The following is a 126,191-nucleotide window of genomic DNA, read 5'->3' on the forward strand; positions in this document are numbered from 1 at the left end:
TCCAACTCATAAAACATTTGATAAAAAGGCTCAGTGCCATTATCCTCACAAGGTGAGGTATTAAAATGCTATTGACAATAGGGGTGACAATAATTTTGACCCCTACCTTTGAGAAAAAAAAGATTACTTGCTAAAACAAAATCTTTCTGAGCAATTGTATTAGCAATTGTATAAAATAATATAATTTCCCCATTTTGTTGAGTGTACAATATAGCTAAGTATTTTAATTATTTATTTTACAGTCATTTTTGCTAATCTTTATCAAGGGTGTAAATAATTTAAGACCCAACTCCATGTTGCTCTTTTGCACTTTATATAATACAACAGTATAGCATAAACATTTTTTTTTTTTAAATTTCAATTGAGAAGACCTGAGGCTCGCTCGAAAAAGATCCTTCACAGATCTTCTGAATGGTCCCAACCCCAAAGATTTATGAACAGTCTGGTGAAATTCATGATCGACTTGGTCGAAAAAGGGAAAAAACCTGGGTATTGGCCCAACAAATTATAAAACAGACAAATAAACTCAGCAAAAAAACAAACGTCCCTTTTTCAGGACCCTGTCTTTCAAAGACAATTAGTAAAAATCCAAATATCTTCACCAAAAGAAAGATGCCCAGGGTCCCTGCTCATCTGCGTGAACGTGCCTTAGGCATGCTGCAAGGAGGCATGAGGACTGCAGATGTGGCCAGGGCAATAAATTGCAATGTCCGTACTGTGAGACGCCTAAGACAGCACTACAGGGAGACAGGACGGACAGCTGATCATCCTCGCAGTGGCAGACCATGTGTAACAACACCTTCACAGGATCGGAACATCCGAACATCACACCTGCGGAACAGGTACAGGATGGCAACAACAACTGCCTGAGTTACACCAGGAACGCACCATCCCTCCATCAGTGCTCAGACTTTCCGCAATAGGCTGAGAGAGGCTGGACTGAGGGCTTGTAAGCCTGTTGTAAGGCAGGTCCTCACCAGACATCACCGGCAACAGCACAAACCCATCGTCGTTGGATATTGGTTTTATCTCACCAGGGGTGATTGTCGGATTCGCGTATATCGTCAAAGGAATGAGCGTTACACCGAGGCCTGTACTCTGGAGCGGGATCGATTTGGAGGTGGAGGGTCCGTCATGATCTGGGGCGGTGTGTCACAGCATCATCAGACTGAGCTTGTTGTCATTGCAGGCAATCTCAACGCATTACAGGGAAGACATCCTCCTCCTTCATGTGGTACCCTTCCTTCAGGCTCATCCTGACATGACCCTCCAGCATGACAATGCCACCAGCCATACTGCTCGTTCTGTGCGTGATTTCCTGCAAGACAGGAATGTCAGTGTTCTGCCATGGCCAGCAAAGAGCCCGGATCTCAATCCCATTGAGCATGTCTGGGACCTGTTGGATCGGAGGGTGAGGGCTAGGGCCATTCCCTCCAGAATTGTCTGGGAACTTGCAGGTGCCTTGGTGGGGTAACATCTCACAGCAAGAACTGGCAAATCTGGTGCAGTCCATGAGGAGGAGATGCACTGTAGTACTGAATGCAGCTGGTACTGACTGTTACTTTTGATTTTGAACCCCCCTTTGTTCAGGGACACATTATGTAGGTGGAACATGAGCAGTTTATGTCTCAGTTGTTGAATCTTTTTATGTTCATACAAATATTTACACGTTAAGTTTGCTGAAAATAAACGCAGTTGACAGTGAGAGGACGTTTCTTTTTTTGCTGACTTTATGTTGATGGAGCATTACAAAAAAAAATACCAGAGGAAGCGCAAATCTATTGAGTTTTTGGGGATAGGGTTGTTGGTCAATTCTCTTATCCAAGCATGTTCCAGCGGTAGGAGAGAAGGAGCATTTCTCCTGGACAAGGCCTAAGACTCACTCTCAAAGATCAGTTGGGTCATACAAAAATATTTTGTTGGGACTAAATTACATGACAACAAACAAAATGCATAATCTGTTTTGTTCCATACGTAACATACAAAAAAGCTTTTCAGCACTTACAGTGCCTTGCGAAAGTATTCGGCCCCCTTGAACTTTGCGACCTTTTGCCACATTTCAGGCTTCAAACATAAAGATATAAAACTGTATTTTTTTGTGAAGAATCAACAACAAGTGGGACACAATCATGAAGTGGAACGACATTTATTGGATATGTCAAACTTTTTTAACATTTCAAAAACTGATAAATTGGCCGTGCAAAATTATTCAGCCCCTTTACTTTCAGTGCAGCAAACTCTCTCCAGAAGTTCAGTGAGGATCTCTGAATGATCCAATGTTGACCTAAATGACTAATGATGATAAATACAATCCACCTGTGTGTAATCAAGTCTCCGTATAAATGCACCTGCACTGTGATAGTCTCAGAGGTCCGTTAAATGCGCAGAGAGCATCATGAAGAACAAGGAACACACCAGGCAGGTCCGAGATACTGTTGTGAAGAAGTTTAAAGCCGGATTTGGATACAAAAAGATTTCCCAAGCTTTAAACATCCCAAGGAGCACTGTGCAAGCGATAATATTTAAATGGAAGGAGTATCAGACCACTGCAAATCTACCAAGACCTGGCCGTCCCTCTAAACTTTCAGCTCATACAAGGAGAAGACTGATCAGAGATGCAGCCAAGAGGCCCATGATCACTCTGGATGAACTGCAGAGATCTACAGCTGAGGTGGGAGACTCTGTCCATAGGACAACAATCAGTCGTATATTGCACAAATCTGGCCTTCATGGAAGAGTGGCAAGAAGAAAGCCATTTCTTAAAGATATCCATAAAAAGTGTCGTTTAAAGTTTGCCACAAGCCACCTGGGAGACACACCAAACATGTGGAAGAGGGTGCTCTGGTCAGATGAAACCAAAATTGAACTTTTTGGCAACAATGCAAAACGTTATGTTTGGCGTAAAAGCAACACAGCTCATCACCATGAACACACCATCCCCACTGTCAAACATGGTGGTGGCAGCATCATGGTTTGGGCCTGCTTTTCTTCAGCAGGGACAGGGAAGATGGTTAAAATTGATGGGAAGATGGATGGAGCCAAATACAGGACCATTCTGGAAGAAAACCTGATGGAGTCTGCAAAAGACCTGAGACTGGGACGGAGATTTGTCTTCCAACAAGACAATGATCCAAAACATAAAGCAAAATCTACAATGGAATGGTTAAAAAATAAACATATCCAGGTGTTAGAATGGCCAAGTCAAAGTCCAGACCTGAATCCAATCGAGAATCTGTGGAAAGAACTGAAAATTGCTGTTCACAAATGCTCTCCATCCAACCTCACTGAGCTTGAGCTGTTTTGCAAGGAGGAATGGGAAAAAAATTCAGTCTCTCGATGTGCAAAACTGATAGAGACATACCCCAAGCGACTTACAGCTGTAATCGCAGCAAAAGGTGGCTCTACAAAGTATTAACTTAAGGGGGCTGAATAATTTTGCACGCCCAATTTTTCAGTTTTTGATTTGTTAAAAAAGTTTGAAATATCCAATAAATGTCGTTCCACTTCATGATTGTGTCCCACTTGTTGTTGATTCTTCACAAAAAAATACAGTTTTATATCTTTATGTTTGAAGCCTGAAATGTGGCAAAAGGTCGCAAAGTTCAAGGGGGCCGAATACTTTCGCAAGGCACTGTATTTGTTATACAGCAAGCTTGTGCTTTAATCACCAAAATGGACTGAGACAACAAACCCTCCAGTTTCCAGAAAATAAAGATATTTTGATGAGATTGTTGAATAAGCACTTATTTACCAGGGACTGCCAATTCCCAAGATGGTATTGAATAATACATTTCGTTCTTGATCTTTCCATACAGTTAGTGGACGTGTCCCTGCTATATTTGGATACAACAGCATTTTGGCAGTTCAGAATTAAACAAAAACGTACATTTCATAATATGCAAAGGTCACCTCTTTTAAAAGATAATAACTATGCCAGTTAAAAACATGTATTAACAAACAACTGTTTGATGCAACAGAAATGCACTTACGTTTGAAGACTAGGAAGACCTGAATGAATATCTTATCCTAGAAAAGAAACACACTGCAGATATATTTTTGCGTGTTTGTTTTTGACAATGCAATATTATTGCAATTTCACATTTAGTGCTCACAGTTGACACTGACTCACAAATTTAACTCAATTACTGCACTGGATCTACACCATTTTAAAACATTAAGATACCATGATACCGTGATCTGACTCCACTCTATCTTGAGATGACCGTCTTTGTTACCTGGGTCTTCCTCAGCAAGGCCCTAAACCAGCCAGCTCTATAAACAGTTTGCCTCATACTTCCAAAGCACGTGGATGCTGCTTTACTTTCTTCTTTTTTTGCCTGAGGTTTTGTGTAAATGGGTCCATAGTTATCGGTCATGTAAGAGTGAGAATGGGGAAAGGGGAGGAAGGTATTGGGATAACTGAAGGCTCTCCTGTTTTACCTATTTGATTTTCAATGACGATCAAACACCTCAATGTTTCCCCACTGTTAACAAATACTGACACTTTTTCAAAGCCCTGTCCCTCAGCTGTTTCGCTTATCTTTTGGTTTTATTTTGTTCTCAGTTAATGCCGTAGAAACATGGTCTCTGTTCAGCACGCAGTCTTTAGACATCTCTAACCTGCATCCCCAGGAAAGAAGATAACCTAAGATACAACCCCTATGAGAGTTCTGAGGGGAACTGTTGCAGGCACACACTGGTGTGATGTTATAAATTATCTTACTTTTACCATTACTACTGTTATTTTCTATCCTTAAATTGGCATGACACTGGTACACAAGCCACCCTTTCACCCATGTTTGTGGTATAATAACCTACAGCATCCAATAGCAATCTCAGACTTGGGCTGTAGATCTACTATTTACACAGTCTGAATATACATTGGAATCAAGTATGTATATAGATTGGCAATTTCAGTTACCTTTCAAAAGTGAAAGTTAAAGTCTTCTTTTTTTATGTTGGGGGTTTTCAATCCAAGAGATGGAGTGTTAGTCTTTATTGTCCAAACTGTCGAGAAGAGCTTGCAAAGATTGCTGGCAAGGTTCTGAGGTTTTGCTGTTGTTGGTGCTGCTGTGGTCAATGTTTGTGTTCTCCTCCTGTTCCTCTTCTATCACCTCCTCTGTGCTGCTCGTGGTGGTGACCTTGTTCTCAGGTATGGTGTTAGTGTTGTTAGTACAGCTCTCATCCATGCTCATGTCAGTACACACAAGGTCAGTGGTAGCATTGTTTGTGGCCACTGTAAAGTTCACTGCACCGACTACTGCAGTGGCTTCCGTCACTTCCTCAGCGTTATTAAACTCAGCCACAGGTTCAACACTGCTGCCCACTGCAGTCTCAGTGTAGACCTCGGCAGCAGGCTCAACGCAGATGTCAACAGCAGCCTCAGCACTGACTCCTGCTACCTTGTCTGTGGCAACATGAGCTACAACAACTCTCGTCCCGGCTTCAACATTGGTGCTGTTCAGTGCTGTGACCTCGGCCTTTACCCCATCCACAGACTGGATATGGACTTCTGCTACAGCATGGGTGTTGATGGCGTCTACTGCATTTTCAGCTGGGACAATTGCATCCTTGGCCCCGATGTCTTCTGTGATGTCTTCTGTGAAGGCACCTGTACCCTCGGTCTCCACGGTTTGACTGAAATGGAAAGCCTGAATGAGGCGGACCAAGTGTTTGACCTTCTCCAACGAAACTTGCATTTCATTCTGTCGAGACATGATGGTGTTTTTGGTCTCCATGCATTCCTATTTAGAGGGGAGGAAACAGGGTTGGGCATTTCAGAATAATGGACATAATAAATTAAGTCACTTAAATTAATCCAATAAATGCAGTGACTTAAAAGTAGACTCAGTGATATGACAGATGCAGAAAGTAATCAGCATATTGGGTAAATTTTCGCAACAACTAAGAGCGCTGAAGCGCAAGGTTCAACTTCTCCACTGTTTTGGTCCCGTGGCTACCACGCAGTAACAGCGAGAAGCGAACCTGTGCACATACACAGATACTGTGGCTGGGTGAGAGTCTACCTTTTAAAAGAACAGTTTCAAAATACAATAATGGCTTGTGGAGTCCCACAAGGCTCTATATTTAGACCGTTATTTTTTATATTTTACATCACTGCACCTCATCTGGTGTCAAATGTCTCCATTTGGTTTCAGTCAGGTTAAGACTCCCAGGAACTAGTCTAAGCTATATGTTCGATTCCCAGTGACACCCACGTAAAATGTATGCACGCATGACTAAGTCGCTTTGGATGAAAGAGTCTGCTAAATTACATTTCTTATGTTGGTTCCTGACAGATCCACATTTGCTTCCTAACAGGCCAGATAGCAAGCTAGATGTCTCCATCTCTGGCAATTTTTTTTAACTCTCTCTAATTATAGCACTACCAGTGATGTTTTTATAAATGTATCGTTTTTATAAATGAGCTAAAGTATTAGTATAACAAGGTAACTGAGACATTATCCGATTAGCAAGCATTTTGCTATGTAGCTAACTTTGTTATCAGTGTGCAAATGTATCTTTGGATGAATTTCTATGACATTTTTTAAATGTATTTAACCTTTATTTAACTAGGCAAGTCAGTTAAGAACAAATTCTTATTTACAATGACGGTCTACACCGGCCAAACCCAGACGACGCTGGGCCAATTGTGTGCCCCCCTATGGGACTCCCAATCACGTCCGGTTGTGATAAAAGCCTGGATATAACATGGAATACGCTAAGAGAGAGCATCAAAGCCTGGTAAGCAATAGGGGTAGTTACGTAAATTACCTAAGCCACACTATTATTCAAGATCTCAAATACTTCCATCTATTTCAGTACATCCATCTGAAAACAACTCGCTTATGAAGGTGGTTTGCGGTTACTATGGAGCTTACCGTTATGGAGTTACTGAGTTGGTTGACCCCTTGTTCCAACTGTTCTCGCTCCAGTTTCAGCTCAGCACTCCACTTCATTAGTTTTTGTTTCTCCTCTTCTTTAGCTTTTAGGAAACAGAAACATCACACAGACAACGGTGAGACTTAAAAAAAAATCTGGTTGTTTGAGATTCCAGTGAAGGAACTCTCATCTACCACCGCTTCAGCTGACTGAAACGGAGCCACACATTTGATGTTTGTCAAGGCACAAGGTCTTTAGTGTGCTAATCCTACCTTCTTTATAGGCGATATAGGAATGAACAATAGCCAATGTTCCTGGCCATTGAATTGAATCTTCTTTTTTCAATATCTGGAGAGAAGAGCACAGCTTTGTTGTATTGTGATTGCAAAGTCACGACATTACCTAGACGTGGAAGAGAACAATGCTGTGGTCATCCTTTGGAGATGTCACAAAGAACAAACCAAATGAATCAGATGGGAGTGTAAGATGCCATCCTCCACTAACAAAATGAATGGGAAATAATTACTTAAAACAATACTGAATCATGTTGAAGCTTTTAAAGGAAGGAACAGTCATATCGTCGTAATGTTTTCGCCTAGAAAAAAGGACTAGCTGATGAAAGCCTGAGGGGATAACTATGTCTCTGCCAATGTCAATAGATTATCCACTTTGAAAGAGTAGCCAAATTCTCAGATCTAAACTGCTGAACCACTGGACTGCTGGGCCAAGCCCCTCGATTGTGGGTGCTGCGTTTACCTGCTCTTGACATTTGGGACAGATCCACATGCCTTTAGGAATGGTTTTCAGGGGTGGGTCCAGGCAGTCCAGGTGATAGACACGTGAGCATGTGTCACACATGAGCAACTGGCCACTGCGTCTGCACACAGTGCAGAAATCCTCATGGATGTCTCCCTGTCAGGATGAATTGCACCAATCAATTTCTCTGCCTGTCTAGGCCTGACCAATCACGTGTGCAGAGGCAGGGCAGAGGGGCCGTGTGTTGATTTGAGGATCATCCAATCATATTACGGTTTCTGTGTTGTTTTAAAAGGTAACACTTAAATAAATAGTGTGTGTAATTCCAACACTGAAATGGAAAAGCCCATTCTAAAAGCCATTGTGAATACCATTCTGCATTTCCTATTTGAAAAATATAGTTTAAAGTATGTAATAAACTACTTTAATACTGCAGTATGTTTTTAATCGCATTTAAAAGAAGATCTAAACTAACTGATCCTACTTAAAAAATAATATAGGTAAAGTAACAATTTCACTCAGGCTGTATCACTTGTTCCTTTTTGAGAGTAGTGGGAGTACTGAATTTGAGGCGAGGAGTACTGTTCACTTTGTAAGATTGCATCAAAAATGAAGGATCAGACAGTAGGGAGTAAATCAATAAAAACATGTCTGTACTTGTCTAGGTCTTTAGATGTGAGGTACTGGGACATTTCAACTCCACTAAAGTATTTGTAACAGCCTGTGGACAATACCACCAATATAAAAAGGGAGGGGCAAGAGTAGGTGAAGTCAGTATGTTAGGATAGAGCCCCAGAAAGACCAGGCTGCTGTGCTCTCTCCAGCTGCTACTTACATCCCCAGAGCTGGGGCTGGGCAGGGGGAGAGTGTGGTGGGGATGGACATGGAAGGGGAAGCTCCCCCCTGTGTTGGGCCACTCGGGTGCCGAGGAGGCAGTGAGACAGCTGGAGGGGGAGGTCGGGGTGTGGCTGCCCAGCTTCGGAACGCTGCTGTATTTGGGAGGGCGACCTGGATGAAATGAGACAGACGAAAAACAAAAAGTGGGAAGGAAACAAACAAATAAACCGTCTGTCCGACATACCTTTGACAGGGGGTCCTCGTTGGCTTATGTGAAAAGGGGAGGATGTTGAGTTGAGGGTGGAAGAGTAGGAGAAGCACAGAGAGCGGAGTTAGTGCACTAAAATGTAATACAAGCTCTACGCAGACGAAAGATTCTGAGTGTTGCCATGTCCTATTTCGTCACAAAATGGGCGGGCGGCTCCTTGTAATATGCTCCGGCATTCAACATTATTTTTTACTACATGGAAATTGAGACACGCCATATCATTCCTTCCGCAGTCGTAGGGGCAGTGTTCTTGCTTGGTTCCTTGATCTTATCTATAGGCTATTCATCAAAGTAGACTATTTTTCATTGATAACCAAATATAATTTCAGCGACTGTTCAAACAGTAAACAAAAAAATTATCCACTCAAAAAGGTATTTTGTTTAGAAGTAATAACTAGTGATTACAGGCTATTGTGAAATAGTAGAACCTGCTGTAGCTAACTAGCTAGCCATGTGCTTTTTTCTCCCAGAACAAAACATGATGACGTTCTATTTTTAAATGATAAGGGGATGAATACACAAGTAGCATGTCAAACTGGAACAATGTTTAGGTTATAACTTTGCCATGAAATGAGAAGCAGCTGTACAGAACCATCGCTAGACCAGCACAATAGATGGCACATTCCTCACTCGCTACATGCCCAATTAAAGGGCCAGATGAGCAATTAAAGAGGAATAACACTCACCAAAAATGTGTCTTCAAATCAAATCAAACAAAGTTTATTTGTCACGTGCGCCGAATACAACAGGTGTAGGTAGATCTTACAATGAAATGCATACTTACAGGCACGAACCAACAGTGCAATTTTTAAGTAAAAAAATAGGTATTAGGTGAACAATAGATAAGGAAATAAAAAACAACAGTAAAAAGAGTGAATAATAACAGTAGCGAGGCTATATACAGGCACCGGTTATCAAGGCAAGACCCAGATGCAGACACAGGAGGCAGATGGTTGGAGTCTTACTTTGTTAAAAAATCCAAAGGGGTAGGCAAGAGAATGGTCGAGGACAGGCAAAAAGGTCAAAACCAGATCAGAGTCCAGGAAGTACAGAGTGGCAGACAGGCTCGTGGTCAAGGCAGGCAGAAATGGTCAGGCAGGCGGGTACAGAGTCCAGAAACAGGCAAGGGTCAAAACCGGGAGGACTAGAAAAAGGAGAATAGCAAAAGGAGTACGGGAAAAACACGCTGGTTGATTTGTGGGACACACACACACACACACACACACACACACACACACACACACAGCAAATAGTCTGGGTAGCCATTTGATTACCTGTTCAGGAGTCTTATGGCTTGGGGGTAAAAGCTGTTGAGGAGCCTTTTGGTCCTAGACTTGGCGCTCCGGTACCACTTGCCATGTGGTAGTAGAGAGAACAGTCTGACTGGGGAGGGTGGGATCTTTGACAATTTTTTAAGGCTTTCCTCTGAGGTCCTGGATGGCAGGTAGCTTAGCCCCAGTGATGTACTGGGCTGTACGCACTACCCTCTGTAGTGCCTTGCGATCGGACCAGTCAGGATGCTCTCGATGTTACAGCTGTAAAACCTTTTGAGGATCTGAGCACCCATGCCAAATCGTTATAGTTTCCTGAGGGGGAATAGGCTTTGTTGTGCTCTCTTTATGACTGTCTTGGTGAGTTTGGACCATTCTAGTTTGTTGGTGATATGGACACCAAGGAACTTGAAGCTCTCAACCTGCTCCACTACAGCCCCGTTGATGAGAATGAGGGCATGCTCATTCCTCCTTTTCCTGTAGTCCACAATCATCTCCTTAGTCTTGGTTACGTTGAGGGATAGGTTGTTCTTCTGGCACAACTCGGCCAGGTCTCTGACCTCCTCCCTATAGGCTGTCCCTGAGGGGCCCACGTGTTGAGGATCAGCGTGGCAGATGTGTTGCCACCTACCCCCACCACCTGGGGGCGGCCCGTCAGGAAGTCCAGGATCCAGTTGCAGAGGGAGGTGTTTAGTAACAGGATCCTTAGCTTAGTGATGAGCTTTGAAGGTACTATGGTGGTGAACGATGAGTTGTAGTCAATGAATAGCATTCTCACGTAGGTGTTCCTTTTGTCCAGGTGGGAAAGGGCAGTGTGGAGTGCAATAGAGATTACATCATCTGTGGATCTGTCTGGGTGGTATGCAAATTGGAGTGGGTCTAAGGTTTCTGGGATAATGGTGTTGATGTGAGCCATTACCAGCCTTTCAAGGCACTTCATGGCTACGGACGTGAGTGCTATGGGTCTGTAGTCATTTAGGCTGGTTGTCTTTGTGTTCTTGGGCACAGGGACTATGGTTGTCTGCTTGAAACGTGTTGATACTACAGACTCATTCAGGGACAAGTTGAAAATGTCAGTGAAGACACCTGCCAGTTGGTCAGCACATGCCCTGAGCACAAGACTTGGTAATCCGCCTGGCCCCGCGGCCTTGTGAATGTTGACCTGTTTAAAGGTCTTACGCATGTCGGCTACGGAGAGCGTGATCACACAGTCGTCCGCAACAGCTGATTCTCTCATGCATGCCTCTGTGTTGCTTGCCTCGAAAAGAGCATAAAAGTGATTTAGCTGGTCTGGTAGGCTCGTGTTACTGGGCAGCTCACGGCTGTGCTTCCCTTTGTAGTCTGTAATAGTTTGCAAGCCCTGCCACATAAGACGAGCATTGGAGCCGGTGTAGTACGATTCAATCTTAGCCCTGTATTGGAGCTTTGCCTGTTTGATGGTTCGTCGGAGGGCATAGCAGGATTTCTTATAAGCTTCCGGGTTAGAGTCCCGCACCTTGAAAGCAGCAGCTCTACCTTTTAGCTCAGTGCGAATGTTGCCTGTAATCCATGGCTTCTGGATGGGGTATGTATGCACAATCACTTTGGGGATGACGTCCTCGATGTACTTATTGATAAAGCCAGTGAAGAATCCCGGAACATATTCCAGTCTGTGATAGCAAAACAGTCCTGTAGTTTAGCATTTGCTTCATCTGACCACTTTTTTATAGACCGAGTCACTGGTGCTTCTTGCTTTAATGTTTGCTTGTAAGCAGGAATCAGTAGAATAGAATTGTGGTCAGATTTACCAAATGGAGGGTGAGGAAGAGCTTTGTATGCGTCTCTGTGTGTGGAGTATAGGTGATCTAGATTTTTTTTTTCTATGTTGATAGAAATTAGGTAAAACTGAGTTTCCCTGCATTAAACTTCCCGGACACTAGGAGCGCCGCCTCTGGGTGAGTGGTTTCCTGTTTGCTTATTACCTTATACAGCTGACTGGCACTAAGACTGCACTCAGTGTCCATCTGCGATGGTAAATAAACAGCTACGAAAAGTATAGATGAAAACTCTCTTGGCAAATAGTGTGGTCTACAGTTTATCAAAAGAAACTCTACTTCAGGCGAGCAAAATCTAGACACTTCCTTAGATTTTGTGCACCAGCTGTTGTTTACAAATATGCACGGACCATATGCCCCTCCCTCGTCTTACCGGAGTGTGCTGTTATATCTAGCCGGTGCAGCGTATATCCTTCTAGCTGAATGTCCATGTCATCATGCTACAGTGTTTGATGTCCCGTTGGTAGGATATTTGTGATCGTACCTCGTCTTATTAATTTTCCAATGATTGTACTTTGGCGAGTAATATTGACGGTAACGGAAGCTTTCCCACTCGCCTTCTACGGATCCTTACGAGGCACCCCACTCTGTTTCCTCTGTACCTGCGTCTCTCTTTCCAATAACGGGGATGTCGGCCTTGTTGGGTGTTCGCAGTATGTCCTGTGCTTCCTGCTTGTTGAAGAAAAAATCCGAGGAGTGATCGCTGTCCTGCTATCCAGAAATCATTTTTTTGGCGCAAGATATGGTGGCAGAAACATTATGTACAAAATAAGTTACAAATAAAGCAAAAAAACCCACATAATAGCACAACTGGTTAGACGTCCGTAAAACTGCTGCCATTTCTTCCGGCTCCATTTTAGATACCGATGTGATTTAAGATTTGACGTGGACTCAGAACATCCAATTTCATTGGTTTGCTATGAACAATTGTAATTTTAAGAGTGACATTTTTTTACATAATTTGGGAAATTTACAGATTTTATAGGGCCCCTTTGCAGTTGTTTATTAAACATTATTTTACCAGGTATATTGACAGAAAGGACCCGGAAGGGGAGAGGAGAACTAGCTAAACTTTGAAAGCTATAAAAAAAATGAAGAAATTGTAGCTCGCGACATGTAATTTTTTTTTTATAGTAGCTCTCATGCTAGAAAAGGTTGGTGACCCATGGTCTATGCCAGAGCTGGGCAATTCCAGTCCTTGAGTGCCTGATTGGTGTCACAGTTTTGCCCCAGTTCCAGCTAACACACCTGACTCCAATAATTACCTAATCATGATCTTCAGTTTAGAATTCAATTTGATTAATCAGCTGTGTTTGCTAAGGATGGAGAAAAAGTGACACCAATCAGGCCCTCAAGGACTGGAGTTGCCCACCCATGGTCTAGAATTAAAAATACAAATTCTAGTATCGCCTTTAAGTGTGGACTGTGTGGTATTATTATACCAGTCCACCTTAACATCTTGCGGATTATTTCGACACCTTCCGGTGAAATTGCAGAGCACCAAATTCAAATTAAATTACTATAAATATTAAACTTTCATGAAATCACAAGTGCAATACATCAAAATAAAGCTTAACTTGTTGTTAACCTGTTGAGTGTAGGGGGCAGTATTTTGATGTTTGGATGAAAAACGTACCCAAATGAAACTGCCTATTTCTCAGGTCCAGAAGCTAGAATATGCATATAAAACACTCTAGAGTTTCCAAAACTGTCAAAATATTGTCTATGAGTATAACAGAACTGATATTGCAGGCGAAAACCCGAGGAAAATAAGTGCCTCTTATTTTGAAAACTCCCTGTTCCATTGCATGCCTTCCCTCCATTTAAAGGGATATCAACCAGATTCCTTTCCCTATGGCTTCCACATGGTGTGAACAGTCTTTAGATATAGTTTCAGCCTTTTATTCTGAAAAATGAGCACGAACGATCACATTGGGTCAGTGGATGGCTTGCACCAGAGTTTTGCATGCGCAACAGCTTGGAGCAGACATTTGTTCTCTCTCTCCTATTGAAAAAGCTACGGTCCGGTTTAAATATTATCGTAAAAACAGCCTGAGGATTGATTATAAAAAACGTTTGACATGTTTATATGAACTTTACGGATACTATTTGGAATTTTCGTCTGCCCGTCATGACCTGTGGATTACTAAACAATACGCGCCAACCAAATTGAGGTTTTTGGATATAAAAATAATCTTTATCGAACAAACAGAACATTTATTGTGTAACTGGGAGTGTAACTGAGTGCAAACATCCGAAGATCCTCAAAGGTAAGCGATTCATTTTATTGCTTTTCTGACTTTCGTGACCAATCTACTTTGCTGCTAGCTGTTGGTAATGTTTTGTCTGCTGAGAGAGATGTCCTCACATAAACGCTTTGTTTGCTTTCACTGTAAAGCTTTTAATTTTTTTTTTTATCTGACACGCCAGGTGGATTAACAACAAGCTAAGCTGTGTTTTGCTATATTGCACTTGTGATTTCATGAAAATTTAATTAGAATTTGGCGCTCTGCAATTCAGCGGATGTTGATGAAAATGATCAAGTTATAACGGGATGGGTGCGCCAAGAAGTTAATCCAGCTGCCGTGTCAGATTTCAAAAAGGCTTTACGGCGAAAGCAAACCATGTGATTATCTGAGGACAGTGCAAAGCACACAAATGCATAACAAATCATTTTCAACCAGGGAGTTGCGACACGAAAGTCAGAAATAGCGATATAATATATGCCTTACCTTTGAAGATCATCTTCTGTTGGCACTCCAAAAGGTCCCAGTTACATTACAAATAGTACTTTTATTCGATAAAGTCATTCTTTATATCCATAAAAACTCAGTTTAGCTGGCGCGCTTCAGTCAATAATCCACTCGGTTTCCTTCCTTCAAAATGCATACAAAATGAATCCCAAACGTTACGTAATAAACTTATCCAAACAAGTCAATCAATGTTTATAATCAAATCTTAGGTACCCTAATACGCAAATAAACGATAAACTTTAAGACGGAGAATCGTTATAGTCTTTTTTGTCCTGCAGCGAGAGGCTGCAGGCTCCTCAGTGGTTGATGGGTGGAGTGAAATAAACGTTGCCTACCAGGCATGATTGAAAAAGCTATTTGCGTGCATAAGGATGACATGTTTTATTCCCCATGTTCCTGCCCATTTGGTAATGGGCCATCCTAAACAGAAACAAATGTTACATATTAGTAAAGGCCAAGATTCAATTGAGAACTGTCTGATGGCTGAAGATATCATCACTTGAGAGAACAGCATGTGCAGCCTGAGGCAAGGAACAGTGCGCAAGCTTTTTTAGACATGATAAGGTTTGTATCATTCCCAACTAAAGTTGCCAAAAAACTCAAAATCTAGCATATAGGACCTGTTTCAAAAGCTCACGTTTACGCTCAACTTAGCCATTTCATATGCTTACTCGCTCCTTAATGGGGATAATATATTTTATTTTATTCAGCTAAGTTCAATTACATTATTTTTAATAGGGATGCACAATATATCGGTGAACATATTGGAATCGGCCGATATTAGCTAAAAATGCCAACATCAGTCTCGGCCCGATGTCTAGTGTAGCGCCGATGTGCAAAACCGATGTCAAAGCTGACGTGCATACCTATATAACGTAGGTAGATGACGTAATGACGCCACATAAAATTTTGCCCTACAAGTGCAACACAGAATTCCTAACCTATGACAATGTCTGACAATTTCTGCTGTGTGGATCGAGCAGTCAACAAATCGAGCAGTCATTTGAAAGAGTAAGAACATTTCAGCGAGACAGCTCAAAGGCAAAATCCATTAAGGCCAAGATATTTGAATACAATGCCCTTGACAATCAACCGTTCTCGACCGACTGGTTGAGCACCGGTACACGCTACCAAGTGCGCTATTTTTCAGATGTTGCCCTACCGGAGTTACACAGATAGCGTCACTGTTATTAGCTTCACGACATACTGGGTCTTTGCATGTCAAAAAAGATACATGTAAAATAACAAGACATTTGACAATAACACTATTTAACGTGTTAAATAAGCTTTTGACACGTCAAATAACACAGTTCTTTTTATAGAATGTTATGTTCTGAATTTGCACGTGCAAGCCAAGTGCCACCACTACTATCAGTAGCACTGTCAAAGCAGTAGCACTGTCTGCAAACAAGCAAACACCGGCCTCGAACGATGTATTACAATACCACGTTGGTAATAAAGCATTATTTGTTTGAACGCAACCTCTGGGGTAGCTAACTAGCTTTAGCTTGGTACCTAGCTAGCACCAATACAACCAGCCTGAAAACAATGACCAGTAGAAACTGCAGTCATTTTCATTATTCTTAGCAATGATTAAGGAATCCTTGTGATTAAGTATTAGGTAGGTAGCCACTTGTTGTTCTCCTAATTGAACTTCAGTTCATGAAAATAAATAGCTAGCCAACTACTTAACCCTGTTGCCCAAAGTTAACGTAATAAGCTGCCTGCTAGCTTCATCTGGCTAGTGAGGCTCGACCGGACTGGGTTATGTGTTGTGAAGCTAGCCACAATGAGGATTAGGCAACTTTTTTATTCATTCAACTTTTTCACTCCCGACGCTTTATCTGGACATGGTTCGTCAGGACCTCCAACAGCCGAAGCTAAGTAGTAACATTAACATGATGCCTTCTAATTGCAGTCGCTGTACTCATAATATACAGGAGAACGATCGCCTTACAGCGAGGACAGCTGTGCTGTAAGCCCAGCTTCAGACACAATCGTTAGGCAAGGGTAATTTCAGTGTAGGGAAGGATGAAACAGTGTCTGTGCCACCAGTAAGTACAGATAGTAACGTTAGTATAAATCCCCTCGCACGGTCCCCGCAGCCGGACAACTTTCTCAAGGTTTCTGGAGGGAAATGCTGTAGGAATGCTCAACCGGTGTCGCTCATTCAGCCTGACAGAAACTTTCAACCGGTTTTCCCCATTAAGCAACGAGTCGGAGTCAGAGGCCGAGCCTTCTTGTCTCTACTCCTCCTGTTACGGGGTCTGAGACGCCGAAGCTTCCCATCATTAGCTCTGACAAATTGAAAACTCTAGTCATTGTCGACTCCATTACCCGCAGTATTAGACTTAGTATTAGACAGTATTAGACAGTATTAGAAAACGAATCATCCAGCGATCATACACTGTTTACCAGGGGGCATGGCTACCGACGTTAAGGCTAATCTGAAGATGGTGCTGGCTAAAGAAAAAACTGGCTAGTGTAGAGAGTATAGAGATATTGTTATCCACGTCGGCACCAACAATGTTAGGATGAAACAGTCAGAGATCACCAAGCGCAACATAGCTTCAGGGTGTAAATCAGCTAGTAAGATGTGTCGGCATCGAGAAATTGTCTCTGGCCCCCTCCCAGTTAGGGGGAGTGATCAGCTCTACAGCAGAGTCTCACAACTCAATCGCTGGTTGAAAACTGTTTTCTGCCCCTCCCAAAAGATAGAATTTGTAGATAATTGGCCCTCTTTCTGGGACTCACCCACAAACAGGACCAAGCCTGACCTGCTGAGGAGTGACGGACTCCACCCTAGCTGGAGGGGTGATCTCATCTTATTTACCAACATAGACAGGGCTCTAACTCCTCTAGCTCCACAATGAAATGGGGTGCAGGCCAGGCAGCAGGCTGTTAGCCAGCCTGCCAGCATAGTGGAGTCTGCCACTAGCACAGTCAGTGTAGTCAGCTCAGCTATCCCCATTGAGACTGTGTCTGTGCCTCGACCTAGGTTGGGCAAAACTAAACATGGCGGTGTTCGCCTTAGCAATCTCACTAGGATAAAGACCTCCTCCATTCCTGTCATTATTGAAAGAGATCATGATACCTCACATCTCAAACTAGGGCTACTTAATGTTAGATCCCTTACTTCAAAGGCAATTATAGTCAATTAACTAATCACTGATCATAATCTTGATGTGATTGGCCTGACTGAAACATTGCTTAAGCCTGATGAATTTACTGTGTTAAATGAGGCCTCACCTCCTGGCTACACTAGTGACCATATCCCCCATGCATCCCGCAAAGGCGGAGGTGTTGCTAACATCTACAATAGCAAATTTCAATTTACAAAAAAAAAATGATGACGTTTTCGTCTTTTGAGCTTCTAGTCATGAAATCTATGCAGCCTTCTCAATCACTTTTTATAGCTACTGTTTACAGGCCTCCTGGGCCATATTACAGCGTTCCTCATTGAGTTCCCTGAATTCCTATCGGATCTTGTAGTCATAGCAGATAATATTCTAATCTTTGGTGACTTTAATATTCACATGGAAAAGTCCACAGACACACTCCAAAAGGCTTTCGGAGCCATCATCGACTCAGTGGGTTTTGTCCAACATGTCTCTGGACCTACTCACTGTCACAGATACTCTGGACCTAGTTTTGTCCCATGGAATAAATGTTGTGGATCTTAATGTTTTTCCTCATAATCCTGGACTATCGGACCACCATTTTATTACGTTTGCAATTGCAACAAATAATCTGCTCAGACCCCAACCAAGGAACATCAAAAGTTGTGCTATAAATTCGCAGACAACACAAAGATTCTTTGATGTCCTTCCAAACTCCCTCTGTCTACCCAAGGACATCAGAGGACAAAAATCAGTTTACCACCTAACTGAGGAACTCAACTTAACCTTGCGCAATACCCTAGATGTAGTTGCACCCCTAAAAACGAAAAACATTTCTCATAAGAAACTAGCTCCCTGGTACAGAGAAAATACCCGAGCTCTGAAGTAAGCTTCCAGAAAATTGGAAAGGAAATGGCGCCACACCAAACTGGAAGTCTTCCGACTAGCTTGGAAAGACAGTACCGTGCAGTATCGAAGAGCCCTTACTGCTGCTCGATCATCCTAAATTTCAAACTTAATTGAGGAAAATAAGAACAATCCGAAATTCCTTTTTGATACTGTCGCAACGCTAACTAAAAAGCAGCATTCCCCAAGAGAGGATGGCTTTCACTTCAGCAGTAATAAATTCATGAACTTCTTTGAGGAAAAGATCATGATTATTAGAAAGCAAATTACGGACTCCTCTTTAAATCTGCGTATTCCTTCAAAGCTCAGTTGTCCTGAGTCTGCACAACTCTGCCAGGACTTAGGATCAAGAGAGACACTCAAGTGTTTTAGTACTATATCTCTTGACACAATGAGGAAAATAATCATGGCCTCTAAACCTTCAAGCTGCATACTGGACCCTATTCCAACTAAACTACTGAAAGAGCTGCTTCCTGTGTTTGGCTCTCCTATGTTGAAGATATTAAATGGCTCTCTATCCACCGGATGCCACTCATTTTTAGAAAAGGCTGTTGCGCAGCAACTCACTGGCTTCCTGGAGACAAACAATGTATACAAAATGCTTCAGTCTGGTTTTAGACCCCATCATAGCACTGAGACTGCACTTGTGAAGGTGGTAAATGACCTTTTAATGGCATCAGACCGAGGCCCTGCATCTGTCCTTGTGCTCCTAGACCTTAGTGCTGCTTTTGATACCATCAATCACCACATTCTTTTGGAGAGATTGGAAACCCAAATTGGTCTACAAAGACAAGTTCTGATCTGGTTTAGATCTTATTTGTCGGAAAGATATCAGTTTGTCTCTGTGAATGGGTTGTCCTCTGACAAATCAACTGTAAATTGTGGTGTTCCTCAAGGTTCCGTTTTAGGACCACTATTGTTTTCACTATATATTTTACCTCTTGGGGATGTCATTCGAAAACATAATGTTAACTTTCACAGCTATGCGGATGAAACACACAGCTGTACATTTCAATGAAACATGGTGAAGCTCCAATATTGCACTCGCTAGAAGCCTGTGTTTCAGACATAAGGAAATGGATGGCTGCAAACTTTCTACTTTTAAACTCGAACAAAACAGAGATGCTTGTTCTAGGTCCCAAGAAACAAAGATATCTTATGTTGAATCTGACAATTATTCTTAATGGTTGTACAGTCGTCTCAAATAAAACTGAAGGACCTCTGCGTTACTCTGGACCCTGATCTCTCTTTTGACGAACATATCAAGACTGTTTCAAGGACAGCTTTTTTCCATCTACGTAACATTGCAAAAATCTGAAACTTTCTGTCCAAAAATGATGCAGAAAAATTAATCCATGCTTTTGTTACTTCTAGGTTAGACTACTGCAATGCTCTACTTTCCGGCTACCCGGATAAAGCACTAAATAAACTTCAGTTAGTTCTAAATACGGCTGCTAGAATCCTGACTAGAACCAAAAAATTTGATCATATTACTCCAGTGCTAGCCTACCTACACTGGCTTCATGTCAAGGCAAGGGCTGATTTCAAGGTTTTACTGCTAACCTACAAAGCATTACATGGGCTTGCTCCTACCTCGCTCTCTGATTTGGTCCTGCTGTACATACCTACACGTACGCTACGGTCACAAGACGCAGGCCTCCAAATTGTCCCTAGAATTTCTAAGCAAACAGCTGGAGGCAGGGCTTTCTTCTATAGAGCTCCATTTTTATGTAATGGTCTGCCTACCCATGTGAGAGACGCAAACTTGGTCTCAACCTTTAAGTCTTTACTGAAGACTCATCTCTTCAGTTGGTCATATGATTGAGTGTAGTCTGGCCCAGGAGTGTGAAGGTGAACGGAAAGGCTCTGGAGCAACGAACCGCCCTTGCTGTCTCTGCCTGGCCGGTTCCCCTCTTTCCACTGGGATTCTCTGCCTCGAACCCTATTACAGGGGTTGAGTCACTGGCTTACTGGTGCTCTTTCATGCCGTCCCTAGGAGGGGTGCGTCACTTGAGTGGGTTGAGTCACTGACATGATCTTCCTGTCTGGGATGGCTCCGCTCCCCCCCCCCCCCCCTTGGGTTGTGCCGTGGCGGAGATCTTTGTGGGCTATACTCGGCCTTGTCTCAGGATGGTAAGTTGGTGGTTGAAGATATCCCTCTAGTGGTGTGGGGGGTGTGCATTGGCAAAGTGGGTGGGGTTATATCCTTCCTGTTTGGCGCTGTCCGGGGGTATCATCGGATGGGGCCACAGTGTCACCTGACCCCTCCTGTCTCAGCCTCCAGTATTTATGCTGCAGTAGTTTGTGTCGGGGGGCTAGGGTCAGTTTGTTATATCTGGAGTACTTCTCCTGTTCTATCCGGTGTCCTGTGTGAATTTAAGTATGCTCTCTCTAATTCTCTCTTTCTCTCTTTCTTTCTCTCTCTCGGAGGACCTGAGCCCTAGGACCATGCCTCAGGACTACCTGGCATGATGAATCCTTGCTGTCCCCAGTCCATCTGGCCGTGCTGCTGCTCCAGTTTCAACTGTTCTGCCTGTGATTATTATTATTTAACCATGCTGGTCATTTATGAACATTTGAACATCTTGGCCATGTTCTGTTATAATCTCCACCCGGCACAGCCAGAAGAGGAATGGTCACCCCACAGCCTGGTTCCTCTCTAGGTTTCTTCCTAGGTTTTGGCTTTTCTAGGGAGTTTTTCCTAGCCATCGTGCTTCTACACCGGCATTGCTTGCTGTTTGGGGTTTTAGGCTGGGTTTCTGTACAGCACTTTGAGATATCAGCTGATGTACGAAGGGCTATAGAAATACATTTGATTTGATTTGATTTGATAGTGGAATTTGAGGCTTGTCTTCAAAATAAAAGTACCTCTTTGAAAGTGATGCAGAAGGTTACAATTGGTGGAATCATGGCATATTTAGACTAGATAATGTTAAACAAGGTCGGAATGTGAATCAATTAAATGGGGTATCAGTCTACTCGGTGACACCCACAGAATAGAACTGTGAAGAGTTTACGCAAATATTAGCGTTGTAGCTCTTATCGCAGGACTGTGATTCTGTGAAATCACCTCCCCAGTCAGCCTATTGTGTGTATTGACATTCATATTAAACTTTACAGCTTTAGCTAAGGATTGGGGATCAATGAAATATATCAGTCTACTCATTACCCAAGATATTTTTTCCCAACGTCCTCCTCAGAGTTATCAGACTCCAAAACATCCTCTGGAATAATGTTCAATACACATAGGTTGCCAATAAATGTTGCTCAATTCACAGTTGTTTCAGAGTCCCGCAAAAAGAGCTACGACGCTAATGTTCTCTGGGTGTCACTGAGAAGACTGATACGCCATGTCATTGATCCACAATCCATAGGTAAGGCTGTACAGTGAAAGAAGTATGACCCTAACGCAATTCTAAAGTATAATACATCCAGTGTGATTTCAACATATTTTTGTCATATTAACTAATTGTCTTTTGTTGATTTCATAGAAACAACATTCCAACCTCGTTTAGCATGATCTATTTAATAATGGCATAATTCTACTATTTGTATTTATTTGCATCACTGTCAATTACATACTTTTATTTTGAAGGCTAACCCCTATTGTGGCTAATCCTTATTGTGGCTAGCTTCACAAAGATTCACAAAGATGGGTCCGACCACCATTAATAATCAAATAAGAACTGTCTTATAAATTAGGGTAATTTTAGATGATGACACCTAGCTATAAAGTTTGTTAGCAAACTATACCTACTGAAACAGATTGTCGTTTTGCTATGTTTTTCGGGAAGAACATTGTTTGCATCCATGAGCTAGCTAGCTTTTTTTATGACCAGCACTGTAGGTGTGCGAGACAACTCTCCCAGCATCGTAGCATACGTATCGATAAATCGTTGTGACATATGAAATACAAGTGATAGTTATTACACATTGATTACACTATGTTAAAAAAAATTATGAACTCGTTAAATTATTATGTGACAGTCATATTCAGGTCCTGATTGGTCAACAAGCTTATTTGACATGTAACTTTTTTGACATGCAAAGACCCAAACAGTGTTCCCTAGAAATCCTGGTTCAGAATGAAACGACAAATGAACAACGAAACAGCACAGCAAGTAAATTAAAGAAATAGGTTTTGATTATGTTTTCCTGGTAATGGGGACATACGTAAATGCCAACAAAATAACTTTTTGGTCAGTGGTGTGTGTGTGTGTAACCTCAGGAGCCACACTTGGGATAAAGAAAAAGTGGCCTTTATAATCAAGTCTTCGAGGTCAGAATAGAAGTCTCTCAGTAAGTGCAGGGAGACACACATAACTAGCTAAGGTCTCTGCACAGCTATTTCCAGGTCTCTCCAGAGATGTTCGATCGGGTTCAAGTCCGGGCTCTGGCTGGGCAACTCCAGGACATTAAGAGACTTGTCCCGAAGCCACTCCTGAGTTGTCTTGGCTGTGTGCTTAGGCCCGTTGTCCTGTTGAAAAGTGAACCTTCACCCCAGTCTGAGGTCCTTAGCGCTCTGGAGCAGGTTTTCTTCAAGGATCTCTGTACTTTTCTCTGTTCATCTTTCCCTCGATCCTTACTAGTCTCCCAGTCCCTGCCGCTGAAAAACATGCCCACAGCATGATGCTGCCACCACGCTTCACCGTAGGGATGGTGCCAGGTTTCCTCCAGATGTGACACTTGGCATTCCAGGCTAAAGAGTTTAATCTTGGTTTCATCAGATGAGAGAATCTTGTTTCTCATGGTCTGAGAGTCACTTAAGTGCCTTTTGGCAACTCCAAGCGGGCTGTCATGTGCCTTTTACTGAGGAGGGGCTTCCGTCTGGCCACTCTACCATAAAGGCCTCCCTGACCAAGGCCCTTCTCCCCCAATTGCTCAGTTTGGCCAGGCAGCCAGCTTCCATTTAAGAATGATGGAGGCCACTGTGTTCTTGGGTCATTCAATGCTGCAGCAATTTATTGGTACCCTTTCCCAGATATGTGCATCGACACAATCCTGTCTCAGAGGTCTACGGGCAATTTCTATGGACGACCTCATTGCTTGGTTTTTGCTCTGACATGCACTGTCAACTGTGGGACCTTATTTAGATCATGTCCAATCAACAGAATTTCCCACAGATCAATGGAAACAAGATGCACCTGAACTACATTTTGAGTCTCATAGCAAAGGGTCTGAATAGTTATGTAAATAAGGTATTTATGTTTTTTTAATTTTTGAAACATTCTAAAAACCTGTTTTCGTTTTGTCATTATGGGGTATTGTGTGCAGATCGCTGAAGACATATTTCTTATTTAATACATTTTAGAATGTTTCGCTCAAATTCAAGTTGTTGGCCACTGCCAAGAATTGCAATTCTACAAGTAGAAAAGGCATGTTCGTAGATAACAGGACGGCACGCAGCTCATACCAGTTTTGTTCTAGCAAGAGAAGGAATGGCCTCTCACTGTGATACGTACCTATTGGCAGTCTATCGACAGTGAGATTCTTGTGTGTTTCATGCTTAAGTGTCCCTGCGCAGGATTCAGCCAGCAAGCAAAGAGGTATCAGCAGAAAAGTTGTGTGGTGTGTGAGAGAGAAACTCACAGCATTTCGTACCATTTACATTGAATAGATTAGAACATACAAGCATCAAATATAGGCCAGCTCAGGAATCCATATTAACATGTACAGGGAACTGCCAAAATAAAGGAAACACTTGAGTAAATGAGGGATACAAAGTAAGCAGATACTTCCACACAGGTGTGGTTCCTGAGTTAATTAAGCAATTAACATCCCACCATGCTTAGGGTCAAGTATAAAAATGCTGGGCAGGCTCACTTGCCCATTACTTTGGCTACCATGGCTAGAAGAAGAGATTTCAGTGACATTGAAAGAGAGTTGATTGTTGGGGCACGTTTGGCAGGAGCTTCAGTGATGAAGACTGCTCAACTTGCTGTGTTTCAAGAGGAACAGTGGTACTGATTGAACCCAATTGAACACAATTTTCCACTACCAGCAACAAAACAACAAACTATGGAAGAACTGTGGAAGAATGATGTTGCATCCCACCAATAGAGCTCCAGACACTTGTAGAATCTATGCCAATGTGCTTTGAAGCTGTTCTGGTGGCTCGTGGTGGCCCTATTGAGACACGTTATGTTGGTGATTCCATTATTTTGGCAGTGACCTGTATATGTCCTGGGCATTGGAGAAGGTGTATGTGCAGTTGTTGAGTGGATACTGACCTCTTTTCCTGGTGCCCTGGTGGAGCGGAGTGTTTAGATAGGTCACTGCACTCTTCTTCCTCTGCACAGCGTGGATAGGAACACGTATGTGGGAGAAGAAATACAGCTGTGATTTGACTGCAAGTTTATCATGTCACTCACTCAAAAAGAAAACCTATTTGCTATTCATATGCTACACAGGGCCAGATCCTACCTTCATTAATTCAGATATGCACATTGAAAACAGTGCGTATTATGCTCACATTTTAAAAAGCATGTGCACTGGCATCCAATTGAATAAGAAACACATTGTGTATCGGCTGTTGTAATAATGTGTGGTTACACTATCAAAAATGTTTGATAAGTAGAAGAACAGCAGTGTAAGTCCATACCTCAGGCTCAAACACAGCTCCACTGTACACCGGATTGGCTGTTGTTCTTCGCTTACGCTCCTGCCTCCTCCTCTGAATTTCTATAACCACAGAGTAGTATATTAATACAGGCATTGCAGTATACACTCCTAGGGAATGCGGGTGAATGTAGGAACTGGAATTTACTTCAGGCGAAACTGGCTGTGCTTACCTTCCAAACGGTCATGGGTAACAAGTCCGAGGGACACCATGAAGGCAAGTTTCTGGGGGGAAACAATAAAAGAGTATTAGGACAACCCCCTCCATAAATTGTGCCTTCTGTGAGGAGAATTCCTAACATGAACAATTACACTATATATAAAAAGTATGTGGACATCCCTTCAAATTAGTGGATTCGGCTATTTCAGCCACACCCTTTCTGACAAGATAATACATTTTTTTAGCACACAGCCATGCAATCTTCATAGAATTGCCTTACTGAAGAGTACAGTGACTTTCAAAGTGTAACTGTCATAGGATGCCACCTCTCTAGTTCGTCAAATTTCTGCCCTGCTAGAGCTGCCCCGGTCAACTGTAAGTGCTGTTATTGTGAAGTGGAAACGTCTAGGAGCAACAACGGCTTAGCAACGAAATGGTAGGCCACACAAAGTCACAGAACTGGACCGCCAAGTGCTGAAGCGTGTAAAAATATAGTCTGTCCTCGGTTGCAACACCCACTACCGAGTTCCAAACTGCCAATGGAAGCAATGTCAGGACAATAACGTTGGGAGCTTCATGAAATGGGTTTCAATGGCTGAGCAGCCACACGCAAGCCTAAGATCACCATGCACAATGCCAAGCGTTGGCTGGAGTGGTGTAAAGCTTGCCGCCATTGGACTCTAGAGCAGTAGAAACGAGTTCTCTGGAGTGACGAATCACGCTTCACCATCTGGCAGTCCGACGGACGAATCTGGCTTTGGTGGATGCCAGGAGAAAGCTACTAATCACCTAACATCAGTACCCAACCTCACTAATGCTCTTGTGGCGGGGCCACAGTGGCTCCTGACCCCTCCTGTCTCAGCCTCCAGTATTTATGCGTCGGGGGGCTAGGGTCAGTTAATCTCTCTCTCTCTCTGAGCCCTAGGACCATGCCTCAGGACTACCTGGCATGATGACTCCTTGTTGTCCACCTGGCTGTGCTGCTGCTCCAGATTCAACTGTTCTGCCTGCGGCTATGGAACCCTGACCTGTACACTGTGATTACTATTATTTGACCATGCTGGTCATTTATGAACATCTTGGCCATGTTCTGTTATAATCTCCACCCGGCACAGCCAGAAGAGGACTGGCCACCCCTCACAGCCTGGTTCCCCTCTAGGTTTCTTCCTAGGTTTTGGCCTTTCTAGGGAGTTTTTCCTAGTCACCATGCTTCTACACCTGCATTGCTTGCTGTTTGGGGTTTTAGGCTGGGTTTCTGTACAGCACTTTGATATGTCAGCTGATGTAAGAAGGGCTATATAAATAAATACATTTGAATTTGGCTGAATGGAAGCAAGTCCCCGCAGCAATGTTCCAACATCTAGTGGAAAGCCTTCCCATAAGAGTAGATGCTGTTATAGCATCAAAGGGGGGACCAACTCCATATTAATGCCCATGATTTTGGAATGAGATGTTCGATGAGTAGATATCTATAACAGTGGCAAGAAAAAGTATGTGAACCCTTTGGAATTACCTGGATTTCTGCATGAATTGGTCATCAAATGTGGTATGATCTTCATCTAAGTCACAACAATAGACAAACATAGTGTGGTTAAACTAATAACAGACACATTCTTGTATTTTTCTTGTCTATATTGAATACATTATTTAAACATTCACAGTGTAGGTTGGAAAATTTATGTAGTTTGGAAAATGTAACCCCTCGGCTAATCTCACGCTCGTCGTAATGACTAGACCAGGGTGCAGCGTGCGTAGAGTTCCACATATTTTTAATAAATAGAAACTCAATAAACAAGACAATAAAGCACAAATGAAAGGTCAAGCTACTGGTGTGCACACAGGCAACTAACTGTAGACAAGATCCCACAAATCACAAATTAGGAAATGGCTACCTAAATATGATCCCCAATCAGAGACAACGATAAACAGCTGTCTCTGATTGGGAACCATACCAGGCCCACATAAACCATTAATCACCTAGATGACCCACCCTAGTCACTATCACGCCGCAACCAACATAGAGATTAAACAGCTCTCTATGGTTAGGGCGTGACAGTACCACCCCCCAAAGGTGCGGACTTCGACCGCAAAACCTGACTCAATAGGGGCGGGTCCGGGTGGGCATCTACAAAGGATGACACGGGGCGTCAGGGGTGGCTCTGGTGCGGGGCGAAGTACCCACTCCGCTCGCAGATACATCATCCTCCATGGTGGCTCTGGTGCGGGGATCTTCGCCGGAAGCTCCGGACCGTGGGTCGTTGCTGGAGACACCGGACCTTTTGTCGGCGCCGGACCGTAGATCATCGCCGGAGGCACAGGACTGTAGATCGTCTCAGGAGGTTCCGGACTGCTGACCGTCTCAGGAGGTTCCGCACTGTAGACCGTCGTTGGAGGTTCCGGACTGTGGACCGTCATTGGAGGTTCCGGACTGGGAACTGTCGCCGGAAGCTCTGGACTGGGAACTGTCGCCGGAAGCTCTGGACTGGGAACTGTTGCAGGAAGCTCTGGACTGGGAACTGTCGCAGGAAGCTCTGGACTGGGAACTGTCGCAGGAAGCTCTGGACTGGGAACTGTCGCAGGAAGCTCTGGACTGTGGAGGCGCACTGGAGGCCTGATGCGTAGAGCTGGCACAACGTGTCCTGGACAGATAACAACCCTTGCACGGCAAGTGAGGGGAGCTAGCACATGATGCACTGGACTGTGAAGGCGCACTGGGACACAGTGCGTAGAACCGGCGCAGGATGTACTGGACCCTGGAGGCGCACTGGAGACCAGGAGCGCTGAGCCGGCACAACCCGCCCTGGACAGATACCCACTTTAGCACGACAAGTGCGAGGAGCTGACACAGGACGTACTGGGCTGTGAAAGCGCACTGGAAACCTGATGCGTATAGCCGGCATCAATTGTACCGGAACTTTAACACACTTCTCAGGACAAGTGCGAGGAACTGTCACAGATGGCATCGGACAGCTATCACGCTCCTCAGGGCGAATGCCGTGCATACCACGCCAAACCAACAGCTCTTTCTCTTCACTCTCCTCCAATTTGTCCAATAACTCCTCGACAGACTCTGACTCAACCTTCAACTTTGCCGACTGCTCCATGTGCTCCCCCCCAAATATTGGGGTTTCTGTGGCCCACCTCCCCGACTTCGTCACGGTCCCTCTTTCGCTGCTTCCGCCTGCCTCCATGGCGGGCTCTTCACTCCTGCTATTATGTCGTCCCAAGTCCAGGATGTTCTCTCCCTAATCCCCTCCACAGACCAGGATGCCATTATCTACCAGGCAAGCTGCATGGTCCGTTGTTGGTGGGATCTTCTGTTACGCTCATCGTAATGATTGGACCAAGAGTAGAGTTCCACATATATTAATTAAATGAAACTTACCAAACAAAAACAAACAAGTACAAACAAAACGTGAAGCTACTGGTGTGCACACAGGCAACTAACTGTAGACAAGATCCCACAAACACAACGGGTAAAATGGCAACCTAAATATGATCCCCAATCAGAGACAACGATAAACAGCTGCCTCTGATTGGGAACCATATCAGGCTACCATAGACATACAATTCACCTAGATGACCCACCCTAGTCACTATCACGCCCCAACCAACATAGAGAATAAACAGCTTTCTATGGTCAGGGCGTGACAGCTAATGACTTCTCCAAAAGCTAATTGGAGTCAGGAGTCAGCTAACCTGGATTCCAATCAATGAGACAGATTGGAGATGTTGGTTGGAGCTGCCTTGCCCTATAAAAAAATACTCACAAAATCTGAGTTTGCTATTCACAAGAAGCATTGCTTGATGTGAATCATGCCTCGAACAAAAGAGACCTCAGAAGGCCTAAGATTAAGAATTGTTGACTTGCATAAAGCTGGAAAGGATTACAAAAGTATCTCTAAAAGCCTTGATGTTCATCAGTCCACGGTAAGACAAAATGTCTATGAATGGAGAAAGTTCAGCACTGTTGCTCCTCTCGCTAGGCCATCCTGCAAAGATGACTGCAAGAACACAGTGCAGAATGCTCAATGAGGTTAAGAAGAATCCTAGAGTGTCAGCTAAAGACTTACAGAAATCTCTGGAACATGCTAACATCTCTGTTGACGAGTCAACGATACGTAAAACACTAAACAAGAATGGTGTTCATGGTAGGACACCATGGAAGAAGCCACTGCTGTCCAACAAAACATTGCTACATGTCTGAAGTTTGCAAAAGTACACCTGGATGTTCCACAGCACTACTGGCAAAATAGTCTGTGGACAGAGTAAACTACAGTTGAGTTGTTTGGAAGGAACACACAACACTATGTGTGGAGAAAAAAGGGCACAGCATAAATACATCAAAACCTCATCCCAACTGTAAAGTATCGTGGAGGGAGCATCGAGGTTTGGGGCTGTTTTGCTGCCTCAGGGCTTGGACAGCTTGCTATCATCGACGGAAAAATTAATTCCAAAGTTCATCAAAACATTTTGCAGGAGAATGTTAGACTACCTGTCTGCCAATTGAAGCTCAACAGAAGTTGGGTGATGCAACAGGACAGCGACCCAAAACACAGATGTAAATTAACAACTGAATGGCTTCAACAGAAGAATATACACCTTCTGGAGTGGCCCAGTCAGAGTCCTGACCTCAACCCGATTGAGATGCTGTGGCATGACCTCAGGAGAGCAGTTCACACCAGACATCCCAAGAATATTGCTGAACCGAAACAATTTTGTGAAGAGGAATGGTCCAAAACTCCTTCTGACCGTTTTGCAGGTCTGATCCGCAACTACAGAAAACGTTTGGTTGAGGTTATTGCTGCCAAAGGAGGGTCAACCAGTTATTAAATCCAAGGATTCACATACTTTTTCCCACCCTGCACTGTGAATGTTTACACAGTGTGTTAAATAAAGACATGAAAACGTATAATTGTTTGTGTGTTATTAGTTTAAGCAAACTGTGTTTGTACATTGTTGTGACTTAGATGAAGATCAGATCAAATTGTATGACCATTGTATGACCAATTTATGCAGAAATCCAGGTATTTCAAAAGGGTTTACATACTTTTTCTTGCCACTCTAATTTGTCATGTAGTGTATACTGTATCTATAAATGACTTTATATGTTTACACTACATCTTTGGCAAAGCCTGCCTCCCAGAGTCATCTGTGAAGAACTTTAAGGTTCTATCAGTAGGCTGACATTCCAAAAAGTATGGTATGTATTTGTTATGCAGGTTTGACCCCAAGTTCAGAATGAAGCATAAGCTCCTTCTCCAGTATACCTGAGGATTGTCCTCTCTCTTTAGTCTCGGTGCTGGAGACAGAGGAGGGGTCCTGCTCACCAACATCTTCTGCCCCAATCCCCCCCGTGCTTTAACAGTCTGGAAACAGAGGGAGGAAAACAACGCTCTTAAAACATGAACAATGAAAGTAACAGAGTTATACATGTAGAATTACTTCAATTATGAAAAGGGAACAAGTCACTTTCCCATCCAAACTGTCCTGCTGACCCCACAAAATGTATTCATTTCCCTGAAAATGGACGATACAATTCTAGTATCGTAACTTCCCACCCAAACTGTGGTGCTGACCTTGGTGTCGGAGGTTAGGCCGCTGATTTGCAGTGTCTGCACCGATGCCGGGGCCGTGATGACAATGCCCGTCAACATGCCTGTGGGCTGGCCGCTCTTGGCGGCGCAGGGCTGGCCATTGATGATGCGCACCTGGTGGATGAGCCCGGCGCTGGAGGGCAGCGAGGAGGGGCTCAGCTTGTTGGTCAGCATCACCGGGCCCCGCTGGAGCAGCTGGAGTGCAGTCATCATGGGCCGAAGGGGCGCTGGGGCAATGGGCACACTGTTGGGCTTCGCCCGGACCTGAGTTGGGAGGATAGGGGTCAGAGGTTAGCCAATCATTCATCAGGTGTCATATTGGAGCTTATGGGTCTTCACAAATGTGTGTAAAAGAGACCGACCAGGGAAAGGTAATTCCAATGTGGTGCTCTGAGGTATCACTGTAGATGGAGGCATACAGTGGGGCAAAAAAGTATTTAGTCAGCCACCAATTGTGCAAGTTCTCTCACTTAACAAGATGAGAGAGGCCTGTAATTTTCATCACAGGTACACTTCAACTATGACAGACAAAATTAGAAAAAAAATCCAGAAAATCACATTGTAGGATTTTTAATTAATTAAATTAACAGGTGCCATTAATACAGGTAACGAGTGGAGGACAGAGGAGCCTCTTAAAGAAGAAGTTACAGGTCTGTGAGAGCCAGACATCTTGCTTGATTGTAGGTGACCAAATACTTATTTCCACCATAATTTGCAAATTAATTAATTAAAAATCCTACAATGTGATTAGTTGAAGTGTACCTATGATGAAAATTACAGGCCTCTCATCTTTTTAAGTGGGAGAACTTGCACAATTGGTGGCTGACTAAATACTTTTTTGCCCCACTGTACTATATAATCACAGTCTCTACTTAACTATGAACACTTAGGTAAGGAAGGTGTCAGTAAAAGTGACAACCCAAAAATTGAGCTGTTAAATGAACCTGCGATAGGTTGTGAAATGTAAGCGGTCATTCATTTCACCATCAAAACCAGAAAAAAATGGTGACCTTGGTGGTTTTGCTGATGTTCCTTTTGGCTTTGCTGGTGTTCCTAACCCTTACAAGCAGGACGTCACTTGTGCTCTTGACGAGGATGGCTGTGTAGTTGAGTAGCTCCGTGGAACTGAAATGATTTTGGCAATGCTATTTACCTATTTTGGGGCATAGTTATACAAGTGAAAGGCAGATTTTTGTTACAACGAAAATTAACAGTTCTAAACTGGATAGCCGCAAATCACAGCGTACAAAGGATTCACTGCAGACACAACTGTCCAAGCTTAGCAAGGAAATTGAGGCTGCCTACAGGCCAGATATGCCAGACACTGCAACTTGCGAGCCCACTCTGACCTTTCTTGCCTCTGAAATCAGAGCAATTTGTTTGTCCACCCAAAATATTGAACAAGACACATCAGAAATTAAGACCACAATGTAGTGTTGGGTTCTGAGAATATGAAAATATACTTATGTCACTGATGGAGTGCTGAGGTTTAGAGGCTCTACACCAGCGGAACCCAGCGACAACATTGCGCTGAAAAGGCAGCAGGCGAAATTCAAAAATATTTTTTTGAAATATGTAACGTTCAAACATTAACAACTGCAATACAGCATATCTAATCTACCCATCGTGTCCGATTTAAAAAATGCTTTACAGAGAAAACACAACATATGATTATGTTAGGTCATTGCCAAGTAAAAAAAAACAGCCATTTTTCCAGCCAAATGAGAAATATAGATTAAATGAATCACTAACCGTTGATGATCTTCATCAGATGACACTCATAGGACATCATGTTACACAATACATGTATGTTTTGTTCGATTATGTGCATATTTATATCCAAAAATCTCAGTTTACATTGGCGCGTTACGTGCAGTAATGTTTTGATTCCAAAACATCCGGTGATTTTGCAGAAATACTCATAATAAACATTGATAAAAGATACAAGTGTTATTCACAGAATTAAAGATAAACTTCTCCTTAATGCAACCGCTGTGTCAGATTTTAAAAAAACTTAATGGAAAAAGCATAATTTGAGGATGACGCTCAGAACCCAAAACAGCCAGAGGAATATCAGCCATTTTGGAGTCAACGAAGTTAGAAATAACACCATAAATATTCACTTACCTTTGCACTCCCAGGAATCCCAGTTCGACAATAAATGACTGATTTGTTCCATAAAGTCCATCATTTATGTCCAAATAGCCACTTGTTGTTAGCGTGTTCAGCCCAGTAATCCATCTTCATGAGGCGCAGGCACTATGTCCAGACAAAAACTCGAAAAGTTCCGTTACAGTCCTTTAGAAACATGTCAAACGATATATGGAATCAATCTTTAGGATGTCTTTAACATAAAACATCAATAAATGTTCCAACCGGAGAATTCCTTTGTCTGAAGAAAAGCACTGGAATGAGAGGTAACTCTGGCGGGAGCGCGCGTCATGAGACCAAGGCACTCTGCAGACCACTGACTCAAAGAGGTCTCATGAGCCCCTCCTTTATAGTAGGCTCCTCATTCAAGTTTCTAAAGACGGTTGACATCTAGTGGAAGCCCTAGGAAGTGCAACTTTATCCATATCTCAATGTGTATTCGGTAGGCCAAGCTTTGAAAAACTACTAACCTCAGATGTCCCACTTCCTGGTTGGATTTTTCTCAGGTTTTCACCTGCCATATGAGTTCTGTTATACTCACAGACATCATTCAAACAGTTTTAGAAACTTCAGAGTGTTTTCTATACAATACTAATAATAATATGCATATATTAGCATCTGGGACAGAGTAGGAGGCAGTTCACGCTGGGCACACTATTCATCCAAAAGTGAAAATGCTGCCCCCTATCCCAAAAAGGTTAAGGGTTATAAGAGGAAGGTATATAGTGTGTGCAACTAAGCTTGGAATGTGTTGAGTGCAGGGAAGCGATTACATGTGGCAGGCATTGGTAAGGGGAGAGAGCCATGGATTGGTGATGGAGGGGGGTTGAGGTCAGGTCAGCTTAAGGGATAAATAAAAGTTTATGGCCGGTATCACTAGTGTCCTGCCTAGCAGTAAAGAACGATGTTTGTACAGTAGGAGGAGACTCAGCCTATGAGGAAAGGTTGTGTGAAAATGTTTTTGTCTAATGCAGCTGTATTGAACATCTGGGCAGAATAAACTTGGTTAAGCTTTCATTGTGTTCGTAAAGGTTTTTACTTTGAGTATTAGAACCGAACAGTTGGCGTCAGATGGTATAGAGTACAGTATATACATATGAGATGAGTAATAGGGTATGTAAACATTATATAATGTGGCATTGTTTAAAGTGGCAGCAGCATTTTTGGCCTTCCTGTGACATTGAGTGATGTAGGTGTCCTGGAGGGCAGGTAGTTTGCCCCCAGTGATGCGTTGCGCAGCCCGCACTACCCTCTGGAGAGCCTTACGGTTGTTGTGATACAGCCCGGTGCAGGGTAGGTTCCATAAGGATAGGTCCCGGGTGGAGGTTTTCCTCTGCGATATCCAGGTAAAAAACAGGTCTAGGGTGGGATCCTTCAAGGATAGGTCCCGAGTGGAGGTTTTCCTCTGCGAGATCCAGGTAAAAAACAGGTCTAGGGTGGGATCCTTCAAGGATAGGTCCCGAGTGGAGGTTTTCCTCTGCGAGATCCAGGTAAAAAACAGGTCTAGGGTGGGATCCTTCAAGGATAGGTCCCGAGTGGAGGTTTTCCTCTGCGATATCCAGGTAAAAAACAGGTCTAGGGTGGGATCCTTCAAGGATAGGTCCCGAGTGGAGGTTTTCCTCTGCGAGATCCAGGTAAAAAACAGGTCTAGGGTGGGATCCTTCAAGGATAGGTCCCGAGTGGAGGTTTTCCTCTGCGAGATCCAGGTAAAAAACAGGTCTAGGGTGGGATCCTTCAAGGATAGGTCCCGAGTGGAGGTTTTCCTCTGCGAGATCCAGGAGTGACAATACAGTGTATGGTAGGTTCCAAATTAGGATAGGTCCCTAGTGGGGGTATTCCCCTGTGAGATCTGTAAAAGGGACAAAAGTCCCAGCTGCAGGGAGTTTTTGTAAGACTAGAGTTCTAGAAGCTAGTGAGTTTTAGGAAGACGAGAGTTCTAGAAGCTAGCGAGTAAAAAAGAAAAGAAAAATGAAGATATTCGAACACTGTTTGAGTTACGTGTAGTAGCAGTAGCAATACGGAGAGAGGTTGGTTTATGCCCTATGGGGAGGGGGTGGAAATAGGAAAACAAAGTGTGAATAATTTTGGTAATGTGGGTTATCAACAACAGTGATATTTGGGGCGCATTACTGGAATAAAACATTAAGTCATCCGTATTCTCCAGTAATACATTTGCAGACGCTATAGTATAGGTTCTAATACAAGGTATTAAGTGCCGTGACCAAATCATTATTATCCGGGGAAGTGGGCAGCGCTACCTTGGAAAATGGTTAATAGTAGGTGTCTATTATAGACGGGAGTGAAGAAATCTAAAACACCCTAGACACAGTCGAAAGAGGTTTGGGAATAACTATTCATATTAGAGGTCGACCGAATAATAGGCATGGCTGATTAATTAGGGCTGATTTCAAGTTTTCATAACAATCGGTAATCAGCCTTTTTGGACGCCGATTATGACCAATTACATTGCAATCCACGAGGAGACTGCGTGGCAGGCTGACCAGCTGTTACCCGAGTGCAGCATCAAAAGGACCTTAAGTTGCTGGATAGTATTAAACTTATCTTATAAAAAAACAATCAATCTTCACATAATCACTAGTTAACCACACATGGTTGATGATATTACTAGGTTATCTAGCTTGTTCTGTGTTGCATATAATCAATGTGGTGCCTGTTAATTTGTCATCGAATCACAACCTACTTCAACTTCGCCAAACGGGTGATGATTTATCAAAAGCGCATTCGTGAAAAAAGCACAATCGTCGCACAAATGTACCTAACCATAAACATCAATGCCTTTCTTAAAATCAATACACAAGTATATTTTTTAAACCTGCATATGTAGTTAAAATAAATTAATGTTAGCAGGTAATTGTGTCACTTATCTTGCGTTCAGTGCAAGCAGAGTCAGGGTATATGCAGCAGTTTGGGCAGCCTGGCTCGTTGCGAACTGTGTTAAGACCATTTCTTCCTAACAAAGACAGTAATTCATTTGCCAGAACATAATTATGAAATACGCTACGGTTCCATATTCCACTGAAAGAATATATTCCACTGAAAGAATTTCTACATTTTAACCTGCGTGTCGTGATTGCGTTTGGTATGGGGAGACAAAATACATTTATGCACGATGGCACGCGCGTGCAGCCGGTTTGGGTTCCATGTTAGCAATGCTTGAGGCACAGCGCTGTTTATGACTTCAAGCCTATCAACTCCCGAGATTAGGCTGGCAATACTAAAGTGCCTATAAGAACATCCAATAGTCTATGAAATACAAATGGTCTATGAAATACAAACGGTATAGAGAGAAATAGTCCTATAATTCCTATAATAACTACAACCTAAAACTTCTTAATTGGGAATATTGAAGACTCATGCTAAAAGGAACCACCAGCCTTCATATGTTCTCATGTTCTGAGCAAGGAACTTAAACGTAAGCTTTTTTACATGGCACATATTGCACTTTTACTTTCTTCTCCAACATGGTGTTTTTGCATTATTTAAACCAAATTGAACATGTTTCATGACTTATTTGAGACTAAATTGATTTTATTTCTGTATTATATCAAGTTAAAATAAAAGTGATCATTGTTCATTCAGTATTGTTGTAATTGTCATTATTACAAATATATATATATGAAAATCGTCCGATTAAATCGGTATCGGTTTTGGTCCTCCAATAATCGGTATCGGCAATGAAAAAATCATAATCGGTCGACCTCTAATTCATATGGCGACAGACGGCCCCGATTCTCCAAGCGGAGCTAGAGGATTTTAATAAAGCCATGGAGTCGCTGAAAGAAGCGCACGAGCATTCTACCAATTCAGCTCGAATATGGGGAATTAATAGATGTACTTAGCTACCAAAAGGCTGGGTACGTGAGTACATTGATAGAATTTGTACTTCGGCGTTGATGGCAGGTTTGAAACCTGTGATCAAAACGACAGTTGTGGGGGTTGTGGATATAATAGAGGAAGATGTTTTGAGAGTGGAATATAACTCCGCTCACTTCGCAGATGTGCGAGGGGTTAATACGGCCACAGTGAAAGTCAATAACAGTGGTTTCAATGGCCAAGGTAAGACAAAGAAACGTATAAAAAAAACATCAAAGCGTAAGGAGATAGATGTGGGACTAAAACAGGGCGCTATCGGACATTGTAAGAATAAGGTGATACTGGAACCTGCTGCAGTCGAAGGAAATGCCGCTATACAAGTGTTTGCATCTTTTACAAAAGAGCAACAACAAATCCTTTTGAGAGTAGCAGGAGAGGAAATGTCACAGGTTCAATCGATAGTGGTTCATAGAGATTACAGTTTCTTGTTTTTATGTGAAGGAAGACGTATGAGATCACATCTTACCCAACTTTTTAGTAGAGGCCAGGGATCAAATATCGCAGATTCCCTATGATGAGAAAATGGCTAAATTTGCCAGAGGAAAATGTACTTTGGGTTGAAGAATCTAGGCAAAATGCCAGGGGAATGGATTCCAGAGGTAACACATTTTAATTATCTGGCCAAACACTCCTTGCAAACTCAGAAAGCCTTGTTTCTCATGAGACATTTTATGTGGTTTTATTCTGAAATAGATTTCTAGAATGTACGAAAGGGTAGAGGGGTAACGAGGAATTAGCAAAGGGGATACTAAACCTAAAATGAACTTTTTTTTATAGTTAGTTCATAAACATTGTGGTGCAGTGGTTATGGAGAATAGTACATGCTAAAGATACATAAACGATACGTAAACATCAAGGGTGGTGTGAAGTCAATATGTTTTTGGGTTTCATGGAACATATTAGTGATCATTGTTCCAGAGTCGTGACTGATGTATATTGACTAAATTATTTGAGAATGTTTTAGTATGTTTATAACTGTAGAAGTGCATTAGGAGTAGTGACTAGTGTGTTATGGGTTTGATATATGTGCAAATGTATCTGTAGCAGGAGGTGTTTGAGACAGAATGTTTACATAGGGCTGTTAAGTGGGATGGAACGTGACTGCAGTGAAGATCTGAGGGGGCTCATAAATTAAGGTCATGGTGGTAGAGGGGTATCATTCCCAGAGACTATGTATATTGTTGCAGGAGATAGCTCATAGGAGGGAGGACAGCTGACTGTTAAGTTAAATTGAACATTACACATACCCAGGTCATGGTGAGAGTAGAAAAGATAGTGGTAATGGTAAACTTTCAAGAAACCTGTAACTCAGTGTTTTGTTAGATTGGATATTCTTCCAACTCATTAATCTCGTTCCCAATTTCTAACAGCCGGAAAACACTTGACAGATTACATGCAGTAGTTATTCTCACGGCAGTCGCTGTAGGGACCGTAATTGAAGGAGGCTATAGTCATGGGCCATGTTAGTAGTTGCAGGGGTTACTTTAGTAGCATTGTTGGGATATCAGTTTATGAAGACTCGTGCCACATGGATTGGTAACTGGTAACTGGGAGACCGATGGGAGTACAGGGGAGGCTATTACTTAAATGTCACAAATTAGTGATCTTGCTATAACAGGAGAGTTTACGTTGTCAGGAAATGACCCATGTGTTGCAGTGTGTATGTCCTCAGGTGAAAGCAGCACATAAGGAGCCAGAGATAACTAAGGGCATGGGCTGAATTCTGGAGATTGAGTGTACATCAAGATACACCAGGCAGGGGTGTTGGGACAGCGTTGGTCTGATCCACACACAGTACTCCATACAGCACCTGTAGCGGTAAAGATCATCATGTTTCTCCTTGGTGGGTGCATAGTTCTCACGTGAAGTTAGGTCCAGCTGCATAATGGGTGAGCTTGAAGACACCATGACAGAGGAAGCGGGGCTAAAGAGAGAGAGAGAGAGAGAGAGACTAGATTCCACTGTAAGACCTGCAGATGGGCTGGGTCTGGGAGCTACTTTAACATCATAGTTGGGATAGCTGCTTTATTGTTTAATGCATCATATGAAAGAGGATAGATGTTGGGGTAATTGTACTCTAAACAACATTTTGAAGGCATTCTTGTGAAAGCATATACAGTGCTGAGTTACCTCAAAAGGATGTGGTGTTGATTAGGGATACGCACTTGCCTATCAGGTGACGTGTCTATCAGGTGACAATGGAGGAGATGGGGAACAAAGTGAAAATTACATGGCTTGGGAACACCTCCCGGAACCTGGGGCCGGAAAGGAGAAGACTGAGCGAAAGCATGAGGAGGCTTTTTAGGGCATTCATTTTTGTGGAATCCAGCAGTAAAGTATCCTGAAGGCATGGAGTCAGGTGAAGAGAGAGTGGGAATTGTCATGGTCTCAAACTTTGGTTTTCATGCATATATAATTATGCACAGCTTACCACATCGTTAACCACACTAGGGTAGGGGGCACTATTTTCACCACCGGATGAAAAGTGTGTCCAGAGTAAACTGCCTGTTACTGAGGCCCAGAAGCTAGGATATGCATATAATTGGTAGATTTGGATAGAAAACACTCTAAAGTTTTCAAAACTGTTAAAATAATGTGTGTGAGTAAAACAGAACTGATATGGCAGGTGAAAACCTGAGAAAAATGTAGTTTTATAATGAATGCCTATACAGTATCCAATGACTTAGGACTCAAATTGCACTTTCTATGGCTTCCACTAGATGTCAACAGTCTTTAGACATGGTTTCAGGCTTGTATTCTGGGAAGTCCCCAGACCTGTTTGCTGCGCACGACCGAGAGCGCGCCTTTCTTGTTTTTCTTTTATACAGTGCCTTGCAAAAGTATTCGGCCCCCTTGAACTTTGCGACCTTTCGCCACATTTCAGGCTTCAAACATAAAGATATAAAACTGTATTTTTTTGTGAAGAATCAACAACAAGTGGGACACAATCATGAAGTGGAACGACATTTATTGGATATTTCAAACTTTTTTAACAAATCAAAAACTAAAAAATTGGGCGTGCAAAATTATTGGTTGGTCATAGTATTTGTAGAGTTTTTTTCTCTGAGAATTAGAACCTAAAAGGAAATGGAAGGAACATTTATTCGCTGACCACCCGCTTTAGAGAAGCAGAGGACCATGTTGCAACATAGGAGAATGGTGCCGTCTCAACGAAAGGTCAGCTAGATTAAATCCATAAAGAATTTAAAAAATGACAGGACCATGTTGATAACTTGGATAACAGAGGGCATCGCTGTAATATTAAAATCCTGGGTGTTCCCGAGATGGTAGAAATCAAAGACATGATACAGTTCCTACAGAGGAAAATCCCAAATGTGCTGGAATGCCAGTTTGAGAGGTCACTTGTGGTACAGAGGGCACATAGATTCCCCCCTGGCCCGCCGAGGAGAGACCCGAAAGAGGGATGCCGGCCACAGCCCATTATGTTCGACATGCTATGTTACCAGGTGAAGGAAGAAATTCTCAGAACAGCAAGAGAGAAGACAGGTGACATGGCAGGGATCTACAATTATGTTCTTCCCAGACTATTCTAAACGAGTTAACGACCGGAGGATGGCATTCAAACATGTCAAAATCGATCTAAAATTGCGGAAGATCGAGTTCATGCGTTTTCTGTGTTTTCCTGCTACACTGGAGACCAAACTCAATGGAGCCAAGATCACACGTTTGACTGACAAGACGAAGCATCAGCCTTCATCCAGAGAAGATCTGCCAGGGAGGTCCGCTGAATCCAGAATTATATTGGATGTAGGACTATAAGTGCCTTTGACTTTGCATTGCTATGATTAGACTCAGCCCTAGAGCTGGATTTGACTGGACTGTTTCTTACCAGTAGGTTATTTTTTTTATTTTTGTTGGTTTGTTCAACATCACACTAGCTAGCTGGCTAATGTTAGCTAGTCAGATAACTTGCGAAAATAGCAATTTTCGTAAATTAACTTTATGACAAAAATTATGCACTAACGTTTGTCTCTACATTAACTAACATATTCCTCTCAATTGTAAATCTTTTGCTTGACTCATTATGACGTTATAAGAACTTACATCTGGTTCCTCCATAATGTTTTGTCCGCCATATTTGTTGAAGAACGCCACAAAGGCAAGGGTCGCTCGCTTCAAAATTCATAATTGGAACCACTCGATATGATTGGTCATATAAAAACCTTGTGACCCAAATGCATAATGAGTTTTCTAACTCCCCCTTGTGGTGGTCTGGAGCAATGAAGCTGTGACGCTGGGTAACCCCTATGTCCCGTGGTGCAAGTTCGCAACTTTTAAAGGAGGAACCACTGTACATCTCAGGGTATACTGGACAAACAAAAGTTGGATAGATTTTTTGCAGACTTGAATTTACCCCAACTCTCAGATAAGGATAGAGATTATTTAGATGCACTACTTAGGGTTGAGGAGTAAGTTTGAAGACAACGAAATCCTTTTCTACCCAAGCTACGGATGAGTAGCTGTGTCTAAGCGGGTGAATTCAAGACGGACCCCCTTAGCATCCAATCCCAGCGAATCGTGGTTCCTAAAAGGTTTCATTCCTATGCTGTGAGCTCTGAGCTACAGAGCTGTCTGTCCTCAGGGAACAGACTCCTAAGCCAAAAGGACACTGACATCGGGAGGACGATCAGAGAGGTGCGCCAGAGAGGTGCGCCGGAGAGGTGCGTCATCGAGCAACCTGAACGTTCCCCTGAACGGTCCACGCAGAGAATCCTCGGAGATCATCCCCACGTAATTACATCATTATATTCTGACCCATAAGAGCGGCAGTTTGGGGCAAGGCTAGGGTTAGAATAAGCATAGCTGACAAATTCACCCAAATGTATATTTTTCTTGTGTACTTTCTTTTTTCTCTCTCTCTTTGAAATCCCCATTTTGGGTAACACGTGCCATAGTGTGTTGGCCCGTTATACTAAGTTCTAATCAATAGCCTATAATGTGTTTTGTCTATATGTATCTTTTATCATCATGTATATTTTATTATCATCAAATATTCAACTAAGATTGGTGTGGTACGAACTCATTGGTGAGACCTGGGTCCGTACAGATTCACAGGCTATACGACGTTCAGAACGAGATTGGTAGAGGTAACTGGTTAATTAGCGGCTGTTGTAAAATTGATATTCTGATATTCTTTGAGTTAATTTGGGAAATAGAAACTCAATAAAAACTAGTTTTCCCATGGTGCCCCAGGTTAATGAGTTAATCATTGCTTGATTCTGTTAATCATGCAATTAGAAACTTGTAATCATTCGATGAGCAACAGTCGTCACATTAACTAATACAACATCACGACAGTAGTATCATTAACCTGGCTTTATCCCCCACCGTTACAGCTCAGATAACCTTACAGCACATAAATACAGTGTGCTGTCCAGGACTCAAGCAATTTGTCATTAGATGCTGCCAAAGCCTTTTATTGTGTGGAATGGGGCTATATTTTTAAATCTCTTACAACAGTTGGCTTTGGGGAGAACTTTGTGAATTGGATAAAACGTTATATGGCACTCCTTATGCCTGCGTTTTAACAAATGGTCTCATACCCAACCCTTTCCAGTTACATAGAAGTACAAAACAAGGATGCCCTTCAAGCCCCAGTTTATTTGTGCTAGCTTTGGAACCCTTGGCCCAGAAACAGAGGTAACCCACTTATTCATGGAGTTATGGTGGGCAACATTCAGCATAAGCTCATGCTTTTATACAGATGACATGAAACTTTTCTTGTCTCAACCTGAGATATCTGTCCCTGATTTACGACACTGCTGAGGAATTTACATCATCTAGTTATCATATTAACTGGCATAAATTTGAGGCTCATCTTTTATCTGGCTTAAGCCCATCCAATCTCTTCAACCAATAGAAATGTACATGGTCCCCTTAGGGTATCAAATACCTTGGCATACTAATAACACCCAGCCACAGGGATATTGTTGGAGAGAATATAAAAACCCTTACTTTTAAACATGAAGAATGGCTTTGCTAAATGGTCAAACATATATGTTTCATTATGGGGTCAAATTAATTATATTAAAATGTTGCTGGCACCTGTAATATATTATCTTCTAGCTCATCTCCCTCTATATATTCCAGATTCTTACTTTAAAGATATTGACAGGCATGTCCTAGATTTTCTTTGGGGTAACTCACAGATCCATTTAGGTATAAAAAAGACATTCCCCGCCACACCCAAAAGGAGGATATGGTATCCATAACTACAGGGGGTACTACTGGGCTATCAATGTCAAACATATCAGTATGTGGTTACCATATTGGAAGGGAGGGGCTAAACCAGGCTGGTACCAGATAGAGTCTGAGGCCTGTGGGGGAGTCTCGCCCTGGCTTGGACCACAACTGATGGATCACCCCAATGTTACAAACACCCGAACCTTGTGGGGTAAGATACATAGAGCTGGACACTGGGACCTTCATACATCGCCTCAGGCCCCCCTGTGGCAAAATAAGAGTATCCTAATTGGAAGTAAAACCATTTTGGGGTACAGTGGCAACAACTAGGAATCAATTATCTGTTGGATCTATTTGATGAGCATTCTAAGCAATTCTTAAGCTTTTCCCAAATTTCCAAGAAATATAAGTTGCCACAGAATACATTTTGGAGACACCTCCAGCTACGAAGTTTAGTCAATATGGTCGGGAAGCTCCCTTACTTGTCTCACTGCCAGCCCTATTGAAGAGATAATAAACAAGCAATTAACCCGTGAGGGTTGGTTCCAATAATGTATCATCATCTGCTACAGGAGCAATTGCATATCCCTATAAATAAGGTTAAAGTACATATATAGATACAGTACCAGTCAAAAGTTTGGACACAAGTACTCACTGCAGGGTTTTTCTTAATTTTTACAATTTTCTACAGTACCAGTCAAAAGTTTGGACACACTTACTCATTCCAGGGTTTCTTTTTTTGTGTAACTGTCAGAATGAGCCCAGTGTTGAGGGACTCTGAGATCCCAGGGGCATTACACACCTCAATAGCAGGGCATTAAATCACACATTCACACCCAGGGTTAAAAACAGGTCATCACACTGACAGCCAAAACAACGAGTTTTCACCATAACGACACAACAGCCGCAAAGGAAGGTATTAACACAGATCAAAGCAACAACATGAGCACACATCATTCTGAAAGCTGAAGAAGACTAGAGGAAAGGAAATGAACAAAGCAGCACAATGCAAACAGTAGCTTGGAGCCAGGGAGCCAAGACTGTGACTGCAATGGGTTTGTGTCCTTGGATACACTGTCGCCCTCTAGTGACGTCTGATTTAAATGCCTCATGTGTCCACTCACACATTGGAAAGTATTGGTGGGGATTAGGGTTAGGGGGCAGGTCTTACTAGGACGCAACTGTGGTTGAAAGGTGGGTTGAGGCGTCATTTTAGGAGAGACAAACTGAGGAACTTTGACTGGCTGTGCTGAGGTGGGGGTGGTGGTGGCCTGCACCGGAGACAAAACCCCAGCAAATACAGTATTCTCTACTGGAGCTGCAGACAACAGTTAGATCTGAAAAAATATTTGGATTCCGCAGGTAGTTTTACAGAGAGAAAGATGACTTTGTGCCAAGTGCCATCACTGCCTCAAAGCACCTCCTCATTAAGAGACATTCTCAATTTTGACCATGCATATTTCCATACAAAGATGTTCAACCCACCTTGCTCTAAGAGACTTTGTAAAACAGAAAAAAACTGGTTGAATATTTACTGCTTAATTTGAACACACTCTGGGGATCCCAAACTGCCACCAATTACAAGAGAACGAGTTTGAAAGAGTTGAACTACAAAGGATGACAATGATAGTACTGTAGAATGTACAGGAAGTGAATGCCCCTTACCACAACTGAATTCTTTGACACCAGACGCACGGACTCTGAACCCTGATTGGTCAACTTGCCGGCCACCTGGAGGTTGACTGGTGTGTTTCGGAAGTTGGAGTTGTCAGAGATGATGGCACCGGGCTTGGAGGTGTGGCTGATGGCAGTGACCGTGGAGGGGGGCTGCACCATGACAGAGGCAGGCATGGTGGGAGTGGCAGCTTTCAGCACTAGAGGTAGAGTCTTAGTGGTGATGACTGGGGTGACTGCCAGCATCTTCTGAAAAAATACAAATAAATAGTTGATAAATCGGAGACAGAAGAGAGAGAAATTAGATGAGATGGGGTCAAAAAAGGGAGTGGAAAAGTGAGCATAATAATGCTAAATCCAAGAAATATGAACTAATGTGAAGCCTAGTGACTCACTACTACGGCTACCTTTATTAAACCTTTCTCTGGAGGAGTGAATCTTTCCTCCCGGTTATATCAAACGCCACAGAAAATCTGCCAGCCGAGCACGTACATCTCACTAAGAGCTGGAGATAAATCTACAGAGTCATGAATGATGGAGGGTTGACAACATGGCTGTGTCTGTCTAGCGGGGAACGTGGTCCGCGAGGTCATAGGAAAGAAGAAGTACTACCTGAAAGAACTGGCATGGCTGAAGGACATCTGATAACGGAGCTAATGCCAGTACAGAGAACCATCCAGAGTATCGGGAACTTTTTCTTAGCATGATTCTTCACTCTCTATCTTTATAGTAGTAAACGATTATGAACACTGACAGGTTTGGGGCTTTTCAGGGCAGGCTAGTGTTGCAAACTTTCCCAAACAGCCTACGTTTTCCAGAAATCCTGGTTGGAGGATTCCTTGGATCAGGAGGGAATAAGCAGGAGAGAATAAGTTATCCAACAAGGAATCATCCAAATGGTATTTCTGAAAAACCTGGGAAAGTTTCAGGAATGTTTCTAGGCTACTGCAAAGTTATGACACAACAAGCCTTTGTGCAACATAACAAGCAGCTGAGTTGAGCTAAGGTTGACAGTGTCTGTGGACTTGTGTGGCTACCTGCTGCAGGGCCTGGGTGTGTGTGGTCTGCTGTAGGGCGAGCAGAGTGGCAGAGGAGGGGATCTGGAGGACGTGTTTGTCTGCAGCCGGCACCTGCACCGTCACCTCTGGCTCCTGTTTCACCAGCAGGTCCTTCCTCAGCTGCTCCACAACGCTTTTCTGGAGGACAGAAGTGAGAGGGGTAGAGAAAGAGTGGGAGTCGAAGAGGGGTGAAGGATGGTGAGAGAAGAGTGGGAAAAGAGCGGTGAAGAGCATGGGGAGTGAGAAGAGGGCGAGAGAGGGAGGGGTGTAGAGGATGGCGAGAGAAGAGGGGATGAAGGGAGAAGAAACAAGATGAAGGAAAGCGGATTGAATAAAACTCCAATTGAGTTTAGTGTCACTGTTCCCTTTAAATGTTCTGTACCCTTTTTTGGCAATAACCCCAACCGGTGATTAACAATGTATTATGGTAACTACTCAAAAGTCTCTTATATCAACATTTGCTAACAATTGGTTGTCAAATCAAATCACTTTCATTGTTCCACGTTGACATAGTTGATTAATTCATGTTGAGAATACTTGGCTTTAAGACCAAACCAACTTTTGTGTCTTAAATTTGAGGCCAGGGGCTCTGACCTTTCCCTTTGACAACAACTGCAGTTCTCACAAGAGCAGAATACCAAATTAGTATATGCAGCAATGCCAAGTCATTTATATAGCTAATTCCGCTACTACGCTAACTCGAAACGATTTTCCCGACAGGGAATTAGACCTGCTCTGAGGAGGGGTAGAGACTGGGGAGCAGAGGAACAGGCAAGTATGAAATAAGTACTGTTGCAGTGCACTCTCATTCTCTCTAGTAAATATTAACGCATGGAACAGGGCTTAGGCCATTGAATATGCATTCACTGTGTCAAACCAATACATTTGCGTACTTCCAGAAATGCATACTTCCAGCTGCTTCTCTTTGTTTTGCTCTTCATATTAGCTTCAGCATGCATAGAGCTGCCTTTCACACATTGTCATAACCTGTCATAATATGGTAATAACACTGTCATGACACATTTAAACCTGTTGTGACATATGGCATTATTTTATGCCTGGTTACAATCCCTACATAAGTGACAAAACCCACAAAACCAACCACACCATAGCTTACTAATCAACAGTATGTTGATGTTATACAACATTTTCTGAAACTAACCATATTAAATTATCATTGTTATTGCGCACAAATTGATGTCAGACATCCCTACCCAATGCTCTGTTGCTGATGACAGATGAATACAGGAGCAGATTTCAGGAGCAGGACGAGACACCCTCTTTTTGACTGATGACTGACATAAGGGCATGTACGTGAGAGGCCTATCTGGCTTATATGATTATGATGGTTATAATGCTTCTTGACAGTGTCATAAAGTGTATTTTCTTTGTCCAAGTAAAGTGACCGAGGATGGTCATAACCAGTGATAAACTAGATTCAGCGGATGGTCAGGGGGCTAGAACATAATCAGACAAATAGATTGCAAATTGACTTCAAGAAGCCTAAACAGATATAATATTTGACCAAACCTTGATTACATTTGGGGACATTCCCCTAAGTAGGGTGCCGTCTTTTGGATGGGATGTTAAAACGGGTGTCAGGACTAGAGGTCGACCGATTAATAATTATGGCCGATTTCAAGTTTTCATAACAATCGGAAATCGGTATTTTTGGGCGCCAATTTGCCGAAAAAAAATTATGTATACCTTTAATTAACTAGGCAAGTCAGTTAAGAACACATTCTTATTTTCAATGACGGCCTAGGAACGGTGGGTTAACTGCCTCGTTCAGGGGCAGAACGACAGATGTTCACCTTGTCAGCTCTGGAGATCCAATCTTGCAATCTTACAGTTAACTCATCCAACGCAATAACGACCTGCCTCTCTCTCTCGTTGCACTCCACAAGGAGACTGCCTATTACGGGAATGCATTAAGCCAAGGTAAGTTGCTAGCTAGCATTAAACTTATTTTATAAAAAACAATCAATCATAATCACTAGTTAACTACACATGGTTAACTAGATTATCTAGCGTGTCCTGCGTTGCATATAATCTGACTGAGCATACAAGCATACAAGTATCTAAGTATCTGCCTGAGCGGTGGTAGAAGCAGGCGCGTAAACATTCATTCAAACAGCACTTTCGTGCGTTTTGCCAGCAGCTCTTTGTTGTGCGTCAAGCATTGCACTGTTTATGACTTCAAGCCTATCAACTCCCGAGATGAGGCTGGTGTAACCGAAATGAAATGGCTAGCTAGTTAGCGCGCGCTAATTAATAGCGTTTCAAATGTCACTCGCTCTGAGCCTGTGGTTGTTTCCCTTGCTCTGCATGGGTAACACTGCTTCGAGTGTGGCTGCTGTCGATGTGTTCCTGGTTCGAGCCCAAGTAAGAGCGAGGAGAGGGACGGAAGCTATACTGTTTCACTGGCAATACTAAAGTGCCTATAAGAACATCCAATAGTCAAAGGTTAATGAAATACAAATGGTATAGAGGGAAATTCCTATAATATCTACAACCTAAAACTTCTTACCTGGGAATATTGAAGACTCATGTTAAAAGCTTTCATATGTTCTCATGTTCTGAGCAAGGAAGTGCGGGTATGCACTACCCTCTATAGAACTGCTAATATGGTCAGTTTCAGAAAATATTATATAACATAAACATACTGTTGATAAGTAAGCTATGGTGTGGAAGGTTTTGTGGGTTGTCACTTATGTAGGGATTGTGAACCGTTAGCTTTCTTACATAGCACATATTGCACTTTTACTTTCTTCTCCAACACTTTGTTTTTGCATTACTTAAACCAAACTGAACATGTTTCATTATTTACTTGAGGCTAAATTGATTTTATTGATGTATTATATTAAAATATATTATATATTATATAATATAATATATTAAAATTAAAATGTTAAGTGTTCATTCAGTATTGTTGTAATTGTCATGATTACAAATAAATAAATAAAAATTGGCCGATTAATCGGTATCGGCTTTTGTGGTCCTCCAATAAATCGGTATCGGCGTTGAAAAATCATAAATCGGTCGACCTCTAGTGCGGACTCTCAGTGGTGTCATAACTGTCCACGAAAATCCCAAAGATCAGATTTGCAATGAATAACTTCAATCAGACCCCCTCTCACCCGTAGAGGGGGATGGATATAACTAGTGGGGTTTAACAACTCACGTCCTGTTGTAAATCAAGGGAGAAGATCCAGCCTGCGCTCTCCAAATTCACCAAAGGATTGTGCTTTGTCTCAACATACCTTTTTCCCGCTGAAACTCTAACACATTCAAAAACAAATAGAAATGGAACAATGTTTCTAGTATATAATGTAGGGAATGGTCAGAGGCGATCTATAGAACACTTATGTCATTTTGTTTTGTGATATCATTACAAATGTTATAAAGGAAATACTGTAACTTGGAAAGTATACCCACTACATATTTGACGTTTCCATACTGTGCGTTGTGCATGTAATATTAAAAATGATTAGTGTTTTTGTTAAGGAAGGGATGTGATTTAGGAGATAATTGTTTTCCATAAGTTTGCACAGAGAGTAATCACCGCCCTGGAGTGAGGTCAGGGAGCGTGCCAGCCTGCCGGACCGCCCCTTTCGAGCAAAAAGGTATAAATTACGAGTTAAGAAAAAAACACATTGAACCAGGAAAAACGTGAAGCTATGGCTGCGCATTTAAATGGATTGAACATTGAATCTCAACATGAGGTAGAGACAAACTCACCTCCCTAATCAGCCATCACAGGTATGGCTGATTAGCTATCCTAAGTAAGATATCTTCAAAAGTGAATTTAAGTAGGATCATCCTGTTACTCTGCTCAACCATCAATACAGCTGGCTAATCCTATCTTCAAAGAAGTATCGTTAGGAGTGAATGGAAGGAAAATCAACTCATAAGATCTGTTCAGGATTACACGACAAGTCACCGGATACCGGACTACTACGAAGAAGGACAACAGGAGAAGAGTTGTTGGAACCATTTCGGACATTCAAATCAAACTTTATTTTCCACGTGTCCCGAATACAACAGGTGTCGACCTTACAATGAAATGCTTACTTACAAGCCCATAACCAACAATGCAGTTCAAGAAAGAGTTAAGAAAATATTTACAAAATAAACTAAAGTAAAAAAGTATATAAAATGTAACAATAAAATAACAAGGCTATATAAAGGGGGTACCGGTACTGAGTCAATGTGCGGGGGTACAGGTTAGTCGAGGTAATTTGTACATGTAGGTAGGGGTAAAGTGACTATGCATAGATAATAAACAGTGAGTAGCTGCAGTGTAAAAACAAATGGAGGGGGTCAATGTAAATAGTCCGGATGGCCATTTGATGAATTGTTCAGTGGCAGGTAGCCTAGTGGATAGAGTGTTGGGACAGTAACCAAAAGGTTGCTGGATTGAATCCTCGAGCTGACAAGGTAAAAATCTGTCGTTCTGCCCTTGAACAAGGCAGTTAACACACTGTTCCCTGGTAGGCCGTCATTGCAAATAAGAATTTGTTCTTAAATGACTTGCCTAGCTAAATAAAGGTTAAATAAATAAAAGTCTTATGGTTTGGGGGTAGAAGCTGTTAAGGAGCCTTTTGGTCCTATACTTGGCATCCCGGTATCGCTTGCAGTGCGGTAGCAGAGAGAACTGTCTATGACTTGGGTGACTGGAGTCTTGGACAATTTTTGTGACTTTCCTCTGACACCGCCTAGTATATAGGTCCTGGATGGCAAGAAGCTTGGCCCCAGTGATGTAGTGAGCCGTATGCACTACCCTCTGTAGCACCTTACGGTCAGATGCAGAACAGTTGCCACAGTGATGCAACCGGTCAGGATGCTCTCGATGGTGCAGCTGTAAACTTTTTGGGGGATTTGGGGACACATACCAAATCTTGTCTGTCTCCTGAGGTGAAAAAGGTGTTGTCGTGCCCTCTTTACGGCTGTCTTGGTGTGTTTGGACCATGATTCAGTGGTTCCTCCTTTAAAAGTTGCGATCTTACACCGCAGGACTTAGAGGTACCTAGCATCACGGCTTCATTGCTCCAGACCACCGCAAGGGGAGTTAGAGCACTTATTATGCATTTGGGTCCCAAGGTTTTTATATGACCAATCATATCGAGTAGTTCCAATGACGAATTTGACACAAGCCCCCCGTCGCTGGTGACTTTCTTCAGCAAAGATGGCTGACAAAACATTACAGTGGAAGCAAATGAAAGTAATTATAACATCATAACGAGTCAAGCAAAAAACATACAATTGGGAGGAATATGTCAATGTAGAGACACATTTTTTTTTTATACGAAAATCGCTATTTAGTAAGTTAGCTGACTAGCTAATATTAGCCAGCTAACTAGCTAGTGTTATGACATGAGTATGAAATTGTAATTCATGTTGTTTAATGTTTTAGGGACTCCTGAGAAAACCTGAAACAGTGGATGTAAAGAATCTAGCTAGCTAAAGCATTTACTGCAAATTGAATGTACAATTGTGTAAGCTTGCCTTGCTTATACTTTCCATGCAATGCTGCTGAAGTAACATAGCTAGCTAACTATTTACTTGCTTATTGTGTAGTGGAGGATACAAATAAATGGATGCATATGGATGTGTAGCTAGCTACAGTATGTAGCCGATCTGCGTATGGACCCTAAAACATTTGGTATGAATATTAGTTCAGAACCTATGAACCTCAGCTATCATAGTTGTTATATTGACATCAAGACTGAATGGCATTAATCAAGCCTATGGATTGAGTAGAATATAATAACTTTATTGTGCCAAGGATGCAAGTCCTATATACATGCAGTTATTACCAGGCATTAGATCCCCACATTGTAGCCTGTACATTGAATATACAGTGGGGCAAAAAAGTATTTAGTCAGCCACCAATTGTGCAAGTTCTCCCACTTAAAAAGATGAGAGAGGCCTGTAATTTTCATCATAGGTACACAAAAAAATCCAGAAAATCACATTGTAGGATTTTTAATGAATTTATTTGCAAATTATGGTGGAAAATAAGTATTTGGTCAATAACGTTTTCTGTAAGTCTTCACAAGGTTTTCACACACTGTTGCTGGTATTTTGGCCCATTCCTCCATGTAGATCTCCTCTAGAGCAGTGATGTTTTGGGGCTGTTGCTAGGCAACAGTGAAAGTTCAAATCCCTCCAAAGATTTTCTATGGGGTTGAGATCTGGAGACTGGCTAGGCCACTCCAGGACCTTGAAATGCTTCTTACGAAGCCACTCCTTCGTTGCCCGGGCGGTGTGTTTGGGATCATTGTCATGCTGAAAGACCCAGCCACGTTTCATCTTCAATGCCCTTGCTGATGGAAGGAGGTTTTCACTCAAAATCTCATGATACATGGCCCCATTCATTCTTTCCTTTACACGGATCAGTCGTCCTGGACCCTTTGCAGAAAAACAGCCCCAGATCATGATGTTTCCACCCCCATGCTTCACAGTAGGTATGGTGTTCTTTGGATGCAACTCAGCATTCTTTGTCCTCCAAACACGACCAGTTGAGTTTTTACCAAAAAGTTATATTTTGGTTTCATCTGACCATATGACATTCTCCCAATCTTCTTCTGTTTCATCCAAATGCTCTCTAGCAAACTTCAGACGGGCCTGGACATGTACTGGCTTAAGCAGGGGGACACGTCTGGCACTGCAGGATTTGAGTCCCTGGCGGCGTAGTGTGTTACTGATGGTAGGCTTTGTTACTTTGGTCCCAGCTCTCTGCAGGTCATTCACTGTGGTTCTGGGATTTTTCTCACCATTCTTGTGTTCATTTTGACCCCACGGGGTGAGATCTTGCGTGGAGCCCCAGATCTAGGGAGATTATCAGTGGTCTTGTATGTCTTCCATTTCCTAATAATTGCTCCCACAGTTGATTTCTTCAAACCAAGCTGCTTACCTATTGCAGATTCAGTCTTCCCAGCCTGGTGCAGCTCCTCAATTTTGTTTCTGGTTTCCTTTGACAGCTCTTTGGTCTTGGCCATAGTGGAGTTTGGAGTGTGGCTGTTTGAGGTTGTGGACAGGTGCCTTTTTTATACTGATAACAAGTTCAAACAGGTGCCATTAATACAGGTAACGAGTGGAGGACAGAGGAGCCTCTTAAAGAAGAAGTTACAGGTCTGTGAGAGCCAGAAATCTTGCTTGTTTGTAGGTGACCAAATACTTATTTTCCACCATAATTTGCAAATTAATTAATTAAAAATCCTACAATGTGATTTTCTGGATTTTTTTTCTCATTTTGTCTGTCATAGTTGAAGTGTACCTATGATGAAAATTACAGGCCTCTCTCATCTTTTTAAGTGGGAGAACTTGCAGAATTGGTGGCTGACTAAATACTTTTTTGCCCCACTGTATTCACTGATTATGTACTCTTCCTTGGCAAATAAATGTGAGGTTCAGGTATGAATCTCTGTGAGACATTCTTTTTCAGTCATATCCAATACCAGGTGTATCAAACAAATTCTATGAATTATGGTGCGTCTGCAAGTATGTATTACATTTATACACTTAAGTGTTTACCACTCCTGCTCCTGGGACATCAATGATTACACATTGTAACTATGCAATAGACTAGAGACATGATTTAAGTAAAGGCTGATTTGTAATTCATATATACAGATAAAAAAACAGTACACTATACTTCCTATGCATATCTAACTCCCTTCATCTGCATTAAACTGAGGACACAGGATAGTATTTCAAAGAGATACTTAATTTCAACCAGTGGAGAATGTGAAACACTTTACTGAAAGTTCATTATCCAGGTGTTAGAAATATATAATACATGCATTATAAATATTATATTCTAAAATACAAGTTCAATTTGTACACTTCAAAGCACAGCGTTATTTCAAAAAAAGAGGTAGAAAAATGAGATGGAAGGAGAGGTGTAGAAGACTGACAGGGAAAGAGGTAAGAGCAGAGAGGAGCTGGGAAGACAGCATATGATTAATGAATTACAGTGCTACAGTGCTAGTGTCTCTAGCGGTGTCTCCTAACCAGCCTCTGGCCCCCAGTTGGCCCGAAGGTTATCCTAAGAGTGGGTGAGGTGGCGATGATGGAACTGGCTTCCTCTCTCACATCAAAACATACCTGCAGACGAGAGACAGATGGATAGAGAGAGAGCATTATTAAGCTTTGTTTGTTTTTTTCTAACATGGTCAGTCATCATAAAATACAAATATATCAAGATAGCTAGCTAATATGAAGTTAGGTAGCTGGTCAAATGTAATTAACTTAGCTAGCTATCTATACAGTGTGTAAACTAGCTAGCTATGTTAGCAGCTCAATTGGGTTAAAATGCACTGTAGCTAGTTACTGTAGCTAATAGTACATTGTTTCTACAACCTTGAATAGGTTCTCCCAGCCATGTGGACGATTGAAAACAGGGCAGCAAAGTACGTCTGTTACCAGAACGGTTTAGAGCATATTACTATTGCCTGTGAATAACCAGACCTTCATACAAACTTGCTATGCTGTATTCTTGACGCACAACTGAATGTGCTGCCATATCCTGCCAGCAAGCCCACAAGCGAGCCACTCAGGCAGACAATGAAACGTGGAAGAGGGCGAAGAATGAGATGGGAATAACAATCCAGGCTATTTAACAAGTGGAAAGGGGGAAAAGTATCATTATTATTATTAACATTAACCCTGCATTATAATTATATAAAAGCCCCTTAGATATTTAGTGTTTCGACAGCTGGAGGCATTTTGTTTTCCACAAGCCTGCTACAGTACGTAGCAGGCTGTGAATTGCAAACAATGTTTCTAGGAAGGGCTATTAGCTGAACAATAGACTATTCAACCTTTACTAAAGAATTGTCTAATGTCATGAGTAAATGTGAGTAATGTGCTAATGTCATGAGTAATGTGCTGTTAAAAGTGGTGTATGCCTTATTTATTTAAAGAGCATATTGCATTTAGAAGCAATAGGATTTGAAGCAAAAGCATACAACTATTTTAGCACCCTTTCGCACTGCTCTGAGACAAGCATGGGGACTGGTCTTGATAAATCAATGTGATTTTTATTTTCACTGAATCTCCGTTTGGGTATTGGTTAGACTGGAATTTAAAAATGTGGGTGCCGAAATGCTCTTAGTGTAACCTTTATTTGACTAGACAAGTAAGTCAAGAACAAATTCTTATTTACAAGGACAGCATACTCCTTCCTCCCCGTCGGGGAATTGAACCCCAGTCTCCCACGTATCCGCATTCTTTAGAACAGCCATTATTGAAGGTACTTGAGGTCACCGAGAGAGTCTGGACATGGACTGCTCTCCTTTATGTAAGGAATTAGACACTTTCCCCATGTTTATTACAGTATGTATTGTAGGCTATGTTTTCTTGTCAGACTGCACAGTCCACTAATAAACAAATGCAGGTGGCTTATATCTTCAAAATGCTTGAAATGCTTTATTATCCAAATGTAAAAGCATATACTGTACAGTAATGTATTTCTTCATCAGCTTCTGCTAATAAAATAATGATAAAAAAATACTCTTTAAAACTGCAGATGTTGATTTAGTTATGGATCCATAACGAATTACTATGGGAATAAATATCACTGAATTACAGAATTATTGGAACAAAATTGTCTAATGAATGCAAACACATTGTTGCTTACTGGAAAACTATTTCAAACACACGTAGGCACATTGTACAGCATCATTACGGCTATTAGCAGGGCTATATTTTGGCCCTTAATTCAGATTACAATTGCTCACTGTCGTTTTTTTGGAAACAAAATCATCTCCAAAATATATACACGTGTATAGCCTTCCCGCTGTGGGCGTCTATTTCAGCACCGTTTCTCGCTGCTCTGAGACAAGCATGGAGAAACTAAAATGTTCAAATATTCCATGATATTCTTAAAATATATGTTGACTGAATATAAGAAAGTGATCTCTGCTAAATAATCTTGTTTGATTTATTTCTAGAGAAACCTTTCTAAATAACAAACTGGCTTTATTTACAAATTAGTGAGAATGTCTCACCCCATGTTCAAGAATTGCCTCTCGTTCCCTCTACGTTAAATACAATTTAAATCTCCAAAATATCATTTTTCAACAAAGCAATTATTATTATTATTAATTCATTTAGAATTATATAAAAGCCCCTTAGATATACACAGATGTTCTCACAGATCCTAAAGGAAAATGCCCCTTAGATATTAATTTATTATTGGCAGAGAATCACATCATTGCATTTTTTTTTTAGATACCCTGTAGGCCTACCTACCATAGGCGAAATATATATATATTTTTTAGATACCCTGTAGGCCTACCATAGGCGAAATGAGTATTGGTAACACTACAATTAGGGTGAGGAAATGTTATGCCGCTTAGAAATTCATTTAGAATCCTCCAATCCTCTTATGTTGTCACCTACTCCCGAGCGCAATATTTTCCAATCCATCCTAATGGAAACCCTGAGGGTTTCGTTTAAAAAATTTAGACACGCACCTGAATGTACCATACACTAAAGAGAAGTCGCTATCTGTTTTATGGGCTTGCTGAAAGCTGCCTATATACAGTGGGGCAAAAAAGTATTTAGTCAGCCACCAATTGTGCAAGTTCTCCCACTTGAGAGGCCTGTAATTTATCATAGGTACACTTCAACTATGACAGACAAAATGCGATTTTTATAATGAAGGATTTTTTATGAATTTATTTGCAAATTATGGTGGAAAATAAGTATTTGGTCACCTACAAACAAGCAAGATTTCTGGCTCTCACAGACCTGTAACTAATTCTTTAAGAGGCTCCTCTGTCCTCCACTCGTTACCTGTATTAATGGCACCTGTTTGAACTTGTTATCAGTATAAAAAAGGCACCTGTCCACAACCTCAAACAGTCACACTCCAAACTCCACTATGGCCAAGACCAAAGAGCTGTCAAAGGACACCAGAAACAAAATTGTAGACCCGCACCAGGCTGGGAAGACTGAATCTGCAATTGGTAAGCAGCTTGGTTTGAAGAAATCAACTGTGGGAGCAATTATTAGGAAATGGAAGACATACAAGACCACTGATAATCTCCCTCGATCTGGGGCTCCACGCAAGATCTTACCCCGTGGGGTCAAAATGATCACAAGAACGGTGAGCAAAAATCCCAGAACCACACGGGGGGGACCTAGTGAATGACCTGCAGAGAGCTGGGACCAAAGTAACAAAGCCTACCATCAGTTACACCCTACGCCGCCAGGGACTCAAATCCTACAGTGCCAGACGTGTCCCCCTGCTTAAGCCAGTACATGTCCAGGCCCGTCTGAAGTTTGCTAGAGAGCATTTGGATGATCCAGAAGAAGATTGGGAGAATGTCATATGGTCAGATGAAACCAAAATATAACTTTTTGGTAAAAACTCAACTGGTTGTGTTTGGAGGACAAAGAATGCTGAGTTGCATCCAAAGAACACCATGCTTACTGTGAAGCATGGGGGTGGAAACATCAAGCTTTGGGACCAGGACGACTGATCCGTGTAAAGGAAAGAATGAATGGGGCCATGTATCGTGAGATTGAGTGAAATCCTCCTTCCATCAGCAAAGGCATTGAAGATGAAACGTGGCTGGGTCTTTCAGCATGACAATGATCCCAAACACACTGCCCGGGCAATGAAGGACTAGCTTCGTAAGAAGCATTTCAAGGTCCTGGAGTGGCCTAGCCAGTCTCTAGATCTAAACCCAATAGAAAATCTTTGGAGGGAGTTGAAAGTCTGTGTTGCCCAGCAACAGCCCCAAAACATCACTGCTCTAGAGGGGATCTGCATGGAGGAATGGACCAAAATACCAGCAAGTGTGTGAAAACTTTGTGAAGACTTACAGAAAACGTTTGACCTCTGTCATTGCCAACAAAAGGTATTTAACAAAGTATTGAGATAAACTTTTGTTATTTACCAAATACTTATTTTCCACCATAATTTGCAAATAAATTCATAAAAAAATCCTACAATGTGATTTTCTGGATTTTTTTTCTCATTTTGTCAGTCATAGTTGAAGTGACCTATGATGAAAATTACAGGCCTCTCATCTTTTTAAGTGGGAGAACTTGCACAATTGGTGGCTGACTAAATACTTTTTTGCCCAACTGTATAGCCAAAACAGAAAGATAAATGCGGTCAGAGACCTACTGAGCCTGCCTGGCAAGGTTGGTCCTACAAAGCCAAAGCCCCCTGATGGGAGAGCATAATATACAAGGAAATTCTCAAAGCTGCTAATGAGAACCTTGACGACCTTGTACCAAGCCGGTGGGGATTCTGGTGGGGTGCCTCCACCAAGGAAGTGGCAGTGCTGGCAACACTAGCTGCAGTAAGAGAGGGGTCATACTATTGTGGCCCTGTTGGCACTAAATAATCAAAGCTGACTGCACAGAGATGTTTGGGGAAATGGTCACAAACGGGGGACCAGCGTCTGTGTTTCAGGGGAGCGGGGGTGGATCTGATCTCCATCACCTTGGACTTGACCATGGCACATTTTTTCAAATTTTTGCTCAATCTTGCATTCTTTCTCAAACAGCTGTAACTGTATATTCATTCATAAAGCAGGTCCTTTCCTGAGTTAGGCTCTGGGATGTAACAACCTTTGAGCATCTGAGCTTATGGTTGAGAATGGGGGAAAAGGGGTTGAGTGTGTGTGTGTATCCCACATCTGTTGCAAGGGGGTAAGGATGTGTCATGACTTGCCCTTTTGGGTGAGAATCATAGGTGCCAGATTCCCCCCCACACCCACCACCAGTATTATGATGGTCGTAAATACCTTGTAGAAACTCTGCCTTTGGGTTTGGCAGGATTGAGGGGAAAGAAACCTCTGTTACAAGGAGATTCCTCCCAGCAAAATGGTAAAATCAAAAGGTTGAATAGTGAAACAATACTTCTGTAATCCAAACGGAGGGGGGGCTTAAACAATGGAGGGGGGGCTTAAACAATCCTGTCGAATTTGTTCTAATTTGTGATGTACAACAACATCTCTGAATGTGCATATTTCCCAGTGATCAGATTCACATCCAAATGTTGGGGAACTTATATGATTGAATATGAAACTATTTGTGAAAAGATTAAATGTGATTTTAGCCTTATAAATGAGAGAATTGTTTTTCATGTAAAGTCTTAACTAGCCATCGACCACACCTGCGTGAGCACAGACATTATGTCGGCGTCATGGAACGCCCCCTTTTCGCAATAAAACCCACTTCTAAATGTGTATTAGACCAGACAGCGTGAAGCGGTGGCTACATGGCTGAGAAATGGTTTAAAACTAGAGACAAAGCAGGCAGATGTTGTCACGAATGGTTAAGAAATCTACAAAACTAAAGTACAGAGAACGTGCGTCCCCACAATGAAATGGCTACCACTCTATAGGCCAGCGAGACAAACAGGGTGAGCTGAAATGTATGGAATGGCTAGACACTGAAACTTTCTTGAGTGAAGAAAATTAAGACTACACAGGAACAGTCAGTCTGCAGCTGTTTAAGTACAATGCTCAAAAAAAAGGGAACACTAAAATAACACATCCTGAATCTGAATCTGAAATATTCTTATTAAATACTTTTTTCTTTACATAGTTGAATGTGCTGACAACAAAATCACACAAAAATTAATCAATGGAAATCAAATTTATCAACCCATGGAGGTCTGGATTTGGAGTTAAATTAAAGTGGAAAACCACACTACAGGCTGATCCAACTTTGATGTAATGTCCTTAAAACAAGTAAAAATTAGGCTCGGTAGTGTGTGTGGCCTCCACGTGCCTGTAAGACCTCCCTACAACGCCTGGGCATGCTCCTGATGCGGTGGCGGATGGTCTCATGAGGGGTCTCCTCCCAGACCTGGACTAAAGCATCTGCCAACTCCTGGACAGTCTGTGGTGCAACAGGTGGGGGTTGTGCTTACAGCCCAACACCATGCAGGACGTTGTGGCGTTGGTGGATGGAGCGAGACATGATGTCCCAGATGTGCTCAATTGGATTCAGGTCTGGGGAACGGGCGGGCCAGTCCATAGCATCAATGCCTTCCTTTTGCAGGAACTGCTGACACACTCCAGCCACATTGTCTTTCATTAGGAGGAACCCAGGGCCAACCGCACCAGCATATGGTCTCACAAGGGGTCTGAGGATCTCATCTCGGTACCTAATGGCAGTCAGGCTACCTCTGGCGAGCACATGGAGGGCTGTGTGGCCCCCCAAAGAAATTCCACCCCACACTATGACTGACCCACCTCCAAACCGGTCATGCTGGAGGATGTTGCAGGCAGCAGAACGTTCTCCACGGCGTCTCCAGACTCTGTCACGTGCTCAGTGTGAACCTGCTTTCATCTGTGAAGAGCACAGGGCGCCAGTGGCGAATTTCCCAATCTTGGTGTTCCCTGGCAAATGCCAAACGTCCTGCATGGTGTTGGGCTGTAAGCACAACCCCCACCTGTGGACATCGGGCCCTCATACCACCCTCATGGAATCTGTTTCTGACCGTTTGAGCAGACACATGCACATTTGTGGCCTGCTGGAGGTCATTTTGCAGGGCTCTGGCAGTGCTCCTCCTTGCACAAAGGCAGAGGTAGCGGTCCTGCTGCTGGGTTGTTGCCCTCCTACGGCCTCCTCCACGTCTCCTGAAGTACTGGCCTGTCTCCTGGTAGCGCCTCCATGCTCTGGACACTACGCTGACAGACACAGCAAACCTTCTTGCCACAGCCTGCATTGATGTGCCATCCTGGATGAGCTGCACTACCTGAGCCACTTGTGTGGGTTGTAGACTCCGTCTCATGCTACCACTAGAGTGAAAGCACCGCCAGCATTCAAAAGTGACCAAAACATCAGCCAGGAAGCATAGGAACTGAGAAGTGGTCTGTGGTCACCACCTGCAGAACCACTCCTTTATTGGGGGTGTCTTGCTAATTGCCTATAATTTCCACCTGTTGTCTATTCCATTTGCACAACAGCATGTGAAATGTATTGTCAATCAGTGTTGCTTCCTAAGTGGACAGTTTGATTTCACAGAAGTGTGATTGACTTGGAGTTACATTGTGTTGTTTAAGTGTTCCCTTTATTTTTTTGAGCAGTGTATAACAAATGATCAATCTTACAAGCAATACAAGACTCTATTATTATGGTGGGAGATTATAATACTGTTTTAAATTCCTCAATGGACAGCAAAGGAAATCATGAATGTCATGGATATATTGGAACTAATAGATATATGGAGGCTTAAATATCCTGACCTAGTGAGACATACATGGCGGAGGCTCAATCAAGCTAGTCATCTTGACTTCTTTCTTATGTCATTCTCATTGGCACCAAAAGTGTGTTGAAAGTAGGGCTGGACAATATGGACTAAAAGTAATATCTACATTCCTTTTCAAAGGTTTGGACGATTCATGATATATATCTTGATTAGAGGTTGACCGATTATGGTTGATTAATTAGGGCCGATTAAGTTTTCATAACAATTGGTAATTGACAACAATTTTGGATGCTGATTTTGGCCAATTACATTGCAATCCATGAGGAAACTGCATGGCAGGCTGACCACCTGTTACACGGGTGCAGCGTCAAAAGGACCTTGGCTCCTTGCAGCCATGGAAAGTTGCTAGCTAGCATTAAACTTATCTTATAAAAAAACAAATCAACCTTCACATAATCAATAGTTAACTACACATGGTTGATGATATTACTAGGTTAACTAGCTTGTTCTGTTTTGCATATAATCAATGCGGTGCCTGTTAATTTATCAACGAGTCACAGCCTACTTAAACTTCACCAAACGGGTGATTTAACAAAAGCACATTCACGAAAACAATCACAGTCGTTGCACAAATGTACCTAACCATAAACATCAATGCCTTTCTTAAAATCAATACACAGAAGTATATTTTTTTTAAACCTGCTAATTTAGTTCAAATAAATGCATGTTAGCAGGCAATATTAACTAGGGAAATTGTGTCACTTCTCTTGCGTCCAGTGCAAGCAGAGTCAGGGTATATGCAACAGTTTGGGTCGCCTGGCTCGTTGCGAACTGTGTTTCTTCCTGACAAAGACCGTAATTAATTTGCCAGAATTTTACATAATTATGACATAACATTGAAGGTTGTGCAATGTAACAGCAGTATTTAGACTTAGGGTTGCCACCAGTTCGATAAAATACGGAACGATTCTGTATTTCAGTGAAAGAATAAACATTTTGTTTTCGAAATGATCGTTTCCGAATTTGACCATATTAATGACCAAAGGCTCGTATTTATGTGTGTTTATTACAATTAAGTCTATGATTTGACATTTGATAGAGCAGTCTGACTGAGCGGTGGGGGGCAACAGCAGGCTCGTAAGCATTCATTCAAACAGCACTTTACCGCGTTTGCGAGCCGGTCTTAGCGATGCTTGATGCACAGCGCTGTTTATGACTTCAAGCAAACCGAGATTTGGCTCGCAATACTAAAGTGCCTATAAGAACATCCAATAGTCAAAGGTATATGAAATACAAATGGTAGAGAGAAATAGTTGACGCGTCATAATTCCTATAATAACTACAACCTAAAACTTAACTGGGAATATTGAAGAACTGGGAATATTGAACCACCAGCTTTCATATGTTCTCATGTTCTGAGCAAGGAACTTAAACGTTAGCTTTTTTGCATGGCACATATTGCACTTTTACTTTCTTTTCCAACATTGTGTTTTTGTATTATTTAAACCAAATTGAACATGTTTCATTATTTATTTGAGACTAAATAGATTTTATTGATGTATTAAGTTAAAATAAAAGGGTTCACTGTTCATTCAGTATTGTTGTAATTGTCATTCTTACAAATATATATACATAAAAATCGGCCGATAAATCTGTATTGGCTTTTTATGGTCCTCCAATAATAGGTATCGATATTGAAAAATCATAAATCGGTCGACCTCTAATCTCGATTTCTTGTTTTTCTCTAAACAAATTTGTAAAAAGGCCAAGACATAATTCTTAATTGAATTTTCTTGATTAAAATGTAAAAAAATATACAAGGCCTCAAAGCCTATTTGTGCAACACAAATGAACAACACACACCCACAAGTCTATTCTATTGCTTAGCCATGTTTGACCACTAGCTATTTGAATATGTAAATTTATATAATAATTTTGATTTAAAATGTATTAGTTAATTTGTTGTTATTAAAACAGCCTGTGGTTATTTGCTATTCGATTGGCAGAATGACACAACTACTAACACATTAGCCTACAGCTGGCCTGAACATAACTTTTTTGAATGCACTTTAATTATCCAATGTCACACTTACCGATGGCGAGGTGAAGCCTGTGCCCAAAGCACTCCAGGCGGGTCCAGTTGTTCAAGCACAATGCTTTTATCATGTTGCCTCTGATGTCAGTTGTCATGCACACCTGTCAGTATTCGCTCATCTTCCACGATGCCAGAGAGTCTGAGACCCTGGGCTATTACTTCACCCGTATGATCATCAGGGAAGTAAGATGTTTGGAGGCAGACATTTTGCAATTTCTAGTCTTCATTTATGTAGTGGACTGTCAAACTTAGTTATGGCTCTGACGTTCTGCTCAACCATAGATTGGATGTGGTGGAAAAATAACACTAGCCAGCTTCTCTGCGACTCTTTCGCGGGTAGCAGTGTATAATCTCGGCAGGGCTTCTTCCGTGAAGCCTTCCATGAAATATCGGCTTGGCAGCTGATATTTGTGGTCAACTGTACCTAGCAGATTTTGAAAGCCTGGCTTTTCTACTGTAAAGATTGGAACCATGACTTTCGCTATGTAATTGGTCACTGCATCCGTTATCTCCTTCCAACTCAAACTTTTCTTGTCATAAGTGATAACGTTTGAAAAGGATACGGCTATGGTAGTATGTCTTTTAGCAGACGTTTTGGGAATCTGGTGACTGGAATCGGCATTGCCGTAGTCTCACGCATTCCTCCCATTCCACCGCGTGTTTCAGTTGCATGTGATGGAAGGGGTTGGTTGTGCTGCTGCTTTTCGTAGCAATTGTCTTTAGACACATTTTGCACAGGACATTCGTTTGCTGAACAGCAGACCTCTTAAACCTGAACCACTTCCATATCACTAAAAAACATTGCTGCCCTTTTTGGGGTTGATTTCATTCTCACGAGAGGCTGAGTTGGCTTCCTCGCTTTCCACTTTGGTGGAACTCTTACTACCGCCACACTTCTCCGGCGTGGTTACAATTTGTGAAAGGCTGTCTAGGGTTGTGATTGGTGGGAAACCTCTGTGCATGTGTTGTCAAGCAATTGGGACATGATTGGACATTGGGCTGACAGAAAAGACAGTGAGATGCTGCATTTGTAAATCGTCACAACCTTATAACAGAACCTCAATTCTTGCAATACAGGCATTTTCCATATCGCGCAAAACATATACTTGATTATATTAAAAAAACTCAATATATCGCCCAGCTCTAATTGAAAGGGGATAGAATGTGGTCGGACCATCAGATATTTGGCATATACATTACTCTTACTGAATTTCACGTGGGCGAGGATATTGGATGATAACTTGTTTTTAACTAGGACAGAGGAATTTATAACTGAATTTTTCCGACTTAACATAGGTACAGCAAATCCGCTTATTGTATGGGACACTTATAAATGTCATGGAAAAAAAAAAAAAAGAGGTCATGGAATTCAGTACTCATCTCAAAAACAAAAGCAAGTTATGTCAAATGAGTCCATACTTACAAAGGAAATAGAAGATCTAACAGAACAGATTGATAGCAATAAAAACTGTACCATAGAGGCTCAGAGCAAGTTAGAAGAAAAACACTTTAAAAGTACTTTAAGCATATGTTTTCGCTTCAGTCTCCTCAATCTCCTCTAAACGAAGCTAAATGTATGGATTTTTTTCAAATTAATAATGTAAAATTAACAGCCATATAGAAAGACTCATGTGAAGGTGAAATTACAGAGGAGGAACTTCTTGATGCAAGTAAAGCCTTTACGTCTGGGAAAACTGGATGGCATACCAGACCAAACCTTTTATGATATTCTTAGAGGACCGTTATTAGCATGTTTTAACCACTCCTATGTAAGTGGTAGATTATCAGACACTCAACAAGAAGTTCCGATTTCATTATTACTGAAACAGGATACAAGTGGGAAATATAAAGACCCAGTCCATAAAAAAAAAAAAATGGAGGCCACTTACACTTTAGTGTTGTGATGCAAAAATTCTAGCAAAATGTATAGCACATAGAATTTAAAAAGTATTGTCAGACATTCATTCTAATCAGACAGGTTTTTTTACATGGACGATGCAGTCGAGATAATATAAGGCAAGTACAGGAAACAATAGAACACTATGAAAAATCTGGGAAACCAGGCCTGCTATTCATAGCGGATTTAAAAAGGCGTTTGATAAAGTACGACTGGAGTTCATATGTAAATGCCTGGAACATTTCAATTTTGGAGAATCTATTAAAAAATGGGTTCAAATCAAGTATAGTAACCCTAGGTGTAAAATAGTAAATAATGGCTACTTCTCAGAAAGTTTTAAACTGTCAAGAGGAGTAAAACAAGGTTGTCCACTATTGACAGATCTATTTATTTTGGCCCCTGAAATGTTAGCTATTAAAATCAGATCCAACAATAATATCAAGGGATTAGAAATACAAGGCTTAAGAACAAAGGTGTCCTTGTACGCTGATGACTCATGTTTTCTTTTCTTTTAAATTCACAACCTCATAGAGGATCTAGATCATTTTCTAACCTCTCTGGATTACAACCAAATTATAATAAGTGTACTATATTAAGTATTGGATCACAAAAAAAATAAATACTTTTGACTTTACCGTGTAGTTTACCAATAGAATTGTCTGATGGTGATGTGGTATACATATCCCGAAATAAAGAAATAATCTCACTCCAATACATTTTTATAGAAATATAGCAAAATTAGATAAGATCTTGCAAACACGGAAAGGTAAATCACCCCAATTAAACTCTTTAGTCATATCCCAGTTGACCTATATGCTTATGGTCTTGCCTACACCTAGCGAGCTGGTTTTTAATTATATGAGAAAAAAATTCAATTTTATTTGGAAAGGCAAGCCAGACAAAATTAAACGGGCCTATTTATATAATAAATATGAATTCGGAGAGCAGAAATGATTTTAAAAAATGAAAGCATTAAGACCTCTCACTAAAGGCTTCAGTCAAACAGAAGCTATACTTAAATCCAAACTGGTTCTCTAGTAAATTTGTAAGAATATCTCACCCTATGTTCAAGAAAGGCCTTTTTCACTTTCTTCAGATTACAACCTCTCACTTTCAGTTATTTGAAAAAGAATCTCTCAAATATCGCTATTTTAAAACAAGCCATAGAAAGTTGGTTGCAATTTCAATTTAATTCACCAGAAAAAAACAGAACAAATATGGTTAAACTCAAATATATGAATTGATTAAAAAATATATAAAGAAATGTAAAACAGGTATAATCTTCATAAATGATACAACATGACTGGTGGAGTTATGACATACATGCAGCTAACTAAAACATATGGAAATGTCTGCTCTACCCAAAATAACAAAGCAACTAATTGCGGCATCACCGCAAAAATGGAAGAGGAAAGTGGAAGGGGCAAAAAGTAAGGAACTTGTCTGTCGGCCCTAGATTTTTGACGTACCGATGTCATGGTACATGGTTTAAGAACTGATACGCAAGACGACACCGGACACAAAACTTAGCATTTTTCAATATCAATTATAATACGGAATTCTTGCAACCAACAGAAGATTTTGCTGCGAAGAGGCAGAAACATGATATCATGTGTTTCGGTATTGTCCATATGTAGCTTGTTTTTGGTCACAGGTTCAGGTATGGCTGAAGAATTGCAATATTTACCTGGAGCTAACCCTGCAGATAGCACTAATGGGTGATCTGAAAAGTCATAGTCAATAGATAAATAATATAATACTTTTAGCAAAGAAAAATATTTTCAATTTACAATCTGCAGAAACAATGAGAATGGAAAGGTTCAGATGGCAAATAGAAATCCAATATGGACGGTGTTAAGAGATAGATGGGAGGGGTTGAATGAACCTGAAGGTTGGGACTAATAACAACAAGATAACTAATGTGTACTGTGCCCATAAAACGTATATAGGTTTGGAAATTGTTTGTCAAAGGAAATCAAACCGGATGGACATCATAAATATATGGGAGAGGTTGAGGGTAGAGGAAGGACAAGAGTTAAAAACAAACAAAATAAAACTATTGTAAAATAGACTGTGTCCATAAAACGCATATAGTATGTATAAGCTGGAAATAAAGGCCTAAGCGTTGTTGTTCACTAGTTTGCTCCAATTGGGGGAGGGTAGGTAGGGTAATAAGGGAAATATATATAAATAAATAAATAAATAAAAAAAGAAACATCTTCACTGTCACCTGTGTTAATTTTCAGCAAATTTTAAACATAAGTTTCAACAACCTGAACAAGTTCCACAGATATTTGACTAACATAATTAGAATGATGTGTCCCTGAACATAATATGTCACCCCCCGATCCAACCGGTCCCAGACGTGCTCAATGGGATTGAGATCCGGGCTCTTCTCTGGTCATGGCAACACTGACATTCCTGTCTTGCAGGAAATCATGAACAGAACGAGCAGTATGGCTGGTGATATTGTCATGCTGGAGGGTCATGTCAGGATGATCCTGCAGGAAGGGTACCACATGAAGGAGGAGGATGTCTTCCCTGTAACACACAGTGTTGAGATTGCCTGAAATGACAACAAGTTCAGTCTGATGATGCTGTGACACCACCCCAGACCATGACGGACCCTCCACCTCCAAATCGATCCCGCTCCAGAGTACAGGCCTCGGTGTAACACTCATTCCTTCGACAACAAACGCAAATCCGACTATCACCCCTGGTGAGACAAAACGGCGACTCGTCAGTGAAGTGCACTTTTTGACAGTCCTGTCTGGTCTAGCAACGGTGGGTTTGTGCCAATAGGCAACATTATTGCCGATGATGTCTGGTGAGGACCTGCCTTACAACAGGCCTACAAGCCCTCAGTCCAGCCTCTGTCAGCCTATTGCGGACAGTCTGAGCACTGATGGAGGGATTGTGCGTTCCTGGTGTAACTCGGGCACTTGTTGTTGCCATCCTGTACCTGTCCAGCAGATGTGATGTTCGGATGTACCAATCCTGTGCAAGTGTTGTTACACGTGGTCTGCCACTGCGAGGAGGATCAGCTGTCCGTCCTGTCTCCCTGTAGCGCTGTCTTAGGCGTCTCACAGTACAAACATTGCAATTTATTGCCTTGGCCACATCTGCAGTCCTCATGCCTCCTTGCAGCATGCCTCAGGCACGTTCACACAGATGGGCATCTTTCTTTTGGTATTTTTCAGTCAGTAGAAAGGCCTCTTTTAGCGTCCTAAGTTTTCATAACTGTGACCTTAATTGCCTACCATCTGTAAGCGGTTAGTGTCTTAACGACTGTTCCACAGGTGCATGTTCGTTAATTGTGTATGTTTCATTGAACAAGCATGAGAAACATTTTTTAAACTCTTTACAATGAAGATCTGTGAAGTTATTTGGATTTTTAAGAATTATCTTTTAAAAACAGGGTCCTGAAAAAGGGTTTATACACACACATGTACAGTTGAAGTCGTAAGTTTCCATACACAGCCAAATACATTTAAACTCAGTTTTCCACAATTCCTGACATTTAATCCTATTAAAAATGTCGGCTTTGGTCAGGTAGGATACCCACTTTATTTTATTATTCTGACAATGCAATGTCAGAATAATAGTAGAGAGAATTATTTATTTCAGTTTTTATATCTTTCATCACATTCCCAGTGGGGTCAAAGTTTACATACACTCGATTAGTATTTGGTAGCATTGCCTTTAAATAATTTACTTGGGTCAAACATTTCAGGTAGCCTTCCACAAGCTTCCCACAATAAGTTGGGTGAATTTTGGCCCATTCCTCTTGACAGAGCAGGTGTAACTGACTCAGGTTTGTAGGCCTCCTTGCTCGCACAAACTTTTTCAGGTCTGTACACAAGTTCTATAGGATTGAGGTCAGGGCTTTGTGATGGACATTCCAATACCTTGACTTTGTTGTCCTTAAGCCATTTTGCCACAACTTTGGAAGTATGCTTGGTGTCATTGTCCATTTGGAAGACCCATTTGCAACCAACTTTAGTTCCTGACTAATGTTTTGAGACGTTGCTTCAATATATCCACAACATTTTCCTCCCTCACGATGCCATCTATTTTGTGAAGTGCACAAGTCCCTCCTGCAACAAAGCACCCCCGTGCTTCACAGTTGGGATGGTGTCTTCGGCTTGCAAGCATCCCCCTTTTTCCTCCAAACATAACGATGGTCATTATGGCCAAACAGTTCTATTTTTCTTCCATCAGACCAGAGGACATTTCTCCAAAAAGTACGATCTTTGTCCCCATTTGCAGTTGCAAATCGTAGTCTGGCATTCTTATGCCGGTTTTGGAGCAGTGGCTTCTTCCTTGCTGAGCGGCCTTTCAGGTTATGTCGATATAGGACTCGTTTTACTGTGGATATAGATACTTTTGTACCGGTTTCCTCCAACATCTTCACAAGGTCCTTTGCGTTGTTCTGGGATTGATTTGCCTCTTTTCACATCGAAGTACATTAATCTCTGATTTCCTGGTGTTTTTACAGTTTTATGTCCAACAATGAAAATTCAACAATATTTTTTTTTTGCTCAGAAAACTGTCAGGCCGCTAGTTGGGGAACCCTGGTCATAATGCTTGATGAAAATTACTGGAAAGAATTCATTACAACAGACTTAACCAGGTAATCTATAAGTCTTTGCTAGGTAAAGGTCCACCTTATCTCAGCTCACTGGTCACGCTCCAGCAGATATATCTCACTGGTCATCCCCAAAGCAACACCTCCTTTGGCCGCCTTTCCTTCCAGTTCTCTGCTGCCAGTGACTGGAACGAATTGCTTATATGTCTCTCACTAACTTTGAACATCAGCTAACTAAGCAGCTAACCGATCGCTGCAGCTGTACATAGCCCATCTGTAAATAGCCCATCCAATCTACCTACCTCATCCCCATATTGTTTTTAAATGTACTTTTCTGCTCTTTTGCACACCTATCACTCCAGTGTTAATTTTCTCAATTGTAATTACTTGCTACTATGGCCTATTTATTGCCTTACCTCCTCACGCCATTTGCACAGACTGAATGTAGACTTTCTTTTTTTTCCTATTGTGTTATTGACTGAATGCTTGTTTATTGCATGTGTAATTTTGTTGTTTGTGTCGCACTGCTTTGCTTTATCTTGGCCAGGTCGCAGTTGTAAATGAGAACTTGTTCTCAACTAGCCTGCCTGGTTAAATAAAAGGTGAAAAAAAAAGTTTCACACGAACCAACAAACGGGTGTTATCATTCTACAGTGGTTCCTGCAGCATACCTCAAACTGGTTTGATTAGAACATCCAGCTTCGATTGACGCAACGGTCAGCATTTGAGCTAGCCACACTTTTACAGAAACACAGTCCTTACAAAGTTATGTCCTGAATTGTGACAAGTTTATTTTTGGATGCAATGTTCAGACATTCACAGAAGTAGGAACAGCATACATAATCATCCAAACCGATCAATGTAATGTAGTCCTAGCGCTAACTGAGGAAATATTGACATAACACAAGCAGTCATATTTAGGCAACTCTCGGCTGACAGAAACCACAATATTAATTTGTTTGTGTGCGCCGCCATGTTCAGGGATGCAAACTGCCAAGGGCATTGAAACATGCAACAACAAAAAAATCCCTGCTAGGGGGAAATGCAGGTTTTAACTAACTAAACAACAAAGAATATGATCTACATGATCATTCTCCGTGTGTAAAATAAAAAAAGTGGTTAATTTGAACCTAACTCACAGCTAAAAAATGTAAAGAAAGCAATCCAATGTTATTTGTTGCCTAGACTTTACTGCAAATGACACTCAAGTCTTGAGATGAAAAAAACAAACACTAATATTGCAGTTCGCCATGACAGCCGTTATAATTGAACGCTTGTGACCACACATAAATGTTGCACTTGGGGAAAAAACATCTTAAAGTAGAATAGAATGAAACAGACATTCTATTTTTGCTCTATTATAGTGGCCACTTTAGATATTGATCAAGTGCACAAGGCTACTACAAAATTAACAGTCACCGAGTAAAAAATATATAATCCCATATCACTCACTCACACACAAATAAAATGTTATTGGTCACATACACATGGTTAGCATATGTTAATGCGAGTGTAGCGAAATGCTTGTACACATGTTACTGTCAAGTTTAACACAACAAAAAGCTAGTTAACATTTCAGATTTCCAGGGTCCAGTAAGCAACTAACGCGTTATAACTTGAGGAACGGCAAGGAGTCGTATAGCGAATTGGTTAGGTTACTAATGTTATCGCATCTGATGTTGTAATGTTAGTTAGCTAATGTTAGCTGTCTGACTTTATTAGCAAGCAAATTTTCACACCATAAACTAAATTATTTGATCAGATGAGTTGGCTAATGTTGCTCAACATTTCTGGTTAGCTAACAGAGAATTCGATCCAGCTAGCAAGGTACTTAACAATGCTAATACTTGTTCCACCACACTTTCTCCCCTACCTCAAACTTTCCAAACGCCAGTTGTTTTTCGGTTACAGCTCATGAAGTACGCTTCATCACCTTCTCACCCCCCATCTCCATGGTCAGGCTTCTCACCTAACGTTACCTCTTCGTTATCGTTCAGGGGACGAGATGCTGTAACTGACAAACTGACTTTCCAGAGGGCGCGCTGATGCTGTAACTAGTCAAATTGGTTGTCTCTTCTTTCTTCAGTCGCGTGCTACGCTGCATTCTGTTGTTATGCGAACGACTGGCTGAGCCTTGAATACAGCCAGTATTGCTCCAAGAGCACATCACTCGTTCGCTTACATCCAGTAGTGATCCCACCCCCCAGTTTGCATTACTGCATGTTTTTTTTTCTTCCGCGTAAACCAAAGATAAGAGGAGACAAGATGAGTTTGTCTGTTTGCAGTATGCATGTTGAAGGTGGTGTCTTGTCTACGATCATTCGTTTCCCTTCATTCACTTCCGGAAGTTTACTTGAAAACATTAATAAAACTGTAAATACATTATGCCACATACATGCATGCTTGCATACATACATACTACAGTAGAAACAGAAACACCATATACAGAAAGTAAGGTACTTTGATAGGAACGCACAAGTCCAAAGTTATTTGTAGGAAAAACAGTGGAGGCAATGCGAGCACCAGCCAGAAAATGTGCCAGTTCAAACTGTTAGAAAATACAACTTATTAGAACATTTTAAATGGATAAATTGAAACATAGCCTACAGATAATTTGCACGCAGCGAGTGTTAACAGTGAGTGCATTCTGACATGAGGTGCATAAAGCAACTCACGCTGGGGCGACCGTTAAGAGATATTTGGAACTCGCATATGAAAAAGTTAAGAAAAACTAAATGAAACGTCTTGGCAGGGAAAAAATCATTTTGCATAAAATGTGGGTTGAGACACTTATGTAGCTGTCACAACTAGCCTTAAAATAATGCAATATGTCACAACGTGTAAATATGTGTTATGAAGGTGTTATGACCATATGACAAGTTAGGTCAGCTGTTAGCACATGGCCATGACCATGTCATAACGTGTTATGACGCTAGATGTCAAGTAAAATGTTACTGAAAGGTGGAATGCTCCTTATGTGGTTTAGCAGGGCACATCTGAAAAAAGGGGAAATTCAGCAAATCCCTCTTCTGCCTTTCAAAGTGGCGCTACAAAGTATTAACTTAAGGGGGCTGAATAATTTTGCACGGCCAATTCTTCAGTTTTTGATTTGTTAAAAAAGTTTGAAATATCCAATAAATGTCGTTCCACTTCATGATTGTGTCCCACTTGTTGTTGATTCTTCACAAAAAAATACAGTTTTATATCTTTATGTTTGAAGCCTGAAATGTGGCAAAAGGTCGCAAAGTTCAAGGGGGCCGAATACTTTCGCAAGGCATTGTACATGCTTCCTGTCTTGGAGTCTAATGGTTTATTCTAAGCAAATCAAGTCTATAAGTAACAGTTAAAGTTTCATATAACGTTTGTTCTTCCATTATGCTCTAGAGGTAAAACCTGAAAAGCACACTAGCCCTGTTGGACTGGACTCCGCCAAGTGTCAAGTGTGTGTGTGCGAGTGTGAGTGTGGGCTCATTGCCTGAGAGGTGACGGGAATATCAGTGTGACGCCTATCGACCACAATAAATCAAAATACACCTGAGTGCTCTAGTAACACAACAGGTCAGCATGCGCAGACACAAACATGCAGACTCCGTTCGAGACATGTGTCTGTTGCTTAGCAACACTGCATCCCAGTGCAGCACAGGTGTAAACTGTAAACTCTTTCCTCAGTGAGACAGAAGAGTTGTGCTGGTGAGGTATGCCTACTAAATTTGTGAGCTGAGATAATTATCACCTACCACCCACAAGCGGAGAAAAAGGCCACAGCCATCTATAAGAATACCAAAGACACCGACATCTACAACGTGTAACAGACATGTCACCAGTTGGCTGTTCTAGCATGACTTAAATGTTAAATGCAGCTGTTTTGATCTCAATATCAAATCATTTCTGGGTAACAATTAAGCACCTTACTGTGAAATGGTAAAAAATAAATACAAATAGCTTCTTAGCAAAGAGCAATTTCTAAAACAAGAATTTAGCTAGGACTGTCTGGGAGTGGTCTGAGTTTGGAGGTGGAAACTAGCCGTTTTGGGAAGAGAGGTTTGAAACTCTGTTTCTTATTGGTCTATTAACTAATTGACCGCCTGCTGATGTCACCGGGCAGGCCAAAACACCATCCCAGCAAAACAGGTTGAAATTTCAGCTGATCTTTTCAAACAGCTTTTACTCTAAAATGGCGTTATCATTTTCACAATATCACAGTATTATTCCAACCTCAGTGTGGAAATATATATAACACGCAGGATTTCACGTTTTTGACTGCACTGGGCCTTTTAAGACTTGTAGAATGTGCAGGGCTCATCCTTCACTGAATGGCCACTCCCACGTCCTAGAAAAGAATCAATCTCCTCCAGGACATGCAGAGACGTGTCCTGAAGCCACTCCTGCTTTGTCTTGGCTGTGTGCTTCGGTTTGTTGTCCTGTTGAAAGGGGATCCTTCGCTCTAGTCTGAGGTCCTGAGCGCTCTAGATTAGGTTTTCATCAAGGATCTCTATGTACTTTCCGCCGTTCATCTTTCCCTCGATCCTGACGAGTCTCCCAGTCCCTACTGTTAAAATACAAACTAACAGCATTACGCTGCCACCACCGTGCTTCACCGTAGGCCTGGTGCCAGGTTTCCTCCAGACATGATGTTTGGCATTCATAGAGTTCAATATTGGTTTTATCAGACCAGAGAATCTTGTTTCTCATGGTCTAAGAGTCCTTTAGGTGCCTTTCGTCAAACTCGAAGCAGGCTGTCATTCCTTTTACTGAGGCGTGGCTTCCTTCTGACCACTACCATAAAGTTCTGCAGAGATGGATGTCCTTCTCCCATCTCCACAGGGGAGCTCTGTCAGAGTGACCATAGGATTCTTGGTCACCTCCCTGACCAAGGCCCTTCTACCCCGATTGCTTAGTTTGGCCGGGTGGCCTGCTCTAGGAAGATTCTTGGTGATTCCAAACTATTTCCATTTAAGAATGGAGGCCGCTGTGTTGTTGGGGACTTTCAAAGCTGCGGACATTTTTGGCATCCTTCCCCAGATCTGTGCCTCGACACAATCCTTTCTCGGAGCTCTACGGACAATTCCTTCGACTTCATGGCTTGGTTTTTGCTCTGACATGCACTGTCAACTGTGGGTCCTTATATAGACAGGTGTGTGTCTTTCTAAATCATGTCCAATCAACTGAATTGACCCCAGGTGGAATCCAATCAAGTTGTAGAAACCTCTCAAGATTGATCAATGAAAAACAGGATGCACCTGAGCTTTATTATGTGTCTCATAGCAAAGGGTCTGAATAATTATGTAAATTGTTTTGACATTTGCTAAAATGTCTAAAAACCTGTTTTCACTTTGTCATTATGGGGTATCTTGTGTAGATTGCTGAGGAATTTTATTTATCTAATCCATTTTTTTTAAGGTGGGAACATTACAAAATCTGGAAAGTCAAGGCATCTGAATACTTTCCCGAAAGCACTGTCTATATACAGAACCAGCCAAAAGTTTGTTAACACCTACTCATTCAAGAGTTATTTCATTGTTTAAATTTTTTCTACAATGTCGGAAAATAGTGAATACATCAAAACTATGAAATAACACATATGGAATCATGTAGTTACCAAAAAAGTGTTACACAAATCAAAGTGGCCACCCTTTGCCTTGATGATAGCTTTGCACACTCTTGGCATTCTCTCAATCAGCTTCACCTGGAATGCCTGAAGGAGTTCCCTTGAAGGAGTACCCACATAGGCTGAGCACTTGTTAGCTGCTTTCCTTCACTCTGCGGTCCAACTCATCTCAATTGGGTTGATGATGATTGTGGAGGCCAGGTCATCTGACGCAGGACTCATCACTCTCCTTCTTGGTCAAATAGGCCTTACACAGCATGGAGGTGTGTTGGGTCATTGTCCTGTTGAAAAGCAAATGATAGTCCCACTAAGCACAAACCAGATGGGATGGCGTGTCGCTGCAGAATGATGTGGTAGCCAAGCTGGTTAATTGTGCCTTGAATTCTAAATAAATCAGTGTCACCAGCAAAACACCCCCACACCATCACACCTCCTCCTCCATGCTTCGCGGTGGGAAGCACACATGCGGAGATCATCCATTCATCTACTCTGCGTCTCACAAAGACACGAGAGATGGAACCATAAACCTCAAATTTGGACTCAGACCAAAATGACAGATATCCACCTGGTCAATTGCTCGTGTTTCTTGGCCCAAGCAAGTCTCTTCTTATTGGTTTTCTTTAGTAGTGGTTTCTTTGCTGCAATTCAAACATGAAGGCCTAATTCACACAGTCTCCTCTGAACAGTTGATGTTGAGATGTGTCGGTTACTTGAACTCTGTGAAGCATTTATTTGGGCTGAAACTTTGAGGCTGGTAACGAATGAACTTATCCTCTGCCGCAGAGGTAACTCTGGCTCTTCCATTCCGGTGGCGGTCCTCAAGAGAGCCAGTTTCATTATAGCGCCTGATGGCTTATGTGACTGAAATGTTCTTTATGTCTTAAAGAAATGGTGGACTGTCGTTTCTCTTTGCTTATTTGAGCTGTTCTTGCCATAATGTGGACTTGATCTTTCACCAAATAGGGCCATCTTCTACCACCCTACCTTGTCACAACACAACTGATTGGCTAATGCGCATTAAGGAAAGAAATTACACAAATAAACTTTTAACAAGGCACACATATCAATTGAAGTGCATTCCAGATGACTACCTCATGAAGCAGGTTGAGAGAATGCCAAGAGTGTGCAAAGCTGTCATCAAGGCAAAGGGTGGCTACTTTGAAGAATCTCAAATATATTTATTTGTCACTTTTTTGGTAACTACGTGATTCTATATCTGTTATTTCATAGTTTGATGTCTACATGGTAGAAAATAGTAAAAAATAAAAGAAAAACCTTGAATGATTAGGTGTGTCCAAACTTTTGACTGGTACAGAAATATACACTGCTCAAAAAAATATAGGGAACACTTAAACAGCACAATGTAACTCCAAGTCAATCACACTTCTGTGAAATCAATCTGTCCACTTAGGAAGCAACACTGATTGACAATACATTTCACATGCTGTTGTGCAAATGGAATAGACAACAGGTGGAAATTATAGGCAATTAGCAAGACACCCCCAATAAAGAAGTGGTTCTGCAGGTGGTGACCAGAGACCACTTCTCAGTTCCTATGCTTCCTGGCTGATGTTTTGGTCACTTTTGAATTCTGGCGGTGCTTTCACTAGTGGTAGCATGAGACGGAGTCTACAACCCACACAAGTGGCTCAGGTAGTGCAGTTCATCCAGGATGGCACATCAATGCGAGCTGTGGCAAGAAGGTTTGCTGTGTCTGTCAGCGTAGTGTCCAGAGCATGGAGGCGCTACCAGGAGACAGGCCAGTACATCAGGAGACGTGGAGGAGGCCGTAGGAGGGCAACAACCCAGCAGCAGGACCGCTACCTCTGCCTTTGTGCAAGGAGGAGCACTACCAGAGCCCTGCAAAATGACCACCAGCAGGCCACAAATGTGCATGTGTCTGCTCAAACGGTCAGAAACGGACTCCATGAGGGTGGTATGAGGGCCCGACGTCCACAGGTGGGGGTTGCCAGAGAACACCAAGATTGGCAAATTCGCCACTGGCGCCCTGTGCTCTTCACAGATGAAAGCAGGTTCACACTGAGCACGTGACAGAGTCTGGAGACGCCATGGAGAACGTTCTGCTGCCTGCAACATCCTCCAGCATGACCGGTTTGGCGGTGGGTCAGTCATGGTGTGGGGTGGCATTTCTTTGGGTGGGCCGCACAGCCCTCCATGTGCTCGCCAGAGGTAGCCTGACTGCCATTAGGTACCGAGATGAGATCCTCAGACCCCTTGTGAGACCATATGCTGGTGCGGTTGGCCCTGGGTTCCTCCTAATGCAAGACAATGCTAGATCTCATGTGGCTGGAGTGTGTCAGCAGTTCCTGCAAGAGGAAGGCATTGATGCTATGGACTTTCCCGCCCGTTCCCCAGATCTGAATCCAATTGAGCACATCTGGGAGATCATGTCTCGCTCCATCCACCAACGCCACGTAGCACCAGACTGTCCAGGAGTTGGCGGATGCTTTAGTCCAGGTCTGGGAGGAGATCCCTCAGGAGACCTCATCAGGAGCATGCCCAGGCGTTGTAGGGAGGTCATACAGGCACGTGGAGGCCACACACACTACTGAGCCTCATTTTGACTTGTTTTAAGGACATTACATCAAAGTTGGATCAGCCTGTAGTGTGGTTTTCCACTTTAATGTTGAGTGTGACCCCAAATCCAGACCTCCATGGGTTGATAAATTTGATTTTGATTGATCATTTTTGTGTGATTTTGTTGTCAGCACATTCAACTATGTAAAGAAAAAAAGTATTTAATAAGAATATTTCATTCATTCAGATCTAGGATGTGTTATTTTAGTGTTCCCTTTATTTTTTGAGCATTGTATATACAGTTGAGGTTTGAAGTTTATACATATACTTAGCTTGGAGTCATTAAAACTCGTTTTTCAACAACTCCACAAATTTCTTGACAAACTATAGTTTTGTCGGTTAGAACATATACTTTTTGCATGACAAGTAATTTTTCCAACAATTGCTTACAGAGTATTTCACTTATAATTCACTGATCACCATTCCAGTGGGTCAGAAGTTTACATACACTAAGTTGACAGCTTGGAAAATTTCAGAAAATGTCATGAAGCTTCTGATATGCTAATTGACCTAATTTGAGTCAATTGGAGGTGTACCGGTGGATGCATTTCAAGGCTTACCTTCAAACTCAGTGCCTCTTGGCTTGACATCATGGGAACAAATCTAAAGAAATCAGCCAAGCACTAAAAAAAACACTTGTAGACCTCCACAAGTCTGGTTCATCCTTGGGAGCAATTTCCAAACACCTGAAGGTACCACATTCATCTGTACAAACAATAGTATGCAAGTATAAACACCATGGGACCACGTAGCCGTCACACTGCTCAGGAAGAAGACACGTTCTGTCTCCTAGAGATGGACGTACTTTGGTGCGAAAAGTGCAAATCAATCCCAGAACAACAGCAAAGGACTATGTGAAGATGCTGGAGGAAACAGGTACAAAATTATCTATATCCACAGTAAAACGAGTCCTTTAAATCAACAGAACCTGAAAGGCCACTCCGCAAGGAAGAAGCCACTGCTCCAAAACCGCCATAAAAAAGCCAGACTACGGTTTGCAACTGCACATGGGGACAAAGATTGTACTTTTTGGAGAAATGTCCACTGGTCTGATGAAACAAAAATGGAACTGTTTGGCCATAATGACCAGCATTATGTTTGGAGGAAAAAGGGGGATGCTTGCAAGCCGAAGAACACCATCCCAACCGTGAAGCACGAGGTTGGCAGCATCATGTTGTGGGGGTGCTTTGCTGCAGGAGGGACTGGTGCACGTCACAGAATAAATGGCATCATGAGAAAGGAAAATGATGTGGATATATTGAAGCAACATCACAAGATATCAGTCAGGAAGTTGAAGCTTGGTCGCAAATAGGTCTTCCAAATGGACAATTACCCCAAGCATACTTCCAAAGTTGTGGCAAAATGGCTTAAGGACAACAAAGTCAAGGTATTGGAGCGCCATCACAAAGCCCTGACCTCAATCCCATAGAACATTTGTGGGCAGAACTGAAAAAGCACGTGCAAGCAAGGAGGCCTACAAACCTGACTCAGTTACACCAGCTCTGTCAGGAGGAATGGGCCAAAATTCACCCAACTTATTGTGGGAAGCTTGTGGAAGGCTACCCGAAACGTTTGACCTAAGTTTAAATTGTTTAAGGCAATAGACTCAATTAGTATTTGGTAGCATGTAAACTTTTGACACATTGGGAATGTGATGAAAGATAACTTAAATAAATCGTTCTCTATTAAATCAGGATATTTTCTGCTTGCAGGCTGTAATATTTTTATTTGTTGGCTTTAATGCAAGCTATTTTTTTTTACATAGATGGCAATAAGTTATTTTAGGTTTGAATCATTTTCATTTAGATTTGGATCTAATTTTGATTAAACACGACAATGATTTTGAGATACGAAGACGTCATTACAAATTAAACTGTTCCATAAAATGTGCACATGAAAACCATAACTTGCACGCAGATCAGTGGAAATGGTAAGATAAATTGCCATTCCACATGAGAAAACAATTGCAGACTACTCGTGTAGCTTATTACCAGCAACTTCAGGAGTGTAACATTAGAAAGCCAGCAGGAGAAGGATGATTGGGTCAGGTTAAGGATTTTTTTTCTTCAGGTTATCTTGATCTCTGGCTCCCTCTTTTGAGTCATGTGCGTCTTATTTCATCACACAGTGCGCTTAAACCCTCAGACAAGCTCAATGCATATCATTGATTTTATTAAAGGTGTGTCAGTGTAACGGATGTGAAATGGCTAGCTAGTTAGCGGTGGTGCGCGCTGATAGCATTTCAATCGGTGACGTCACTTGCTCTGAGACCTTGAAGTAGTGGTTCCCCTCGCTCTGCAAGAGCCGCAGCTTTTGTGGAGTGATGGGTAACGATGCTTCGAGGGTGACTGTTGACGTGTGCAGAGCCTCCCTGGTTCGCGCCCAGGTCGGGGCGAGGGGACAGACGTAAAGTCTATACTGTTACATCTACATAAGGAAAAATACACCTTAGACTGGTCAAAAGAACAGACAACTTTCGGTCGGCCAAGATCCAATTTTTTGGACAGCCCAACACTAAACACATTTTTTTCACCTTTATTTAACTAGGCATGTCAGTTAAAGAACAAATTCTTATTTACAATGATGGCCTACCCCAGCAAAACCTGGACGACGCTGGGCCAATTGTGTGCCACCCTATGGGACTCCCAATCACGGCCGGATGTGATACAGCCTGGATCGTAAAAGGGATACTTTGTGATTTTGGCAATTAGGCCATTTACAGTGGCAAGAAAACGTATGTAAACCCTTTGGTCATAAAATTTGATCTTCATCTAGGTCACAACAATAGACAGTCTGCTTAAACTAATAACACACAAACAATTATACGTTTTCATGTCTTTATTAATCACACCGTGTAAACACTTCCAGTGCAGGGTAGAAAAAGTATATGTGAACTCTTGGATTTAATAACTGGTTGATCCTCCTTTGGCAGCAATAACCTCAAGCAAACGTTTTCTGTAGTTGCGGATCAAACCTGCACAACAGTCAGGAGGAATTTTTTGACCATTCCTCTTTACAAAACTGTTTCAGTTCAGCAATATACTTGGGATGTCTGGTGTGAACGGCTCTCGAGGTCATGCCACGCATCTCAAATCGGGTTGAGGTCAGGACTACTGTGTTTTGGGTCGTTGTCCTGTTGCATCACCCATCTGCTGAGCTTTAATTGGCGGACAGATATAAAGACATTTTGCAGGAGAATGTTAGGCTAAACATGGGGATTAATTTTTCCGTCGATGATAGCAAGCTGTCCAGGCCCTGGGGCAGCAAAGCAGTCCAAACCATGATGCTCCCTTCACCATTCTTTACAGTTGGGATGGGGTTTTGATGTTGGTGTGCTGTGCTTTTTTTTCTCCACACATAGTATTGTGTGTCAACTTTAGTTTAATCCGTCCACAGAATATTTTGCCAGTAGCGCTGTGGAACATTCAGGTGCACTTTTGAAAACTTCAGAATTTGGGAGAGAAGTGGCTTCTTCTGTGGTGTCTTCCCATGAACACCATTCTTGTTTAGTGTTTTACGAATCGTAGACGTTAGCATGTTCCAGATATTTCTTTAAGTCTTTAGCTGACACTCTTCTTAACCTCATTGAGCTTTGTCATACTTTTGTAACCCTTCCAAGCTTTATGCAAGTCAACGATTCTTAATCTTAGGTCTTCCGAGATCTCCTTTGTTTGAGGCATGGTTCACATCAGGCAATGCTTCTTGTGAAATGCAAACTCAGATTTTGAGTGTTTTTTAATAGGGCAAGGCAGCTCTAACCAACATCTCCAATCTCGTCTCATTGATTAGACTCCAGGTTAGCTGACGCCAATTAGCTTTTGGAGAACTCATTAGCCTAGGGATTCACATACTTTTTCCAACTTACACTGTGAATGTTTAAATTATGTCTATATTGAATACAATAATGTGTGCTATTATAAGCACACTAGGTTAGTCTATTGTTGTGACTTAGATGAAGATCAGAACAAATTTGATGACCAATTTATGCAGAAATCCAAGTAATTCCAAAGGGTTCACATACAGTGGCAAGAAAAAGTATCTACTGCCCCAGTCAGAAAAACTCATGGATACCATTTTTATGTCTCTGTGTCCAGTATGAAGGATGTTATAGGTAGTATTGCAAGCCAATGCTAACTAGTGCAATGGCTGGAAGTCTATGGGTATCGGATCCTTCATACTGGACAGAGAGACATAAAACTGGGATCCACAATAACATCTGACTCTGGGGAAGTAGATCCCGAAGTATCCCTTTAACTAAAGAGCCAACACTCTATATATTGAATATATTCCATGTTCTTTGAATTGTTCCAGAGAACAGTCAGTGTGTCACAAACCACATTGATTAGTCAGCTCCCTTGACAGAATGGAGAAAGCAGCAGGAAAACAAGTCGTTGTGGAAGTCACACTAGGTGAGCCTCACAGTGGGCAGAATACTGCTAAAAGAGACAGAGCACATTGGGAAGAGAAAACACATTCCAAAAAATAATGTGCTTTAATTTCTGCCTCAGAGCATCCATCACAAGACATTAGCTGTGTAAACAGTATGTTTGCGTGTCTATTCCGTGTTCACTTGCCCATGCACACAGCTCTGCACAGAGGGAGTGACAAATTACTCATTGGGATTTATAAAGCCTTAAACGAAATAAACATACATGATTAATTTGTGCGTATCTTCGAATATGATGTTTAAAGAAACAAATTAGTCTGTCTAAAAGGACCAACTGGTTACACATTTTAATTTGTAAAAATCATGTGTTTCAAACGCATATCAATATTGGTGTGTCTGCTCTCATGTAGGGCAACCTGGGACAGCCTTGCGTTGTGTCAGCATCATCTCCTGAAATACCTGCTTCTCGCTAAGCGCTGTGATCTTAGCCTGAAGTTCGTGGAGCTGCTTCTTCAGATCAGCATTCTGCAAAGGAAGGCAAAGCTCTTTTTAGGGCACTTTCATACCAAGTTCCAAAAATGTACATCCAGGTTCACTTGAAAAGGCAGTTTGGTTGGTTCATACATTCATACATACATATATAAAAAACACACACACAAACAGTACCAGTCAAGTTTGGACACCCATTTTCTACATTGAGAATAATAGTAAAGACATCAAAACTAGGAAATAATACATTTGGCATCATGTGATAACCAAAAAAAAGTGTTAACAAATCAAAATATATTTTATATTGGAGATTCTTCAAAGTAGCCAACCTTTGCCTTGACAGCTTTGCACACTCTTGGCATTCTCTCAACCAGCTTTTTATTTATTTCACCTTTATTTAACCAGGTAGGCAAGTTGAGAACAAGTTCTCATTTACAATTGCGACCTGGCCAAGATAAAGCAAAGCAGTTCGACACATACAACGACACAGAGTTACACATGGAGTAAAACAAACATACAGTCAATAATACAGTATAAAGAAGTCTATATACGATGTGAGCAAATGAGGTGAGATAAGGGAGGTAAAGGCAAAAAAAAAGGCCATGGTGGCAAAGTAAATACAATATAGAAAGTAAAACACTGGAATGGTAGATTTGCAGTGGAAGAATGTGCAAAGTAGAAATAAAAATAATGGGGTGCAAAGGAGCAAAATAAATAAATAAAATAAATACAGTAGGGAAAGAGGTAGTTGTTTGGGCTAAATTATAGGTGGGCTATGTACAGGTGCATTCAAAATTCAATGCTAAGGCAAGGGGAACAGCAACAAGTACAGTTTACAAGAAAGTATAATTTACTGCTGCTGACAGTCTCAGATCCACAGAGTTTTGTTATGGTATCTGGTTATTTCTTTCACACCTCTGTTTAAATTGTAAATGTTTATGCTCCCAATTGGGATAATGTTGATTGCATTAACCAACTTGTTTCTTTGCGTCCCAATCTCAACCCGCACGATTACATTTTTGGAGGCGACTTGAATTGTGTGATCCACCCAGTCTTGGACCACTCAAACCCTAGATCATCATCTCCCTCAAAATGTCCAGCGCTATTTCTGCATTTATAAGCTAGGCAGGATTTGTAGATCCATGGAGATTACTTTGTCCTAGTAACAAAGAATTCTCTTTTGTTTCACATGTGCACCACTCCTATTCTAGAATAGACTACTTCTTCGTAGATAAAGCTCTTCTCCCCTCTGTTAAGTAGAATACTCTGCCATTGTTATTAGTGACCATGCTCCTCTGTCGCTCGACCTCTCACTGAACTATACAGACCCCCACATGGAGACTTAACCTACTTTCAAACAATTTATTCTGCACCATTCTATCAAATGCAATTGCTGTCTTTATTGAAACAAATAAAACCGAACCGATCTCTCGATCTACACTTTGGGACACACTTAAAGTTGTTAATAATAATTTCCTATTCCTCTCTTCTCAATAAACAGAAAATTAAAAACAGCTGATCAATGCAATTCTGGAATTAGACCAACAATATTCCGCCTCTACATCACCAGAACTTTACAAAGGCTGAGTCTTCAAACTCAGTACAATTTACTATCCACAGATAAGGCTGAGCTGCAGCTAATTGTTCTGTTTAAGAATATAGGGAAAAGGCTGGTCGACTTCTAGCTCATCAACTCAAGTGCAAATCTGCCTCACAGCTGGTCCCTCAAATTCACAACACCTCAGGTGTCTTAAGTAGTCCTTCTGAAATCAATACTACTATCAAATGTTTATTATGATCTATACACATCAGAAGGACCTGAAGAAAATTCAATTATGAATGATTTTGACAATTTGGAAACTCCTACCCTTAATACAGAGAAGAGAGGGAATGGATCTAGCTTTGCAGTTAGAGATTATTAATTCAATAACAGCAATGCAAAGTGGAAAATCGCTAACCCAAATGGCTACCCAATTGAATTCTACAATGTTTGATGCCAAACTCCACCACCACCTGCTTGAAATGTTTGAAACCGATACAGACCGATCTCACTTTTAAATGCAAAAGTATTGGCGAAATTGCTTGCCTCTCGATTAGAATCCACTATGAGACATAACAGATCAGACAGGGTTTATTAAGGGTCGACACTCCTTTTCTAACATTCGATGTCTGCCTAATGTCATACTCTCCTGCATCTTCGGACGTTCCTGAAGTAGTTCTCTCTTTAGATGCGGAGAAGGCATTTGACAGGGTAGAATGGTAATATTTATTCTCTGTAATGGGAAAATTTGGCATTGGTGCGAACTTAATTACCTGGGTCGGACGGTTGTACTCAATACCCAAGGCATCAGTACTTAGAAAAAAAAACTTTGTTCAAAGTATTTCCCATTATCAAGGGCCACATGCAGTGGATATCCAATGTCCCCTCTGTTATTTGACCTGGCGATAGAACCCCTTTCCATCATGCTAAAGGCCACACCCTCAATACTTGGTATCTACAGATGGGGACTGGAACACAAAGTTTCCTTGTATGCAGATGACTTGCTTTTATATATATATCTCAGACCCTGAAGTGTGTGTCCCTGTGGTAGTGGGCCTAATGCGTAGGTTTGGTGTGTTTTCGGGTTATAAATTGAATTTCTCAAAAAGTGAATATTTTCCTATTAATGAATTAGCATTACAAATTCCACGGGATACTATTCCATTTCATATGTCCAAGTCTGGCTTTAAATATTTAGGGGTCCAATATCACCAATATCCAATATACCTCGTCTTCCCTCCATTATGAGAAATTTACTCCCCTAACCAGCAAACTTCAACTGGAATTTCAGAGATTGAGTATTCTCCAGTTCACTTCCATTTGATTTATTTTACAATATATCAAATGCTTCAGAAAGGGTTTGAAATAAAGTCGCAGCCAAGTGCAGAAATGTTTTTTTCGGAGTACCAAACAATCAATCTCTGACAAATAGACAGCTCTGCATGCCATTGCCTCCCCATTAGCCCGCAGAAGGATTTCATTCGATTGGAAATCTATCAATCCTCCCTTCCTTAGCATCAGATCTTGGAGGCTGTCCCTAAAATCTAAAAAATAAGTATACCATTTGAGGGTCAAAATGTTATCTTCCATTCATTGTGAATAAAATATCACACACACACACACACACACACGTTCAAAAGTTTGGGTCTCTTCGAAATGTCCTTGTTTTTGAAATAAAAGCACATTTCTTGTCCATTAAAATAACATCAAATAGATCAGAAATACAGTGTAGACATTATTAATGTTGTAAATGACTATTGAAACTGTAGCTGGAATATATTTATAGGCGACCAACACTCCTGTGTTCCAGTGGCTACTTCTTAGCCAATCCAAGTTTAGCATTTTAAACGGCTAATTGATCATTAGAAAACCCTTTTGCAATTATGTTGGCACAGCTGAAAACTGTTGTTCTGATGAACCTGTTTGGGATAAGGGGCAGCATTTTCACGTTTGGATGAAAAGCGTGCCCAGAGTAAACTGCCTGCTACTTGGTCCCAGTTGCTAATATATCCATATTATTAGTAGATTTGTACAGAAAACTCTGAAGTTTGTAAAACTGTTCGAATGATGTCTGTGAGTATAACAGAACTCATATGGCAGGCAAAAACCTGAGAACAATCCAACCAGGAAGCGGGCAATCTGAGGTTTGTAGTTTTTCAACTCTTGGCTTATCGAAAACAGTGTCTATGGGGTCAAATTGCACTTCCTAAGGCTTCCACTAGACTGTCAACAGTCTTTAGAACCTTGTTTCAGGTTTCTACTGTGAAGGAGGGGGGAATGAGAGCTGAATGAGTCAGTGGTCTGGCAGAGTGCCATGAACTCGTGACACGCATTCACGTGCAAGTTAGCTTGAGTTCCATTGCATTTCTGAAGACAAAGGAATTCTCCAGTTGGAACATTATTGAAGATATGATAAAAACATCCTAAAGATTGATTCTATACTTGGTTTGACATGTTTCTACTGACTGTAAGAGAATGTTTTGACTTTGTCTGCTCGTGTGTCATGAATTTTGGATTACTGGGCTGAACGCGCTAACAACAAGGAGGTATTTGGACATAAAGATGAACTTTATCGAACAAATCAAACATTTGTGGAACTGGGATTCCTGGGAGTGCATTCAGATTAAGATCATCAAAGTGAATATTTATAATGTTATTTCTGACTTCTGTTGACTCCAACATGGCGGATATCTGTTTGGCTTATATCTGAGTGCCGTACTCAGATTATTGCATGGTTTGCTTTTTCCGTAAAGTTTCTTTGAAATCTTAACACAGCGGTTGCATTAAGGAGAAGTATATCTTTAATTCTGTGAATAACAGTTGTATCTTTTATCAATGTTTATTATGAGTATTTCTTTAAATTGATGTGGCTCTCTGCAAAATCACCAGATGTTTTGGAAGCAAAACATTATTGAACGTAACGTGCCAATGTAAACAGATTTTTGGATATAAATATGCACTTTATCGAACCAAACATGTATGTAACATGATGTCCTATGAGTGTCATCTGACGAAGATAATCAAAGGTGTTTTTTTGTGACTTGGCTTTGACCTAACACAACGACCTATATGTTGTGCTTTCGCTGTAAAGCCTTTTTGAAATTGGACACAATGGGTAGATTAACAAGAAGTTTCTTTCATTTGGTGTATTGCACTTGTTAACCTGTCTAGGACACAGTTTCCGCTAGCGGAACCACCCCCCAACATTCCGCTGAAAAGGCATCGAAGGAAATTCATTACATTGGCGCCATGTTCAGAAATGCCTCCAAATTATCCGGAGTAATTACAGAGAGCCACGTCATATAACAGAAATACTCATCATAAACTTTGACGAAATATAGACATATAATTAAAGATACACAGGGCTGTACTGCAGCGCAAGCTGTGCCATCAGAGTCCCTGGGTTCGCTCCCAGGCTCTCTCGTAACCGGCCGCGACCGTGGGGCAACGCACAATTGGCCTAGCGTCGTCCGGGTTAGGGAGGGCTTTGTCTCATCGCGCACCAGCGACTCCTGTGGCGGGCCGGGCGCAGTGCGCGCTAACCAAGGTTGCCGGGTGCACGGTGTAGCCTCCGACACATTGATGCGTGCTGTGTTAAGAAGCAGTGCGGCTGGTTGGGTTGTGTATCGGAGGACGCATGACATTCAACCTTCGTCTCTCCCGAGCCCGTACGGTTGTAGCGATGAGACAAGATAGTAGCTACTACAACAATTGGATACCACGAAATTGGGGAGAAAAAAAAAAGAAAAAAAAAAGATACACTGGTTCTTAATGCAACCACTGTCAGATTTTTTTTTTTTACTTTCCGGAAAAAAAGCATACCATGCAATAATCTGAGACGGCGCTCAGACGTAAATACATTTCTCCGCCATGTCAACTGAAATACGAAATTACATCATAAATATTCCCTCCTTCCCTCCTCCTCCCTCCTTTGATGATCTTTCATCAGAATGCAGTGCAAGGAATCCTAGTTCCGCAATAAATCGTTGTTTTGTTCGATAATGTCCATTACTAGTGTCCAATTAGCTACTTTTGCTAGCACGTTTAGCTCACATGTCCAAAAGCTGGCGCCGGTCCAGGCGAACTCGGACGAAAACAGGTCGAATAAACTGGTCAAACTAAGTAGAGAATCAATCTTCAGGATGTTATCATCATATATATCAAATAACGTTCCAACCGGAGCATTCATTTTTGTCTACAGAGTAATGGAACACATGAAGATATAATGAGTACTGCGCATAACCAGGAACTGGCATTCTGCCAGACCAGTGACTCATTCCCCTCCCATCCGGCCCCACATCACACTAGAGGCATCATTCAATGTTCTACTGACTGTTGACATCTAGTGGAAGGCGTAGGAAGTGGGATGTGAATAGGCAATGAGTTGAAAATCAACCAGCCCCAGAATTTCCACTTCCTGTTTGGAAGTTTGCCTGCCCTATGGGTTCTGTTATACTCACAGACATAATTCAAACAGTTTTAAAAACTTCAGAGTGTTTTCTATCCACCAGTAATAATACTATGCATATATTCCCATCTGGGAAAGAGTAGGAGGCCGTTTACCCTGGGCACGCCTTTCATCCAAAAGTGAAAATACTACCCCTTAAAAATCATACAATGTGTTTTCTGGATTTTTGTTTTAGATTCCGTCTCTCACAGTTGAAGTGTACCTATGATAAAAATTACAGACCTCTACATGCTTTGTAAGTAGGAAAATCTGCAAAATCGGCAGTGTATCAAATACTTGTTCTCCCCACTGTACATCAACCAATTGCCTGTAGTACTCACGCTTTAAAAACTCTCGACCATTGTTACTCTTACTTCCAGGATGGCTACAAGGCCCACCCCGCCCTCCCTTCGGCATATCAGATCACGATATTCCATTCTGATCCTTCCTATAGGCAGATACTCAAACAGGAAGTACCCATGCTGAGGTCTATTCAATGCTGGTCTGACCAATCAGAATCCATGCTTCGAGATTGTTTTGATCATATGGACTGGGATATGTTCTGGCTTGCCTCAGAGAATAACATTGATGTATACACTGACCGAGTTCATAAGGAAGAGTATATGGGATGTTGTTCCCACTGACGAAAACCTAAAAAGAAAAAAAAACTACCCAAACCAAAAATCGTGGATAGATGGCACTATTCGCAAAACTGAAAGCTCGAACCACCACATTTAACCACAGCCAAGTGACTGGGAATATGGCCGAATACAAACAGTCCAGTTATGCTCTACATAAAAACATAAAATCAAAGAGGAAAAACGTCAGTACAGAGAGTTGGAGTCGCAATTCAGTATGTGGCAAGGACTCCAGACAATTATGGATTACGAGGGGAAAACCAGTCACGTCGCGGAGACTGACGTCTTGCTCCCGGACAAGCTAAAACACCTTTGCCCGCTTTGAGGACCATCGACGCGGCCTGCTCCCAAAGGACTGGGGGCTTTCCTCCTCCGTGGCTGATAGGAGTAATACATTTTAGAGTGTTAACCCTCGCAAGGCTGCCGGGCCCAGATGGCATACCTAGCCATGTCATTCGCAGACCGGCTGGCTGGAGTGTTTACGGACATATTCAATCTCTCCCTATCCCAGTCTGCTGTCCCCACCATTGGTTACCTGCACTTTCTTGGGTACAGGAACAAACTAAATGACTATCGCCCAATAACACTCACTTCCGTCATCATGAAGTGCTTTGTGAGGCTAGGTAAGGATCATATCATCTTCACCTTACCTTTTTAGACCCACTGCAATTTGCATTCCGCCCCAATCAATCCACAGATGAAGCAATCGCAATTGCACTGCACTCTGCCCTATCCCATCTAGAAAAAAGCAATACCTTTGTAAGAATTATATTCATTGACTACAGCTCAGCCGTAAACACCATAGCACGCTCCAAGCTCATCATTAAGTTGGGTCTGAATCCAGCTCTATGCAACTGGATCCTGGACTTCCTGACGGGTGGTGACGATTAGGAAACAACACCTCCACTACGCTGATCCTCTTCACAGTGGCCCAACAAAGGTGCATGCTCAGCCCCCTCCTGTACTCCCTGTTCACCCGTGACTGCGTGGCCATGCACACCTCCAACTCAACCATCAAGTTTGACGACACGCCTCCCGAGTGGTGCAGTGGTCTAAGGCACTGCATCGCAGTGCTAGCTGTGCCACTGGAGATTCGGGGTTCGAGTCCAGGCTCTGTCACAGCCGGCCACGACCAGGAGATCCATGGGGCTGTGCACAATTTGGCCCAGCGTCGTCCGGGTTAGGGGAGGGTTTGTCCGGCAGGGATGTTCTTGTCCCATAGCGCACTAGCGACTCCTGTGGCGGGCCAGGCGCAGTGCATGCTGACACGGTCGCCAGGTGTACGGTGTTTCCTCCGATACATTGGTGCGGCTGGCTTACAGGGTTAAGTGGGCATTGTGTCAAGAAGCAGTGCGGCTTGGTTGGGTTGTGTTTGAGGAAGCACGGCTCTCGACCTTCGCCTCTCCCGAGACCATACGGGAGTTGCAACGATGAGACGACTAACTACCAATTGGATACCATGAAAAAGTGGTAAAAAAAATAAATCAACTTTTGCAGACAACAGTAGTAGGCCTGATTTACTAATAATGACGAGACAGCCTAAAGGGAGGTGAGGGCCCTTGCGGAGTGGTGCCAGGAAAATAACTTCTCCCTCAACATCAAGACGAAGAAGCTGATTGTGGACTCCAGGAGACAGCAGCGGGCGCACGCCCCGATCCACATCGACGGGGCCACAGTGGAGAAGGTGGAAATCTTCAAGTCTTCAGTGTACACACAGGTAGTCTTGTGAGGAAGGCTCAACCGTGCCTCCTCAACCTCCGCAGACTGAAGAAATTTGGCTTGGCCCCTAAGACCCTCACAAACTTTGACAGATGCACCGTTGGGAGCATCCGGTCAGGCTGTATCTCCCCTTTTGTATGGAAACTGCACCGTCCGAAACCACAGGGCTATCCAGAGGGTGGGGCAGTCTGCCCAACGCGTCCCTGGGGGCACACTGCCTGCCTTCCAGGATATTTACATCACCCAATGTCACAGGAAGGTCAAAAATATTCATCAAGGACATTAACCACCCGAACCACGGCCTGTTCAACCAGCTATCATCCAGAAGGCGAGGTCAGTACAGGTGCATCAAAGCTGGGACCGAGAGTTTACAGTACCAGTGAAAAATGTGGACATCTACTCATTCAAGGGTTTTTCTTTATTTGTACTATTTTCTACATTGTAGAATAATAGGGAAGACGTCAAAACTATGAAATAACACCCATGGAATCAAAAAAGTGAAACAAATCATAATATATTTTATATTTGAGATTCTTCAAAGTAGCCACCCTTTGCCTTGATGACCGCTTTGCACAGCCTTGGTATTCTCTCAACCAGCTTGATGAGGTAGTCACCTGGAATGTGTTTAAATTAACAGGTGTGCCTTGTTAAAGGTTAATTTGTGGAATTTCTTTCCTTGTTAAAGCGTTTAAGCCTATCTGTTGTGTTATGGCAAGGTCGTTTTTTGTTGTTGTAAAAGAAGAAGTCCATATTAAGGCAAGAACAGTTCATAAGCAAAGAGAAAGGACAGTCCATTACCTTAAGATATGAATGTCTGTCAATTGGTAAAATTTAAAGAACTTTTAAAATTTCTTCAAGTTGAGTCACAAAAACCATCAAGCGCTATGATGAAACTGCCTCTCATGAGGACTGCCACAAGACACAGTTCTCTGCTGCAGAGGATACGGTCATTAGAGTTACCGTCCTCAGAAATTTCAGCCCAAATAAATGCTTCGCAGAGCTCAAGTAAGACGCATCTCAACATCAACTGTTCAGACGAGACTGCGTGAATCAGGCCTTCATGGTCGAATTGCTGCAAAGAAACCACTACTAAAGGACACCAAGAAGGCCAGCATCTCGGAGTCGCCTCTTCACTGTTGACGTTGAGACTGGTGTTTTGCGGGTACTATTTAATGAAGCTGCCAGTTGAGGACTTGTGAGGCGTTTTTTTTCTTTCAAACTAGACACTAATGTACTTGTCCTCTTGCTCAGTTGTGCACCAGGGCCTCCCACTCTTTCTATTCTGGTTAGAGCCAGTTTGCTCTGTTCTGTGAAGGTGGTAGTAGTACACAGCGCTGTACGAGATCTTCAGTTTCTTGGCAATATCTCGCATGAAATAGCCTTCATTTCTCAGAACAATAATAGACTGACGAGTTTCAGAAGAAAGTTATTTGTTTCTGGCCATTTTGAGCCTGTAATCGAACCCACAAATGCTGATGCTCCAGATACTCAACTAGTCTAAAGAAGGCTCGTTTTATTGCTTCTTTAACTTCTTATGGCTAGGGGTGGCTAACTTTTATACATTAAAAAGCATACAATGTGATTTTCTGGATTTTTGTTTTAGATTCCATCTCTCACAGTTGAAGTGTACCTATGATAAAAAATTACAGACCTCTACATGCTTTGTAAGTAGGAAAACCTGCAAAATCGGCAGTGTATCAGATACTTGTTCTCCCCACTGTAAATGCTACCTGAATTTTCTTAGATATACTTTGTATATGCGGTTTCCAGTTTGCACAAAGTCCAGTTTAGTTCCTTGAGGGCCGTCGTGGTATCGGCTTGGGGAAGAATATACACGGCTGTGACGATAACCAAAGACAATTCTTTGGGAGCTAATGTGATCGGCATTTGATTGTGAGGTACTCTAGGTCAGGTGAACAAAAGGGCTTGAGTTCCTGTATGTTACCACAATCACACCATGCATAGTTAACCTTTTGTGGGTTCCAAATATCTCTAACGGTCACCCCAGCGTGAGTAGTTTTATGCACGTGATGTCAGAATGCACTCACTGTTCCAAAATGTGACTGTTACGCAACAGGACAGTTAACACACGCTGCCTGCTTGTGATCTATAGACTATTTTTCAATTTCAAATTATTTTCCAACAAGTTGTATTTTCTAACTAAAATTTGAATGGAGAGGTGTTCCGCTTCCTCATTAACTCACAAAGAAGTAGCCCATTTAAGCTGCTGTACGGATGAGGATAGTATATCCAGAGAGAGCCATGATTACGTGAAACAGAGTATGTTAGAGTCCCTGATATCTTTCTGGAACTTTATTTTCCATGGACTGAACATTAACAAGTAATACACTTGGAAGCGGTGGATGGTGTGCACGCCTTGAGTCAGACGACAAGTCCATTCCGAATACCTCTTCTCTACCGGTGACGTCTTGGAGCACCCTCGGTGATAAGTTAAATTGCCTTGGGGATACGAATTCGGATCCAATTCGGGAAAGTCGTATTCCTGGTCGGAACGCTGGTGAGTTACCGCCGCTCTGATATCCAAAAGTTATTTATGGCTGTATGTAATAATGCAAAAAACGTTCTGGGCTAATAATGTAAGCAATAACTACTAAATAAATTCTGCAAAGTTGCTTAGGAGGTAGAAACAGAGCTGCAATTCCTATCGGCACCATCAGTCTACTGAAAACAAACCAATTATTAACTGAAATTGTATTTACCTGTGGGTCCTGTTTCATCTGGGTGACCAGTTTCTGTAGAAGAAAGAGATACATGTGGGTAGGATAACAAATGCATTCAGGGACATTCCGCAAGACTACTACAGCCTGTGGACAGTGAAACCTATAGGCAAAACATTCAACTGTGTCCCATACCCAAATTGTGACATTGGTCATCATTCAGTCTGAACAAACATAAAATTGAATAACACATACAACACTTTGTATTTTCATCATTATAGTATATGATTATTATTATTTGAATATTTGATTAGGTTATGACTTTATAAAATACTGAAATGTGACTTTTTACATGTAAATTACATACTGATACATTTTACATACAGTATTTACATTCAACTTTATAAAGACATACTATAAGGCCTACAGTAGGCGGAGTTAAAAATTGCCTACTCATCCTGAAGATAACTAAAACAAATCGATAAATGAGTGTGTAATCGTCAACAAAGTATAAAAATAACCCTAACACGCTAAAGAACCACCTACCTTCATTAACTGGGTGCTAAACATCTGGTTCCTATTGCTATGAGGTGACATGGGACATGACTAGGCAGAAGACTTACTAAGCTGGCCTTTCAAAGCGCTGATGCCAGGTCTACTCTATGTGGCTGACCACTCCTCTGGGAGAGTCCTGTTCAATGTGCTGGGAGTGTGGTTATGGGACACTGGTGCGTGACCTATGTGGTTATGGGACACTGGCCTGACCCCACTGGTGCGCAACAGCAAGGAGGCTGAAGACCTGGCCTGCGTAGTGAATAGGGTGTCATTTGGGATGCATCCATTATCTAGCACACTCATGCTTACTCACTAACAAACATGTAATGAAAATGGATGCTTGAAGTTGCCACAAATAGTGCATTTGGAAAGTATTCAGACTTAACTATTTCCACATTTTATTACGTTACAGCCTTATTATGAAATTGATTAAATTGTTTCTTTTTTCCCCCTCCATCTTGGTGGTTCATCATTCTTAAATTGAATAAGTTTGGGAGGCCACTGTGTTCTTAGGAACCTTCAACGCTGCAGAAATGTTTTGGTACCCTTCCCCAGATCTGTGTCTTGACACAATCCTGTCTTAGAGCTCTACAGACAATTCTGTCGACCTCATGGCTTGGTTTTTGCTCTGACATGCACTGTCAACTGTGGGGCGTTATATAGACAGCTGTGTGCCTTTCCAAATCATGTCCAATCAACTGAATTTACCACAGGTGGCCTCCAATCAAGTTGTAGAAACAGCACCGATGATCATTGGAAATATGATGCACATGAGCTCAATTTCAAATCTCATAGCAAAGGGTCTGAATACTTATGTAAATAAGGTATCTATTTGTTATTTTTAATACATTTGCTAAAAATGCACAAAAGATGTTTCGCTTTGTCATTATGGGGTATTGTGGATTTTATTAAATACATTTTTGAATAAGGCTGTTACGTAACAAAATCTGGAAAAAGTAAAGGAGTCTTTACTTTACAAATGCACTGTAAAAGGAAGTTAGGATTCGCCGCTAATTCTAATATGTACCTAGTTGTGAGTTGACGTCAAATCGGAGTAAAAATTCCACTTAAGTGGAAGTATGGATTCACCCCATAATGCAATGGTCTTCAGTGGATCTTCTCAAACATACATTGACTCGGTGACTGGGTTCATCAGAAGCACATAGGTTACATTGTTCCTACTGTGATGAAAACGTATCCATTTCAGAAACCAGGGAGACATGGCAGCATTCTCGCAAAACAGAAAATGCAAACTACCGTAAGGTGCCTGAAAACATTGACTATTACAAACAGACCGACTACGACCACGAAAGGCAATCGGAGGCAAAAAGTCAGTACAGAGAAAGTGGAGTCACAATTCAACAGCTCAGACGAGACGCATGTGTCAGAGACTCCAGACAACCCTTGATTATAACGGGAAAGCCAGACACTTCAGACACTGCGCCTCACTTCTAGACAAGCTAAACACCTGTTTCGAGGAAAACAACACAGAGCCACCGATGTGGACCCCCACCACTCACAAGGACTGTGTATTCCTGATCTCCCTAGCCGAAGCAAGTAAGACATTTAAACAAGTTAACCCTCGCAAGGCTGCCGGCCCAGACTGCATACAAAGCAGTGTCCTCAGAGCATGCCTAGACCAGCTGGCTGGAGTTATGGACAAATTAAATTGCTCACTATCCCAGTAGATGGTCCCCACTTGCTTCAAGACGTCCACCATCATTCCTGTAACCAAGAAAGCAAAGTTAACCGAACTAAATGACTTCGCCCTATAGCACTCCTGTAATCACAAAGTGCTTTGAGAGGATAATTAAGGATCATATCACCTCCATCTTACCTGACACCATAGACCCACTACAATTTGCATACAGCCCCAACAGATACACAGACGCAATTGCCATTGCATTGCACACTGCCCTATTCCACCTAGACAAGAAGAATACCTATGTAAGAATGCTGTTCAATGACGACAGCTCAACCTTCAGCACCATAGTGCCTCCAAGCTCATTACTCAGGGCCCCGGGTCTGAACCCCAACCTATGCAACTGGGTCCTGGACTTCCTGACGGGCCAACCCCAGTTGGTGAAGGTAGACAATACCGTCGCCAAGCTGATCCTCACACAGGGGCCCCACAGGGGTGAGTGCTCAGCCCCCTTCTGTAATCCCTGTTCACTCATGACTGAGCACATCTCCAACTCAATCATCAAGTTTGCTGACGACGCAACAGTGGTAGGCCTGATTACAAACAACGACGAGACAGCCTACAGGTTTCTCGTCGGTTTCTCAAATGACTGCCTCGCCTGGTTCACGAACTACTTCTCACATAGAGTGCAGTGTGTCAAATCGGAGGGCCTGTTGTCCGGACCTCTGAAAGTCTCTATTGGGTGCCACAGGGTTAAATTCTCAGGCTGACTCTTTTCTCTGTATATATCAATGATGTCGCTCTTGCTGCTAGTGAGTCTCTGATCCACCTCTACGCAGACGACACCATTCTGTATACTTCTGGCCTTTCTTTGGACACTGTGTTAACAAACCTCCAAACGAGCTTCAATGCCATAAAACACTCCTTCCGTGGTCTCCAACTGCTCTTAAATGCTAGAAAAACTACATGCATGCTCTTCAACCGATCGCTACCAGCACCTGCCCGCCCACGTAGCATCACTACTCTGAATGGTTCTGACTTGAATATGAATATGTGGACAACTATAAATACCTAGGTGTCTGGCTAGACTATAAACTCAGACTCATATTAAACATCTACAATCCAAAATTAAATATAGAGTCGGCTTCCAATTTTCACTCACGCTGACAAACATACCCTCGTAAAACGGACTATCCTGCCGATCCTTGACTTCAGCAATGTCATTTACAAAATAGCCTCCAACACTCTACTCAGTAAATTGGATGCAGTCTATCACAGTGCAATCCGTCACCAAAGCCCCATATATTACCCACCATTGCGACCTGTATGTCCTCGTTGGCTGGTCCTCGCTACATATTAGTCGCCAAGCCCACTGGCTCCAGGTCATCTATAAGTCTATAGGTAAAGCTCCGCCTTAGCTCACCGGTTACCATAGCAACACCCACCCGTAGCACACGCTCCAGCAGGTATATTTCACTGGTCATCCCCAAAGCCAACACCTCCTTTGGCCGTCTTTCCTTCCAGTTCTCTGCTACCAATGACCGAAACGAATTGCAAAAAACACTGAAGTTAGAGACTTATCTCCCTCACATCTATCACTCCAGTGTTCATTTCTAAATTGTAATTACTTCGCCACAACGGCCTATTTATTGCCTTACCTCCTTACTTCATTTGCACACTGTATACAGATTTTTTATTGTGTTATTGACTGTATGTTTGTTTATCCCATGTGTAATTCTGTGCTGTTGTTTTTGTCACACTGCTTTGCTTTATCTTGACCAGGTTGCAGTTGTAAATGAGAACTGGTTCTCAACTGGCCTACCTGGTTAAACAAAGGTGAAATAAAAAATACATTAAATCACTTAAAAAAACAGGGATGAGGTGAGTGCCTTGGCAGAGTGGTGCCAGCAAAATAACCTCAGCGTCAACAAAACAAAGGAGCTGATCGTGGACTACAGGACACAGCAGAGAGAGCACGCCCCCATCCACATCAACGGGCCGCAGTGAAGAGGGTAAAAAACTTCAAATTCCTCTGCGTGCACGTCACTGAAGACCTGAAATGCACACCAACAGCGTGGTGAAGAGGGCGCAACAGCGCCTCTAACCTAAGGAGGCCGAAGAAATTTGGCTTGGCCCATAAGACTCTCACAAACTTCTAAAGATACACCATAATATAGCTGTTCTTGCCTGGACGTTCTGTATTGTGTCATGTTTCATGTGGACCCCAGGAAGAGTAGCTGCTGCTTTTGCAACAGCTAATGGGGATCCTAATAAAATACCAAAATAATTGAGCATCCGGTCAGGCTGTATCACCACCTGGTACAGCAATTGTACGGTCCGCAACTGCAGGGTTCTCCAGAGGGTGGTGCCGTCAGCCCAACGCATCATCGGGGGCACACTGCCTGCCTTCCAGGACATCTACAGCACCCGGTGTCACAGGAAGGTCAAGAAGCTCATCAGGGACTGTTCCCCCACTATCATCTACAAGGCGAAGACATTACATAAACAGCTTCTATCCCTAGGCCATCAGACAATTAAACAGCCAAAACTAGACGGCCTCCTCCCAGTAAATCAAATCAAATTTATTTATATAGCCCTTCGTACATCAGCTGATATCTCAAAGTGCTGTACAGAAACCCAGCCTAAAACCCCAAACAGCAAGCAATGCAGGTGTAGAAACACGGTGGCTAGGAAAAACTCCCTAGAAAGGCCAAAACCTAGAGAGGAACCAGGCTATGTGGGGTGGCCAGTCCTCGTCTGGCTGTGCCGGGTGGAGATTATAACAGAACATGGCCAAGATGTTCAAATGTTCATAAATGACCAGCATGGTCAAATAATAATAATCACAGGCAGAACAGTTTAAACTGGAGCAGCAGCACAGCCAGGTGGACTGGGGACCCAACTCTGTCCCTTAGTCACTGTCACTTGCCAGCTACTCAGGGACGGTTGCCCTAAGTACATAGTCATTGAACACTGGTCACTTTAATAATGATTACATACTATTTACATATCTACTGCTGTACAACATTAACATTTAAACATTTTTCATTATTGTGTGCTTGTTGGACATTTACTGCATTGATTGATAGGAACATACGCATTTCTCTGCACCCACCATCTGCTAAACTGTGTAATACATTTTTACTTTATTTGATAGGACTCTTAATAATAGCGGTGATTCAACTTGACAGTTAGCCCAGTTGATTAGAGTACTATGTCAACATTTGCAGGCCTAACAAAGAGCCTGAACACTGAGCTGATGAACAAGAGAACACCTCTTTTTTCCCCCTCCTACCTGATGGACTTGTATTTCCACTTTCAAGGCCTCCTGTAATGTTTGTAATTCCATCATTGAGTCAGTCAGTGTGCCAGTCAGTCCGGGGGAACGTTCAGCCTGTGTACAGAGACAGAAGGAGAATGGTAAAAACATCAGACAACAACACCTTTAATTCTCACAGTTCAATCAGTGGTTTCAAGCTTGCAGTCATCACAACCAGAGAATATTCTACATTTCCAAAGCTTTGTCACACAATCCATGATGGAAACCATTTTAATGTCAATATGCGTAGTTCAAACAATTACACTGTCCCCATCCGATTCGTAACGAAATACTCTGGAGGTGATAATCATGGCTTGGGTTTAATAGTCTATTCTGCATGTTAAAGAATCATGTCCATTGAATACAGTACATTACATAAGTCCTGAAGGGAATACAGTGCATTCGGAAAGTATTCAGACCACTTCCCTTTTTCCACGTTGTTACATTACAGCCTTATTATAAAATTCATTATTTTCCTCAATCAACACACAATATCCCATAATGACAAAGCAAAAACATGTTTCAAATTGTTGTAAATGTATTAAAAATGTTTTAAAAAAGAGACCATATTTATATAACTATTCAGACCCTTTACTATGAGACTTGAAATTGAGGTCAGGTGCATCCTGTTTCCAATGATCATTGTTGAGATGTTTCTACAACTCGATTGGCGTCCACCTGGGGTAAATTCAATTGATTGGACATGATTTGGAAAGACACACACCTGATTATATAAAGGTCCCACAATTGACAGTGCATGTCAGAGCAAAAACCAAGACATGAGGTTGAAGGAATTGGCCATAGAGCTCTGAGACAGGATTGTGTCGAGGCACAGATCTGGGTAAGGGTACCAAAACATCTCTGCAGTATTGAAGGTTCCCAAGAACACAGTGGCCGCCATTCTTAAATGGAAGAAGTTTTGAACCATCAAGACTAGTCCTAGAGCTGGCCACCTGGCCAAACTGAGCTATCTGGGGAGAAGGGCCTTGGTCAGGGAGGTGACTAAGAATCCGATGTCCACTTTCACAGAGCTCCAGAGTTCCTCTGTGTAAATGGGAGAACCTTCCAGAAGGACAACGATCTCTGCAGCACTCTGCAGCACACCAAATCAGGCCTTTATGGTAGAGCGGCCAGACTAAAGCCACTCCTCAGTAAAAGGCACGACATCCCGCTTGGAGTTTGCCAAAAGGCACCTAAAGGACTCTGACCATGAGAAAGAAAAGGTTTTATGAAACCAAGATTGATCTCTTTTGCATGAATGCCAAGCGTCATGTCTAGAGAAAACCTGGCACCATACCTACGGTGAAGCATGGTGACAGTATCATGCTGTAGGGATGTTTTTCAGCAGCAGGGATTGGAAGACTAGTCAAGATTGAGGCAAAGATGAAAGGAGCAAAGTAGTGTCATGACTCTCCTGGTCAAGGATTAAAGGCCTCAGATCAGCTTGGTAAATAGCTTACAACAACCAGACCCTCTTAACCACAGAAGAGGTTTTGACCCCTTAACACTCGGTCGTAAATTAGGCAGGAGAGGAATCTCTTTGCTCCTCAGTATTGGGAAAGGAATGTCTTTGTTACAGAGACATTTTGCTGCCCAAAACTATAAAAACACCCAAAGAGTGAACTTTGGAGCAATATTTATAAGATAGGAATGTTAAGAATGGTCCATGGGGATCTAAAGAATGTTGTCATATTATTTATTACTTTGTGATGTCAATAAAAACTGTATTGACCAAATACTGTAACTTAGGAAGGAAAATCATTCTAGCTTTCAAGTTTCCATCCAATATGATAATAGAATATGAAAAACGATGAAACTCTGTTAACCTTTTTGGGATAGGGGGCAGCATTTTCACTTTTGGATGAATAGCGTGTCCAGAGTGAACTGCCCCCTACTCTGTCCCAGATGCTAATATATGCATATTATTATTGGATAGAAAACACTCTGAAGTTTCTAAAACTGTTTGAATGATGTCTGTGACTATAACAGAACTCATATGGCAGGCAAAAACCTGAGAAAAATCCAACCAGGACGTGGGATATCTGAGGTTTGTAGTTTTTCAAAGCTTGTTTTTCAAAACAGTGTCTATGGGGTCAAGTTGCAGTTCCTACGGCTTCCACTAGATGTCGACCGTCTTTAGAAACTGGTTTGAGGATTCTACTATAAAAGGAGGGGCATGAGACCTGTCATGAGACCTGTTTGAGTCAGTGGTCTGGCGGAGTGTCTCAGGCTCGTGACGCACGCTCCCAGCAGAGTTAGCTCCTTCCAGTGCTTTTCTTCAGACATAGGAATTCTCCGGTTGGAAGCGTATTGATGTTTTATGTTAAAAACATCCTAAAGATGAATTCCATACATCGTTTGACTTGTTTCTATGACCTGTAACGGAACTTTGAGTTTTTGTCTGGACGAAGTACTCGCGCCTCATGAAGATGGATTACTGTGCTGCACACACTAACAACAAGTGGCTATTTGGACGTAAATTATGGACTTTATGGAACAAATCAGTAATTTATTGTCGAACTGGGATTCCTGGGAGTGCATTCTCATGAAGATCATCAAATTTAAGTGAATATTTATAAAATGTTATTTCTAACTTCTGTTGACTCAAAAATGGCGGATATTCCTCTGGCTGTTTTGGGTTCTGAACGCCGTTCTCAGATTACGCTTTTCCCGTAAAGGTTTTTTGAAATCTGACACAGCGGTTGCAAGGAGAAGTGTCTCTTTAACTTCTTGCGACTCCAAACCCGTATCCGGGAGCGTAATCATAGCCTCAAGCTCATTACCATAACGCAACGTTTCCTATTCATGAAAATCGCAAATGAAATGAAATAAATATATTGAAACACAAGCTTAGCCTTTTGTTAACAACACTTTCATCTCAGATTTTCAAAATATGCTTTAACCAAAGCTTCACAAGCATTTGTGTAAGAGTATTGATAGCCTAGCATAGCATTAAGCCTAGCATTCAGCAGGCAACATTTTCACAAAAACAAGAAAAGCATTCAAATAAAATAATTTACCTTTGAAGAACTTTGGATGTTTTCAATGACGAGACTCTCAGATAGCAAATGTTCATTTTTTCCAAAAATATTATTTGTGTAAGAGAAATAGCTCCGTTTTGTTCATCACGTTTGGCTAAGAAAAAAAAACGAAAATGCAGTCACTTACAACGCCAAACTTTTTTCAAAATTAGCTCCATAATATCGACAGAAACATGGCAAACGTTGTTTAGAATCAATCCTCAAGGTGTTTTTCACAATTCTATTCGATGAAAAATCATTCCTGGCAGTCAGTTTCTCAGAGGCAAACGGAAAAATACTGCAGCTGGAGATTACGCAATAATTGCGACGGAGGACACCAAGCGACCACCTGGTAGATGTAGTCTCTTATCTTCCAATGATATGCCTACAAATACGTCACAATGCTGCAGACATCTTGGGGAAAACGTGGAAAAGGTAAGCTGACTCCTAGCTCCTCCACAGCCATATAAAGGAGTCATTGCCATGAGGCGGTTTCAAAAAATGCGGCACTTCCTGATTGTATTTTTATCTGGGGTTTTTCTGTAACATCAGTTCTGTGGCACTCACAGACAATATCTTTGCAGTTTTGGAAACGTCAGTGTTTTCTTTCCAAAGCTGTCAATTATATGCATAGCCAAGCATCTTTTCGTGACAAAATATCTTGTTTAAAACAGGAACGTTTTTCATCCAAAAATTAAAATAGCGCCCCCTAGTTATAAAAGGTTAATTATGTGAATAATAGTTCTATCTTTTGTCAATGTTTATTATGAGTATTTATGGGATTTGATGTGGCTATCTGCAAAATCACCGGATGTTTTGGAATCAAAACATTACTGAACGTAACGCGCCAATGTAAGCTGAGATTTTTGGATATAAATATGCACTTTATCGAACAAAACATACATTTATTGTGTAACAAGATGTCCTATGGGTGTCATCTGATGAAGATCAAAGGTATCTATATTTCTGCTTGTTGTGACTCCTATCTTTGGCTGGAAAAATGACTGTTTTTTGACTTGGCTCTGACCTAACATAATCATATGTTGTGCTTAGGCTGTAAAGCATTTTTGAAATCGGACACGATGGGTAGATTAACAAGATGTTTATCTTTCATTTGCTGTATTGGACTTGTTAACTTCTTATGGTATATAGGGGACGCTTGGGTCCCACTTGGCCAAAAGCCAGGGAAAATGCAGCGCGGCAAATTCAAATAAAATTATATAAAAATCTAACTTTCATTAAATCACACATGTAAGATACTAAATTAAACCTACACTCGTTGTGAATCCAGCCAACATGTCAGATTTTAAAAAGGCTTTTCGGCGAAAGCATAAGAAGCTATTATCTGATGATAGCACAACAGTAAACAAAGAGGGTAGCATATTTCAAACCTGCAGGCACTACACAAATAGCAGAATTAAAATATAAAACATGCCTTACCTATGACGAGCTCCTTTTGTTGGCACTCCATTATGTCCCATAAACATCACAATTGGTCCTTTTGTTCAATTAATTCCGTCCATATATATTCAAAATGTCAATTTATTTGGCGCGTTTGATCCAGAAAAAAAAACTGTTTCCAAATTGCGCAACGTCACTGCAAAACATTTCAAAAGTTGCCTGTCAACTTTGCCAAAACATTTCAAACTACTTTTGTAATACAACTTTAGGTATTTTTAAACTGTAATAATCGATCAAATTGAAGACGGGTCTATCTGTGTTCAATACAGGAAGACAACAAACCAAGCTACTTTAAGTCTTGCGCAACTCTCAACAGTGTTACGCAGTTCCTAGATGGCCGCACTTCTTCATTGCACAAAGGAATAACCTCAACCAAATTCAAAAGACTGGTGACATCCAGTGTAAACGGTAGGAACTGAAAACAAGTTCCTAAGAAATATTGTTTCCCAATGAGAACTCACTGGACAAAAAAAAATCTGAATGGTTAGTCCTCTGGGTTTTGTCTGCTACATAAGTTCCATTATACTCACAGACATGATTCAAACAGTTTTAGAAACTTCAGTGATTTAATTTGCATATCTTATATTCTTGGCATGAGTAGCAGGAAGTTGAAATTGGGCACGCTATTTATCCAAAAGTGAAAATGCTGCCCCCTATACCTTAAGTTAATGTGTGAAAATTACATATTTCAAAAAAATATTTTTGAATTTCACGCGCTGCCTTTTCAGCGGAATGTTGTCGAGAGGTTCCGCTAGCAGAACGTCTGCGCTAGAAAGGTTAAGATAGGAATATGCTTTTGGTTTTCTAAAGAGATAAGTTTTCATTGTCCGTTGCACATTAACTAAGCCAAGCCCCTAATGAGGTCACAAGAGCATGTCAGTGTGATGGAACCGCCTTTCCGACCAGAGTGCTTAAAAGGACTCGCTAAGAATTAACATATCAGACCAGCAGACAGACAGCGTGAGCTGAATGTTACGAATGGTTGAAACTCTAAGACTCAACACGAGGTGAGAAGATAACCTCACCTATCAGACCAGAAAAGTGTGGAGCGTTGGCCACACGTTGAAATGGTTAGAAACTCTGGAAGAAGGAGACGAGCACATCAGACAATCATTGGTGAATCTGAAGAAATATCCACTATAAGCCAGAACAACTAAGGACATTTTAACCTCTGGTGGACAACAAGAGCCTTACATCCATCGAGCCACTTCCCATAGGACAGATTGGTTTCAGAGAAACGAAGGACAAAGACATCTACACGTAAATACATTACATTCCTTACCCCAAACAGGCAATGGTTTGTGAGCAAAGTATTATTATTATTATTTTGAGGGTAGTTTCCAAATGTATGATACATTTGACTCTCCATCTCTTATCTTCCCCTCCCTCTCCATATGTGTAACAAGCTGTCATAACTTTTTAGTCCACTAGGGACTTTTATATCATGTAAGTGTGTATGTGTATTCTGTGTTATTATTTAGTTAGTAAATAAATTATTAAATCAAATTGGTGTAGTACTGAATGATCAGAAAAGGCTGGGGTTCTTGTGGATTCAAGAGGTCTGCGACATTCAAAATGAGACCGATATGAGGTAATGATTAATAAGCGACTGTTGGCGATGAGAGTTTAGAGTTTAATTCAGAGATGGTAACTTTTTTTTTTTTTACTTTCCTGTGGTGCCCCAAATTCACAATGCGTTAATTGTTACATGATTAATTTAAATTTAGTAACAAATAAACATAGTTGATTTGATAACAGTCATCATGTTAATGATCGCCACGACAACAGAGATCCTTGATGAAAACTTGCTCCAGAGTGCTCAGGACCTCAGACTGGGGCGAAGGTTCACCTTCCAACAGGACAACAACCCTAAGCACACAGCCAAGACAACACAGGAGTGGCTTCGAGACAAGTCTCTGAATATCCTTGAGGTGCCCAGCCAGAGCTTGAACACGATCGAATATGTCTGGAAAGACCTGAAAATAGCTTTGTAGCGACGCCCCCATCCAACCTGACAGAGCTTGAGAGGATCTGCAGAGAAGGGAGAAACTCCCCAAATACAGGTGTGGAAAGCTTGTAGCGTCATACCCAAGAAGAGTCGAGGCTGTAATCGCTGCCGAAGGTGCTTCAACAAAGTACTGAGTAAAGGGTCTGAATACTTACATAAACGTGATAAAAAAAAGATACATTTCAAAAATATCTAAAAACCTGTTTTTGCTTTGTCATTATGGGGTATTGTGTTTGTAGATTGATGAGGGGGGGGGGGGGGGGGGGAGGAGAATGGTAATCCATTTTAGAATAATAACAAAATGTGGAAAAAGTCAAGGGTTCTGAATACTTTCCGAATGCATTGTACATCCTGGCAAAAAAAAGCAAGGTTATGAGTCAAACGGCCTGGGGAAAAAAAAAACAGTTATTCACTTTTTGTTTGAGTATTTTAGGATATTTATCAACATAGCCTTGGACGTACAAACGGCTGAATGTTGTAACCTTGTGAATAGTAAAAATAGTGAAGGAATGTGATAATTAACTCCCACTTACCTTCACACCGTCTCCAGGTTGAATACCATCCAATTGAAACATTAAAACAGCCGCTGTACGCAAAACAGAAAACACAGTAACTGACCTTTGCGCCAACAGCAAATAAACAAGCGTTAAGATTTCCCTTCATTGGAACTAAGGGGCATAGCCCAAACCATGAAAAACAGCCCAAGACCACCAAAAACATTACAGGTAGCGTTTTCCTGGCATCAGTCAAAGAAAGATTTGTCCGTCGAACTGCCAGATGGTGAAGCGTGATTCATCACTCCAGTGAACGCGTTTCCACTGCTCCAGAGTCCAATGGCGGCAAGCTTTACAACACTCCAGCTGTATTGTGCATGGTGTTCTTAGGCTTGTGTGCAGCTGCTCGGCCATGGAAACACATTTTATGAAGTTCCCGAAGAACAGTTCTTGTGATGACGTTTCCAGAGGCAATTTGGAACTCGGTAGTGAGTGTTGCAACCAAGCAACATTTTTAAGCACTACAACACTCGGCGGTCCCGTTCTGCGAGCTTGTGTGTCCTACCACTTTGCGGCTGAGCCGTTGTTTCCCCTGGACGTTTCCACTTCACAATAACAGCACTTATAGTTGACCGGGGCAGCTCCAGCAGGGCATACATTTTACAAACTGACTTTTTGTAAAGGTGGCATCTTATGACGGTGCCAAGTTAAAAGTCACTGAGCTCTTCAGTAAGGCCATTCTACTGCCAATGTTTGTCTGTGGAGATTGCATGGCTGTGTGGCTGAAACAGGTGTGGCAGTGTGACAAAAACAACAGGTGTGGCTGTATTCAGCAACAGGTGTGGCTGAAAAAGCCAAATCCACTCATTTGAAGGAGTGAAAAACACACTACCTATACAAAGTATCTAACTGGCAAATATTAAGTTGCGCATTCCATACTGTAATTAGAGTGCCTGGCGAATGCAGCACAACAGTCAGTGACTCACAAGGCTCCAGTCTCTCCTTGTTTGTGTACTTGTAAACAAACACCATGTTACTGGGGAATGCTGGTAAATTTCATAATGAAAAATAATGTGAGGGATGAAATAATGAACGTGATCTGCTTTATCTCCTAACATATTGCACATGTTTGCAGGTATTTACTTAAAAAGTAGCTAACAATAATAAAAACGTCAAAGAAATAGTTATCAGAATTCTGTGTTAATGCAACCCGATACCGTTAACTGGGTTATTTGGAAATAGCCACAAGATGGTTTATCAATACCGTTGGAACTATTTCTTTGAAGTTCTTATTTTATAAACTTTGAATATTTGTAGCTACTTTCTAAGTGAATACTTGCAGTCAACTTGTGCAATACATTAAGAGATAAAGCAGATTGTGTTCTTCATTTCACCGGTCACACAGACAAAAAGGTATAAAAATATCTTGCTGCTTTTTAGAAACTCAGATCTAAAATGTAACTCATTGTATTTTCTGCTTGGCTTCAGACTAATTTAAGCACTTCTCCACTCAGATGAAAAATGTTTGCTCGTCATTGATCAGTCAGACAGCACTCTGACTGACGTGTAGCTACTGTTCTCCAGTAAAATGCAACATCACCTTCAAGCAAAACATTACGAAATGTAGCTGGCTTCATTCTTTCTATGATAAACAGAAATACGATGGCCATGCATCGTCTTTTTCATTGTAAGCTAATAGTTGCATGCCCCCGATCACAAATATGTCAAAGTTCAATATAAAATGTAAGTGAAATGGTTTAAAAACGCAGATTGCATGATGGTCTGTGTTTTGAAAATGCTGATTTCTGAAAGCTAATGTGACCCCTGGGTATATACATGGAATACCGCCCAAGCCTAACTGTAATGATGCCATGAATCTGTGTAAAGCTCATTGTTTCAAAGGCCCATAGTATTACTTTCAAAGGGACGACGCTTTGAATCCTGCACAACCACCTTGGATTATGGATCAACTTGCAACGTCAAAGAAAGCCAATAATTCTGTCTTCTACTGAATTAGAATTTTTGTTCTTAGCATGCACAAGAGTAAATAAAACAACTTGGAAATTAAATTCGCAGGGCAATGACGTGAAGCTCACAAAAGCATACATTTGGCTGGTTCCGTGGGACAACAATAAACAAACAGTGAGAACCGGGAAACCAGCGAGTCCGCCCGAGGCAATGTCACAGCCGTCCAGTCTGATTGATTTCCGGGCCAAAACTGCCAGCCAAGAGAACAATTACAACAGGTGCTGTTGCAGGACTCACACCTGGCAGTGTAACTGGTCTCCACTCTCTCAGACTCCCTGCAAGATAGTAGATGCAGAGCCACTAGGCCTACATGAGACTCCTCACCACCACAAATTGGACTTTCAGGAAGGCTAAGTCACCCCAACATTGTAAAACTACCAGAGCAACCGAGCCAAGTTCACCTGTAAAGTCAGTCATGTTAAACATGGGTGGACAACGTGCAGGATAATTTGCAACTAAACATGGTTTGACCAAACATGAATTTTCATGCATGGTTCTGATCATAACAGACAGTAATTGTATATAGGTAGCAGTGGGTGGCAATACTATCCCTTGGCCACTTTCAGTTTCCCTACTTCTGAACTAAACCACCCGTACAATCCATAATTCCTAATGACACAGATTGGTTTGAAACCTACTAGTGTGAAACGTAATCAGGAAAGCTTACCTAGTTCATTAGGTGGGCTACAGTTACTGTCCATGATAAAATATTTTATTTCCTGTACAGAGGTTGATTCTATGCAGCTAGAAGAGCTGAGCATGTACAGTAAGAGTATGTGTAATTAAGCTAGAATACCTTCATAAAAATTCCAATGGCCATTCTACAGCATGGAGACAGCCTACAGACCAACAGCAGAACAGAAGAGTGACATGATTAAAAACCCATTACTTGGTTAATATACACTTAACAAAAATATTTAAACATGAAACAATTAACGATTTTACTGAGTTGACAGTTCATAAGGAAATCAGTCAATTGAAATAAATTCATTAGGTCATAATCTATGGATATCACATGACTGGGCAGGGGCGCAGCCATCAGAATGTTTTTCCCTCACAAAAGGGCTTCATTACAGACAGAAATACGCCTCAGTTTCATCAGCTGTCTGGGTGGCTGGTCTCAGACGATCCCGCAGGTGAAGAAGCCGGATGTGAAGGTCCTGGGCTGGCGTGGTTACACGTGATCTGTGGTTGTGAGGCTGGTAGGACCTACTGCCAAATTATCTAAATGCAATCGACTTTGGCGATGTCATTTATAAAATAGCCTCCCACACTACTCAGTAAATTGGATGCAGTCTATCACAGTGCCATCCGTTTTGTCACCAAAGCCCTATATACTACCCACCACTGCGACCTTTATGCCCGCGTTGTCTGGTCCTCACTACATATTTGTCGCCAAACCCACTGGCTCCAGGTCATTTTTAAGTCTTTGCTAGGTAAAGCTCCACCTAATGTCAGCTCACTGGTCACCATAGTAACACCCACCCGTAGCACGCGCTCCAGCACTGGTCACTGGTCATCCCCAAAGCCAACACCTCCTTCGGCTGCCTTTCCTTCCAGTTCTCTGCTGCCAATGACTGGAACAAATTGCAAAAATCACTGAAGTTGGAGACATATCTCACTCACTAACTTCAAGCATCGGCTGTCAGAGCAGCTTACAGATCGCTGCAGCTGTTCACAGCCCATCTGTAAATGGTCCATCCAACCAACTACCTACCTACCTCATCCCCATATTTGTTTTTTGTTTTTTTTTCTGCTCTTTTGCACACCAGCATTTCTACTTGCACATCTTCATCTGCACATCTATCACGGCAGTGTTAATTGCTAAATTGTAATTACTTCACCACTACGGCCTATTTATTGACTTACCGCCTTACTTCATTTGCACACACTGTATACAGATTTATTGTCTTATTGACTGTACATTTGTTTATCCTATGTGAGAGACTGTTGTTTTTGTCACACTGCTTTGTTTTATCTTGGCCATGTCGCAGTTGTAAATGAGAACTTGTTCTCAACTGGCCTACCTGGTTAAATAAAGTTACATTTTTAAAAATTAACTGTCTCTGAAGCAGCATGTGTACACAGTGTCTGTGTGGAGTCTGGAGTTGTGCCTGCCTGCTCTGCTTGGAAAACAATGGGGGAGGAGCAAATGGGCCGAGACTACAGAAAACCAAGCACACCCCCACTCTCATCGACGGGGCTGTAGTGGAGCAGGTTGAGAACTTCAAGTTCCTTGGTGTCCACATCACAAAACTAACATGGCCCAAGCACACCAAAACAGTAGTGAAGAGGGCACAACACCTATTCCCCCTCATGAGACTGAAAAGATTTGGCATGGAACCTCAGATCCTCAAAAGGTTCTACAGCTGCACTGGTTTCATCACTGCCTGGTATGCCAACTGCTCGGCATCGAACGCAAGGTACTACAGAGGGTAGTGCGTACGGCCCAGTACATCACTGGGGCCAAGCTTCCTGCCATCCAGGACCTCTATACCAGGCGGTGTCAGAGGAAGGCCCTAAAAAAAAGAAAAGACTAGCCACCCTAGTCAGACTGTTCTCTCTGTTACTGTACGGCAAGAAGTACCAGAGCGCCAAGTCTAGGTCCAAGTGGCTTCTACCCCCCCCCCCCTCTCTGTTATTATCTATGCATAAGTCACTTAAATAATTCTACCCACATGTATATATTACCTCAATTACCTCGACTAACCAGTGCCCCGCACATTGGCTCTGTACCGGTACCCCCTGTATATAGCATTGATATTGTTATTTTACTGCTGCTCTTTAATTATGTTACTTTATGTATTTATTTTAACTGCATTGTTGGTTAAGGGCTTGTAAGTAAGCCTTTTACTGTAAGGTCTATGTAACCGATGTGAAATGGCTAGCTAGTTAGCGGTGGTGCGCACTAATAGCGTTTAAATCAGTGACGTCACTTGCTTTGATAACTTGAAGTAGTGGTTCCCCTTGCTCTGCAAGGGCCGCAGCTTTTGTGGAGCGATGGGTAACGATGCTTCGTGGGTGTCAGTTGTTGATGTGTGCGTGCAGAGGGTCCCTGGTTCGAGCCCGGGTATGGGCGAGGGGACGGACTAAACCAGTGTTAAATCTACACCTACTGTATTCGGCACGTGACAACTAAAATTTGATTTGAACCGGCTTCTCTGCTGTCTGACCCTAGTGCAGCTGTAAGCAACCCGGTTGGATCTGCTGGCTAGCGTGCAGTCTATAAAATGACTCCATGAGCATAAATATTGATTCGTTTTCCTAACATAAGGGCCTCAACTCATATTTAGCACTATTTGGACCTCCTTTGCACAATGCCATGCTATCAGATGCATTGTCTTTGTCTGAAAATGCATATTATTTCAGCATGAACGAGTGTTTTTATAACTTTCATTTACAAGAGCACAAATCGCCATGTTGCGCAGTGCAGCCGCGCGCACACATTCAATTCGCGTTCGTTAGCCAGGTAGCTAGTAAATTGTTGTTACATATTTGGTGCAAGCTAATGAAAAACATCAGATTATTTGCTAGCTAATGGCAAGAGTCAGACTTCAGTTCCATTTCACAGTTTAAAACTCCTTTTAAAATAAGATATCACTACAGTTGATATACCTTGACATCCTCGTCAACTATAACTAACGACGTTAGCCGGTTATTTCAGCTTGCGAGGCTAGCTAACACAGGGAGAGTTTTCACAGCATCCAGTCACTAGAGAGCAAGCTAGCTCTAAACTAGTTAGCGATAGCTAACTACATATGGCACAAAACTGTAGCAAACAAGCTAGCTGTCAATCTAGATAAGTAACTTAGAAAATAAAACAGTAGCATAACATAAGAATAATATTTTGGGGATGGCTTCAAATAAATAAATCCTCACAAATAGGCACGCTTTGGTGGTTACAAGTTAGAATCGGCCCCTTTCTAGCTAGCTATGTCCACTGCCCTCCAATAGCAGTGCACTTCGCTAGCTAGACTAGTGTTCCCAACCAGGAGTACTAGGACCCCCGGGGGTACTTGAAGACTCATGAGACCATAGGCCTACTGGTAAAAATGCACATGAGAGAGTATTTCAGGGGTACTCCGTGCAGAGCAAAATTCAGTTGGTGGTACAGTAACCGAAAAGGGTAGGGAACCACTGAGCTAGAGAATATCATCTAACTCTTATAAGAAATAGCTATGAACAAACCGTCCTGCCTATCCTAACACACGATTAATTACAGGTATAGGGATCAAACGCATGTGAAAACAACCAAAGTTTCTAAACAATGAAAATGAAACTTATAATATTTTTTTTAAATCCCTATGTGTACTTACCCTTCACTCACATGAACAGCAGCAGTCCTCTCCACAGATATTAATGAAATATTTACAAACAACCCAATACTCTATACCGATACAATTGATGTGAATATTCAAATATCCTCCATTGATTAGTCTGAGATCTCCGTAGTATTTGTTTAAATTCAATTTGTGCAAAAAGAGAGAAACTGAGATACAAAACAAGAACTCTTCTTCAATCTCATTCACCACAGCCTGAGCACAACAGTTATCCATGCGCTCATGAGGAGCGAGAAGAAAGGGGTAGGAAAACTATTTCTAAAAGGTGACAATTGTAGCCGTTGTATCCCAGATTGATTAATTAATTAATAGTATAAGGTTAGTTATACATTTTGAGTCGAGGGTCGTCGCAAGGTGAAACGAAAATGTGTTTGAAAAGCGAACTATTTTTTGTCATGGTGCGGCGAATTTATTTCACTTTGCCTAAGGAACAGGGGTACTACGCCTTCCATTGCCTAGGGAAAAACCCCGGATGTAAACTCGGTGAAACTCATCTGGAGAGAAGTAGCACTCGGGTCGTCACTAGTTACCACAGTCACAAAGTCTTAAACTCCGCCTATTTCTACAAGTTATCTTCTTAAAATGTGATTTTAAACTTAACCATGCACTATGCCTAACCCTGACCTTAAATTACGACCAAAAGCAGCAATGTATGTTTTCATAAATTGTTACAATACAGCCAATTTTGACTTTGTGACTGTGCTATCTAATGCAAACCTAGCACTCGATGCAAAGAAATACGCGGAGCAATTTGTTGCTGCTTGGACTTGCCACGGCCCATATCCTGCGCCTCACCGTCGATGGGTGAAAAAGCAGCATTTACTTTCATATATTTTACTAGCCAGCCATTCTGAATTCAGTTTTAGTATTGAAGGGGCGATCGACATAATAAAACGGTCATGCCAAGTATCAAACGTTTATGCAGAACCGCTGCACTGTACATGCTTTCTGGTGATGGCTGGCTGTTAATGTGAGGCGTGGGCAAGCGACACTTTACAAGTGCGCCATGATTTTAATATAATTAGAAAATAGTTGTTTTTGATATGTCATATCATCTATATTTATCTAGTATTGTAGAACGACATACTATTATTATTATTATAGATAACTAGTGTAAATTGTCAAAAATAATACTTGATGTTACCAAAACTGATGGATTCCATAATAGGCCTATACAATACACAGGTTTATGATACAAGACAGTGGATAACAGGCTAACAATGGGGTAAAGTACTACTCTATACATTTTACCTGACACCCAAAAGTACTCTTACATTTTGAATGCTTAGCAGGACAGGGATATGGTCCAATTCAAGTACTTATCAAGAGAACAACCCTGGTAATCCCTACGGCCTCTGATCTGGAGGACTAACTAAACACAAATGCTTGGTTTGTAAATTATGTCTGAGTGTTGCAGTGTCCCCCTGGCTATCTGTAAATAAATTAACAAAAATTGTGTCTCTGGTTTGCTTGGTATAAGTCATTTCAAATTATTTATACTTTTACTTTTGATAGTTACATATATTTTAGCAATTACATTTACTTTTGATATTTAAGTATATTTAAAGCCAAATACTTTTAGACTTTTACTCAAATAGTATTTTACTGGGTGATTTTTCCTTGAGCCATTTTATATTAAGGTATCTTTACTTTCACTCAAGTATGACATTTGGGTACTTTTTCCACCACTGCAGGCTAAGCACGCTACCAGGCTAAACATACTACCCTGTACTTACAAGTTACAGTAAAAACAAACTGATATAACATAAATCTCTTTTATATCCTCTCATGCATGTAATTTGATTTGTTTGTCCCTGCATGAGTTAAAATATCTATACAACTGTAATATTGCAAAAGGTTTGAACCGCTTGGTGTAATGGCTAATGTACTGGGCTGACAGCCGTGAGGACTCAGGTTTGATGCCTGTTCGGGCTACCCCCTGGCCTGAATGCTTTAGACTACAATTATCAAACTTTAAAACATGCTATAGCAAGCGTCTTGTCCCTTTGGCCATTATTGTCTCTGGAATGTAAAATAATTCTGTGCGCACTGAAACCTAATTTATCATTAACCTAAAATGAAAATCTCGGGGCCACAATCCAACAAAATTTGACTGCTGCATTTACTTGACCACACCAATGGGAAATTAGAGTATTATGGAGAGTAAAACACAAGACATTCTTTTTCAATAGACTAATATATAGACTTAGTGTCACCTGTTTTGTAAATAAAAACATTGAATGATAAATTAATGAGGCTACAAGTTGCTAGTCAAGTGTTCAAATTATTTTCACCATCATTGGCAATGTGGTTGTAGGGATAATACTGTGTCATATTGATTGGTTTGAATTGGACAAATAATGACACACCATTGCTAATTTACTTTTTAAACACGGCCAAAAGATTCCAAGAGCAGGTGATGACTTTTGAATAAAAGCAAACGGTACCTCATTCAGGAAACACATTTCCATTTGTTACAATGCATGCATGAAGGCTCTCCAAAATAATACAGTTGTAATTGAATGCACACTAGTAATTGAAAAAAATTATTGTAAAACTACATATAAAGTACATTTGCTAATGTGCATTTTGTGTTCTAAACAATGAAATCACTTAACTAATAATAATATATGCCATTTAGCAGACGCTTCTGTTCTATCCAAAGTGACTTATGCATGCATACAGTGCCTTGCAAAAGTATTCATCCCCCTTGGCATTTTTCCAATATTGTTAAATTACAACATGTAATTTATTTTTATTTGGATTTCATGTAATGGACATACATAAAATAGTCCAAATTGGTGAAGTGAAATGCAAAAAATTACTTGTGGTGCGTGCATATGTATTCACCCCCTTTACTATGAAGCCCCTAACTAATATCTGGTGCAACCAGTTACCTTCAGAAGTAACATAATTAGTTAAATAAAGTCCACCTGTGTGCAATCTAAGTGTCACATGATCTGTCACATGATCTCAGTATATATACACCTGTTCTGAATTGCCCCAGAGACTGTAACACCACCAAGCGAGCGGCACCACCACCAAGCGAGCGGCACCACCACCAAGCGAGCGGCACCACCACCAAGCGAGCGGCACCACCACCAAGCGAGCGGCACCACCACCAAGCAAGCGGCACCACCACCAAGCAAGCGGCACCACCACCAAGCAAGCGGCACCACCACCACCAAGCAAGCGGCACCACCACCAAGCAAGCGGCACAATGAAGACCAAGGAGCTTTCCAAACAGGTCAGGGACAAAGTTGTGGAGAAGTATAGATCAGGGTTTGGTTCTAACTTTTTTACATTTATTTTTTACTTTGAACATCCCACAGAGCACCATTAAATCCAATATTAAAAAATGGAAAGAATATAGCACCACAACAAACCTGTTACTAGTACAATTACTAGTCCAACGCTCTAACCACCTGCCTTACACTCCACGATTGCACTCCACGTGGAGCCTGCGTGGCAGGCTGACTACCTGTTACGTGAGGGCAGCAAGAAGCCAAGGTAAGTTGCTAGCTAGCATTAAACTTATCTTATAAAAAAAACAATCAATCGTAATGTAGCGTGGTTCGTTCTGCGTTGTGTACTTTTAATTAGGACGCTGCCACAACTGAAGGTCTGCTAGTGAAATTATTTTTATTTGCCCTGCACTCGAAGAGACAACACTGGACACTCCTCAGGAACTGGCTGTCATCACACTGACCAGAAGGACCTGGCGTACCCACCACCCGCCAGTAGCTGTCATTTGATTTGAACTGTCTAATCAGAGACTTCAACACGTTAGTGCCTACAATGAGTTCATCAACCTGCCCATCTACAATAAGCACTGGGACTACATAACTGAAGCCATAAAGCTGTATTTTTAAGTCACACATGCCCACTGGGCTAGTTTGCGTTCCACCACAACCCACCAGGATGATGTCTGAAGGAGCTAGAAAGTTCCCCTCTACCACTCCTGCCTCCCTCAACCAAGGTACAATATCTGCACGCAGAGTAGTAGCCATGGACCCACTATCTAACATTCCCTTCAGCTCAACTTTATCCTGTACCAAACTGTCCTTCTGAGTAATTGTCATTGTGTTCTGAAAAATGACTGTGTTCTTGGGTACTAACTCAGAAAAATATGAATAAACAGATTGGATATCATCATCAGTGGAGGAAAAATTAGACTGCCCCACATTGCCCTCCTCAGAATGGAGACTTTCTAGTTTTCCTGAGACCTGCCAATCTGTCCACATCCAGGGCTCTTTCGCTTCCCAGTCTCACTAGTCAAATCTCATGTGGCCAGGAGAGAAGCACTTGAAACACAGCTGGTGCATCTGACAGTGAGCTTTGTTCCAGTGATTAGTGCTTCCACAGACAGCGCGCTCACATTTGGGGAACTGTTTACGGGGTCCTCTGTTCAGACTGAGTATTGCTGAGAAGAGCATTCTCTAACATACTCAAAACTTTCTCTAATGTCCCACCCTCAGATACAGATGGGGCCTGTTCTGGTTCACGGCCACATCGAGAAAAATATGACACATTAGGTCTGCTCTCTGGATCCACTTCCTCCTGGGGGGAGTCAAAGACAGCAGCCACCTGCTGTAAAAGTTGTGTTCTACATGCTTTATGCTCCTGTTGTGTCTTTGGCTATGCCGGATTAAGTGAAATGACATGCTATTCAATAAAATAATTTCTCCGTAATTAATATTACCTGATTGAGCTAATCATGTAAATGTAATTAACGAGAGTCAGGGCACCACAAAATTATATTTATAGAGCTGTTATCTTCCGAATAAACTCTTAAAGACCTAGTCATATTTTACATCAATAGCAGTCAATATTAATAGTCAACTTAATTCAGTCTCATCTGAAAGTTGTAAATTCTTGGTTATCTGCATGAACCCTGGCTAACAAGTTGAATCAGCAATACAAAATTGGGTTTAATCATTTATTTACTAAATACCTAACTAATCACACAGAATTACACATAATTAAATCATAACTTGATTACAAATGACGTCATAAAGGAAAACGTCCCTAGCGGGCGGAACAGATATGACCGCTTGTTACACAAAAGAAAAGGGTTTGAGTGAAGGAGTGGGAAGACTGAGGAACAAAGGCCAAAGCTGTGCTATCGTAAATACAGTATCTATTGCATTCTAAATTACCGGCCATTTGGAAAAGGAAAATGCAATAAATATTTACTCTGAGCTGCGCTTCGGTAGGTTGGTGGTAGATGGAAGGCCGTGTAGAATGTCTCTGGTTGTCAATTGGATACGTTGTAGTAACGTTGTTGTGTGGTAGACGGGATACTCTGTCTTCCTTCCTAACCTGCGTTTGCAGCTGCTGTTGCTAACTCAACGGCTAGGAGGTATCACTTCTGTAGTTAATAAGAGTTCATACCATTCGCAAACCAAAGCTCACACTGATGTTGGCTTCATTCTGTAGTTATTATCTGAACCATTCTGACATCGGACCGTCGTCCTACATCCTCGGAACAGGAGGTTACATTGTCGTCAAGGGCTTATATAGGAAGGGAGAGGAGGGCGTGTTTGAAAAGTTGTATAGCCCATGTCCCTTCACAGGTGCGGGCCACTGATTGAGCAGAGCCCCCCTATCTTATGAAAACCCAAATCTCACATTTCATCACAAATAATTTCATATTCAAACATTTAAATTGAATAACAATTCCATGTGAATCCGATAACTCTGTGTAGACTTTACACTGTAGAGTTTGTCATCTTATCATTGATGAGAATGTTTCAGATGATAACCGAACTGACATCATATTCATTAAGTACCACCGCATATGTTCAATTGGTCAGATTACCAGAATATAGCTAATTTCCCCCTACCTTCAGATGTTCCCAGAATCTCTATGTTAACCAAGGGTTTTGCAAATGTAACATCAGTAGGGTAGAGAGAGGAAAAAGGGGGAAAGAGGTATTTATGACTGTCATAAACCTACCCCCCTACACTCCCTTAACAGTTCATCCAAACGATCCTGTACCGCACTGGCTGTCCAGTCACGAAGGGGTTTGCATTTGAACACTTGGGCCAACTCTTTATCAGGACAGTTAAGTACAAACATGACTGCCAACTCTGAGCACTGATTGGGCAAGGTTCTACCCTCATTTACAAGGTACTGTTCAGCTGCCTCTGCAGCTTTGTTAAGCCTAATCCAGAAATCTAGTGGACCCTCATTAGCATATGGTTTCATTGAATAGAAATCAGCTAATGGCATACCTGAACAGACAGTATCCCCAAAGTGTTGCTTGAGAACACTGAACACTGCCTTCATATCTGTGACAATGGGGTTGTTACGCATCCAGACTTTGGTCACATCCCATGCAATAAAAGTATTATAACATAATCTTGTAATTCCCAACATACGCCGCTGAGCTCTCAAATACCGTGCCCATTCTCTCATGGTCACTGCTATCCCGATTCCTTGGGACGTCCCTACCCTGAACCCTAAACTAGAACCTTACCTAACCTAAACTTAATGAAGTAGAAATGTAAAATGGTGTACGTAGGGATATCACAAAGATCCCGAATAGCATTGACCCTCTGGGAAAGCCTATGAACTCCTCTTTTCGCTGAAAGCCGTGGACACAACTCTTATTGGTTATCTGATGTAGGCTACTGGGAACAACAGTCTGATTGGCTAACAACATTTAGATCTGTATATAGTACCAGTCAAAACACACCTACTCATTCCAGGGTTTTTCTTTATTTTTACTATTTTCTACATTGTAGAATAATAGTGAAGACATCAAAACTATGAAATAACACATGTGGAATCATGTAGTAATCAAAAGTGTTAAACAAATCAAAATATTTCTTGTTTGAGATTATTCAATGCAGCCACCCTTTGCCTTGATGACAGCTTTGCACTCTCTTGGCATTCTCTCAACCAGCTTCATGAGGTAGTCATTTGGAATGCATTTCAATTAACAGTTGTGCCTTAAGTTCATTTTTGGAATATTTGTCCTTCCTAATGTGTTTGAACCAATCAGTTGTGTTGTGACAAGGTAGGGGAGGTATACAGAAGATAGCCCTATTTGGTAAAAGATAAAGTCCATATTATGGCAAGAACAGCTCAAATAAGCAAAGAGAAACAACAGTCCATTACATTAAGACATGAAGATCAGTTGCAAAAATCCTCAACCTCTATGATGAAACTGGCTCTCATGAGGACCGCCACAGGAAAGGAAGACATAGTCATTGCAGTCCAAATAAATGCTTCAGAGTTCAAGTAACAGACACATCTCAACATCGACTGTTCAGAGGAGACTGCGTGAATCAGGCTTTCATGGTCGAATTGCTGCAAAGAAACCACGACTAAAGGACACCAAGAAACACCAGCAATGGATATTAGACTGGTGGAAATCTGTCCTTTGGTCTGATGAGTCTCCTGAACAGGTAACCAAATGGTTACCCTGACTATTTTCATAGTGTCTCCCCCCCCTCCCCCAACCCTTCTTTTACGCTGCTGCTACTCTGTTTATCTTAAATGCACAGTCACTTTAACTATACATTCATTTTTTTGTTTTTACATACTACCTAAATTGGCCAAACCAACCAGTGCTCCCGCACATTGGCTTACTGGGCTATCTGCATTGTGTCCCACCACCCTCCAACCCCTCTTTTTATGCTTCTGCTACTCTCTGTTCATCATATATGCATAGTCACTTTACTTGCACATATACATACTACTTCAATAAGCCTGACTAACAGGTGTCTGGTATATAGCTTTGCTACTCTTTTTTTCAAATGCCTTTTTACTGTTTTATTTCTTTACTTACACACACACATACCTTCTTTTTTTCCACCATTGGTTAGAGCCTGTAAGTAAGCATTTCATTGTAAGGTAATTCGGCGCACGTGACAAATAAACTTTGATTTGATGAGTCCACATTTGAGATGTTTGGTTCCAACCGTTGTCTTTGTGAGACAGAGTAGGTGAACGGATGATCTCCGCATGTGTGGTTCCCACCGTAAAGCATGGAGGAAGAGGTGTGATTCTGTCAGTGTGCTTAGCTGGTGACACTGATTTATTTAGAATTCAATGCACAATTAACCAGTATGGCTACCACAGCATTCTGAAGTGATACGCCATCCCATCTGGTTTGCGTTTAGTGGGACTATCATTTGTTTTTCAACAGGACAATGACCCAACACACCTCCAGGCTGTGTAAGGGCTATTTGACCAAGAAGGAGAGTGATGAAGTGCTGCATCAGATGACCTGGCCTCCACAATCACCCGACCTCAACCAATTGAGATGGTTTGGGATGAGTTGGACCGCAGAGTGAAGGAAAAGCAGCCAACAAGTGCTCAGCATATGTGGGAACTCCTTCAAGGCTGTTGGGAAAGCATTCCAGATGAAGCTGGTTGAGAGAATGGCAAGAGTGTGCAAAGCTGTCATCAAGGCAAATGGTGGCTACTTTGAAGAATCTAAAATCTAAAATAGATTTTGATATGTTTAACACTTTTTTTGGTTACTACATGATTCCATATGTGTTATTTCATAATTTGTATGTCTTCACTATTATCATTTTACAATATAGAAAATAGTAAAATAAAGAGAAAACCCTGGAATGAGTAGGTGTGTCCAAACTTTTGACTGGTGCTGTACAGTGAGATAAGATAACATACCATCCCATGAGGTGTTGAGGGGATGACGACAAATTACCTATAGATTAGATATAATCTTTTTTTTAGGCCATTATAGATAACAGGAAATACACAAGCCGTAGGCTACGCTACAGTTCAAGGGGGCTACATCGGAATGTTGGCTTGCACAGGGGGAAAAAAGTATGTTTCTAACATTATGGTTGAGATGTAATTAATATAAATATAAACTATGCACCTTATGACTTTCGTTAAAACACAGGCGTCACGCAGATGTTAGTAAGGCGCTGGTATGACGACATGTTAGTTACACGTTCAACGGTAGGCAACAGCCACACGGTGGTACTGTTGCCTAGGTTTATTAACATGCCTTTTAGGGCCAAGTCTAAATCAAGTCTCAAATGCCTTTTGGCAATGGCTTTCTGCCTGCTTTGGGTCAGGTATATAAACCTTGTAAATTATTTGAAAAGACGCCCTTGTTCATTGTCCAATACTTGTATGAAAAAAGCACTTCAGGCACAATTTAAATCAAAATACATTTCCTTTTAAAATGTAGATAGTTTACCTTAATAAAAGTAATTGTACCAGATATGAAGAAAAAAAAACATAACATTTTAAAGTGCATGTTGCAGTGCATTGTACCTACCAATTCAGCTTTATCTTCATGTGGTATGAGGACATCGTGATCAAGCCAGAACAGGCAGAAAGATGTGTCCAGCTGTGCAGCCATTCTGTATACATTGTCACCAAATGGAAGTTTTGTTTCCTGTTAATCTGAGTGTTCCATTCTGACATTCAAAAACACCACCTGGAATTGGCATTTCAGTGACTGCTGCAGTGCTTTACTAGACTGACTGAATGACAACTTGTGCTCAGTATACTTTGCAGATGATAGTTGAGTGACAATACACAAGGAAGGACAGCACTGAGTGTCACCACATTCTCCCCCTGAGTAAGGTCGGTGGCCTGGACAAAAGGGTCCAATAGCTGGCTCCATTCCCTTGGTGATAAGCAGAGCTCCTTGGGCCTCAAGTAGAGTATTGAGGCTTTGTTGATTCAGATTGGTGACTACTTTAACAAGCTGGAGGATATAATTCCATCAGGTAGACACAGCAGCAGGGACACTACTATTGACTCCGAACTCAGCTTCAAATGCTTCTTTCAGACCACAGGTAGTATGTAGTAAGCTGCAAAGTTTAGTTACCTTAGCCAGCATACTGTGTATCATTTTTGTTTCCTTTAGTCCATCTCTAATCACCAGTTGTAATGAATGGGCAAAGCAATGTAAGATCTGTTTCCTGCAGTTGGTTTGGATAGCTTCAACATCAGCATTGTACTCTTCACCACATTCTTCCCATAGGCTGGGGTTATCCAAATCATCATGATCATTGCTTGCTTTAAGGGAAACAAACTGTGAAGGGCTTTTTCTTACTTGCAGCGTTATCACATGACATAAATGTTTTATACCAAAATTATCACATATTACTTCAAATTTATCACGGATTCTAAAGTAATACTGCAAAAAAAACACAGCAAAGGAATACACTTTTTGACCTAAATGCAGAGCCTTATGTTTGGGGAAAATCAAACACAACACATCACTGAGTAACTGCCTCCTTATTTTCAACTATGGTGGTGGCTGCATCATGGTATGGGTACGCCTGATATCGACAAAGTTGTTCAGGATAGAATCAGTGTCTGTCTTCTCTAGGGCACTTTTGATTGTAGCCTCTTTGTTCAGTGTTGCAGGCGCCTGATCAACATGGGCCTACTTACTGGTCTATATTTGTCATCTACCACTGACATGAAATGCCTAAAGTGAGGGCTGACCACTAAGGAAATGGTCAGCTTATTCAGCCTCTGTTATGGCCTTCTGCCTGGGGTGGCCCTAGCTGTACACATGGTGGTCAAGAATGAGTCAATGCTGCTTTGTCCTTCTGTCCCTGCGCTGGCCACCTTTGCTTTGCAGAATTTAGTGAACCTGCAGATGAACAACATGATGGATAGTTGTTGCTGACTTGATATGGAAGTACAAGGACACAAACAAATATTTATAGTCGATGGGATTTTACAGCAGAAGTGTCCAAGAAGTTGCATGCTCTGAACTCTCGTTTTATACTAAGTTACTTCCTAGGAACGGATGAAGTTAGATGTAGTTGCGCCAGCATCTTCAGTGTTAATTCCATAAATTTTGCAAACAGCATTTTGTTTTTTGCCACTGGCATTATCCTGCAGGTTCTTGTAACAATTTAATAACGAAAGCCACACCACCTGACGACATTGTTGCTGATTACGATTGTTTAGCTGTAGTACTACAGTGATGTACTGATTACCACAAAAATGAAAGATTCTTAAAGAGCACCTTGGAAGTTAACACCTCCAATTAATTCAAATGTAGCCAATGAAGGTGGAAACATCATCTGACATTTTTTCCCCGGATATGACTTACATAACTCCAGATATACGTCATTAAATAATTTTATTCGGCGCTCACATGTAATTTAGCAACAGTCTGCACATAGGCTAACGTTACCGTTCGTTACATTCATTAACAGTAAATTACAATATAGTCTAGAAAACTGGGACAAAATGTGAAATTTGCCCGATGATGGGTTCCAAGATAATGCCACCAGCTGAAGTTAGCCAAACGAGCTAAACTTTCTTAACTACCAAGAAGGTTGTACTCACTCACTGGCAATTTCACAACATACACGCCTCATCTCGTAACAAAGTGGCCTTTCATACGATGGACAAGAGTGCAGACATGGCACCCCTTATATTTTTTTATTTTTTATTTCACCATTATTTAACCAGGTAGGCAAGTTGAGAACAAGTTCTCATTTACAATTGCGACCTGGCCAAGATAAAGCAAAGCAGTTCGACACATACAACAACAGAGTTACACATGGAGTAAAACAAACATACAGTCAATAATACAATAGAAAAATAAGTCTATATAGAATGTGAACAAATGAGGTAAAGGCAAAAAAAATGGCCATGGTGGTGAAGTAAATACAATATAGCAAGTAAAACACTGGAATGGTAGATTTGCAGTGGAAGAAAATGCAAAGTAGAAATAATGGGGTGCAAAGGAGCTAAATAAATAAATACAGTAGGGGAAGAGGTAGTTGTTTGGGCTAAATTATAGATGGGCTATGTACAGGTGCAGTAATCTGTGAGCTGCTCTGAAACCTGGTGCTTAAAGCTAGTGAGGGAGATAAGTGTTTCCAGTTTCAAAGATTTTTGTAGTTCGTTCCAGTCATTGGCAGCAGAGAACTGGAAGGATAGGTGGCCAAAGGTGGAATTGATTTTGGGGGTGACCAGAGAGATACAGTGCCTTGCGAAAGTATTCGGCCCCCTTGAACTTTGCGACCTTTTGCCACATTTCAGGCTTCAAACATAAAGATATAAAACTGTATTTTTTTGTGAAGAATCAACAACAAGTGGGACACAATCATGAAGTGGAACGACATTTATTGGATATTTCAAACTTTTTTAACAAATCAAAAACTGAAAAATTGGGCGTGTAAAATTATTCAGCCCCCTTAAGTTAATACTTTGTAGCGCCACCTTTTGCTGCGATTACAGCTGTAAGTCGCTTGGGGTATGTCTCTATCAGTTTTGCACATCGAGAGACTGACATTTTTTCCCATTCCTCCTTGCAAAACAGCTCAAGCTCAGTGAGGTTGGATGGAGAGCATTTGTGAACAGCAGTTTTCAGTTCTTTCCACAGATTCTCGATTGGATTCAGGTCTGGACTTTGACTTGGCCATTCTAACACCTGGATATGTTTATTTTTGAACCATTCCATTGTAGATTTTGCTTTATGTTTTGGATCATTGTCTTGTTGGAAGACAAATCTCCGTCCCAGTCTCAGGTCTTTTGCAGACTCCATCAGGTTTTCTTCCAGAATGGTCCTGTATTTGGCTCCATCCATCTTCCCATCAATTTTAACCATCTTCCCTGTCCCTGCTGAAGAAAAGCAGGCCCAAACCATGATGCTGCCACCACCATGTTTGACAGTGGGGATGGTGTGTTCAGCTGTGTTGCTTTTATGCCAAACATAACGTTTTGCATTGTTGCCAAAAAGTAAAATTTTGGTTTCATCTGACCAGAGCACCGTCTTCCACATGTTTGGTGTGTCTCCCAGGTGGCTTGTGGCAAACTTTAAACAACACTTTTTATGGATATCTTTAAGAAATGGCTTTCTTCTTGCCACTCTTCCATAAAGGCCAGATTTGTGCAATATACGACTGATTGTTGTCCTATGGACAGTCTCCCACCTCAGTTGTAGATCTCTGCAGTTCATCCAGAGTGATCATGGGCCTCTTGGCTGCATCTCTGATCAGTCTTCTCCTTGTATGAGCTGAAAGTTTAGAGGGATGGCCAGGTCTTGGTAGATTTGCAGTGGTCTGATACTCCTTCCATTTCAATATTATCGCTTGCACAGTGCTCCTTGGGATGTTTAAAGCTTGGGAAATCTTTTTGTATCCAAATCCGGCTTTAAACTTCTTCACAACAGCATCTCGGACCTGCCTGGTGTGTTCCTTGTTCTTCATGATGCTCTCTGCGCTTTTAACGGACCTCTGAGACTATCACAGTGCAGGTGCATTTATACGGAGACTTGATTACACACAGGTGGATTGTATTTATCATCATTAGTCATTTAGGTCAACATTGGATCATTCAGAGATCCTCACTGAACTTCTGGAGAGAGTTTGCTGCACTGAAAGTAAAGGGGCTGAATAATTTTGCACGCCCAATTTTTCAGTTTTTGATTTGTTAAAAAAGTTTGAAATATCCAATAAATGTCGTTCCACTTCATGATTGTGTCCCACTTGTTGTTGATTCTTCACAAAAAA

At 41.7% G+C, this 126,191-nt stretch overlaps 1 protein-coding gene and 1 long non-coding RNA gene across 6 annotated transcripts; one reads left to right on the top strand and one right to left on the bottom strand.

Moving 5' to 3' along the window:
- Positions 1–4,321: 4,321 nt before the first annotated feature.
- On the bottom strand, positions 4,322–112,919 carry LOC110525336 (PHD finger protein 21A). 5 transcript variants are annotated; one of them, XM_036980395.2, is made up of 17 exons: positions 112,680–112,919; positions 106,375–106,427; positions 99,329–99,427; positions 93,879–93,911; positions 82,785–82,850; positions 45,942–46,100; positions 44,896–45,153; positions 30,964–31,245; positions 30,655–30,753; positions 25,398–25,449; positions 25,208–25,287; positions 24,837–24,897; positions 8,474–8,646; positions 7,639–7,794; positions 7,155–7,230; positions 6,882–6,985; positions 4,322–5,744 (listed from the first exon to the last, which is right to left on the bottom strand). In XM_036980395.2, exons 2-17 carry the CDS (start codon positions 106,414–106,416, stop codon positions 4,989–4,991), a joined length of 2,496 nt encoding a protein of 831 aa, XP_036836290.1. In that variant the 5' UTR covers positions 106,417–106,427; positions 112,680–112,919; the 3' UTR covers positions 4,322–4,988. The 5 variants fall into 5 exon arrangements, with proteins under 5 accessions (XP_036836290.1, XP_090090929.1, XP_036836308.2 ...); XM_090234803.1 differs by lacking the exons at positions 4,322–5,744; positions 6,882–6,985; positions 7,155–7,230 and adding an exon at positions 96,069–96,116 and having other exon boundaries at positions 7,451–7,794; positions 112,680–112,906; XM_090234795.1 differs by lacking the exons at positions 4,322–5,744; positions 6,882–6,985; positions 7,155–7,230 and adding an exon at positions 109,160–109,202 and having other exon boundaries at positions 7,457–7,794; positions 112,680–112,917.
- Positions 112,920–115,629: 2,710 nt separating this feature from the next.
- LOC149985576 (uncharacterized) lies at positions 115,630–117,399 on the top strand. The gene is made up of 2 exons (XR_016482492.1): positions 115,630–116,213; positions 116,367–117,399. It is a non-coding gene; the product is annotated as an uncharacterized LOC149985576 (long non-coding RNA).
- Positions 117,400–126,191: the final 8,792 nt, after the last annotated feature.

Source organism: Oncorhynchus mykiss, chromosome 1 (assembly GCF_057628025.1).
Source record: "Oncorhynchus mykiss isolate SJ-2025 chromosome 1, ASM5762802v1, whole genome shotgun sequence".
In the NCBI taxonomy this organism is placed as follows: domain Eukaryota; kingdom Metazoa; phylum Chordata; class Actinopteri; order Salmoniformes; family Salmonidae; genus Oncorhynchus; species Oncorhynchus mykiss.

What these genes read in the sequence shown, in the direction of transcription:
- LOC110525336 (XM_036980395.2), bottom strand. Translation starts at nt 106,416, where the DNA reads ATGTTTCAATTGGATGGTATTCAACCTGGAGACGGTGTGAAG. An exon ending in AGATGAAACAGGACCCACAG is followed by an intron (nt 82,851 to 93,878) that starts GTAAATACAATT and finishes CTTCCTTTGCAG; the next exon opens with AATGCTGATCTGAAGAAGCA. An exon ending in AACTCAGTAACTCCATAACG is followed by an intron (nt 5,745 to 6,881) that starts GTAAGCTCCATA and finishes CCCTCTAAATAG; the next exon opens with GAATGCATGGAGACCAAAAA.